Source organism: Capricornis sumatraensis, chromosome 6 (assembly GCF_032405125.1).
Source record: "Capricornis sumatraensis isolate serow.1 chromosome 6, serow.2, whole genome shotgun sequence".
NCBI lineage: Eukaryota > Metazoa > Chordata > Mammalia > Artiodactyla > Bovidae > Capricornis > Capricornis sumatraensis.
This window is the reverse complement of record NC_091074.1, coordinates 84,055,297-84,199,475: the sequence shown is the minus strand read 5'-3', so window position 1 is coordinate 84,199,475 and position 144,179 is coordinate 84,055,297. Positions and strand designations below refer to the sequence as shown.

The following is a 144,179-nucleotide window of genomic DNA, read 5'->3' as shown; positions in this document are numbered from 1 at the left end:
CCTGGGAGTAAGCTTGGCACACTCAGGAAGTCCCAGGAGTACACTGTGGCAGGAGAGGAGTGAACAAGGAAGTGAGTGCCCGGAGGGGAGGGCCAGCTTGTACTTGGGGCTCAGCCCAGCCACTAACTTGTTGGGTGAACTTGGGTGCCTCACTTCTTCTCTTTGGGCTTGTACATGTTCCCATCTGAGAAATGGGCCCGCTGGTAGGTACTGCCACCAGCCTGACTCCAAGTGAAGGCCCCAAGGAGGAAAGTGTGAGTTGAGATGTGTATGGCCACTGTGATGCCATGGAAGCACCTTGAGTGGGGATTCCTGGGAGCAGAACAGACCCCTAATCCTCAAACCTAGGCACCTACACAAGCGCTGGGAATAACATGGTAAGGACAGATCTGGGCTCAGGTCAGGGAGCAGGTGCCTCCTCCAACACCTGCTCCAGGGCGGGGTGAAGGCCTGGGGTGTGTGCACTGGCTGAGCCAACAGACACTCCCCAGCCTCACCCAGCAGACTTCACCCCAACTATGAGACATGGACTGGCGCCCAGCTCTTCTAGGAAAACAACCTGTCCTTGATGATGGTGACACAGGATCCATTAGGTCTGAGTTATGAGCCCTGATCATGGGTGGAGGGGACAAATGCCTTGCTTGGCTTCAGGCGAATAAACCGAACTCAGTCAGGCCTTGGGCCTGCCAGATGGCATGGCTAACCCACCCAGCTTTCCCTGGGCCATCTTACCTGGCCCCTCAGCCCACATCCTGCTCCACCCTTCACCAGCCTCAAGTGCCTCTACCAGCCCATCTAGTTGTTGTGAGCAGCAGGAATGGGTGTGGGCATGTATTCCAGGGAGGCCCAGTCAGCACACAGCTAGCTCCACAGCCTGTCTTATTATGGGCTCCTCAGCCACCCAACTTGTTCCATGCCTAGCCACTTCCCATTCTGCCTGCTCTAAAGTTGCAGGGCCTTCACACGACAGCAGTGGGAGGAAAGGAAAGCAAACCCCTCTGAAAGTGAAAGTGTTAGTCTCTTTGCGACCCCATGGAGTGTAGCCCTCCAGGCTCCTCTGCCCATGGGGGTTCTTCAGGCAAGAATACTGGGGTGGGTTGCCATGTCCTCCTCCAGGGGATCTTCCCAGCCCAGGGATAGAACCAATGTCTCCCACATTGCAGGCAGATTCTTTACCTTTATTCATTTCAAAACAATTTTTGGCCATATCATGTGACATGTAGGATGTTGCCCAAACAGGAATCAAACCCATGCCCTCTGCATTGGGAGTGCAGAATCTTAACTGCTGAACTGCCAGGAAAGTCCGACCCCTCTAATTCTTTAAGGAGGTATTTCATCTACTTGTTTGGGATCTGACTCCAAGGAGAACTCAGTGATGGGAAATGGCTGAACTCATCTCTCCATGGGAACACCCACTCTGCCATTTAATGGATACTTATTGAGCACCTATGTTTGGGTACCAGTTGTTGTGCCTGGTCCTGGAGCCACAGAGATAAGTGGGACATGGCTGGCTATGCTCAGAAGGCTTGCAATTCAGAAGTGGGGATAAGTGGAATGGACCTGTAGACACCAGAGCATGTATTTATAAAATTCTGTGGTTAGGGCATTGATAAAAATAGTGAGAGAGATATTTCATGGGCCTCTCACTCAATCTGTCCAAAAGTCCGCTTACCATCTCCTCTCTATCCAGAGATGTCCTACCTCCAGTTTCCCCAATCTGGGTAGAGGGCACCAACAACATCCAGGTGCCCCAGGCAGACCTGGGCATCACCCTGAACTTTTTCCTTGCCTCTGAAATCAGGGAATCAGGTCTTACCAGTTTTATCTCCTCCTCATCACTCATATCCATTTCCTCCTCTACATTTTGCCTTCATGACTCATATTGTCTCCCTGCTTCCACTCTTACCTCCTTCAGCTCACCCTCCAGTCTGCTTCCTGAGCAATCTTTCTGAAATGCAAAAATGAGCACATGATCTCTTTCTTGATATTATTCAATTATTATTGTTAGTTCAATTTAAATGATTCAATCTCTATTGACTTGAGGATGGAAACCAGACCCTTTGGCATAGCATGTATGTTCCTCTATGACTGAGCCTTTACTGGCCTCTCCAACTTCATCTCTGGCCACTTAATCCTTTATGCATCAGACAGAACCACCCACCAAGTTTTTAATGCCTCCAAGCCTTTGCTCATGCGGCACCCTCTGCCCAGATGCCCCTTTATCACCTCCCTTGTGATACCTCTCCCAAGCGTGGGCCCCTCACACCCAAGCTCACAGCCCTCCCCAACTTGGGCCCCTCATCTATACATTTGTCCCAGTAGCACTTGTAATGTTCCCTGGCCCTTTCTTGCTTATGTGACAGTCTCCAACAACTCCTAAGATGTTAGGAATAGAGGATATCTAATTTGCCTCCTATCCTCAATGCCCTGTACAGGGCCTGACATATGAATATGTTATATGTGACATATGAATACATCCAGGACTGAATACAACTTCAGGACAACAAGGATCCCAACTCCAGATTCTCAATCAGCTGGACTTGAGGGCTTCAGAGAGCTCTGAGGACCAGGCTGAACACTAGTTGGCCCAGTGGTTCCAGCCACTGATCACCCTATGCTATGTCTATATGGGAACTGAAGTGTCACTCTATTCCAAGGTCCACATTTTTCTCCTTCTTGGCTCAGGTAGTTGGACCCCTAAGAACTCAGAATCTCCTCCATTCTGAGATGTGGCGCTTCATTTCAAAAGCCTTCCTAAGTTCATCTTCAGGGCTCACAGACAGCAGCTTCAGTATGTGTCTTCTCTCCTGGTATGTGGAATCCTGGCTTGATCATCATCACCTAGAATAAATTTTAGGCCAGGCCTCACCCTAAGATGACCTGGGGTCACAAGAGACTGATGTTCTGGGATCAGGTGTCACTTCAGGGAGTTCCATTCACAGGCATAGCTCAAGTCCTGTGAGCTTACATATAGAAGAACTTAGAACAAAGGTTCAGGAGACTCTCCTCCCCTTCCAGAGCTCTGATTATCTTTAGAAAGAAGACCACAGGTCATTATGGCCAGGTGCAATGTGACCACTCCAGATCACTATTAATTCTGACAGCATCCATGGGTTGCAAGCCACAGAAACAGACCAGAAAATAAGGATTTTCCAGACAGCATGAGTCTTAGGTTGGACTCAGAAGTATATATCACCCTGAGATTGTAGATTCCAAGTTGTTAGCTGGGAGGTGATCTTAGAAATCACTGTTAGGGGTGTGAGCATATGCAAGGTATGATAAGGAAGGGAATCAGCAATGTGCACTGGTGAGGTTCCATCGTGGGAAACCAGGCCTCAATCCTCCCAGGATGGCTGGGACAGTGCGTGGCCCACATCTCAGTTATTTTCACTGAAGGGGGAGGGAGCTCCAGGACGCTGGAGCATGCTGGGGCACTCCAGAGCTTCACTTACAATCTCCTACTGCCATGTTTCTCTTTGGGGGCTGTAATCGTGCTCTCCTGAGGTTACATTCACCCCCAGATATAAATTCATATACTCTCCTGCTATAGACAGGCTTACTCTACATAGTCAGACTTCAGTGAATTTACATCATCCAACTTTGTGGACTAAAAATATTGATAGGGCCTCTCTGCACAGTCTCCTTTAATCTATAAAAACCCAAGAGAAGACTCTGACTGGACTGGACAAGTCATGAGCTTTTTTCTTGGACCAATCAATGCAGCCAGGGGGTTGGGCTTCTTAGATTGTCCAGGCTGGGGTCACATGCACTGGGTTTTTGCCAAAGGAGTGGGATAAAGTCATTAGCAATAGATCTTTTGGCCTGGCAAAACACCAGGAGCTGAGTCCAAATGGCTAAAGTCCTCAGTGTGGATCCTGGGAGCCCTGGGAATCTTTTCCTTTGAGAGACCTTATCTTCCATGTCCAGTGGCCCCTGGTGATGGTGCAAGCAGTGTGCTTGCTTCTAGTCAGGAGCTGTGTTGGGCTGTACCCCACAGGCCTGCAAGCCCTGTACTTACCCAGCCTTGATGAGACAGGAAGGAAGCAGGCAGGGCACAACCATTAAAAAAAAGACATAGCCATTAAGGAGAATTGGATATGACAAACTAATTACCTTGTTCTTGGACAGGAAGAATAAATATTGTGAAAATGACTATACTATCCAAAGCAATCTATAGATTCAATGCAATCCTTATGAAATTACCAGTTGCATTTTTCACAGAATTAGGACAAAAATTCTACAGTCTGTATGGAAACACAAAAGATCCCAAATAGCCAAAGTAGTCATGAAAAAGAAAAATGGAGCTGGAGGAATTAGGCTAACTGACTTCAGACTATACTATGAAGCTACGATAATCAAGACAAACACAGAAATATAGATCAATGGAACAGCATAAAAAGTCCAGAGACAAACCTACGGTCACCTAAACTATGACAAATGAGGCAAGAATATAACAATGGAGAAAAGATAGTCTCTTCAATAAGTAGCGCTGCGAAAACTGGACAGCTACATGTAAAAGAATGAAATTAGAACATTCCCTAACACCGTACACAAAAATAAACTCAAAACAGATTGAAGACCTAAGTGTAAGACCAGAAACTAAAAAACTCTTAGAGGAAAACACAGGTAGAACACTCTTTGACACCAACCACAGTAAGCTCTTTTTCAATCCATCTCCTCAGTTCAGTTCAGTTCAGTTCAGTTCAGTCACTCAGTCATGTCTGACTCTTTGTGACCCCATGAATCACAGCACGCCAGGCCTCCCTGTCCATCACCAACTCCCAGAGTTCACTCAGACTCACGTCCATAGAGTCGGTGATGCCATCCAGCCATCTCATCCTCTGTCGTCCCCTTCTCCTCCTGCCCCCAATCCCTCCCAGCATCAGAGTCTTTTCCAATGAGTCAACTCTAATCCATCTCCTAGAGTAATGAAAATAAAACACAAAAATAAACAAATGGGATCTGATTAACTGAAAAGTTTTTGCACAGCAAAGGAAATCATAAACAGAATGAAGACAACTCTCAGAATGGGAGAACATATTGGCAAATAAACCAGCTGACAAGGAATTAATCTCCAAAATATTACAAACAGTTTGTGCAGCTTACAGAGACGGCAATGGCAACCCACTCCAGCACTCTTGCCTGGAAAATTCCATGGATGGAGGAGCCTGGTAGGCTGCAGTCCATGAGATCGCTAAGAGTCGGCCACGACTGAGCGACTTCACTCTCACATTTCACTTTCATGCATTGGAGAAGGAAATGGCAACCCACTCCAGTGTTCTTGCCTGGAGAATCCCAGGGACGGGGGAGCCTGGTGGGCTGCCATCTATGGGGTCGCACAGAGTCGGACATGACTGAAGCGACTTAGCAGTAGCAGCAGCAACATGCAGCTTAATTAAAAAAAAAAAAACTCAATCAAAAAAATGGGTGGGAGATCTAAATAGACTTTTCTCCAAAGAAGACATACAAATAGCTAAAAAGCACATGAAAAGACGCTTAACATCACTATTACAGAAATGCAACTCAAAACTATAGTGAAATATCATCACCTCACATGGGATGGAATGGCATCATCAAAAAAATCTACAAACAATAAATGCTAGAGAGGGTGTAGAGAAAAGGAATCCTCTCGTATTGTTGGTGGTAATGTAAGTTGGTGCAGCCACCATGGAGAACAGCGTGGAAGTTCTTTAAAAGGCTAAAAATAGAGCTACTATATGATCCAGCAATCCCACTCCTGGGCATACAGCCAGAGAAAACCATAATTCAAAAAGATACTTGTACCCTAATATTCACTGCAGCACCATTTACAATAGCCAAGACACAGAAGAAACCTAGATGTCCATCAACAGAGGAGTGGATTAAAAGATGTGGTATATGTACACAATGGAGTATTACTCAGCCATGAAAAGGAATTAAACAATTCCATTTGCAGCAACATAGATACACCAGAGATCGTCATACTTAGTGAAGTCAGAGGACAAATATTATATGATATTGTGTATATATGGAATCCAAAAAAATGGTACCAATGAACTTATCTATAATCAGACACAAACACAAAACAGAAATAGACGTCTCTATTTCTACAGATGTAGAAAACAAACTTCTTGTTACCAGGGGTTAAGTCTAGGGAGAGATAAACTGGAAGATTGGGATTGACATATACACATTACTATACATAAAATAGATAATCAGGGTCTTCCCTGGCAGTCCAGTGGTTAAGATTTCATTTTTCCAATGCAGGGGGTAAGGGTTCAATCCTTGGTCAGGGAGCTAAATGCTTCAGGGCCAAAAAAAAAAAAAAACAAAAAAACACATAAAACAGAAGCAATATTGTAACAAATTCAATAAAGACAAAAAGATGGTCTACATAAGAAAAAAAAAGCAGATGACTACTAAGGACCTATTGTATAGCACAGGGAATTCTACTCAATACTCTGTAATGGCCTTTATGGGTAAAAAATCTTAAAAAGAGTAGCCATATGTATATGTATAACTGATTCACTTTGTTCTACACCTGAAACTAACACAACATTGCAAATCAACTATACTCCAATTAAAAAAAAACAAAAACTGGCTAAAACCTACTAGGCCCAAGGTGGCAGAAGATTTGACTTCCCGTAGACCTTGAGTCTCATTATATACTCATTGTAGTACATTAGCATCTGCTAAATGATACACCCACAGGCACCATGACAGTTCTGAGGCTGACCACAAAGGACAAAAAGTTGGTGGTGCTCAAACTCCTGAAAATCCCCACCCTCCTCTAAGATAGTTAGAATATTCCTCTCTCTCATTAGCATATGAAATTACCCAACCCATAAAAACTAACCACCCCATATTTTGGGGCTGCTCTCACTTTCCAAGCTGACCCCATGACCCAGGGATGCCTCTTGTCTTCTGAGAAGGCCCACACTCCATCTATGGATTGTGTATCTTCCTAAATAAACCTACTTTCACTTTACTATGGCTCACTCTTGAAGTTTTTCCTGTGTGAAGCCAAGGATCCTCACTTGGCGGACTCACTCAAGATCTGGGATGTGACCATCGTCTCACATCCCATCTTCTTACAGCATCAAGACTGAAGAAAGAGTCTGGAGTCAGTGACAGAGATGTCAATGGTTTAAGGGACAGGGAGAGCTTATATGTCTGAAGCCAAGTCCTGGAGCAACACCCCAAGTGTGAATGTGGCAGACAGTGGGCAAGACATGTCACCAAGCAGTCTTCGTGCCAGGAAAGAGAGAGAGATTACCAGTTAGAAGGGGAATTGAAGACAGATTGGCTCATTGGTTACTAGGGAAACCAGCCTAAGAGGATGCACCTCACCATCCTTTTGATAAACTATTGTGATGGAGATGCTTTGAGCTACAGGGAGCTGGGGAAAGGATGGATTGGAGTCTGAGATTAGCAAATGCTAACTATTATGTATCACTTTGCTGTTCACCAGAAGGTAAAACAACATTCTATATGACTATACTTTAATAAAACAAACTTAAAAAAGGAAAGTTTAGAACAATCACTAGTGGGGGTCTGGAGGCAAGTACTTAGGAAGGTCAGTCATGTGAGCATGTGTAGGTGAAACAGACACTGGTTGAGCAGGGGATGTGCAGAAAGCAAGAGAACAGCTATATTTTTTTATGATGTATTTATTTTTAATTAGAGGATAATTGCTTTACAATGTTGTGTTGGTTTCTGTCATACATCAGCATGACTCAGTCACGGGTATACATATGTCCCCTCCCTCTTGAGCCTTCCTCCCACTTCCCACTCCTCCCACCCCTCTATGTTGTCACAGAACACCAGGCTGAGCTCCTTGTGCTATTCAGCAAATTTCCAGTGGTTATCTATTTAACATACGGTAATGTATGCATTTCAAAAGTTCCAAAGAATAGCAAAGAGAGATAAGAAAGACTTCCTCAGTGACCAGTGCAAAGAAATAGAGGAAAACAATAGAATGGTAAAAACTAGAGATCTCTTCAAGAAAATTAGAGATACCAAGGGAACTTTTCATGCAAAGATGGGCACAATAAAGGACAGAAATGATAGGGACCTAACAGAAGCAGAAGATATCAAGACGAGGTGGCAAGAATACACAGAAGAACTGTACAAAACAGATCTTTGTGACCAAGATAATCACAATGGTGTGATCACTCACCTAGAGCCAGACATCCTGGAATGGGAAGTCAAGTGGGCCTTAGAAAGCATCACTATGAACAAAGCTAGTGGAGGTGATGGAATTCCAGCTGAGCTATTTCAAATCCTGAAAGATGATGCTGTGAAAGTGCTGCACTCAATATGCCAGCAAATTTGGAAAACTCAGCAGTGGCCACAGGACTGGAAAAGGTCAGTTTTCATTCCAATCCCAAAGAAAGGCAATGCCAAAGAATGCTCAAACTACCACACAATTGCACTCATCTCACATGCTAGCAAAGTAACGCTCAAAATTCTCCAAGCCAGGTTTCAACAATACATGAACCATTAACTTCCAGATGTTCAAGCTGGTTTTAGAAAAGGCAGAGGAACCAGAGGTCAAATTGCCAACATCTGCTGGATCATTGAAAAAGCAAGAGAATTCCAGAAAAACATCTATTTCTACTTTATTGACTATGCCAAAGCCTTTGACTGTGTGGATCACAACAAACCAGAAAATTCTGAAAGAGATGGGAATACCAGAGCACCTGACCTGCCTCTTGAAAAATCTGTATGCAGGTCAAGAAGCAACAGTTAGAACTGGACGTGGAACAACAGACTGATTGCAAATTGGGAAAGGAGTACGTCAAGACTGTATATTGTCACTGTGTTTATTTAACTTGTATGCAGAGTACATCATGAGAAACGCTGGGCTGGATGAAGCATAAGTTGGAATCAAGATTGCTGAGAGAAATATCAGTAACCTCAGATATGGAGATGACACCACCCTTATGGCAGAAAGTGAAGAAAAACTAAAGAGCCTCTTGATGAAAGTGAAAGAGGAGAGTGAAAAAGTAGGCTTGAGACTCAACATTCAGAAAACCAAGATCATGGCATCCAATCCCATCAATTCATGGCAAACAGATGGGGAACCAATGGAAACAGTGACAGACTTTATTTTCTTGGGCTTTAAAATCACTGTGGATGGTAACTGCAGCCATGAAATTAAAAGATGCTTGCTCCTTGGAAGAAAAACTATGACCAACCTAAACAGCATATTAAAAAGCAGAGACATTACTTTGCCGACTAAGGTCCATCTAGTCAAGGCTATGGTTTTTCCAGTAGTCATGTATGGATCTGAGAGTTGGACTATAAAGAAAGCTGAGCACCGAAGAACTGATGCTTTGAACTGTGGTGTTGGAGAAGACTCTTGAGAGTCCCTGGGACTGCAAGGAGATCCAACCAGTCCATCCTAAAGGAGATCAGTCCTGAATGTTCATTGGAAGGACTGATATTGAAGCTGAAACTCCAATACTTTGGCCACTTGATGAGAAGAACTGATTCATTGGAAAAGACCCTGATGCTGGGAAACATTGAAGGTAGGAGGAGAATGGGACGACAAAGGATGAGATGGTTGGATGGCATCACCAACTCAATGGACATGAGTTTGATCAAGCTCCGGGAGTTGGTGATGGGCAGGGAAGCCTGGCATGCTGCAGTTCATAGGGTCGAAAAGAGTCGGACATGACTGAGTGACTGAACTGAAATGAACTGAGTGTGGGCAATGTTGCCTCAGGTCTTTTCTGCCCTTCCCTAGGGATTGTCTCCTCCCTAGCTCTGCCAGTACCCAAAGATCCCCACTGCCCTCCCTCCATGGGGGGGTGTGGTCCAGTCTCCTGTGCATAGCCTCTTGACTACCTCTTCCTCCCCAGCCTGAGGAGGGAGGGTCCTGGACCCTCACGGGGACATCCTCTTCTTGATACTGTCCAGACAATTCTGTCCCTGATTTTCTGGGATTCTGAGCTCCTGCAAGAGGCTAGGCACAGACACTGGCAAAATGTAAATAGCAGGGCTCTGGAGCAAGCCCACCTTTGATTAAGTAAGTGTTAGTCGCTCAGTCATGCCCAACCCTTTGCAATCCCATGGACTGCAGCCCACCAGGTTCCTCTGTCCATGAGATTTTCCAGGCAAGAATACTGGAGTGGGTTACCATTTCCTTCTTCAGGGGATCTTCCCAACCCAGGGATCGAACCTGGGTCTCCTGCACTGAAGACAAATTCTTTACCAACTGAACTACAAAGGAAGCCTTGTTTGATTAAGGTACGAACATTTAGCTGCTGTGTGACATTGACTAAATTCCTAAACCTCTCTGAGGGCTACTTTCCTCTTTTTTAAAAAATAATTGCTATTGTTTTTCTTTTTAAAAATGTATTTCTTTATTAAAAAAAATACTTATTTATTTTTGGCTGCACAGGGTCTTCACTGCTGTGCATAGGTTTCTCTAGTTGTGGTAAGCAGGGGCTACTCACTGTGGTGGCTTCTCTTGTTGCAGATCACAGGCTCTACTTGCAAAGCCTTCCGTAGTTATGGCTCTTGGGCTCTAGAGCATAGGCTCAGTAGCTGTCACACATGGGCTTAGCTGCCCTGTGGCATGTGGGATCTTCCTGGATCAGGGATCAAACCCATGTCCCTCGCATTGGCAGGCAAATTCTTAATCACTAGACCACAAAGGAAGTCCTATTTTCCTCTTTTTTCATGAAACAAAACAATGGGCCTTTGTGCCCACAGCGCCAAAAGCCAAACTCTGACAGTGGGTATTTGCAGCTAAGTTAGGGTATCCGCTTACCAATGCACATGCAAGAGACAAGGGATCAATCCTTGGGTCAGGAAGATCCCCTGGAGAAGGGAATGGCAACCCACTCCAGTATTTTTGCCTGGAAAATCCCGTGGACAGTTGAGTCTGGCAGGCTACAGTCTATGGAGTCACATAGTCAGAATGACTGAGCATACCCACACCCATGGAACACAGGGTTTGTTGCAGGGCCAAGCAAGCCTCATTGCTCAACTGGCTAAAAAAAATTCAACCAAACAAATGAAACTGATTATATATCAATTGCCACTGGTGAGGATACACAGTGATGGATGCAAAATGGCACAACCGACCGGTTTAGCAGTTTATTCATTTCTTATATACGTAAACATAGTCTTATACAATCAAATGATAGTGCTCCTAGGTATTTACTCAATTTAAAAACTTATGTCCACAGAAAAGCCTTCACATGAATGTTTACAGCAGTTTCATTCATAAATGTTGAAACTTGGACACAATTGTCTTGCTGTTCAGTAGGTGAATGGGTAAACTGTGATACGTCCACACAGTGAACTTTTATCAGGGATAAAAAGAAAGAGCTATCAATCCATTAAAAGACATTAATGAATTTTCAAGTATATATTGCTAATGAAATAAACTGTCTGAAAAGGTTATATCCTATGTGTTTCTTCTCTTTTTTTCCAATATGTTTCCAATGATATAATATTTTGGAAAAGTCAAGGCTACTAATAAAACAATTTAACTGTCTTCAGTTCAGTTCAGTCGCTCAGTCGTGTCTGACTCTTTGCGACCCCATGAATCGCAGCACGCCAGGCCTCCCTGTCCATCACCAACTCCCAGAGTTCACTCAGATTCATGTCCATCGAGTCGGTGATGCCATCCAGCCATCTCATCCTCTGTCGACCCCTTCTCCTCCTGCCCCAAATCCCTCCCAGCATCAGAGTCTTTTCCAATGAGTCTTCTCTTCGCATGAGGTAGCCAAAGTACTGGAATTTCAGCTTCAGCATCATTCCTTCCAAAGAAATCCCAGGCTGATCTCCTTCAGAATGGACTGGTTGGATCTCCTTGCAGTCCAAGGGACTCTCAAGAGTCTTCTCCAACACCACAGTTCAAAAGCATCAATTCTTTGGCGCTCAGCTTTCTTCACACTTCAACTCTCACATCCATACCTGACCACAGGAAAAACCATAGCCTTGACTAGACGGACCTTAGTCGGCAAAGTAATGTCTCTGCTTTTCAATATGCTATCTGGGTTGGTCATAACTTTTCTTCAGAGGAGTAAGCGTCTTTTAATTTCCTGGCTGCCGTCACCATCTGCAGTGATTTTGGAGCCCCCCAAAATAAAGTCTGCCACTGTTTCCACTGTTTCCCCATCTATTTCCCATGAAGTGATGGGACCAGATGCCATGATCTTCGTTTTCTGAATGTTGAGCTTTAAGCCAACTTTTTCACTCTCCTCTTTCACTTTCATCAGGAGGCTTTTTAGTTTCTCTTCACTTTCTGCCATAAGGGTGGTGTCATCTGCATATCTGAGGTTATTGATATTTCTCCCGGCAATCTTGATTCCAGCTTGTGCTTCTTCCAGCCCATTGTTTCTCATGATGTACTCTGCATAGAAGTTAAATAAGCAGGGTGACAATATACAGCCTTGACATACATATAAAACAACCTCACTGAAGGTAATGGGGAAAAATGCTGACCTAAGTAACTTTGGAAATAAATAGAACTTGAAAGATTAAAGGCAAAAGGATTTGTACTATAGTTTATAAAGTTGTTTCAGACAGGGCTATGAGTGAACAATTAGGATATGCAGATGTCATTATACATTTTTTTACTCTAATAAAAGGTTTTTAAATTTCCAAACATACTCAAGAGTAGAAATAATCATTTTATAAATTCCCAAAGCAGTATCGGTTCTCCACAATTATCCAGATTTTGCCACAGCTCAACCAACAATCTATTTTTTTTTTTCCTGAAGCATTTTAAACTAAACCTCAGAAATTACCCTTATATAATTGTTTGGGAGGGGGCAGCTTTTTTTTTTTTTTTTAAGTTTTTTATTTTATGTTGCAGTATAGCCACTATCAGACTTCCCTGGTGGCTCAGTGGTAAAGAATCTACCCGCTAATGCAGGGGATGCGGGTTTGATCTCTGATCAGGCAATTAAGCCCTCATGTTGTAGCTACTGAGCTTTCACACCACAGCTAGAAAGAAGCCATGTGCCTCAATGAAGGATCCCATATGCCACAATAAAGATCCTCTGTACAGAAACTAAGATCAGATGCAGCCAAATAAAATTAATAAATATTAAAAGTGGCTAAAGAATGAATATTCACAGCAGCTTCATTTGTAATAGCCACAAAGTGGAAACAATCCAAATGTCCGTCAACTGGTAAATTGATAGACAAAATGTGAAACATACATTGATAGACAAAATGTGAAACAAATGTCAAACATTAATACAATGGAATACTACTCAGCAATAAAAATGAACTAACTCAGTATGTGCTATAACATGAATGAATCAAAAACATGATATAATTTCAAAGAGAAGGCAAACACAAAAGAGGGCAGACATATAATTCCATGGGTATGAAGTTCTACAATAAGCAAAACTTATTTATAATAACAGAAAGGATCAGTGTTTGCTTTGAGGGAAGGGTGTGGGGAGAATTTCCTGGGGAAGGCAAAAGGGAATTTTCCAGGGTCATGGGGTGATGTTCTATATATTGTTTAGAGTGATTACACTGAATAGAGTGGTTAAAATTAATCAAATTAAACATTTAAGATCTGTGCATTTTGGACTTTTCTGGGGGTCCAGTGGTTGAGAATCTGCCTGCCAATGCAGGGGACACAGGTTCTATCCCTGCTCCAGGAAGATTGCACATACAACTAAACCCATGCAACACAACTAGTGAGCCCATGCTCTAGAGCCTGTTCTCCAAAGAGTAGCCCCTGCTCTCCGCAACTGGAGAAAGCCCATGCACAACCATAAAGATCCAGTGCAGACAAAAACAAATAAATAAAACAATTTTTTAAAATGTGCATTTCATAGTATATAAATTATATCTCTTAAAAAATGGATTTATGTCTCAATTTTGGATTGCTATCATCTCTTGATGAAAGTGAAAGAGGAGAGTGAAAAAGTTGGCTTAAAGCTCAACATTCAGAAAACTAAGATCATGGCATCCAGTCCCATCACTTCAGGGCAAATAGATGGGGAAACAGTGGAAACAGTGACAGATTTTATTTTGGGGGACTCCAAAATCACTGTGGATGGTAACTGCAGCCATGAAATTAAAAGACGCTTACTCCTTGGAAGGAAAGTTATGACCAACCTAGACAGCATATTAAAAAGCAGAGATATTACTCTGCCAACAAAGGTCCATCTAGTCAAAGCTATGGTTTTTCCAGTAGTCATGTATGGATGTGAGAGTTGGACTATAAAGAAAGCTGAGCACCGAAGAACTGATGCTTTTGAACTGTGGTGTTGGAGAAGACTCTTGAGAGTCTGTTGGACTTCAAGGAGATCCAACCAGTCCATCCTAAAGGAAATCAGTCCTGAATGTTCATTGGAAGGACTGATGTTGAAGCTGAAACTCCAATACTTTGGCCACCTGATGGGAAGAACTGACTCATTGTAAAAGACCCTGAATGCTGGGAAAGATTGAAGGCAGGAAGAGAAGGGAACAACAGAGGATGAGATTGCTGGATGGCATCACCGACTCAATGGACATGAGTTTGAGTAAACTCTGGGAGCTGGTGATGGACAGGGAGTTCTGGAGTGCTGCACTCCATGGGGTCACAAAGAGTCGGACACAACTGAGTGAATGAACTGAACTGCACTGCACTGATCACCAGGTGGCAGTGGAAACTAATTTCTTTGACTGTAAAGTGAGTGCAGTGCCTAACATTTGTAAATCATGCTATTCGTGAGTGTTCTTAAGAGCATGAGGCACAATTTTATAAGCATGAATGTTTAATTTCAATCAATAGTATTGTGCTGGAGGTCTTTTCCTGTTCCTTACTCTTCTCTGCCCCCACCCACTCAGCACCTTGTTTTAAAGATCTGTTTACGTTATTGTGTGTATATCTACTTCATTGCTCTTTATTCGATATAACTCTCCAACGATGGATGCCTCATTGTGTCCATCCCTTCAATCATCACAAATAATTTTGTGATAAAATATCCTCTTATATGTTTTTTATGCACCTGTGTGAGAATTTCTCTAATGACATAGCCAGGAGTAGGGTCCTTCCCAACTCCACTCATAATATTTATTTTACCTCCTTATCCCCTCTGCTTCAGAAATTTTCCCCAAGTTCTTTGTGCTAAAACAGTTGAATCCAGGTACCATCCAAAACTTTTATTATGTATTTATTTATATTTTGCTGCACTGGGTCTTTGATGTAAGTGGACTTTCTCTAGTTTCAGCAAGAGGGGGCTACATTTGTTGCAGAGGGCTGGCTCTAGGTGCAAGGGTTTCAGTAGTTGAGGCTCTCAGGCTCTAGAGCACAGGTTCAGTAGTTGTGGCACACAGGCTTAGTTGCTCCACAGCATGTGGAATCTTCCTGGAGCAGGGATTGAACCAGGGAAGTCCATAAACTTTTTTTATTGACCTGTATTGAAAAGGAACTGTGGACAAAGATTCACCAGAAATAATCTGAACAAGTGAGAAAATACAGTTAATATTACTGAAACTTACTAAAAAAGTTCCGGGACATACAGCCATAAGCTTTTAAATTAAAGGAACTATATAATGTGAGTTGTTTTATTAGTATGTCTCCTTACAAAGTGTGTAGCGCTCTTTGTGATGTTGTTTAAATTTACAAAATAGTACTGTTGACTAAGATTTGGATGTCCAAATTTATAATCCTGGATTTTCTTCTACTGAATAAATTTCTCCTGATTCTTTGTGGCAAGAGAGCTGAATTTATGTAACATCCTAAAGGTTTATTACAGGTGATGTCCTAGGAAAACTTTGAAGGTTTCTCAACTGTGTCTCTGTTGACATTTTGAGCCTGATAATTCTCTGTTGTAGGGAGCTGTCCTGTGCATTATAGAACGTTTGACAGTGTCCTTGGCCACTGCCCACTAGATGCCAGTAACATCCCTTCTCCCTGGTTGTGACAACCAAAAATGCTTCCAAACGTTGTCAAATGTCCAATGATGGGGGCAAAAACACGTCCAGTTGAAAAGCACTGATTTGTGGTAAACAAACTCTGGAATTCACTTGGGACCCTTTTGCTAGACTCTGCCTTCCTTTTTGTCAGTTTATTTCAACCCTAATCTCAACTATCAGCTTCCAAGTGGCTCAGTGGTAAAGAATCTGCCTGCCAAGCAAGAGAGGCTATTTCGATCCCTGGGTCAGGACAATCCCCTGAAGAAGAAAATGTCAACCCACTCCAGTATTCCTGCCTGGAAAATCCCATGGACAGAGGAGTCTGGAGGGTTGCAGTCCACGGGATCACAAAAAGAGTCAGACGCGACTTAGCGACAAAGAACAACGATCATCTCAGCTACAGACTGTATTACATGGTCCTTTTAAAAATGTCCGCCTCTACTTTCCAGCTGGAATAAAGCTCTGCCTGGAGAAAAGTACCAGAACTTTTAGTCTCTTAGTGAACTGAACACCAGGCAGTCTTCTCTAGGTTTCCTGGCCTCCCTCTCTCAGACACTACAGTGCACCAGAGGGGGAAGAAGGAGTCAGAATTCTCCTGTGTTCCCTTCCCTGAGGAATCCAGAGGAGCAGGAAGAACCCCACAGTGCCTGATAAGATCTTAAAAGCCTGGTGATACCAGTCTGCAAAGGGAACAGAAAAGTGGTGTCTGTTTTTTCAATTCTCACCTCCACTCCCCTCATCTCTCTAGATCTCCTTTGAAACTTAATTTTTATCTACAGTCCTTGGATGAGCACCTGGAGTGATGACTGTCACCTATATTTCTCAGCACTATAAGATAAGTCTCTGGAAAGTTCTCTGTGGTCAAATAAGTGAGGACAACACTGCCTATTGGATCTCTCGCTCTTGGACACTAGCAATGACCGTTAGTTTATTAAAGGCTTTGAAAAGCTCTTCAGAAGTGTATGTATGTATGTTCCTCTGTCCATTACTGTTTGAGAAGCACTGCCTTGAAATGAGCGCACTCTCTGACAAGCATGTAAACAAAAACAAACGCAGTTCTGTGTGTGTCTCAGCTGAAGAGCTGACCCAGCAGCCTTCAGGCCAGGCCAGTCGGACAGAACAGGAAGGGAAGGCTGGTGGAGGAAGCAAGTGGCTTCTCTTCTCTCCTCACCCAGCAATGGCTGACTCAGAAGGCCAGGCTGCAGGCATGTCATCCAGGAGTGAGGACGGGTAATGAGGCCATACCTGGGGTCCTTCCTGCTTAGATACCTGCCATGACTGGGAGGAATAATGGGTCTGACTGGGAGGAAGGGAAACAGCAAGGTTTGGAGGGGAAGCAGATACTTCCCATTAGCCTCCCAGAGACACCGTCTCTGCTCTGGACCAGACAAATGGCCAGCCAGAGAGCCCAGGATTCAGGGCTCTGTATGGAGAACTTTCAGCTTCTTCCTCTTGATCTGCAACCTTGGTTAGTGGAGGAGATACAGGGAGGGTTCACAGCAGCCTGACCCATGAGCAAGCAAAGAAGTTTCCGGGCGAGTGCACCTAGATGCTGAGCAGATGGCCTAGTTTTGAAATCTCTTTCCTTCTGCAGGTCATACGCATGTCTGGGTGTCGCCCTGGGCCCTGGTGGAGCGAGCTCTGTGGGCTGCAGTGAGACTGCAGGCAGGCAGGGTGAGGGCCTGGGGGAGGCTCTTCCCACAGACTAGGCTTGTGATGGGTGGAGGTTAACTAGCCCAGATGGCGGTTAACTAAGGCAGAGGAAACTGAAAATCACAACATTGATAACCACAATGAAGGGTAGCAGAATATGCCACCCCAAAATGAACGCTTTGATAAATTGATTATTTTGAATTGTAAGCATTTGAGAAATAGCAAAACAAGGAGAGGCTTTCTCTGAACTCTCTTTATTGCCCAAAGATAGACCTTCCAGCAACTTCCTTGGCAGTCCAAGGGTTAAGACTCTGCCTTCTAATGCAGGGGATACGGGTTTGATCCCTGGTCAGGGAGCTAAAATCTCACATGCTTTGGGGCCAAAAAACCAAAACATAAAAAAAACAAAAACAAAAACAAAACCAGAAGTAATATTGTAACAAAGTCAATTAAGACTTTTAAGAAGGGTTCTCAGGGTTCTCTAGTTGTGGTGTGATGCCTTCTCTTGTTTTGGAGTCCAGGCTCTAGGCATGTGGGATCCTCTTGGACCAGGGATTGAACCCGTGTCTCCTGCATTGACAAGTATTACCACTAGACTACCAGGGAAACCCCAAGACTGTTTGCTATTCTACATAAATACTCCAAAGGTGAGTCAGGAAGCAATAGACCAAGATTGGACATGGAGGTAGCATTTGAAGCAGAGGGAAGGACCCACACAAAGTCCCGAAGGCCCAAAAGGCCCTGGGTGGAAAGAGGGGTCAACTTACATGTCTTCATTCAGTCCTGATGAAGCTGGCCTTATTGTGTTTTCCACTCTCCAGGACACCATTGGGCTTCCCTGGTGGCTCAGATGGTAAAGAATATGACTGCAATGCAGGAGACCTGGGTTGGATCCCTGGGTTGGGAAAATCCCCTGGAGGAGAGCATGGCAACCCACTCCAGTATTCTTGCCTGGAGAATCCCATGGACAGAGGAGCCTGGCAGGCTATATAGTCCATGGGGTCACGAAGAGTCAGACATGACTGAACACACACACACATACGTGCATATACATACATGTTTAACATAGCTGAGATCATACTGGCTATGAGTTTCTTGCCTTCCTTTTTCACTTGGTAGTACATTATAAGCTCTTGTTTGCTGTGATCATCATTAATATTCCATCCTACTCTTTTATAATTTAGTTAGCCACATCCTTGTAGTGGTTACAGACTTATATCACACTTCAATTGGGAATGTACAGAAAATTTGATTATAAAAATGTGATTTCTATACTTTTTGTCTCTAGCTGATCTAGTCTCCTGCACTACTTCCTACACACTTAATAGGCAAAATTAGCAATGAGTCTAACTAAAGAATAATCTGAAGAAATAATTTGAATAGCCTGCCTTTAAGGCTTTCATCCTTCTATGTGATCCCATTTTGCATGTCAGAAACCTCAGCCTTTCTCTTTGCGTCCTTTCTCTCTCTTTCTTTCTTTTGGCCATATCATGTAGCTTGTGGGATGTTAGTTCCCCAACCAGAGATTGAACCCAGGCCCCTGGCTGTGAAAGTGCAGTGTCCTAACCACTGGGGAATTCCCACTCTGCATCTTTTCTGTAACAAATTCTAACTCCTGCTTCTTTTGTCTTCTCATTGATATAGAATCATCCAGGGTCTCAGCAGAAAACTGATAGCTTATTCAAGGCAGACTCTCCAGAAAGGTGCCAGCAAGGCTAGTTTAACGCATAAGAAATGGTGAAGCGCCCAGACCAGAGATGTGCGAGGGTATACAGGCATAGCCTCCCTATGGTCTGGCTGAGAGGGACCTAGGGGAGTAACATCTCCCTCCACCTGTCTTCCACCTGTTTCCCGTGCCTCCATTAACCCAACTGAACGGGAAGACAGGGGAACAGGTATTCTGCAGAGGTCAACCTCCCAGTGCACAGAGGGTGTGGCACACAGTGAACAATGGATTTGAAACGGCAAATGAACAATAACCAGCCTGCATAATTTGCGCCGAAGAGGAAAACACAAAAGAAACAAGCACATTAATACTTTCCAAATCATATCTATTATTGGACTTCCAAGTTGCTTATTTTCACTTTTATAAATAATGTTGTCTCAAACAGGGACATCTCTCAAACTCTAAATCTTCTATTGAAGTTAATATATGATGAGAAGAGGTGCAGAGTCTCTCAGAGTCAGACTCTATTGTTAAGTCTTTCTTGCTCAATCTTTTTTTTTTTTTTTTTGTGGGAGATGGGGGCTGCCCACAAGGCTTATGGAATCTTAGTTCCCTAACCAGTGATTGAACCTGGGGCCCTTGGCAGTGAGAACAGAGTCCTCGTCAAGAATTCCCAAGTTAAGTCTCTTTTGTTTATAAGCTACAGAAAAAAACTAGAGCTAGATTAAAGTGAAAAAAAAAAAAAAAAAGAGGTGCTTCTCTGGTGGTCCAATAGTTTAGAATCTGCCTTGCCATGCAAGGGACACCGGCTTGATCCCTGGTCTGGAAAGATCTCACAAGCCTTAGAGTGATCAAGCCCGGGGGCTACAACTACTGAGTCAGTACTCTAGAACCCGCAAGCTCCAACCAGAGAAAGCCGGCATAGCAACGGAAACCCACTCCAGGTAACAGATAAATCTTCTTGTGGAAAAAAAGGACAACCTTAATTATCAGGACTATTAGGATACTAGGGAGTCTTCTGAGGCCCAGTGGACTTCAGGAGTAAAGGAACAACAGCTCCAAAGAGCAGCTGCTCTGCCTAGGGCTGAGGGATTGCATCTGAGGCAGCTCCCCACTCCCATCCCACGCTCAAAGCTAAGGTCCAGACTTTGTAGATCCAGACTTTGTGGAGCTGGGTTCACGGGACGGTAGAGATGTCACTATGGTGCTGTAATGGCAGAATGTGCTGGAAATCCACCCTCTAGAGCATGTGGATTGCATTCATGGGGGTCCCTCCTCTACAAAACCGCCTGCAGCAGTAGCGCCAGGGGAAGCTGGGGCGTTTGGATGATGCTGGCCTCTAGGTGCTGTAGGAGCTGGATGCTAAAGAAACCATCTGTCCTGCAGGAAGCTGATACAGGAGAAGTTGCTTGCATCGCCGGCGCTGGATACCCGGAGAAACAGTCTAGGTTGTAGGAACCAGGCGCTGCTTGCCACAGGGGCCTACTGAGCAGAGCACATCGGAATCAGGAAGGAAAATTCCCTCCCACAGTGTCTCTCCAGTGCCCTCTACTGGACAAAGACAAAGTTTAACACCCATCAGCCGTCAGGGGAAAATAATTGAGATGATCCACTACATTTTTGCAGCACAATGAAGATTGAATTTGAAGTTGAGAGACAATAGATTGAGAAGTAGCACGATCGCAGGTCCATATGCCCAGAGGAGGAACGATGACTGGTCTAGCCAGTGCTACCCCTGGGTTGGTCAGTCACCTGTGCTGAGAATGGAACTGCATTCATAGAAAGAAAAGCAGTAAGCATGGACAGGCAGGTGCAAGAAAGCTAACTGATCACCAAGCAGCCTTGGCTCTCCAGGGGAGAGAAACAACCATCTCAGTTGCTAGAGAAATTGTCTGTCCAACACATCAGGGACATTTCATCAAGCCTCACCATGGTTTGAAAAAGTACTCCTTAAGACTGCTGCTAAGTCGCTTCAGTCGTGTCCGACTCTGGGCGACCGCATAGACAGCAGCCCACCAGGCTCCCTCGTCTCTGGGATTCTCCAGGCAAGAATACTGGAGTGGGTTGCCATTTCCTCAAGACTACCCGTTTTCTTTTATTCAAACATGTAGGACACCAAGAAACCTGATGTCTCTTCCCACCTAACCAAAACCAGATGAGAGATAGACTTGGGTGGTGGCTACATATTCTGCTATTTGAAAAGAGATATCATCCACCATAATCTAATAAATCAGTGTTTGATGTTAACAGCATGGGTGTCATTAGAGAAAGTTGACAGACCAAGATTCTGCTTTCATGCAGTACAGTAAGAAGTTAGGTTCTCACCCTGAGGAGCTAAGAACCAGGTTTTGGACTCAAGGGACTCAATCAGGGTGTTCTCCTAAAGGACCTGCAGCCTACACCCTAGACAATATCGCTGCTAGAAACCCTGCAGAACATATAATTGTGTATGGATAAATCATATTCTATTAACATAAATACCCAACCAACAATCATTCTTTAGTTCCTGGACTTTTGGGCTGTTTCCAGTCTTTCACTGATATATGTAACCCAGGGATAAATGTCCTTATATTCAGTGTTCTTTTTGCTATTATTGTTTTATTTTTGTATTTCAAGTGATTCCTTTAGGATAGATGGTCAGAATTGGAAATAAACTTGTATCAAATTGCATCTTCCTCTTTTGGGAGAGATAGCATGAATGTTTTACAGACACTTGAGACTTACATACTGCCCAATGATTTCAGAAATGTACCAAATACAATCCCACCAGAGGCCATTTCAGGACATCCTGACTTGGAGGATTACATTTTGAAATGTGTGTATGTGTGTGTGCAACAACTCAGCAGTGGCCACAGGACTGGAAAAGGTCAGTTTTCATTCCAATCCCAAAGAAAGGCAATGCCAAAGAATGCTCAAACTGCTGCACAATTGCACTCATCTCACCCGCTAGCAAAGTAATGCTCAAAATTCTCCAAGCCAGGCTTCAGCAATACGTGAATCATGAACTTCCAGATGTTTAAGCTGGTTTTATTTTTTATTTTTATTTATTTTATTATTATTATTATTTTTGATCAAGCTGGTTTTAGAAAAGGCAGAGGAACCAGAGATCAAATTGACAACATCTGCTGGATCATGGAAAAAGCAAGAGGGTTCCAGAAAAACATCTATTTTTGCTTTACTGACTATGCCAAAGCCTTTGACTGTGTGGATCACAATAAACTGTGGAAAATTCTGAGAGAGATGGGAATACCAGACCACCTAACCTGCCTCTTGAGAAATCTGTATGCAGGTCAGGAAGCAACAGTTAAGAACTGGACATGGAACAATAGACTGGTTCCAAATAGGAAAAGGAGTACGTCAAGGCTGTATATTGTCACCCTGCTTATTTAACTTCTATGCAGAGTACATCATGAGAAACGCTGGGCTGGAGGAAGCACAAGCTGGAATCAAGATTGCCAGGAGAAATATCAATAACCTCAGATATGCAGATGACACCACCCTTATGGCAGCAAGTGAAGAGGAACTAAAAAGCCTCTTGATGAAAGTGAAAGAGGAGAGTGAAAAAGTTGGCTTAAAGCTCAACATTCAGAAAACGAAGATCATGGCATCTGGTCCCATCATTTCATGAGAAATAGATGGGGAAACAGTGGAAACAGTGTCAGACATTTTTGGGGGCTCCAAAATCACTGCAGATGGTGACTGCAGCCATGAAATTAAAAGACGCTTACTCCTCGGAAGGAAAGTTATGACCAACCTAGATAGCATATTCAAAAGCAGAGACATTAGTTTGCCAACAAAGGTCCGTCTAGTCAAGGCTATTTTTTTTTTCCAGTGGTCATGTATGAATGTGAGAGTTGGACTGTGAAGAGGGCTGAGTGCTGAAGAATTGATGCTTTTGAATTGTGGTATTGGAGAAGACTCTTGAGAGTTCCTTGTACTGCAAGGAGATCCAACCAGTCCATTCTGAAGGAGATCAGCCCTGGGATTTCTTTGGAAGGAATGATGCTAAAGCTGAAACTCCAGTACTTTGGCCACCTCATGCGAAGACTTGACTCATTGGAAAAGACTCTGGTGCTGGGAGGGATTGGGGGCAGGAGGAGAAGGGGATGACAGAGGATGAGATGGCTGGATGGCATCAATGACTCGATGGACATGAGTCTGAGTGAACTCGGGAGTTGGTGATGGACAGGGAGGCTTGGCGTGCTGTGATTCATGGGGTCGCAAAGAGTTGGATACGACTGAGTGACTGAACTGAACTGAACTGAACTGTATGTGCACATACATAAGAAATCGTGCTTTCTTCACGTTTCTTTAGTTATTACTGGGGTTGGATATTCATCCCACATTTGTCCTCTTTCGAGAGCATTCTGTTCAAGTTGTTCACAATTGAAAAGTATTTTATTGCAATCTTGGGGGAATTTCATGTCCCAGATTCTCCATCCTGTCCTCTTTTCCCACCTGTGAATCCTTTGGAAATTCCCCTCTGAATTCAAGTTCCTTTGGCATAGGAGGATGTGCTTGGGTGGCTAAGAGCTTCTTTGGGGCTGGAAACAAGTGTATGGAAGTCTGAAGCCTGCAGAGCCTGCTGAACTTTCATCCCCATTTGGAGAGTTTTCAAAGGGAAGGAACTGGTCTCTATGTAATCTTCTTTTCACTTTCCATTTTTAAACACTCCAGAGGGGCCCTGGGTGATTTTGCTTCTTCCTGAAAATTGAATCTCTAAATAAACTATATCCCTCTTAGGAGCCTAAGACATATTTAGAGGAAACATGTCATTTGGGGTGCTTTTTTGTGAAGTCATGTGAGGAATTATCAGAGCAAGAATGTCCTCACCACCTTCTGAGCTCTGCGCCTTCTTTAGCACAGAGGCAGGAGAAAAACTTTCTCTTCTTCCTCCTCCTGCCCCTTTTCCTCTCTGAGTCTGACACAGAGAACAAGGCCTGCCCTGAGTGCACACAGGTGGTGAGTAAGTGGCAAGCCTAAGATAGTTGTGTTGAAGTGGCCTGTGTGGGAGTGTGAGAGGTGATAGCAATTCATTCACACAGGGAGTGAGGCTGAGCAATGATATTTAAGGGAGCTTTGGGGAGGAGGGGTCATTTGTGGCCACCTTAAATGATAAATAGGGTTTGGGAATATGGTAAAAGAGTCAACTAAGTTTCTATCAGTTTCTACTCTGGCTTCACTGGTACCACCAGGAAGCTGGTTCTCTGTGTTGGTGCCAGAGACAGTTATCCATTCATCCATCCACCATCCATCCATTATTCGTCCACCCATGCCTGCATGCATACATCATGTGACATTTTATTCATTCATTTATTCTTTCTTCCAATGGTCCTTCCATCCTTCCATCCTTTTTTTTTTTTTAATGTGGCTCATTTTGAAAGTCTTTATTGAATTTGTTACAATATTGCTTCTGTTTTGTTTTTTGCCATGAGGCATGTGGTGTCTTAGCTCCCTGACCAGAGATTGAACCCACACTCTCTGCATTGGAAGGTGAAGTCTTCACCACTGGACCACCAGGGAAGTCCCTTTCTGTCCCTTCTTGCATTATCTATGGAGGCCTTACTCTCTGCAGCATGCTGAAGGCACAAATATTAAGAAAAGATTTTAGTTTTCAAGGAGAACATAGTCTAGTATTTAGCTGGACAACTTAAAAATAGATCATAATATTGTACAATAAATCCATGCTATAGGAGTTTGTTTAAAATACGCCTGTATACATCCCTTTTCCCTGTAAAGCCTTACCAGACCATTCAGTCTAAAATAGGTTCTTGTATACTTACCAGCCCAGGGGAACTACCATAGCCAAGAAGGTGGTATTTCTCAGGGCGAGGTTCATCCATTGCACTCTGGGTATGTTGATTGTTGAGATTTCCACAAACGTGATGTTACCAAGTCCAAGCTTGGTTTACTTGCCCCTCGACAGGCCAGTTAACCGAGAGGCTGGCTGACTGAGAAGATGCCAAACTGATGTCTCAAAATAACCATCTTGTTGGGATCTGGATACCAAGTTTTTTTATAGGACAGAGAGGAGGAGGAATTGAGGAAGTAAAAATCGTTTTCTTGTAGACATCTCCTGGAATGGCCAATCTCTTACTTCTCCCGGAATCGCCACTCTTACTTCAACACAACTGTCTTAGGCTTGCCACTTACTCACCACCTGTTTGCACTCAGGGCAGGCCATGTTCTTTGTGTCAGACTCAGAAAGGAAAAGGAGGGGATGTGGAGCAGGGTTTCCTGAGGCAGGTCACTATGTATGATTACAATTAAAAAAGCGACGAAAAACAAAAGTTAAAGTCAAACAAACAGGGACTTCCCTGGTAGTCCAGTGGCTAAGATTCCACACTCCTGATACAGGAGGCCAGAGTTCGATCCCTGGTCAGGGAACTATAGCCAACATGTCACAACTAAAAGATTCTACATGCCATAACAACGATCGAAGATCTCAAGTGCCCCAGTGAAGACTCAGCACAGCCAAATAAATAAATAAAAATATTTTTTTAAAAAGTCAAAGAAACAGATTCATTATGGAGTCAGAATTGCTTCTTCCCTGCAACACTGGGAAACCCAGTTGCATAATTTGTGATAGTGATCTCAGGTGGCCTTGGCCTGCAGAGGCTTGAAGCAGGGTGTCCCGGCCAGAGATTAAGGATGAGTCTCAGCAGTGAGAGCGCCACTTTCTAGGCACTAGACCAGTGGTCATTGACAAGGCCTTGGTTCCTCGGTTTTGCAGAAAAGAATTCCCACAAAGATGAAAAGTAGTGAAGCAAGCAAAGTGTTTATCAGGAGAGAAAAAGTACAGTACATGTGGATAGACCCACGGGGCGGGGGGAGGGGGAGAGGGAGTGGGGGGGAGGCAGGGACTCAGAGAGAAAGTCGTGGCCTCCTGGTAGTTTGAATTACGTTTATGGGGCATGTGTTCCAGGTTTCCTTTGGCCAATCATTCTGATTTGCCTGGTTCTGAGTCCATATTTGGTACTTCTCAGGATGCAACCCACTCCAGTGTTCTTGCCTAGAGAATCCCAGGGACGGGGGATCCTGGTGGGCTACCGTCTATGGGGTTGCACAGAGTCGGACACGACTGAAGCGACTTTTAGCAGCAGCAGGATTCTCTCGTGTGTGTGTGTGTGTGTGTGTACTTCTCTCAGCCAAGATGGATTCCACCCAAGAGGCCTATGGGTAGATTAGGTGTCACTCCCCTTTTGATGTCCAAGGAGCTTTCTAGTGGTGAAGATTTCCTTGACTTCAAGAATGAGAAATATGTGGTCTCTTATCTTCTATCTGGGCAGGGCCCAGCCTCCCCTCTGGATTGTCCTGCTACTGATATTTTGGAATTTCTGTCCACAGGGAATGAACTCAAATTGCTTTCCCTGGGGAGGGTGTGGGGGGAGTGGATCTACCTCCTGTCTTAGTAGTGGGGCAGCTGCAAGAAGAGTAGATCCCTGCACCAAAGCTCCAAAGCCTTCAGGTTGAAGAGACCGTAACTGGATTCAGTCCTATATTCAGCACAAAAGTCTCAACACCACCTTTCTCTCTCAAGGCTGTGACCTTGAAACAGCTCCCACTGTGGGAAAGTAGGCCCAGTGAACATTCCAAAGATAGAGGGTGGGGGAGAAGCCTGCGACTGCTTTGGGTCCAGCTGGAAGGTCAATCAGGGGTCATGCCCTCTCCATTCCTCCTCCAACACCACTCCAGACCAGTATAGAGGCAGAAACTCTGGAATCAGCAGTCTGTGCTTTAACAGGCCTTCTGGGTGATTCTGATGCCTGCTGAAGTTTTCAAACACTGTACCAAAGTGATAAATGGACATTCTCATCTATCTTAGACATCTATACACAGAGACAAGAGGAATTACGTCTGGACTGGGAAATTCTTCATGGAGACAGTGACATTTTATAGGAAGCCCCAGGCTAGATAAGCGAAAAGCAATTCAGGCAAAGTACTGTGTACCCAAAGGCACACAGGCATGGATTAGCCTGGCCTTTGAAGGGATCTACCAGTCGTTCTGTGGGATGGTCCCAGGCAAGGCAGAGAGATGAGCATGCAGAGGCAGGCAGGGGCCTTGAATATCAAGCGGCGAGGTAACACGGTACCCATTTCCCCTCCCCAGGGCTGTCCAGACTGGCCTGAGTCAGACTTTGGTGGACCCATTTCCCGCCCCCGCCTGCCTTTCTCCTAGCTCTTCTCCCAATTCTCTCACCTCCTCCCTTCCCCTGGGGGTGGGACGGTCGGGTTTCCAGGCCAAGCCCACCCCCGCTCTCCGCCCCCATCCGGCCAACTCGCTGACGTCAGCCAGGCCGGGCGTGTCTGGCTTGCGGTTTTGGAGGCTGGCCAGGCCGGGCCTCCCGGCTTTGGGGGAAAGGCCAGGGTGAGGGTCTGTGGGCAGGGTGCCGCGCAGGCGCGCCTGCTGAAGGACGCAGTGGGGCTTTCAGGGCTGAAGAGAAAGAGTGCCTATCTCTGGAGACACCTTGTTTCTGAGGGAGAGGTCTATGATGTCAGTGTGGGTTGCTCAAGACCCAGGCTGAAGTCACTCAGCACCACAGCCTGGGGAATTGGCTCCCAGACTGCGCCCTCCTCTCCCTGACCTACCGAGCTGGTGACTCCCAGCGGGTCTGTTCTCCTAAGTCCTCAACACAAGATGCTTGGAGGTGATGAAGGGTGATAACAGCTTCTTAACAATCGGTACTGTTTACCGAGCACTTAGACTGCTGGCAGTGAGTCACCTACTCCTTGTAGTTCTCAACTTTATGCCAACCAGTGCCGGTTTCTTATAATACTTTTAAGTGTCACTCAGCATTCATAGATAATGTAACCAACTTACATGGCAGTTTCCTAATATTAAACCATAAAATGCCACAGTTAGTGTAAGTGAAAGTGTGAAAGTCAAAGTGTTGCTTATTTGTGTCCAACCCTTTGCAACCCCATGGACTATAGCCCATCAGCCCCTATGTGTGCCATGGATTTCTCCAGGCAAGAATACTGGAGTGGGTGGCCATTACCTTCTCCAGGGGATCTTCCTGACCCAGGGATCGAACCCAGGTCTCCTGCATTGTAGGCAGATTCTTTACCATCTGAGCCACCGGTGAAAGTCGCGCAGTCGTGTCCAACTCTTTATGACCCCATGGACTATACATACAGTCCATGGAATTCTCTAGGCCAGAATACCGGAGTGGGTGGCCTTTCCCTTCTCCAGCGCATCTTCCCAACCCAGGGATTGAACCCAGGTCTCCTGCATTGCAGGCGGATTCTTTACCAGCTGAGCCACAAGGGAAGCCCTTATGAGAACTGCCAAGAAAGAAAAAAAAGTTGTTCCTCTACCCTTCTCAGCTCTTCTGACTGGTCTAAAAGTTAAATTGACATGAGACAGACTAACAGGAAAAAATCAAATGTAATCACTTAGGTTCAAGAAATCCACATTAACATGAGAGATTCCAAAGACACACAAAAATAGCATATATAAGTCATTCTGGGCTAAAGAGAAGGGGGCGCTGCCCAGAACTTCAAAGGGAAGGAAGGCAATTTATAGGAGATGAAAAAAGAGCAAATGTTTAGTAAACAAATGTTTGCTGGGCCATGTAGAAACAATGGGACACAGAGAAGAAGAATTTTAACAGACTTTGCCAGTTTCCGCCCCACGTACCACACCTAGTTTGTATTATACTGTAGATATCTCTTGGAGAAGGCAATGGCACCCCACTCCAGTACTCTTGCCTGGAAAATCCCATGGACAGAGGAGCCTGGTAGGCTGCAGTCCATGGGGTCGCTAAGAGTCGGACACGACTGAGCGACTTCCCTTTCGCTTTTAACTTTTCATGCATTGGAGAAGGAAATGGCAACCCACTCCAGTATTCTTGCCTGGAGAATCCCAGGGACAGAGGAACCTAGTGGGCTGCTGTCTATGGGGTCGCACAGAGTCGGACATGACTGAAGTGACTCAGCAGCAGCAGCAGTAGATATCTCTGGTGGTAGTTCTCTTCCTAGAGAAGGCTCTCTCTCTGAATTCTTTCTAGACAGTTAGCAGGGAGGTGAAAAGAAAACACTTCTCAAGTCTTTTGTTTCTTCCTCTTGCCAAAGAGACATATTCTGGGGTGGCAAATTTTGCTTCCCTACAGAACATATCACAGGGTTGTGAGAACATAAAGCTGAGAACTGAAGGATGGGGCAGGAATTGGGTAGAAGAAGAGGGGAATTAGGATGTTGAGGAGGGAAAGCGTCCCAGGCAGGAAGAAGAGCATTGAGTGATGACAACACTATCATGAAGCAGCATCCTCTGGAACAAAGGAAAGCTCCTTGCCTAAAGCAAAGCTCCAGCTGAGTTAGACCAGCTGAGGGGCCTGGTATCTAACCTCTCCCCATTTTGAGCCCTAGCTGCTGCTGCTGCTGCTGCTGAGTCACTTCAGTCGTGTCCGACTCTGTGCGACCCCATGGACTGGAGCCTACCAGGCTCCTCTGTCCATGGGATTTTCCAGGCAAGAGTACTGGAGTGGGGTGCCATTGCCTTCTCCATGGGCCCTAGCTATTACATTAGAAAGAGGCTCTTTCCTTTCCCTGGAAGCAGCCTACCAGGGACCATTCCCTCCTGTCCAGATTCTTCTACTCCTTGTTGAACTATTGTATGGGGAGAAACACAACACAGTTCCAAGAAGGCATGACACTGAATATGATCTGTATATGCATTCTTCCCTTTCATTCATGCCCCTTTTGGCAGAGAATGTAACTTTTATCCTAATAGCCTTTATGCCCACCTTCCTTACTCCTGTGTTGGGGGCAGCATGTATCTGGGTAATAAAAACACATTTCCCAACCTTCCTTGCAAATGGGAATGGCTAATGAGAAGTCAGTGGAGGTGACTGGGTGGAGTTTTGAGAAAGCTATTCAAAGGAGTAAACTTAGCAAGCTCTCCTTTTCACTTTCCCCCTATTCTTCCTTTTTTGTCCCTGGGACATGAATTTGATGGGTGGGGCTCTGACAGCCATTTTTCATGCGTGATGTGATCTTGAAGATTGATGTCATGTACCAAGGATGGCAGAGCAGATGACTGATTTCAGCTTCTGAGACCTTCTACAGTCCCCATACCAGCTTGACCTGCCTGAAGACAGTTTATCACGTAAGAGGAAAATAAGTGCCTATCTTATACGCATGCCTGCATGCTCAGTCGTGTTCTACTTTTTGCAGCCCTATGGATTGTAGCCAGCCAAGCTCCTATGTCTCCAGCAAGAATACTGGAGTATACTGCCATTCCCTCCTCCAGGGGATCTTCCTGACCCAGGAATTGAACACAAGTCTCCTGTATCTCCTGCACTGGCAGGCGGATTCTTTATCACTGAGCCACCTGGGAATACATCTTATATAGGCCATTGCTATTTTGAATCTCTTACCAGTGACTGGATTTCCCTGGTGGCTCAGATGGTAAAGCGTCTGCCTACAGTGAGGGAGACCTGGGTTCGATCCCTGGGTCGGGAAGATCCCCTGGAGAAGGAAATGGCAACCCACTCCAGTACTCTTGCCTAGAGAATCCCATGGATGGAGGAGCCAGGCGGGCTACAGTCCATGGGGTCGCAAAAAGTCGGACACGACTGAGCGACTTCACTTTCTTTCACTTTCACCAGTGACTGGACAAAATTCTTCCTTGGTGTAACTCTGAAAGCCCTCTCATAATTCAATTTTTCTCCACCAAATAGTCAAGTCATCCATTCATTTATTCACTCAAACACTCGCTGATTGAAAATAACCCCATCTTCTAGAATCAGATGAGATTTATGTAGGTATAAATGTGAGCATGTGTGTGCTCAGTCGTGTCCGACTCTTAGCGACCCTATGGACTTTAGCCCATCAGGCTCCTCTGTCTGTGGGATTCTCCAGGCAAGAATACTGAAGTGGATTGGCATTTTCTCCTTCAGGGGATCTTCCTGACCCAGGGATTGAGCTCTCATCTCCTGCGTCTTCCGAATTGCAGGTGGATTCTTTACCACTGAACCAACTGGGAATACACCATGTGGATATAAAAGGGCATTGTAAATACCAAAGCATTAAACATAGATTGTGTTATTAAATATTTATTTAATATTGTGATTTGTTGTTGCTCAGTTAGGGAGATTCTAGTGTATAGCAATTTGGAGACTGCTACTGCTGCTAAGTCACTTCAGTGGTGTCCGACTCTATGCGACCCCACAGACGGCAGCACACCAGGCTCCACCATCCCTGGGATTCTCCAGGCAAGAACACTGGAGTGGGTTGCCATGTCCTTCTCCAATGCATGAAAGTGAAAAGTGAAAGGGAAGTCGCTCAGTTGTGTCTGACCCTCAGCGACCCCATGGACTGCAGCCTACCAGACTCCTCCATCCATGGGATTTTCCAGGCAGGATTACTGGAGTAGGGTGTCATTGCCTTCTCCGAATTTGGAGATTGCTACACACTAACACTAATTCTAGTGTGTAGCAATTTGCTAGAGGGAAACTCCCATTGTCAAGTGATGGGAAACTCCCGTTAAGTGGTGTGAAATTCAGTGCTATTTCATGTTGTAAATAAAAGAAGCAGTTCAGTTGAGTCGCTCACTCGTGTCCGACTCTTTGCGACCCCATGGACTGCAGCACACCAGGCTTCCCTGTCAATCACCAACTCCTGGAACTTGCTCAAACTCATGTCCATCAAGTCACTGATGCCATCTAATCATTTCATCTTCTGCCGTCCCCTTCTCCTCCTGTCTTTAATCTTTCCCAATATCAGGGTCTTTTCCAATGAGTCAGTTCTTCCCATCAGGTGGCCAAAGTATTGGAGCTTCAGCTTCAGCATCAGTCCTTCCAATGAATATTCAGGATTGATTTCCTTTAGGATTACTGGTTTGATCTCCCTGCAGTCCAAGTCAAGAATCTTCTCCAATACCACAGTTCAAAAGCATCAATTCTTCAGTGCTCAGCTTTTTTATGGTCCAGTTCTCACATCCATATATGACTACTGGAAAAACCATAGCTTTGACTAGATGGACCTTTGTTGGAAAAGCAATGTCTCTGCTTTTTAATATGCTGTCTAGGTTGGTCATAGCTTTTCTTTCAAGGAGCAAGTGTCTTTTAATTTCATGGCTGCAGTCACCATCTGCAGTGATTTTGGAGCCCAAGAAAATTAAGTCTCTCACTGTTTCCACTGTTTCCCCATCTATTTCCCATGAAGTGATGAGACCAGATGCCATGATCTTCATTTTTTGAATGTTCAGTTTTAAGCCAACTCTTTCACTCTCCTCTTTCACTTTCATCAAGAGGCTCTTCAGTTCCTCTTCACTTTCTGCTAAGATATTTCTCCAAGAAATCTTGATTCCAGCTTGTGCTTCATCCAGCCCAGCATTTCGCATGATGTACTCTGCACTTAAGCTAAATATACAGCCTTGACATATTCCTTTTCCTATTTGGAACCAGTCTGTTGTTCCATACCAGTTCTAAGTGTTGCTTCTTGACCTGCATACAGATTTCTCAGGAGGCAGGTAAGGTGGTCTAGTATTCTGACTTCTTTAAGAATTTTCCAGTTTGTTGAGATCCACACAGCCAAAGGATTTGGCATAGTCAATAAAACAGAAGTAGATGTTTTTCTGGAATTCTCTTGCTTTGTCTATGATCCATGGAATTCTCCAGGCCAGAATACTGGAGTGGGTAGCCTTTCCCTTCTCAAGGGGATCTTCCCAACCCAGGAATCAAACCCAGGACTCCTGCATTGCAGGCAGATTCTTTACCAGCTGAGCCACCAGGGAAGCCCATAAAAAAAGCAAGGGGATACCTAATGCAAGTGCTTCTCGCACCTTAAATCACGTAAGAAATACTTGATAATCTTTTTAAAATGCTGATTCAGACTCAGAGGGGCTTGGGGTGAGGCATGAGATTCTGCATTTCTCATAAGCTCCTGATGAGGCTACCTACTGCCCTGGACCTTTGAATAGCAGGGACCTGGGAGATCTTTGGGCTTCCCAGGTGGCACTAATGGTAAAAAAAAAACAAAAAACAAACCTGGGTGCCAATGCGGGAGATGCAAGATACATGGGTTTGATCCCTGGATTGGGAAGATACCCTGGAGGAGGGCATGGCAACCCACTCCAGTGTTCTTGCCTGGAGAATCCCATGGACATAGAGTCTCAAAGAGTCGGACACGACAGAAGCAACTTAGCATGCACACAGGAGATCTTTCTCCGTGCTTGGGAAAGAAATGATGAGAGAGGAGAAAGGAAAAATGAGAGCAGAGAAGAGAGCATTTCAGAAAATGGGGAACAGGTTCTCTTAGAGGCTTTATTTTCAAGCAGATTGGTAACTTAATAAAAGCTAGGAACTGTGCAGACCTTATTTCACTGAAGTCTTAAAACCATGTATAAGAGGAATTCTAATTCTTAGTCTGCAGTTGAGAAAGCAGGAAGCTCAGAGAAGTTAAGGGATGTGATCAAAGCCACAAAGCAGGTAGTGGCAGGGATGGGATTGCCACGGAAGTTTTTCAGAGGCCAGAGCCCAAGTTTCTTTCCAGGCTCTGTGATAAAATTCCAGGGTTGGGGAGCGGGTTTCTTTCTTTTGCTAAATTCTTTCTCCTCACCCAGAGAAGAGGGGAGGAAGACACTGCTGCCCTAGGGAACCAGTCCCCCAGTATTTGTACATTTGGCTTGGCTCTAATCTATCTAAAAGGCTTTTGTGGCAGCTAAGCTGTGTATTTTTTGAACACTGGGGTCTTGGTAGTGGGAAGGGCGGTGGGGTGAGGGTCCGGTAGGATGTTTATAAGTTCTGCCGGACAGTTTCCATTTCATAAGCCCGGTCTCCTTTCTGGAGGCTGCCATGATCCAGAGCAGCAGGAATAAGTCCTGGGAGGAGGCGGCCACAGAGGTGAGAGCAAACCCACCTCTGGTTCTGACCCATGGGACCCTTGCTTTCTTTCTGGATATCTTTGAGGGATGAATAAACCTGACAAGTTAGCTGAGCAATCAGCAAGCCAGCAAATGCCAGGCCCCAGTAAGGAGCTTTGTGTCCTCCCAAGAGAGGAGGTAAATGGGCAGTTTGTGTCCCCATAAAGGTCCCACCATGCAGTGTGGAACTTCTGTTATAGGCTGCCCCTCACACTGCTGTCCCCCAGGACTTGGGCATAAATCCCAGCCATTTCCTTCTCCAGTTTCCCACAGTGACTAGCCTTTGTCTAATTTCACCACCATCGGGGGGGCTGGGGAGGGTTTCCTGCACAATAAATCTTTCACCAGCACAGTGGTTTTATCATTAGAGAGGACGATGCTAAAAAAAGAACGGGACTTCCCTGGTGGTGCAGTGGATAAGAATCTGTGTGCCAGTGCCGGAGACACAGGTTCAATCCCTGATCTGGGAAGATTTCCACATGCCAAGAAGCAACTAAGCCCATGTGCGGAAACTACTGAAGCCCAACGCCCTAGCCTGTGCTCCGCAACAAGAGAAGCCAACACAGAGAGAAACCCAAGTGCTGCAATGAAGCGTAATAGCCCTTGCTTGCTGTAGCTAGAGAAAGCCTGCACAAAGCAATGAAGACCCAACACAGCCAAATAAATGAATAAAATAAAAAAAAAATAAAGAGCGGATGTAAGTGGCAAATGTATGATGAAAAGGAAGGGCTCAAGGTGACAAGAAAGGGATAAGCCTGGGATCACAGAGCAGAGTTGAGGAGGTGTGGATGGAGAGTCATGGAGGCATGCCAGGAACATCCACCTAAGGTCTGATTGCAGAAGAGTGTGGAAGAGCTTCCAGTGAGAAGAGAAACCAGGACATGTAGTGTGGGCTCCTCTCCCCTTGAAGACAAGCAGTTGTCTGCTTGGACATTAGCTCCACGGATGTGCCAAGGATGTTGGATGCACTGGTGTCAGGTCTGGAATCCAGCCTGCTGGATGCAGGGGGGACAGTCTTCTCACTGAAGGACACCCAGAGGCACCCTAGTGCGGAGTGTCTGAAGGGGAAGCATCTACTCTTGCTGAGCCCAAACCATCCTCCAGCCTTATTCCTTTAGGGATGTTTCCTCCTTCCAGGCTCCCTCTCAATGCTCATTTCTGAGACAGCATCAGCATCACCAGAGCAGTGAAGGTCAGTTAGGCTGCAACACTGAGGGGTAGTGGAGATCCCAGATTACCCTCATGCTGGCTGGTCTAGTCCTAGAAACAGAGGAAGGCCAGGAAAACCCTCCCTGGAGCCCCTGGCCTCTGCTGTCTCCTGGTCACCACTATCTTTGGGGCCAGGCTACTCTACGTGGTTGACAGTGTTTGCTGCCTCCACTTTCTTGATTCTCATTCTTCCAGCACTCTACAGGGTAGCTCTGTCCCACCTTACCCCAACCCACTGCAACTGCTCCTACCAATGGCAACAGCAATCTGAGGCCAAATCCAGGGGCCACTTCCCAGCTCTTAATTTTTCTTTGACTTCTCATTTACTTGATTAAAATCATTTCTGCTTGAGAAATCTCAACCCTAGGGCTTCCTAATTAGGGATCCATGAGTCCCTAGATTGTCTTTAGGAAGAAATAATGTGTAGTCCCTACAATTTTTACACAAAGTTTGCACACAATGGCATTTTTTCTAGGGAAGATGGTCCAGGGCATTCATCGAATTCTCAAAAATGATCAATGATCTGCCAAAATGTTAAGAACCAGTGGCCTTGAAATCTGTAGTGGTTAGAACTAGGTTCTGCCGGGAGTGATCCAAGGTAGCACAGATCGATTTGATCTTCTTGCAAACAGAGTCAGTTATCAGAGTTGGAGGAGTGACTCTTCCTAGCTCTCCCAACACCAGGTGTAAAAGTCCAAGGTGGTGCTCCAAACAGCATGTTGGAGGGAGGGACAAAGAAGAACATAAAGGACATGCATCTGCTGTCTCTCAAAGAGTCCCAGGAGCTACTGTATGATCCTTTCACTTTTGTATTATTGGCCCAAACTTAATTACATGAGTCATATCTATCTGTAGAGAGGCTGGGAAATGTTATTCTGAGCAGTCTCTTGCCATGGATGAAGGGGAGAAAAGATATTGAGAGGCAGATATCAGCCCCTGTCAGAGCTTCTGTGACATTGCCAGTGGTTGATACTGTGAACTGATTCACACATTAAAGCTGGGAAGCCACACTACCTAGACTCCCTTAAAGCTGGCATTCCAAATGTGATTTAGGAATTGCCAATTAAATGGACTTGCATAAGACTTGAACCTGGAACCAAGCTAAGCGGGGAGAAGGAGCCAATGAGGTATCAATTTTGCAGAAGTGGATGATGGCAAACTTGTTTCATGGTCACCATCTTCCTGGGTCAGCAGCTTCCTGTAGTGGCTTCTTTCTTGATCTTGAAGACAGAGGCGTGGTGATCCTGAGGGCTTACAGTCATCTCTGGAAGCTCCATTCAAGTCTACTCTTCCAGGCCCTCCACCAGCAACATTGTGAGCTGAAGCATCTCAAATTTCAATGTTCATATTGGTCTGAGGGTCCAGCTAAAGAGTAGAGTCTGATTCAGTAGATCTGGAGTGAGATCTCAGATTCTGCATCCTTAACAAGCTCCTATGTAATGTCTGATGGTTAGGATGGATTTTTTTTTTTTTTGGCTGCAGGATTTTTAACTCCTGACTAGGGATTGAAACCGGGCCCTCAGCAGTGAAAGCGAGGAATCCTAACCACTGGACTGCCAGGGAACTAGGATGGACTTTTAGTAGCTCAGTCCGAACGTGTCCTCTGATAACCTACATCTGATCATAAATTCCTTTCTTCTTTGTCTGCTGAATGATGGTTTCTGATTCTCCTAATTCTGTGGCTGATTCTTCCTTGTTTCTTTTAGAGGATCTTCTTGCTCTGTTTGTCCCTTTATATTGGTATTTCCCAAAACCCTTATGGCAGAAAGTGAAGAGGAACTAAAAAGCCTCTTGATGAAAGTGAAAGAGGAGAGCGAAAAAGTTGGCTTAAAAGCTCAACATTCAGAAAGCGAAGATCATGGCATCCGGTCCCATCATTTCATGGGAAATAGATGGGGAAACAGTGGAAACAGTGTCAGACTTTATTTTTGGGGGCTCCAAAATCACTGCAGATGGTGCCTGCAGCCATGAAATTAAAAGACGCTTACTCCTTGGAAGAAAAGTTATGACCAACCTAGAGAGTAGATTCAAAAGCAGAGACATTACTTTGCCGACTAAGGTCCGTCTAGTCAAGGCTATGATTTTTCCAGTGGTCATGTATGGATGTGAGAGTTGGACTGTGAAGAAGGCTGAGCGCCGAAGAATTGATGCTTTTGAACTGTGGTGTTGGAGAAGACTCTTGAGAGTCCCTTGGACTGCAAGGAGATCCAACCAGTCCATTCTGAAGGAGATCAACCCTGGGATTTCTTTGGAAGGAATGATGCTAAAGCTGAAGATCCAGTACTTTGGCCACCTCATGCAAAGAGTTGACTCATTGGAAAAGACTCTGATGCTGGGAGGGATTGGGGGCAGGAGGAGAAGGGGATGACCCAGGATGAGATGGCTGGATGGCATCACGGACTTGATGGACGTGAGTCTGAGTGAACTCCGGGAGATGGTGATGAACAGGGAGGCCTGGCGTGCTGCGATTCATGGGGTCGCAAAGAGTTGGACATGACTGAGCGACTGAACTGAAGACTCTGGCTTAGAGGGCATCCTACAAACTCCTCCTGCATGATCCCCTTCATTTTCCAGACTTCAATAAATATCTGTATGTTTCTCAAATCTTTATTTCCAATTTATACTCTCCCCTGAGTCCAGATTCCAGTACCCACAGCTTACCAAAATTGAGTTCTACGGACAAATAGGACATGAAGGAAAGCCTCCATGGTCAAATAAGTTTGGAAAATACTGCTGCTGCTACTGCTAAGTCGCTTCAGTCGTGTCCAACTCTGTGTGACCCCATAGATGGCAGCCCACCAGGCTCCTCTGTCCCTGGGATTCTCCAGGCAAGAACACTGGAGTGGGTTGCCATGTCCTTCTCCAATGCATGAAAGTGAAGAGTAAAAGTGAAGTCGCTCAGTCGTGTCCGACTCTTAGAGACCCCATGGACTGCAGCCTATGAGGCTCCTCCACCCATGGGATTTTCCAGGCAAGAGTACTGGAGTGGGTCACCATTGCCTTCTCCTTGGAAAATACTGGATTAAATAAAATGAAATTGACTATTTTGCTGAAGTGCTCCTAGAACAGTTAATGTGCTAAAAGGTATTGCAAACATTTAAGAGGAGGTATGACCAACCTAGATAGCATATTCAAAAGCAGAGATATTACTTTGCCGACTAAGGTCTGTCTAGTCAAGGCTATGGTTTTTCCAGTAGTCATGTATGGATGTGAAAGTTGGACTGTGAAGAAGGCTGAAGAATTGATGCTTTTGAACTGTGGTGTTGGAGAAGACTCTTGAGAGTCCCTTGGACTGCAAGGAGATCCAACCAGTCCATTCTGAAGGAGATCAGCCCTGGGGTTTCTTTGGAAGGAATGATGCTAAAGCTGAAACTCCAGTACTTTGGCCACCTTATGTGAAGGGTTGACTCATTGGAAAAGACTGATGCTGGGAGGGATTGGGGGCAGGAGGAAAAGGGGACAACAGAGGATGAGATAGCTGGATGGCATCACTGACTCTATGGACATGAATCTGAGTGAACTCCGGGAGTTGGTGATGGACAGGGAGGCCTGGCATGCTGTGATTCATGGGGTCGCAAAGAGTCGGATACAACTGAGTGACTGAACTGAACTGATGTAATACTTTGTATTTCTTAAACTTATTCAGTCTGTATAGGACATAAGCAGTACATTTCCTCAGATTCTCTCAGTCCTGCCTGAGCCCTGAACACATGACCTTTTGCTTTCCTTAACTATTTCACTGTAACCAATAGTGTAGTTGTGTGGCCAACCAGCCGCTCCTCTTGGCGTCTTGCATTGTTTTCCATCCCATGCCCCTTCCCTTTTATATCATTCTTAAGGTTTTGGGTTTGTGCCTTCATAAAAAGCCTGAGCACATAATCTTTGCCTCAGGCTCTGTTTTCTAGGGCACTTGGGCCAGTACAACCTGCAACAGACCCCCACCCTTTTTCTTGGAATATTAATATCTCCCAGAACTTGGGTTCCTAGAACACACTTTGGAAATTCAACTTAGTTATCTTTCCCTGAATATCTACAGGCACCTGAGATTCAGCATGTCCTAGTCTGAATTGATCTGTTTTCCTTTATATCTGTTTCTCATCTGGTCTTTTCTGTCTTAGTGATTGCACCACATTTGCCCACCATGCAAGTAACCTGGGTGTTGTTCTTGACTTCTTTTCCTCTTCCGTCCAATCTGTTCACCCTCTCTTGCTTCCTCCTTTCTTCTCATCTGGCTAATAAATGATTATTTGTCCTTTTTAAAAATTATTCATTTATTTATTTTTGGCTGTGCTGGGTCTTCATTCCTGTGTACAGGCTTTCTCTAGTTACAGAGAGCAGGGACTACTCTGCAACTGCAGTGTGCCAGCTCCAGTGGCTTCTCTTGTTGCAGAGCACAAACCCTAGAGGGTGAGGGCTTCGGTAGTTGTAGGGCTTAGTTTCCCCAAGACATGTGGAATCTTCTGGAATCAGGTATGGAAACTGTGTCTACTGCATAACCACTGGACCATCAGGAAGTCCAACAATTACTCCTTGTTCTTAAAGAGACAGTGTAGGTACCATCTTCTTACCCTGTCTCCTCAGTTTGGAGGGGTCTGGGTGATGTACCACTCTAGTTCTCAGAAGCCTCTGAAATTGTCTCTCTTACAGCACTTATCACACTGTGTGGTAATTGATCTTTTAAAATGAATCTGTCTCCCCCCACCACCATCTTTGGTATCTTATTCAATTCTTAATCCCTAGCACCTAGGATAGAAAACTGACTGATTTATTGATAGATGGGAGTGGGTGAGGACTTTCCCAGTGGCTCAGCAGTAAAGAATCTGCTTGTAACGCAGGATTCATGGGTTTGATCCCTGAGCTGGGAAGATCCCCTGGAGGGCATAGCAACCCACTCCAGTATTCTTGCTTGGAGAATCCCACGGACAGAGGAGTCTGGCAGGCCACGGTTCATAGGGTTGCAAAGAGTTGGACACAATTGAAGCAACTTAGCACATACGCATGCATGGGAGTGGATGAGGCAGGAGGGAGAAAGAGAACTCCAATTTGTAAGCCTTCCAAAGGAAGAAAAATAATTTCCCCTCTACCTTTCTGAGTTCTTTGGGGAGATCTCTGCAGTAAAACACAGATTAACAAGAGAAAAGCAAAGAGAAGTCTGCTAACATGTATACCTTGTGCATATGTGGGAGATGTCCAAGGGAAAATGAGTAACTCTCTGAGTTGGCTTAGAATTCAGGATTAAATACCATCTTAGTAGAGACAGAAGAGTGAGGATGTTAGGACTCTCTGCTGCTGCTGCTGCTGCTAAATCGCTTCAGTCGTGTCCGACTCTGTGCGACCCCATAGATGGCAGCCCACCAGGCTCCCCCGTCCCTGGGATTCTCCAGGCAAGAACACTGGAGTGGGTTGCCATTTCTTTCTCCAATGCATAAAAGTGAAAAGTGAAAGTGAAGTCGCTCAGTCGTGTCCAACTCTTAGTGACCCCATGGGCTGCAGCCTACCAGGCCCCTCTGTCCATGGGATTTTCCAAGAAAGAGTACTGGAGTAGGGTGCCATTGCCTTCTCCATTTAGGATTTTCAGGGAAGAGGAAATGATTTTTAGGAAAGATGAATGGGCTCTTCAAAGACTAGACGGAAGAAATGATAGTTTGCGACCAAGTTTGTCTGTGTGTTGTGTCAACCTCTAGCCTCCTCTCCTGTGATAAGTCAATCTCCTTGGGTTAATGATGCCTCTAGGGAGGATATTTATGATAAACGAGTTCTTTTTGGAGGATCTATCTTTAGGCAGATAAGTGGGGTTCAAAGAAAGCTCTACCTGCATTTGCCACTTTTCAAGTGCCTACAGCTTTGAATAGTTGGTACACCAAAGCAGCATATTTTGGGATAGCATGTCTTGAACTCCTGCAGTCATCTTTTGGGGTGGCATATTCTGCTACCCTCATGACCCACCTTTGAAAATTCCCCAAGTTTCATGGTCTAGAAGCTGAGTTGGTAGATCTCACTGAACCAGTCTCTTAATCTTGAGAATAGGTCAGTTCAGTTAAACAATTGTGTCTCATTCCAGGAAGTGATATTGCAGGTGGGATCCTACCAAAGTTAGAATGGATATGATACAAGTAAGCAGGTATTTGATAAGAGGCATTTCTTTGGAAACAAAACAAACAATGGTTGGAGCACATTGTAAGTCAGTGTCTGAGTCCAGGGAGCAGCCCTGAGAAGATTTCTATATATTGGGCTGAAACACCTTTTGAAGTTTAATATTAATATTTTTGATGATGTCATTGGGTGTTCTGGTGAACTTTCTGAGCGACCTAGACAGCAACAGACATGAAGGTTGTCCATACATGATCCGTTGTGGTGATTTCTCTGAGGTTTATATCAAGTTGTCCAGCTTCAACTTCCAGGGCTTTGGGAAAAGGGCAGGTTTGTTTTTAGGGATTTCAGTCAGAAGGGTGAAAGAAAATTGCAAGCATTAGTTTGGAGAATTTTAGTCAGATATTAGAGAAAACTAGAATTTAAGATCCAGTCCAGTTTGCTAGAACCTCATATCCACAAAGATTGTTATAATTTTCTACTGAAACAATCTTTCGCTGTACAATCACCCCCATTTCTAGAAAATATAATCACAGAAAAGCAAATTTGTTCACAAAACAAGTTTGGGCTCACAAAACTTGACCTGATTATTTACATAAGAGCAGCAAGAATAGCAATTGAGCATGTAGGTGCTTTTAAAATCTGCTTTGTTAGAACTTTCATAAGGAATCTCAGATTGGACTTTTAAAAGACTTTCAAGGCTAGGAAGCCAAACCAAGAACTCATTGTCAGAGTTCACATGCATATCTATACATTTGGGTTAATTCCTCTCTTCTCAAAGTCCCCCCCAAAATATACTGAGATTCCTGGGACTGGTAGGAAGTGATCTTCCTTACTCACTTGGTAAGGCTGGAAAACCTAAAGTCAAGGAACCAGGAAGTTTCTTAGAAGGGGCTTAATGGCTCAGATGGTAAAGCAGAGCCTGGCAAGGTACAGTCCATGGGGTCACAAAGAGTCGGACACAACTGAGCAACTTCACTTTCACTTTCACTGTAAAGTCAAGCTTACTTCCTTAAAGCTGTCTGGTCATATCTTATTCTACGTACATCATTCTCCAATTTGATATCCTAGTCAAGCCTTAGTAATATAACTGTTTCCAACTGTGTCCTGTCACAAGAACAACAGATTCTTCTACAACTTATGCAAATAGCTATATTGCTGTGAAAATAAGAATACACATTAAGAGTATGAATTCTGGAGGGATCAGATAGGGAGAAAAGATAAATGCTTCAATTCTGTTTATGAAGGTATACTATACCAAACTGCAGTAAGTCATAGATAGCTTAAGAGAAAAAAGCTTAAGAGAAAAGAGCTTTCTTAAATCTAGAAAACAAAGCATGAAAGAACTAGCAAAATTTCAAACAAAAAGTAATACAAACTGTAGTTGTGCTCATCAGTTTATTCAGTCCCCTATGATTAAATCTTATTTTGCTTGATCTTGAGCTACCAGTTTTATGACTCATTCTGTTTTTCCATTACAGTTTTGGAAATTCTTACCCAGTTTAATGATATGATCTTAAAGTTATTGGAAACTGGTATCCTAGCATACTTATAAGTCCTTTCCAAGAATCTGAAGACAAAGAGTTTATGCATCATAGGTACTTGCAAAAGCTTTCAGGAAACATCAGAGTAAAACAATAACTGTCTGTGACTGACAAAATGACCGTGGTTAAAAACTTGATGAAAGTTCATTTAAGAATAACTGACAAGGGAATTTGGTTATTTCTGTGTTGTACACAGTTTAGTATGATAACTAGAGTTATGACTGATAACATTGTATGAGGATGTATCAGATTCTAGGAATTTCATATACTTTCTGGAACACACATTAATAATAATATACATCCTTACAAATATAACTTAGGAGGGTTAAACATTGCTTCCTTAAAAAAAGGAGAAGAACTCTATTTTGTACTGGCATATAGCCAATTAACATGTTGTGAGTTTCAGATGAACAGCGAAAGGACTGAGCCATACACATACATGCATCCTGCTGCTGCTGCTAAATCGCTTCAGTTGTGTCTGACTCTGTGTGACCCCATAGACGGCAGCCCACCAGGCTCCCCCGTCCTGGGATTCTCCAGGCAAGAACACTGGAGTGGGTTGCCATCTCCTTCTCCAATGCATGCATGCATGCTAAGTCACTTCAGTCGTGTCTGACTGTGTGACCCTATGGACAGCAGCCCACCAGGCTCCTCTGACCATGGGATTCTCTAGGCAAGAATACTGGAGTGGGTTGCCATTTCCTTCTCCATTCTTTCCCAAATTTCCTCCCATCTAGACTGCCACATAACACTGAGCAGAGAGCTTCTATGTGCTATACAATAGGTCCTTGTTGGTTATTTATTTTAAATATAGCAGTGTGTACATGTCCATCCCAGACTCCCTAGCTATCCCTTCCCCGCATCTTTCCCCCCAGCCACCATAAGTTCATTATCTAAGACTGTGAGTCTCTTTCAGAGTTAAACATTACTTTTTACTTAACAATATTTCCCATGTAAATTAACACAGTGTATAAGCCTAATTAGCTTAACATCTGTCTTTTTACAAGCAGAGAGAACAATCTTTTGAAAAGTTCCTGGGGCCCTTTTGTTGTTTGGTCATTCAGTCGTGCTTGACTCTTTGCAACCCCACAGACTGCAGAACGCCAGGCTTCCCTGTCCTTCACTATCTCTCAGAGTTTGCTTAAACTCATGTTCATTGAGTTGGTGATGCCATCTTACCAGCTCGCCCTCTGTTGTCCCCTTCTCCTCCTGCCTTTAATCTTTCCTAGCATCGGAGTCTTTTCTAATGACTCGGCTCTTCACATCTGGTGGCCAAAGTATTGGAGCTTCAGCTTAAGCACCAGTCCTTCCAATGAATATTCAGGGCTGATTTCCTTTAGGATTGACTGGTTTGATTTCCTTGCAGTCCAAGGAACTCTCAAGAGTCTTCTCTAGCATCACAGTTCAAAAGCATTGATTCTTTGGCACTCAGCCTTCTTTATTGTCCAGCTCTCACATCTGTACATGTACTACAGGAAAAACCATAGCTTTGACTATATGGACTTTTGTTGACAAAGTAATGTCTGTGCTTTTCAATACACTGACTAGGTTTGTCATAGCTTTTCTTCTAAGGAGTAAGCATCTTCTAATTTCATAGTAGCAGTTACTGTCCGTAGTGATTTTGGAGCCCAAGAAAATAAAGTAAGTCACTGTTTCCATCGTTTCTCCATCTATTTGCAATGGAGTGATGGAACCCGAGGCCATGATCTTAGTTTTTTGAATGTTGAGTTTTAAGCCAGCCTTTTCACTCTCTTTCACCTTCATCAAGAGGCTCTTTAATTCCTCTTCACTTTCTGCCATTAGGGTGGTGTCATTTGTGTATCTGAAGTTACTGATATTTCTCCCTGCAATCTTGATTGCAGATTGTGCTTCACCCAGTCCAGAATTTCACATGATGTACTCTGCATATAAGTTAAATAATTGGGCGCCCTCTGGGAAATCCCAAAGTTAGTTCAAGGTCAAAAAGACTTCATTTAGAATTTGATTTTTGGTACATTTTCCAAACTTTTTAAGAGATGAAAAAGACACAAGAATACACAGAGAAACTGTACAAAAATGACCCAGATAATCATGATGGTGTGGTCACTCACCTAAAGCCAGACATCCTGTAATCTGAAGTCAAGTGGGTCTTAAGAAGCATTACTACAGACAAGGCTAGTGGACTGGAAAAGGTCAGTTTTCGTTCCAATCCCAAAGAAGGGCAGTGCCAAAGAATGTACCAGCTACTATACAGTTGCACTCATTTCACTTGCTAGTAATGTTATGCTCAAAATCCTTCAAGCTAGACTTCAGCAGCATGTGAACCGAGAACTTCCAGATGTGCAGGCTGAGTTTAGAAAAGGCAGAGGAACCAGAGATCAAATTGCTAAGATCTGTTGGATCATAGAGAAAGCAAGGGAATTTCAGAAAAACATCTAATTACGCATCATTGACTAACTAAAGCATTTGTTTGTGTGGATCACAACAAACTGTGGGAAATTCTTAAAGAGATGGGACTACCAGGCCATCTTACCTGCCTTCTGAGAAACTTGTATGTAGGTCAAGAAGCAACAGTTAGAACCTTACATGGAAGAACAGACTGGTTCCAAATTGGAAAAGGAGTATTTCCCAATACAAGGCTGCATTTTTTAACTTATATGCAGAGTACATTATGCAAAATGCTAGGCTGGATGAATCACAAGCTAGAGTCAAGATTGCTGGGAGAAATATCAACAACCTCAGATATGCAGATGATACCATTCTAATGGCAGAAAACGAAGAAGAACTAAAGAGTCTCTTGATGAAGGTGAAAGAGGAGAGTGAAAAAGCTAACTTAAAACTCAAAATTCAAAAAACTAAGATCATGGCATCCAGTCCCATCACTTCATGGCAAGTAGATGGGGAAAAAATCAAAACAGTGACATATTTTATTTCCTTGGGCTCCAAAATCACTGCATATGGTGACAGCAACCATGAAATTAAAAGACACTTGCTCCTTGGAAGGAGAGCTACGACCAACCTAGACAGTGTATTAAAAAGCAAAGACCTCACTTTAACGACAAAAGTCCATATAGTCAAAGCTGTGGTTTTTCCAGGAGTCATGTATGGATGTGAGAGTTGGACCATAAAGAAGGCTGAGCACTGAAGAACTGATGCCTTTGAATTGTGGCGAAGACTCTTGATTCCCTTGGACTGCAAGGAGATCAAAGCAGTCAATCCTAAAGGAAATCTACACTAAATATTCATTGAAAGGACTGATGCTGGAGTTGAAGTTCCAATACTTTAGCCATCTGATTTGAAGAGCTGACTCACTGAAAAGACCCTGATGTGGGGAAAGATCGAAGGCAAAAGAAGAGGGCAGCAGAGAATGAGATGGTTAGATAGCATTACCAACTTAGTGGACATGAGTTTGAGCCAACTCTGGGAGACAGTGAAGGACAGGGAAGCCTGACGTGCTGAAGCTCATGGGTTGCAAAAAGTCAGGCACGACTTAGTGACTGAATTACAAAAACAAGTTTTTTCAAAAATATCAAAAGATTTCAAAACACTTGGTTAACTAGTAGCATAGGTCACTGTGAAATAACACTTAGTTATCCATTTAACCAAAAATGACAAAGCTCTCAAAGGCAAATATGGAAATTACATAGTAGTAAAAAGAAATTCAGCTCTTTTAACATAGAAGATTTGCTTTTCTTTTCCTTTTACTTGTGTTGAGGCATAGCTGATTTACAATATTATGTAAATTTCATGTGTACAACATAGTAATTCACAAATTTTAAAGGTTATTTAAAAAATTTTTGGCTGTGCTGGGTCTTTGTTGCTGCATGATGGCTTTCTCTAGTTTCGACGAGCAGGGTCTGCTCTTCGTTGTGTTGTGCCAGGCTTCTCGTTGTGGTAACTTCTGTTGTGGTGGCGCACAGGCTCTAGGTGCCTGGGCTTCAGAAGTTGCAGCACATGCGCTTAGTAGCTGGGCTTCTGGGCTCTAGAGCGTGGGCTTGTGGTGCATGGTCTTAGTTGCTCCGAGGTATGTGGAATCTTTGCAGACCGGGGATCAAAACTGTGTCCCCTGCATTGGCAAGCAGATTCTTATCCACTATACCGAGGAAGTCTGAAAAGTTAATTTATAAACTTTTATTTCATCTACATTTAGTTAATTCCTTTGTTCTTAACAATTATGTTTGGATAAGTGGTGACAATTTCATGAGATATTATACAAGTTAAATTATTTTAAATTATGTTTCTTCCTGACTAGTAAACCCAGGTAGAACAAAAGTTGTATATATGTATAACATTTGATACTAACAACCCTGAAGACATGCCTATTTTTGTTTCACTAAACCAGTAATATTCTTATTTGCCAAAGATTACCTGCCACGTGAACTTGAAAAACACTGGGTTTCTATATTTCTCTGAGAGAATATTTAATTTATATAAGTATTTATTTTCCTTTAAGTCAATTAAATAGAGTTCTTTTACAAATTGGGGCTGCCCTGGTGGCTCAGTGGTAAAGAATCTGCCTGCCAATGCAGGAGATGTGGGTTTGATCTCTGGGTCGGGAAGACGCCCTGCAGGAGGACATGGAGATTCACTCCAGTATTCTCGCCTGGGAAATCCCAGGGACAGAGAAGCCTCGTGGGCTATAGTCCATAGGGTTGCAAAGAGTGGGACACAACTTACTGACTAAACAGTATAGGCATACATAAACACACAAGACAAACACAAACTGAAATCTTACAGCTTTTATCTTAAAATTTTAGCCATATGTTAGGTGTATTAATTCACAAAAGAACAGTTGGATCCAAATTGTGTTTCTGGCAGATTAATAGGTTGATTACCCACTACTTGGCTAAGGTTTTCACTTGTATTCAAGGAGAAGACTTTTAAGAGATTTCACTTTCTCAGATTCCAAAAGCTCCTAGTTCCTTTTCCATAGTTGCTTTGAGGGGTGTTTGAACCCCTTGAAAGCCCCTGATGTGGGGTAAGGGACCTTAAGTTCAAGTGTCTGTAGGGAGTTGAGGGGCCAAAGTGGGAAGGAAAAGGTCTGGTAGGGTGGACAGAGGGCTGGAGGAGGTAGGCGTTTGATGGGGCTTAGTATAGGATTCAAAGGAGCTGAATGGAAGATGCAAGGTGGCAAAAGAAGGAAGGAGGAGCAGAGAGAATATGGAAAGGAAGGGGTCTTAGAGGAGTCAGTTTGGTGAGATCCTAAATTTTCCCAATGAAGTTTCAAATTATCTGCAACAAAATCATGCTGACAAAAAGGAAGTGGAGAGATTTCCCTGGTGGCCCACTGGCTCAGAATCTGCTACCAGTGCAGGAGACACGGGCTCAACCCCTGGTTTGGGTACTAAGATCCCAAGTGCTGCGAGTCAACTAAGTCCACATGCCACAACTACTGAGCCCATATACCGCAACTACTGAGCCCGTGCACCGCAACTACTGAAGCCTGTACACCTAGAGCCTGTGCTCTGCAACAAGAGGAGCCACCAAAATGAGAAGCCTGCGCACTGCAACTAGAGAGTAGCCCCTGCTCTTTGAAACTAGAGAAAGCTGGCACACAGCAATGAAGACCCAGTGCAGCCGAAAATAAATACAGAAATTTAAAAAAATTTTAAAAAAAGGAAGTGGACAAAATTGGTGGAATGTAATCAGCAGAGCTTTGAGAAGAGGGTTTCAGTTGATTGGAAAGTCCCGGGAGGAACACTGTCAAATAGAGAGGACAGAGAAGTCTTAAAAAACAAAAACAAAAACAAAAACAACTTCTATCAGGCTCCGAATATCAGCTTCCAATTAGGAAGGGCATCTTCTGACCATTGTTTAATCACTAAGTCGTGTCTGATTCTTTTCGAACCCACGGACTGTAGCCCACCAGGCTCTTCTGTCCATGGAATTTCCCAGGCAAGAGTACTAGAGTGGGTTGCCATTTCCTTCTCTAGGGGGTCTTCCCCACCCAGGGACTGAACCCACATCTCGTGCATTGGCAGATGGATTCCTTTACCACTGAGCCACCTGGGAAGCACCTTCTGACCATAGAGTTCTTTTTTTAAAAATTCTTTCAATATCTTATTTTATCGTATTTCAGAAAGTACAAACAGTAAATATTTCTGGCAATATTGAGCTGCTTTTTAAAAATTATCTCTCTACCTTTTCTTTCAAACCAAAGTATAACTACCAAGTGACTCGAAACCAGACCTTTCACGACTTAACTACGGACATGAGAGCTGTCCCGAAAAAGGGTGCACAATGTGCAACTCTCCTAAGACCCAGAAATACAAAGATCGCTGAAAGAAAAAAAGGCTTACCTCCCCTGCAAGCTGGCAATAGTCAGTAGGAGGAGAGCTGCAAATGGGGTGTGGCCCACATTCCTGTTTGGCTACATTCTTGGCGCCCCCCAACCTGATGGTTGAGCCACCTGTACACACAAGAACCAACAGCCTGCTTTCAAGCTGAGGTCTCAGGGCACAATATGAGACAAATAAAAAAGTAATAGCTGTTTCCAGGAGGGAAAGGATAGATAACCAACGTGTTGTGTTAGTTGTTCAGTCATGTCCGACTCTTTGCAACCCCATGGACTGTAGCCTGCCAGGCTCCTCTGTCATGGAATTCTCCTGGCAAGAAAATACTGGAATGGGTTGCCATGCCCTCCTTCAGGGGATCTTTCTGATCAAAGTGTACCCCAAAAACAAAATTCATAAGAGTCACAATTCAGAGAACTAATTCTTTTGTGGGGGGGGCTAGGCTGGATCTTAGTTGAGGAATATAGGATCTTTAGTTGTGGCTTATGAGCTCTAGTTCCTTTTCTAGGGATCAAACCTGAGTCCCCTGTGTTGCAAAGAGGAGTCTTAAGCACTGGGCAACCAGGGAAGTCCCAAAGAACTCAGTAGTGTTTTTCTCCTGCTAATTTGAAATTGGAAAGGAAGGGCCTACATAAAATTTTGCCTTTCTCTCTTGACTGAGCCATACAGAGAGTTCCAGGAACACTGACTTTGGGATGAAGTCTTACCCATCTGCCAATGATCCTAGGATTCCATCTGAGGAGGGTGGCTCAGTGATCCCTTCTCATCCTCAGAAACTGTAGAATAGGGAAAATAATTTTCTCTGTACCCTTCTGAATTCCTGTCTGAGACTCGTAATAGAACACAGATTAACAAGAGCAAAGCAGACAGAAGTTTGTTAATCTGTCTCTCTCATACATACATGGGAGATACCCAAGGTAAAAATAAATAAATTTCCTAAGGTGGCTTAGGAATTCAGGATTAAATGCCATCTTAATAGGGAAAGGTGAAGGGTTGGAGGGCGGGGGATGTAGGCTTTAGAGGAGTGCAAGTGTGCTAAGTCACTTCATTCATGTCTGACTCTTTGTGACCCCAGGGACTATAGCCCGATAGGCGCCTCTGTCCATGGGATTCTCCAGGCAAGAATACTGGAGTGGGCTGCCATGCCCTCCTCCAGAAGATCTTCCGAACCCAAGGATCTAACCTGTGACCTGGGGATCAAACCGGAGTCTCTTACATTTTCTGTATTGTCAGGTGGGTTCTTTACTACTAATGCTACCTGGGAAGCCAGCTTCACAGCACCATTCAAAGATTTTAGATCAAGCATTCCAGCAGGACTACTGTCACACAGCCTGGCATGGCCAGAGGTGCCCACCTCTTAAGCAGGCACCTCTTAAGCAGGCACCTCTTAAGTAGGCACCTGCTGTCAGGATCAGCCCTTGCAGGAACTGGAGACTGATTGCACCCGGAAGCGGGGGGGCCCTGCCACCTGACACACCTCACCCTAGCCCTTGACCCTGCACCCACCTCTTAAGCAGGCACCTGCTGTCAGGATCAGCCCTTGCAGGAACTGGAGACTGATTGCACCCGGAAGCGGGGGGGCCCTGCCACCTGACACACCTCACCCTAGCCCTTGACCCTGCGAGCACTTAAGCTGGGAGAGTCACTGACTCATGATGAAGATCAGAAATTTAGGCCTCTTGTAAAATAAAGTTCTGTCTAGGGGAGTGTATTCGTTTCCCCAGGTTGCCATAACAAAGTCTCACAAACCAGGCGACTTAGAACAGAAGAAATCCATTTTCTCACAGTTCTGGAGGCTAGAAGTGTGGAATCAAGGTGAGGGTGAGATTAGCTCCCTTTGAGGTTCTGAGGGAGAATTCATTCCCTTGTTTCCCCCGGTGGCCTGCAATCCTGGCACTCCTCGGCTTGTAGGTGGGTGATTGCTACCCTCTCTGCCTCCGTCTTAAAGTGGCTTCTCCCTGTGTCTTTCTGTCTTCACGTGACTGCCTCCTTCTAAGGACACCAGTCAGATTAGTGGCCAATCTTACTCCAGTATGAACTCATCTTAACTAATTACATCTGCAATGACCCTGTTTCCAAATACAGTCACATTATTGGGGTTAGGAATTCCACTTACAAAAAAAAAATTATTTACTTCTTTATTTTTCTGCATCAGGTCTTAGTTTCAGCATACGGGCTTTTTCACTGTGGTACACAGACTCTCTAGTTGTGGTGCGTGGGCTTAATTGCTCTGAGGCATGTGGGATCTTAGTTCCCTGACCAGGGATCAAACTTGCGTCCTTTGCACTGCAAGGCAGATTCTTAACTACTGGACCACCAGGAAAGTCCCGGGACTTCCACTTGCTATTAATTTATTTATTGAGACAAGATGACACAAATGAACCCATAATAGGGCAAAAAATAAAAAAATAAAAATAAATTTTATTTTACATCAGTTTTGAGAGCTGCTTTGTTCTAAGTATCCTTATTTCTGTTTGGAGCAAGGATCACAACCCAGTGATTCAGGGCCAAATTTGGCTTCCAGGAGTGGGTCAGTGTCTCCACCATTCCCTAGTATAAGCTGGCCACTTCACAAATTTGCTTACCTGAGTGGTCCTTGAAGGCATCTGCATATGTGACCCTTGGATTAGAGCTTGCTGTCTCAGTGCGCCTTCATGTTTTACCGTCTTAGCATCAGAATTACCCTGGGAAACAGAACAAATGTGTCCCCATTTCAATGACCAGGACACAGAGGCTCAGAAAGCAAAGGGGATCTGCCTCGATCACACAGTTGGAAGTAGTGGAGCTGAGTCTCCCACCCAAGTCTCCAGCCACCCTGATGGGGCTTGTACCTGATCAGGACATCTCCACGTTTCCAAAGCTGTAAGGCTGCAGTGGGCTCTCAGGACCCGCCCTCTGCCCCATTTCTTCAGCTAGATTTTCAGAGAAGCAAATGCCACTAGCATTTTGAGTCACAGAGACTTTTTAAATAGCAGGCACATTCCTGGAGGAAAACCTTTGCAGATGTTCCTCTGAGAGAGAAGAAAGTATAATAATATGCTGTCTGAGTTAAGGGCAGGCTGGTTTTGAGCTTGGTTAAAATTTTCCTTCTCCAAATATGCAAGAAAAAGGAGTGAAAGGGACTACTCCTTCTTTTCTCTTATTCTGGAATTCCTATTAGATGGCAAACATTTTGGACCCACCCTCCAGGCTTCCTAACCTTTCTTTTTCTTTTTTCCCCCGTATGCCAACATGGTATTTTAAAATTAAAGATCCAGATGAGGAACAACCTTTGAGGGAAGGTCTTGCTTAGGGTTCAAGCCCCTCCAACCAGACCCCCCCCCCCCCACCCCTTTGAAGGCATTGGCTTCTTGGAGGGAGTGTTCTTCAACTTGCTTTTTGGTTGCTCATTTGAGAACTGGATATTTGTTCTGGGTCCTCCTAGAAATATGCACTTACAGATGTAAGGAAATAGAATGAAATTGCTTGGCATTTCCTTTATGCTTGGTATTTTGAAATTTCATCGTAATTAATCCAGGTGTTGCTGCTGTTGTTGGTCACTAAGTCATGTCTGACTTTTTGCAACCCAGTGGACTGCAGCACGCCAGGCTTCCCTGTCCTTCACTATCTCCTGGAGCTTGCTCAAACTCATATCCATTGAGTCAGTGATGCCATCCAGCCATCTCATTCTCTGTCGCCCCCTTCTCCTTCTGCCCTTAATCTTTCCCAGCATCAGGGTCTTTTCTAATGAGTAGGCTCTTTGCAACAGTTGGTCAAAGTATTGGAGCTTCAGCTTCAGCATCATCAGTCTTTCCAACGAATATTCAGGGTTGATTTCCTATAGGATTGATTGGTTTGATCTCTTTGCTGTCCAAGGGACTCTTAAGAGTCTTCTCCAGCTCCAGAGAAGTTCGAAAGCATCAATCTTTCAGTGTTCAGCCTTCCTTACGGTCCAATTCTAACATCCATACATGACTACTGGAAAACCATAGCTTTGACTATTTGAAACTTTGTTTGTAAAGTGATGTCTCTGCTTTTTAATACATCATTTAGGTTTGTCATAGCTTACCTTCCAAGGAGTAAGCCTCTTTTAATTTCATGGCTGTAGTCATCGTCCACAGTGACTTTGGAGTCCAAGAAAATAAAATCTGTCACTGTTTTGACTTTTCCCCCATCTATTTGCCATAAAGTGATGGGACCAAATATCATGATCTTAGTTTCCTGAATATTGAGTTGACAGAATCCAAGTGTAGGTCTTTTTTTAAAAAAGTTATTCTTGGTGCTCAGTGGGCCATTTCACTGTGAAAGCTTATTCCTTTCTTCACTTCTAGGAAACAACATGTCATTGCTTTCTTTTTTAATTTTTCCCCTTCCATTCCTTCTGTTCTCCCTTTCTGAAATCCCTATAAAATAGGATGGTAGAATCTCTGGATCCATCCTCCATGGATTCCCCACTTTTTTTCTATGCCAACATGAGGTGTTTTTTATTAAGTAATAAAAATAACTAAATGAAATCCTCTAAGTCCCTTTAAGACTCAGCCTTGCTGTGTGCACAGTAGGTGCTGAATAAACATGACCTCCTTCATTCTCAGCACCTATATCAACAACCACATTATTATCAACAGTAACATTTATTGGCTCCTTATTGTGCGAAGGCAGTGAGCAAAGTACTTGACACAGAACCCTATTTAATTCCCAGAAACCTATGAAGTAGGTATAATTATTGTTTCCATCTTACAAATGAGATCACTGAAAGCCATTAAGCAGAGAGGTTGGCAAACTACTGGCAGTGAAACAAACTGACCTCTGTCTTCTAACTTTTATTATTATTAGCTGCACCATGGGGCTTGTGGGATCTTAGTTCCCTGACCAGTGATCGAAACCAGGCCCTGGCATTGAAAGCGCCAAGTCCTAACCACTGGACTGCCAGGGAATTTCTATCTAACTTTTCTTTTATACTGCCCATCTCTGTTCTTTTGAACTGCATTTTGGGAGAATTTCTTCATTTGATCTTTCAACTTTGTTATTCACCCTTTAGCAATATCTATTTTGTGATTAGTCCATTGAATTTTTATTTGGAAAACTGAGTTCTTAGATTTCCAAAATCTCCAGTTGATTTTTTTAATATATGAAATATCTTTTCACATTTCTTGTGAACCTATTAATTGCACTGAATCTGAAGTCCTGTTCTTTAGTATTTGTTAATTATGCTTATTTAGTATTTGTTTGGCTGCTTCAGGTCCTAGTTCCATCACTCAGGATCATTGATCTTTGTTGCAGCATGCAGGATCTTTAGTTGTGGCATGCAAACTCCTAGTTCCCGAATGAAGGATCTAATTCTCTAGCCAGGGATCAAACCTGGACCCCTTGCATTGGGAGCTCAGAATCTCAGTCACTGGACCAGCAGGGAAGTCCCTAATTCTGTTTCTTGATGTTAGTTTTTCTGATAGTGGATTGTGATGGTCCTGTTTCATTATCCTGACTTTATTCAAATGTGTAGTTTTCTAGATATTTGTCCATGTCTTTATTGTGCATTCTTATTTTTATCTGTTTTGTTAACTGAGCCCCCATGTAGTAACTTTGTGGGAGGAGTGGAGTGTGTTGGTTGGAAATAGATGAGGTGGGTGTAGGTAAGAAAGAAGAGGACCTGTCTTGTCTTTTGGGTATGACAATCCTCTACCCTTTCTGGACTTTAGCTATTTGGAACAAGACCTCACCTCTGGCCAAAGAACCTGGTTTGAGGTGAATCTCCCCCATAGCTTGGTGATCAGTGTAGGTGTGAGGATAAGGAAGGGGGAAATTTCATTAGATACTTCAAATGCAGTTTCCAAATTAACAATCCCAAGGAATGGCCCAGGTTCCAGTAACATAGAAATTTTGAAATTCAAGTTCTTTCTTAACATTTCTCCTTTTGTGCCAGACTTCTCTGCATGATTTTTTTTAAAACCAGTGTCAATTTGTTCTTTATTATCTGCCTTTGGTATTGAACTTAGAATGGTCTTCTCTACTCCCTTCCACTTCAAAATGATATTAATAAATATTCATCTATCTTCTTCTTTTACTATTTTGATGATTTTATATTTTACATTCAAAGGTTTCAGCCATCTGGAATTTATTCTAATGTCAGCCATGACTCGGAGCTCTAACTTAATTTTTTTCCCTAATGGTGAGCAAGTTGTACCCACCATGCCTTTGGCCTTTTAAAAGGCAGCTCAACTCCCAGAGCTCCATAAAAGCCTAAGAGTTAAGAATAGAAAAGCTAGGACTGTAACTCAGTCAGATCCTAATCTCTGCTGCATCACCACTCACTCTGGGACTCTGGCAGCACTCTGTTCTCCTTAGGGAAAAAGCTCTGGCCAATGATGTAAGGCCAAGAGGGCTGAGGCAGTGAGAGGAGGATTTGCAAAGAACCCTCTGGAGGAGGTTAACAGAGGCTATGTCCCTGCCACCAGGCATGGCCTTATGAAAAACAGTTGGTCAACCTTGAAACTGTTGCAAGTGGCCCCAAGCTCTCCTCCTTAACTGTATTCTTTCTTTAAACCCTTTGTCCTTTCTTGACTCCAAGCCCAGTTCATGCTGCTCCTCTGTGAAGCTTAGGTGCTCCTTGTCCTGGACCTCACTGCATTTGGCACTAATGCAACCTTTGCCATTGTTTATTGACACGTCAACGAGTTAACAAATAAACTAAGTTCCCAGGTTCAAAGGATGCTGCCTGCCATGTACAGGAGACAAAACCCCAAACACCAGAAGATAGATGTGGCCACCTCTGTAATGTTTGCTGGGGCTCCAACCATTCGTGGCACCGTGGTTGGTACTGTGGAATGGCTGTGACTCTGATCAGGCCGCCAGAAGCTAAGGAGGCCATTCTATTTGACGAGTGTCAGATCCTGGAGAGAGCAGGAAGAGTCAACTTTCTCTCTTTCCTCAGGGAGCTGATAACTTATGTATAAGTGTGTAGAGGGAATCTTGGAAGAAACTTCAGGAAAGAAACAATCAAGCCCAACAAAGCCTCCTAAGAGAATAAGGGATAAAGGTGAGTTGGAGAATGCTCCTTCATCTATAAAAAATGTGCACCAGTGGTTCTTGTGTGCTGACTGTGTGGGAGGCTCCAAACTCTTAACACACTATGTCTCATTTGATCCCCGTGAACCCAGGTGGCATTTTGTTGATGAGAGGTGAGATGACTTAACTATGATCACCACGAGGGGGCCACAACCAGAAATCCAGGTGAGGAGGGGGTTAACTTCAGAGAGGAGAAGGACCCACCCTTGGCTGTTTGTACTTCTTCTCCTTCTCCTTCTGCTTGGAAGTACCTGGTGGGGCTGAACAGAATTTTCAGTCTTGTTCTCTGGGCCTTTGAACTGCAGTTTCCTCCGCCTACATTGCCCTTCACAGCACTTTTCCTCTGGTGAAATTTCAGCCTTCTTTGAGAGGCCAGCTCCCATGTCCTGGCCCCGGTAGGGCCTCCTGCTCCTCCTCCGCCCCTTCCTGGAGCCCCTTCCTGGAGCCCTTCAGGCACGGTCCAGCCTGATTGTAGTTCATGAAGTACATGTCTCCCCTAGGCCTGCTTCCCTGCAGGCTGCCCTCACTGAGGACAGACTAACTCTTTTTGGTCTTTCCAGGGCCTAATATAGGGCCTGGCATGTATGCTTGTTGAATAAGTGCAGGCAGAAAACCAACACTTTTTTGAGCCATGTCAATGCATCAGTTTCAGAGCTTGTTCCTTTTTATCCCTCTAAATCCTCCCCTGAAGATTATGTGAAACTTAGCTGAGAACCACAAAAATGCTCATTCCTTTGAATTGTCTTTTGCGCTATTTCCTTGGGAATTATCCTTCCCCCGCCCCGCCCCTAAAAGATATTTTACACTTTGAGAATTAACAAAGAGAAAATTTCTTAAAATATACATGTATTACAAAATTTATCATCGCACCCCTTTTCAAATGCACAGTTCAGTAGAGTTTAGTATGTTCACAATGTTGTGCAATATGAACCTTTGCATTTTGCAAAATTGAAACTCTATACCCATTAAACAACTCCCCATTCCCTACTCCTCTCAGCCCCTGGAAACAACCATTACACATGTCTCTATTAATTTGACTACTCTGGGTACCTCATGTAAGTGAAGTCATTCCGTATTTGTGACTGGCTTATTTCACTTAGCATAGTATCTTCGAGGTTCATTCATGTCATATCATAGCATATGTCAGAGTTTCCTTCATTTTAAAGACTGAATAATATTCCATTCAGATGTAGCTTTTAGTTTGTTTCTTTTTATTTAATTTTCAACTTTTCTATTGCTTTTCAGTCTCAGATTTTGCTATTACTTTCTAGTTTTACTGCATTGTGATTAGAGAATGTTATCTATATTCATCCTACTTTGAAATGTACTGAGATTTTGTTCATTTGTTTTTATCAGCCTGTCATGTGGTCATTTGTTAATGATCAACAGGCACTAACAAGAGTATATTCTAGGTTTTCAAGGTATGGAGCTTGAGGTCTTTTAATTTGATCTATCTTACTAAGTCAACAAATCAAGTCCTCCATATCCTTCCTTATTGTGTGATTTATTGATCATGGACTAAGAGAGGTAAGTGAGAATTTTCTACTATTACTATATTTCTGTCCATGTCTCCAGGTACTTCCTCTTTTTTTGCATTATAAATTCTGATACTTTATTTTTGGTGCATAAATATTTATGACAGATCTTCACTGTGACTCTCAGCCTTTATCATTACAACATTTTCTCCTGTGGCTTGTTTTCTGATTTTCTGTGAGTTCAGCTGTGTCTGATATTAAAATCATAACTCTTTTTTGTTGTTGTTACTTGTATTTGCATGTGTGATATTTATTCTGTTTTCTATTTTTTCCTTCTCTTCTACTTTCAATCTGTCTGAGGAGCACTATTTTAGACATGTCTCTTACACATGGCACTAAGTAGGTTTTATTTTGTGATTTCATGAGCTGCTTCTAAAGAGTGGGGTGATCAGGTCAAAGTTAAAGAAAGCTTTTAAAGCTCTTGACCCTCATGGCCAAATAATTTTTTCACTGGTTGGACTGCTTTGTCCTGTTACCAGCATTTAGAAGCAAGCCATCTCCCCACCGTTATCAGCATGACTATTACACTGCTGCTTAAATATTTAATAGGTGAAAATGGGACCTCATTGTTCTTTCATGCTTTTCTTGGCTTCATCTAATTCTACTTTAAGTAAATAAAGATGGAAGAAAAAAAGAAGTTAAAATGAAACATTCCTTTTCAGATATCTTCAGTGAGATTAAAATGAGTGGTGGTATTTCTTATTCCAGATTTCCATGACATTGGACCAATCTTTCCACGGGCTCCTCAGCTCAGGCCTTGGATCTTTGCAGGAGAAAACTGTCCAGGTTTCTTTCTCATAGCCCTACACCACGCTTTCTTCCCTCTGAAGTGAACAGGCAAAATAACAGAATAGGAAGATACTGGGTCTGAAGCTAGATTCAATAGCTTCATTGCTATCTGCCATATTGCCGGATTGCAATAGCTAGATTGAAGCTAGACTGAATAAATCTCAGCTCCATCTCTGCTGTTTACTAGCTGCATGTTCTATGGCAGTTCCTCAACCTCTCTGTAACTTGGTTTCCTGAGGTAATAATTCTTAAGGGTAACAATGACTATAACAGTAAATATAGTAACGCCTGTTGGGGTTGTTGTGCAGAATAGTTAATTTATGCAAAACACCCAGACAGGATTGCTGTTGGCTCTTCCTCTGGGAAACACACGGCTTACACTTCAACTACGGTGGTTTTGGTGGAAGCATTTTCTTCTTCCAAGACCCTGCTCTCTTAGCCATTGCATTCAGTCTTAGGCCAGGGGCAGGCTCCTCACAAGAACAGAGCCAATCACAGTCTTTTCCTGGGAACTAAAACTGGGACATGAGAAAAGAAGCCTTTGGTGCCTTTCTGACAGGGAAACTCCCACGGTGTGAGACCCAGGTTCCTGGCAGCCATGTTTCCAGCCTGTGAGGGGAGCTTGGCTTTGAGAGTGAGGCTAGCTGACCAGTGGAGAAAAGTTGACATTAGAAATGAAAAGAGACGGACATTATTGGAACCCTTACTTTTGGCTGTCTTCAAAGGCACTTTATGAGCCAATAAATACCCATTTTCTCTAAGATTGCCCTCATTGAGTTTCTGTCACTTGGAATCGAAAGAGTCTATTTCTTAAGGCACCTTAGGACAGTATAGATCATGAGGTCTCCTGTCTGTCCACCTATCTGAGAAGCCCTCCCTAAGACATACACACACATACACACACACACATATTCGCGCACACACACTCATGGCAATTCTAGATATGAACTGGTATTCTTTCTTCGCCTGCACTGCCCACACAGACCTTAGCTTCTCTACACACACCAGAGACCGCTGTGCTCAAGCCTGGCCTAAGGAACTGCACTTGCTAAACAGGATGTTTTCCCGGAAATCTGTGCCCTTCTCTGTAGGCCCCTTGTTCTTTTTTTTCACTGCCCTATTCAGTAACTTCGCAAATATCTAATGAGCACCTGCCAAGAACCATGTCAGGCCTGGGGCCCCAGAGAGGCAGCAGACAGTTCCTGCTGTCAAGGAGCTGCAGGCCATGCGGGCCATCAGGCTGTCAGAAGACAGCTCCAAGAGAGACGGCGGGGCGAATGTGGAGCAGACGTTTCTGCCAAGTGCTGCAGGAGCTCAGAGGGGGCTCTGTCACTGGGTGCCGAGGATTGTCTGCTGAGACTCTGTCTATCTGCCTCCAGCTTCTCCCCACCCCAGCCCACCCTGCCCAGTGCCACCAAAATGTCTCCCCCAACAGCTCAGTTCAGACTGCCTCTGCCCCCTTCCCAGGCTTAAGCCCACAAGCCTTAGCCTGGCAAGACCCTAATCCGGATATTACCTCAACCAACTTTCTCAGCCATGTTGTCCCCTGGTCCTCAGGAAACTTACCCACGCCCGGTCACTCACCTTCATCACATATGTCTGTGTTTCCCCACCTTGGTGTCTCTGCTCGCCCTGCTCCCTCTGTCTCCCATCCCTGCAAGTCCCAGGTATACATACCTTCCAAGGTGAGGGATGGCAAATGTGTGCCATGTGCCTGCTCTGATCATCTGGCTGTGTTGCTGTGTTGAGAAGGATTCTGTGGACATACCTGTTTTCAGTGAAAGAGTAAGGGATCAGGGACTTCCCTGGTGGTCCAGTGGCTAAGACTCCAAACTCCCAATGCAGGGGGTCTGGGTTTGATCCGTGGTCAGGGAACTATATTCCACATGCCACAACTAAGACCTGGCACAGTCAAATAAGCAATTTTTTTTTTTAAGAAAGAGTAAGGGATCAGTCAGCAAAATCAGCCATTGGCACCAAATTGGGTGTGTGCTGCGGCTGGTGATCGGGGAGAGGTGGAGGGTTGGAGGGAGTGGGTGGTGATGAATAGCACTCTTGGGCTGCAAGGGCACTTTGGTCTAGGTTGAGGTCTTATGGATTGCCCCACCCCCATGAAGACTTCCTTGCTCCTTCAAGTGAAATTAACCTCTTTCTCTTCTGAATTTTTATAGCCTTCTCTCTGTGCCTCAGTGACAGCACAGATTGCTGCTATCTTTTTATGGTACCTCTGTGTTTTTTTTTTTTTTTGAGGAGACAGATGGTACCCTATAGGGTATGGTAAAAGAGAGAGATTCAAAACACATTAACCAAACGGATGGAAACCTGGTCGGTTCCACATGATGGAACTGTGTGGAACACTAAGATAGATATACAAAGAGCCGCAAGGGGCCTGCCCCATGCGGTCGGCCTTCCCCATAGCCTTGGGCAGACCTGGGGATTGTTACAGCTCCGTTCTGACTCCTGAACCAATGTCCCACCCTGCTGCTTCTGCCTGACCTGTCACCTGCTATCTTCCTGGGCACCTGTGACCACTGAGGTCTGAGCTCCCAGCTTCTCTAATTCATCCCTTGACTCAGTAAACCAGGGTTGATGCTTCCTCGGCATCCTTCTCCTCCTGTGCTTGCTGTTAGGGGCCCAGGGACGATGTCCTGCCTTCAGTCTGATCACAGGCTGGGAGAGAGTGGGGCAGAGGTGGTGGAAGCATGGAGACCCGAGTCACAGGATTCAAGAAGTGATGTGGGTCCTAAGATAGGAGCAGAGAGGGTGCTGAGGAGGGATAATAGCGGCTTCTGGGGTGGGGTGGAGTGAGGGTGGAAGTTCTTGACACACCCATACCCATCAAATTTCCTCTTCCTCCATGCTCTGCAGCACGTCATGGCTGGGTTGCCTGATTGTCACTGCAAGCTCTGTGTCCCCCAGTCCCCAGGGGGCCTGTAAAGATGGAGTGAGGAAACATTTAAACAGCCTCAGAGCCTCCCACCTCTCCCTGTCCCACACAAACACTCAGACCTCAGCAGCCCAGCCCTAATGACCACTCCAGGCCTGAGAGCTTCCAGCCACTCCTGGACTCTCTTGAATCTCCTTAGCTGCTGTTCACACCTGGGATTCTGGGCCCAGGTAACCATCTGCCTGTCCCTAAATTATTCTCGGGGCTCCAGGATGACTAGCAGATTCACTCAGGCTGCCCTATCCCTCTGTTGCTCGAGGACTCTGGTGCCACCCCTGGCACCTCCCTCACCCTTTTACCCACTCCCCTCCCTGCTTCCCACTCCACACACGTTTCGGCTGGAGACCCAGCTGCAGAGCCGTGCAGCTCTGTTGGCAGGAGATGTGCTGGCTTGAGAGCTGCCTGGAGGGGAACGTGGCAGATCACATTTCTTCAGCTTGTGCCAAATATTATTCAGACGCAGCTTTTCAGACAGACACAAATTGCTCATCCAATAAACACAGAAGGGCTAATCCCAAGACATTTATCAGAGTGGAGAAAGATGAGAGAAAAGGGAGACACACAAGAGGCCTTTGAGAGCTGGCCTGGTGTGGCTGGCCTGAGGGGAGGTGGGAAGACCTGCAGGCACTCCCAGGGTTTTCTCCTTAGAGGACCCGAAATCCAGCGCCAGGGCATTGGGGTTTGCTTTCGCTGTGACACACAAAGCCAGGGCTGGTGTGTACACGTCCCAGAACAGAGTGGAGGAAATGAACGCAGGCCAGGGTGACTCTCTGGGCAGTCGCCCCCACCTCTAGTTGTCAGTGGTCGTGGGGATTGCCGTCTGCAGGGACTCTGTCACTTCTCAACCATGCACACACAGTGAGCTCTCAAGGCATGCTGTGATTGCTGGCAAAGTTGTCAGGAGACGACACTCCTGGACTGGAATTTCTTATTTCTTGCTGACAGGTGTGAGACCACAGCTGCTGAGAAACAGGTTGATGGACTTGGCCGACCACGATGGCAGTGGACTGGAGACACAGGGGACCTCCGTCAGTACCAGAGGGCTGGCCAAGCCTTTGAGGTCCTTTGCTCATCCCTTTCTGCCGTGCCTTCCAAAGGGCGCCTTGAGTGTTTCTTTTTAGGGATTCTGCCCAGAAATGAAAGAAAGCAGGCCCTCCTCTGACACCCCATCTTGGAACTCAGGGAGAGGAGGCCCAGGTGAAGTCTCTAGAGACAGCCTGGATCCTCCCACGGTCTATGCCATGCCACTGGGACTCTGGTGTGTGCCCAGGGAGAGGTGGGCATGTGCCCATTGGAGGGAGGAGGCACTAACTAGATCAGAGTGAGGGCACAGAAATAATTGCCAGCATTTATATAGTCGGGCACTGTTCTTACTTTTCTCATAACACCATGGCACAGTAGATGTACTATTATTGATACCATTTTTCTGGTGAGGCACTGAGAGGTTAGCTAGCTTGTCTAAGCTCACCCACTTCCTGAATGAGAGGCTTTAGCATCTGTGCCCTTAACTTGCCATACTGCCTACAGTGATTTTCAGAAATCAGCTTCAGAAATGCCAGTTGTGTGGGAGTACTTAAGAGAGTAGGGTTTGGAGGCTGGAGTCCCGAGACCTGGGATGGTGCCTCTGAGGCCCAATGTTAATGCAGGTTTCCACTGAGAACCTGGGGGGTCTATAATTAGGCTGATTAACCCTCGTAGTTTTCCAAGAACTGAGAGGGGTCTTGGGATGCTGATTTTCACTTTTAAAACTGGAATGGTGGTTCAGTGCTGAAGAATCCACCCGCCAAAGCAGGAGACCTGGGTTCAATCCCTGGGTCAGGAAGATCCCCTGGAGGAGAAAATGGCAACCCACTCCAATATTCTTGCCGGGAGAATCCCATAGACAGAGGAGCCTGGCGGGCTATAACCCATGGGGTCACAAAGAGTCAGACATGACTTAGCAACAGACTTTCATGTTCATGGGCAAGTAGGGGTAAGTTGACCATCCTGCCTGTAACATCAGGGCTCGTCTTGGATTGCTGTGCAACTTCAGGTCCAACCTGCAGGCCACCTTCCCCCTCACATTCCCAGGCTAGGGAATAACAGAGTGGTGTACTGACTGGGAAGAGGGGCAGAATAACAACCAGCTGGTGGCAGCTCTTCCCAGACACTTAGGAGGTGCTGTGCTGTGCTTAGTTGCTCAGTAGTGTCCGACTCTTTGAGACCCCACAGACTATAACCCACCAGGCTCCTCTGTCCATGTGGATTCTCCAAGCAAGAATTCTGAAGTGGGTTGCTATGCCCTCTTCCAGGGCATCTTCCCAACCCAGGGATCAAACCTAGGTCTCTTGAATTGCAGGCATCTTTCTTTACCATCTGAGCCACCAGGTAAGCCCAAACTTGGGAATTTCGGACTGTAATGACAGGCAGCAGAAAAGCAGGGACACCTCAGCCCTCAAAGCTTAGTGGGAACAGGTGTCTTCTGGCAAGGCCAGTCTTACACAATTAGGAAGACTGGGAAATTACCAGGGGAGGACTGACAGGCAGCTCAGGTGCCTCCCAAGGAAGCCGGGGGAAGCCCCTGCCCACCCAGCCTGCCAGGAGCAAGTTTCTATTATGGTTTCTGAAACTTCATTCCTGCCAGGAATGGCCTCTCCTCTACCCACCTACCCAGTGACCCACATTGACCTGTGTGCCTAGGCTAAGAATCCCTTACCTTTCTCCCTCTCTAATTTTGTCCCTGCTTGGTACATGACCTATTTGTCAGTCTCTGATTGTAAAGTCTGAACTTCACTCATGCAATACCTGGAAGATTCCAAGAGGAGAATGGCACAGAATCCATGGGTAGAAATGCTATTGGGTCTTGGGAGGGACAGGAACAGGGCAAGAAGCCTCAGGAATGTAGCCAGTGCTCGCTCTTCACTTCTGGTCCCACTTCTCTCTGTGGTCTGTAAAACAGAAGACATTGCAAGAGTTCATCCAGCTGCTCAAAATAAATTTGTTTCCTGCCCAAATGAAGTCAATCCAAGACACTGAGAAAACTTCCAAGTGAGATTGCGCAATCCCTGTCAGGGGTTTTTGGAGGATGAATGCAATATGAAGAAGTCTGGAACATTGGTCATGTGCAAATGATTTTCCAGTTTTGAAAAAGGATGGGTGGTGGTCGGTTTCTGTTACTTCAAACAGATCTAAGGGGGAAAAGGGAGGGGGGATTTGCCAGTTCAGATTACTGATGAGTCCAGGGCAGTCCGATACGGCCATGGCAGGGCACACTCCCACCTCCTTTTCGGCTTCAAGGGTAGGCTCTTTCCACATGGTAGTTTTAGGGGGTTGAATGGTGTACCCCCAAAATTCATGTCTACCCAAAACCTCAGAAAAGATCTTTTTTAAATAAATAATTTTATTTATTCATTTATTCTTGGCTGTGCTGGGTCTTTAACAAAGAATGGCTGTGTGGGCTTTTCTCTAGTTGTGGTGAGTCACGGCTACACTCTAGTTGCAGTGTGCAGACTTCTCATGGCGATGGATTCTCCTGTGGAGAATGAGCTTTAGGCATGCGGGCTTCAGTAACTGTGGCACATGGGCTTAGCTGTTCTAAGGCATGTGGAACCTTCCCAGATCAGGGATTGAACCTGTGTCTCCTGCATTGGCAGGTGAATTCTTTATCATTGAGCCACCCGGGAAGCCCTCAGAAAAGATCTTTTTTGGAAATAGGGTCTTTACATATGCAATTGGTTAAGGCAAAGATGAGGTCATATTGGATTAAGGTTGGGCCCCTTTTTCTAATGATTGGTGCCCTAATTGGAAGACAATACATCTGCAGAAGAGAGAGATACACACAGAGAAGGCCATATGGTAACAGAGATAGAGTGGAGGGACGCAACTAGAAGCCAAGGAAGGTCAAGGTTGCTGGAAGCCACTGAAGGTAAACGAGGCAAGGAAGGATACTCCCTAGAGCTTCTGAAAATGCTAGGGAAACATCCTGTGTTTGGACTGCTAGCTTTCAGAACTGTGAGAGAGGATATTTCTACTGTTTTCAGTTGCCAAGCATGTGGCAATTTGTCACAGGAGTCCTAGAAAACTAATACAATACCCTTGACAATTCCGGGTTGGCCACCCTAGAGGAAAGGAAGAGGCTTTTTTCTCAACATTTACCAAAATTCTGGAGAGGAGGGGACCTTTGCTTCCTGAACAAATCACTGTGACTGGAGGAAAACAGCACTCTGTTGGGACTGATATGAATTCCACATTTACTGAGTGGACTGTGGTGAGGTTAGACTGTCCCAACCATGTGGGAAGAGTGGACATCTTTTACGAGAATGAGGAATGAATACAGGGGAGACAAAATTAACACCTGTCCATTACAGGGAGGAAAAGCTGATTCTACAAATCATGCTCTCATCTAAGAATAGATTTTTAAAAATAATTTTATCTATTTGACTATGCTGGGTCTTTGTTGCTGCATGGCTTTTTCTCTAATTGTGGTGAGTGGGGGCTACTCTCCAGTTGTGGAGCTTGGGCTTCTCATTTTGGTGGTTTCCCTTGTTGCAGAGAACTGGCTCTAGGGCACAAGGGCTTCAGTAGTTGAGTTGTGGCATGTGAGGTCAGTAGTTGCAGCTCCCAGGCTTTAGGGCAGCAGGCTCAGTAGTTGTGGTGCATGGGCTTAGTTGCTCCACACATGTGGGATCTTCCTGGACCAGGGATTGAACTTGTGTCTCCTGCATTAGCAGGCAGATTCTTTACCACTGAGCCACCAGAGAAGCCTAGATGATAGTACAATCAAGAGGAAAAGTAATCTGCTAAATCACTGGAGTGAATCTATGTCACTACATTTGTTCATTCAGCATGCAAACCCCTTTCTAATTTTGGAGAAATTTTCTAACGATACCATTATAGTATTGTGCTTAGTCGCTCATGTCTGACTCTTTGCGACCCCACGGACTGTAGCCCAACAGGCTCCTCCATCCATGGGATTCTCCAGGCAACAATACTGGAGTGGGTTGCCACGCCCTCCTCCAGGGGATCTTCCCAACCCAGGGATTGAACCCGGGTCTCCCACATTGCAGGCAGATTCTTTACTGTCTGAGCCACCAGGGAAGCTGCCCTGGAAGACTTTCCTTTTTACTTCCTTGCAGCCAGGGGTCAATCATGTGAATTAGGCTCAGCCATTCCCACCAGGGACTTTTAATATTTAGGAGGTGAATTTAAGAGGTGGAGGTAGTGTAGGAAGTAGTCATGACAATAGCAGCAGCAGCTGACCCATCCTGAAGTGATGATGCTCAGTGTTTACCGGCAGTAACAGCTATGGCAGAGCAGTGGTGTAATTGACTGTCTATGCAGTCAAAAACACTGACTGGTACAAAGACTGTATTTTAAAAGTTCCAAGTCAACTTGTAGGGGGTGTTTCCAGTGTTCCAGGGTTCTGTCTTCAGCTCTGTCTCTAACATGGACATCAAAAAGTGAAAGTTGTATTAGAAAGCATTGGTGAAAGTGTGGTATATGGGACTATGGGGGTGAGGGATAGTTCTGCTCTCTTTTGTTCCTGAGACCCCAGCTGGGATGTTGAATTCAGACCCAGGTGCTGCTCTTTTATGGAGGAAAGTGACAGGCTAGAGTCTGGTTAAAGAAGAATGATCAGGACGGGGAAGGAACTCAACCACAAAGCATGAAGAACAGTAGAAATGACAGATATGAGTCAGCCTAGAGAGGAACTGCCTTTATGTTGGGAGAAGGCATATGTCTGACCTTTTAAATCTTTTTTCACTTTCTATTAAGTGAAAGAAGATTCAGTTTATTCTCTGTGGCTCCATGGAACATAGCTGGCATCACTGCTACTAGTGAGTTTCAGCTTGACATGAGAAGGGTTTAGTAGTTGGGTCTGTGATATACACAGTGGAACAGGCTGGCTCATAATATAATGGACTCTCTGACACTGGAGGTGTGCACACAAAACTGGATGAACTCTTAAGAGTGTTTTGTGTGAGAAAATCCTATTTTGTGTGGATGAAAGAAGAGCTGGTGTCCTTCCAGTTTCTCTCCAGTTCTGAAATCTGACCAAATCCATAGGCCAGGTTGGGAAGGGCAGGAAGCTGGAGGTAGGAAGATCAGGGGAAATGCAAATTGTGAGTTGTTATTAAAAAAAAAAAAAGGCATGGAGGATTGCATTATTCTCAGTTCCTCACCACTCTCTGTATTTCTCTAGAGACAGAATACATTTTCCTATCCTGCTAATGTTGGGTTGGCCAAGTGATTTGCTTTGGGTCACAGTGTGAGTAGAAGTGACCATTCCAAGCATGGTCTCAAAGGGGCACTGGATTTTTTTACTCACTCATCTTGTGCTTTTGACATTACCATGTGAAAATACATGCCCTTGGTAGGTAACACAGAATAGAGACTCATGGAGTAGACTCACCTAGCCAACCAACAGATCTCCAGCCTTAAGCAGAGCTGCCCTAACCAACCTATGGATATGTGAGAGAGAAATACATGCTTTATTGTTGTGAAAAGTGAAAGTGAAAGCTCTTCAGTCGTGTCCGACTCTTTGCAACCCCACAGAGTATACAGTCCATGGAATGCTCCAGGCCAGAATACTGGAGTGGGTAGCCATTCCCTTCTCCAGGGGATCTTCCCAACCCAGGGATCGAACCCAGGTCTCCCACATTGCAGACGGATTCTAAACCAGCTGAGCCACCTACAGCACTTAGATTTGTTGGTTATTTGGTATGTAGCATTATTATGGCATTTAGACAGGATATTCCAACAGACCTTCAGATACAGCATTGAGAGCAGTTTCCAGGCTTCTATTGGCCTTTCCAGGGTATGAGAAAGTAGCACTTGAGGAAAGAACTCATTCCAACAGACTGTGGGCACGTTCTTTTCAGGGTATAGATACTGCTGGGAATGGATGGTCAAGGTCACTTCATGGGGCACAAATCCAGCATTAGGGGCACTTTGTGGGTTTGGGGGAAAGAATGTGAGGAGGAAGCCAACCTCACTTCAGGTCATGGGAAGAGGCCCACCTGGGCACTCAAAACAAGTGTGGATGGGAGTACCATCCTGAGAAACAGTTTATTTATGTTATAATGACACAAATTCTTTGCCACATCTCTCATCAAGCGATGAAGTCTGCTTCCCCTCCTCTTGAATCTGGGCTGGCTCTGTGACTTGTTCTGACCAGTAGAATGTAGGGCATGTGCCACTGAATAACTTCCAATACTTGGCCTTAAGAGATCTTCCACTCCCTCCTATGTATTTGGGATACTCCTTCTTAGAGTCTAGCTGCCATGCTGTAAGGAAGCCCAAGCAGTCATGTGGAAAAGCCCCAGGAAGGAAAACTGAAACTTTTGGCTAACAGTTGCAACTAAACTCCCAGATAGCAACCAGCAGCAAATTTTAGCCATGTGAATGAGGCCATACACCAGCCAACACTGTATGAAGCAGAAAACCACCTAGTTGTTCTAAGAAATCTCAATCCCAAACTGCAAAAACAGTTTACTCAAAGTAACCTAAAACCTAGAGGCAGGATTAATTCTAGGACACTCCCAGTAATGTTTGGTTTCAAGGTCAAGGACATGACTGTATTACTCTTGACAGTAAAATGTCATAAAGATTTTAAGCAGTGCCTTATGGACTTCTTATCTAGGTGAAAGTGCTTCTAAGAATCTTAAGGATTTGTCCATTGGTACACTGACTCACAAAACAAGGGAGAAACTTGTGTTGAGACTTAGGGATGTAATTTTTGTTGAATGGAGTGAAACTCAATAAGGTTCATGGGAAATACACAAAATTTTTTATTATCTTCTCCTCACCTAACAGAATTGTACCAGCATAAGTACCAGTAGCTTGGACTAAAATAGACAAAGACAGTTCAAAATGAAATGAGGGCACTGGGCACCCACTGAAGCAGCCTGAACAAATTACTCTGCTGCAAACCAAGGGAAAGGAGGAATGACCCAGAGGATGGAGCCAAGAATCCACAGGGTGAAGAACCACAGAGAATCACATTTCTGGACTCTGGAGCAGGGGGAAATTGTGACATTTGCACCATGGAATCCTAGATTTCCTAAAGACTTAAGGACTGCTATGTTTATTACCCCCTTTTAAGTGGGAGTTTCTATTATGATTTTCCTGTCCCTGTCTTCCCGTTATATGTTGGATATGAGGGAAAAAGATAACTTACAGAAAAGTTGCAAGTTTACTACAAATGCTATTTTGAACAATTTGAGAGTAAATTTTTGACACGATGCCACATTACCCTGAAATCTTAGGTGCATATTTCCAACATAAGTTATTGTTGTTGTTCACTTGTTCTTTGCGACCCCATGGACTGCAGCACACCAGGCTTCCCTGTCCTTCATTATCTCTAACATAGCTGCTGCTGCTAAGTTGCTTCAGTTGTGTCTGACTCTGGGTGACCCCATAGACAGCAGCCCACCAGGCTCCTCTGTCCCTGGGATTCTTCAGGCAAGAATACTGGAGTGGGTTGCCATTTCCTTCTCCAATACATGCATGCATGCTAAGTCACTTCAGTCGTGTCCGACTCTGTACAACCCTATGGACAGCAGCCCATCAGGATCCTCTGTCCATGGGATTCTCCGGGCAAGAATACTGGAATGGGTTGCCATTTCCTTCTTCATTGTTAAGGTCAGGTGTCCGGAACCCCCACCTCTCTCCAAAACCCCAATGCCCCAAACCGCATTTTATTTTAGATTAGGTTGGGACTAGATGAAGCGGTAAAGACATAACTACAATCATCAAAATCAAGAAATTAATATTATGTACTACTATTAGCTTACCTTTAGTCCTAAGTCAAGTTTCACTGGTTGTCCCCAAAGTATTCTTTATGGCAGAAGGAGCCACTTCAGAATCATAGTAATGCATTTGGTTTCCATTTCTCTTTAGTTTCCTTCAATGGGGAACAGTTCTGCATCTTTCCTTGATGATCGTGACCTTGACAATTTTTTTAGGACTTCAGCATGGTTATTTTGTAGAATGTTTCATAATTTGGATTTCTCTAATGTTTCCCATCAAAATTACAAGTGTTTTGTAGGAATGGTACTTTGAAGTTATGTAAATGTATCATTAAAGTTTCTTTATCCTAATTAAGCTTAAAAGCTTCTGCACAGCAAAGGAAACTATAAACAAGATGAACAGACAACTCACAGAATGGGAGAAAATATTTGCAAGCGAAGCAACTGACAAGGGATTAATCTCAAAAAATATGTAAGCAGCTCATGTAACTCTATGTCAGAAAAACAAACAACCCAATCAAAAAATGAGCAGAAGATCTAAATAGACTTTTCTCCAAAGAAGACATACATATGGCCAAAAAGCACATGAAAAGATGCTCAATATCACAAATTGTCAGAGAAATGCAAATCAAAACTACAATAAGGTATCACCCCATACCAGTCACAATGGCCATCATTAAAAAGTCTACAAACAGGAAATACTGGAGAAGATATGGAGAGAGGGGAATCCTCCTATACTGCCGGTGGGGATGTAAACTTGTACAACCACTATGGAGAACAGTATGGAGGTTCCTTAAAAAACTAAAAGTAGAACCGCCATATGATCCAACAACCCCACTCCTGGGCATTTACTCTGAGAAAAACATAAGCTGAAAAGATTCATGCACCCCAATGTTCACTGCAGCACTATTTACAATAGCCAAGACCTAGAAGCAATCTAAATGTCCATCAACAGAGAAATGAATAAAGAAGATGTGGTTCATATATATACTGCAATACTACTCAGCAATAAAAAAGAACAAAATAATGCCATTTGCAACAACATGGATGGACCTAGAGATTATCATATTAAGTGAAGCAAGTCAGACAGAAAAAGACAAACATATCACTCATACATGAAATCTAATTAAAAATGATATAAATGAACTTATTCACAAAACAGAAACAGAGTTCCAGATATTGAAAACAAACTTATGGTTAACCAAAGGGAAACACTGCAGCGAGGTGGAGGTTTTAAATCAGGAGCTTGGGTTCTTTTTTACCTTCTGGCATAAGATTTTCCAGGCTCATCTTGTAATATCCCTGAAATCAGCCTTTCCTCCTAGAATACATAGTTCCTTTTATTGGAAAATGGTATTTAGAAACTAAGATTTGGGTGCTAGGTTGCTTCCCTCGTGGCTCAGACAGTAAAGAATCTGCCTGCAATGTAGGAGACCTGGGTTCGATCCCTGGGTCAGGAATATCCCCTGGAGAAGGAAAAAGCAACCAACTCCAGTATTCTTGCCTGGGAAATCCCATGGACAGAGGAGCCTGGCGGGCTAAGTTCACGGGGTCACAAAGAGTTGGACACAACTGAGCGACTAACACTTTTGGGAAGCTTCTGCCCTCAAGACTTCTCCCAAGTATTCACTCATATTTACATATAAACACACAGCTATATTTATTTTATTATCTATGTATTGAAACTATGAATTCACAGCAATTTCCCCAATTCTAGTAAAGTATCAGAGTTCCTTTCAGTTTTCTACTTGTCTATACTTGTAACTCCCTTTTCTGGCAGTCAGAAACTTGGGTGACTCTCATTACCTATATACAGTTACTTTTAATCAGTCTCCCTGTATTTGACAATCTCCTCACCCAATGGGACTCCAGCTCCCTGCAGTGGGCTGACCTACTTCACAGAAATCCCCCAATACTCCATGGGTGCCCTCTTTACTCTGCTTAGGCTTTGATATCCTGTGCTGGGCTGCCACTCCCCTCCCCTTACTCCTTCTCCTTGTTCACTTGGGCTCTGACACACACTCGGAGAAGGCAATGGCACCCCACTCCAGTACTCTTGCCTGGAAAATCCCATGGATGGAGGAGCCTGGTAGGCTGCAGTCCATGGGGTCGCTAAGAGTCAGACACGACTGAGCGACTTCACTTTCACTTTTCACTGTCATGCATTGGAGAAGGAAATGGCAACCCACTCCAGTGTTCTTGCCTGGAGAATCCCAGGGACGGGTGCCGTCTCTGAGGTCGCACAGAGTTGGATACGACTAAAGCAATTTAGCAGCAGCAGCAGTTGACACACTATCCATGTGGACTATCCTATGACATGTAGACTCCTATCTTGTTCATCCCTGCCTAATGGCCTTTGGACTCAATTATTCAGCAACAGGAAGAGGAAGAAGATAATTTGTTTTATAGTTCATATGTTCCTGAACCTGATGAATCATACTTAATATAGATGATACAATTCTGGACTTGAACCTGAAGTTATAATAGGATGAACCTTTGGGAAATTTGGAGTGGGGGAGGTTAATGTATTTTACATGGGGGAGGAATTGAAATAATTTGTGGTCTCTGGGCAAACTGCAGTTGATTAAAAAGGATAGCTGCCAATTCTTTACCCCTCCTCTCGTCAAATGGTAGAGTCTATTTTTACTCCCCTTGAATCTGAATTGCGCTGTAATTTATCTAAAATGCTCACACGGACTTCCCTGGTGGCACAGTGGATAAAAATCCACCTGCCAGTGCAGGGGACACAGGTTTGATCCCTGGCCGGAGAAGATCCCACATGCTGTAGAGCAACAAAGCCCAGTGAGCCACAGCTACTGAGCCTGCACTCTTGGGCCCGAGAGCCACAAATACTGAGCCTTTGTGTCACAACTAAGGAAACCCGTATGTTCTAGAGCGGCAGCTACTGAAGCCTGCATGCCTAGAACCTGTGCTTCACAAGAGAAGCCACCATAGTGAGAAGCCTGAGCAGCTCAATAAAGAGTAGCCCCTGCTCACTGCAACAAGAGAAAGCATGTGTGAAGCAACAAAGACCCAGCTAGCCAAAAATAAATACATGAGAGTAAAGAAAGAAAATGCCCACAGACCTGACGCTTAAGGCTAGGCCCTCTGGGATGTGCATCTTCTCCCCTTGTCCTTGAAATGCTCATTCCAGGAACACACAGTCAAGTTTGTGAGAAAATCCAAGTAGCCACGTGAGAGGCCCACGTGAAGAACCAAGACTCCTGATCCATGACCCATTCTGACCCAACCCCCAACCAGTGCCAGCTGCCAGCCATTGTGAATGACACCATTTTGGAACTTCCAACTGTGCCACTGCCTCAGCTGATACCACGTGAAGCAGAACTGCTAGTTTACCCACAAAACTGTGAAAAAGAAATGGTTAATTTTAAGATACTAACCTTTGAGGTGGCGTGTTATACAGAAATAAATAACCGAAATAACTATCTACCATGTGCCAGGCACTGTTCTATGCTCTTCTCATCTACTAGGGTGAAAACAAATGTAAAATGACAGGCGCAATGAGGGTACTACAAGACGGCAGAGGAAATCACTAACCAGTTGAGGGCAATCTGCAGGGGAGAAGCAGTCAGCTGGGTGGTTCTGGAAAGATCAGCATTGGATGTGCAAACATCAAACCCAGATTCCAGCTTTTGTCCAATCAGCACTGCAGCTTCCTCCTTCTGGTATCTCTTCATGGTATTAATTTTTCATCTGACAAAGTCAAGAGCGAAAAGAATTGAAGAAGGTTATCTTGGGTCTGTTTCTGTCTCTAACTCCATATCAGGTTTAGACAGCTGGGCAATGTTGTCCTGGGCGGCTTTTGACTTTCTGGACCTTTCTGAAGCAAGAAACTCACCAATTCTAGGTACCTTGGGATGGGGGAGCTGTTGAGGCTGTGTCAAGCCTCAGTGGACTCTGCATGTTCCCAAGAGATGGACAGTAAGCAAGTGTTGTTCCTTTTTCTGCTTTCTGGCCACAGAGAGGGTCTTTGGGTAGGTCTGTGACCCCCTAACCTCGCCTTGATTCTGTCTCTTGGTCATTTTCTGGACATATAAAAGAGACACCTCCATTTTCCCCTCCTCACGTTTTTCAGAAAGGGGACTATTCTGACCCATCCTCACTCAGTAGCCAGGCAGTTTTCTCTAGGCATAGACAGTTGGGGCCAGCTTTACCCTTACCAGTTCCCTGGTGAACAACTCTTGACTTCTGTATTCAAAATACAATAGTTCCTCCCCTCTCCTGTTCCCACATTATCAAGATGATCACAAGCATTCATTTGCAGTATTTGTAAAATATGCAAAATATTCAATATACTTAGTAGTAGTTTTAGTCACCCAGTTGTGTCTGACTCTTTGCGACCGAATGCTCTATAGACTGTTAGGGTCCTCTGTCCATGGGATTCTATAGGCAAGAATACTGGAGTTGGTTGTTGTTACATTCTCCAGGGGATCTTCCCAACCTAGGGGTTGAACCTGGGTCTCCTGTGCTGCAGACAGATTCTTTATTGTCTGAGCTATAGGGAAATACACTTACATATATGTAAAATAATATATTTAATAAATATTCTAGGTATTTTAACAAATGTCTATTCAGTGCCAACTATGTCTGTGGTCCAGTTCTAGGAGCTGAGGATATAGCAGTAAACAAGAAAGAAAGTTCCTGCACTCATGCATCTGATCTAATGAGAGAGAGAGAGAGAACAATAAATTAAATGTTTCATTTTGGGTAGTGATAACTACTCTGAAAAAAATCAAGCAGGTTAAGCAGATTTGGGTGGGGGGAACTATTCTACATAGGTTAGTTTGAGAAGCCCTCTCTCATAAGGCGACATTTGAGAGATCTGAATGTAAAATAGGGGTAAGTATTGGGCTTCCCAGGTGGCTCAGTGGTAAAGAATCCACCTGCCAATACAGGAGATGTAGGAGATATAGGTTCGATCCCTTAGTTGGGAAGATCCCCTGGAAAAGGAAATGGCAACCCACTCCAGTGGACAGAGGAGCCTGGCAGGCAGCAGTCCAAGGAGTTGAAAAGAGGCGGACACGACTGATTGACTGAGCACAGGAGGCATTTCATAGGTGTTTCAGGCTAACTGAATAGCAAATACAAACATCCTGAGGCAGGAAGAAACAGGGTAAGTTCAAGGAATAGCAGCAGTTAGGTTAGTGTGGCTAAAGCAGGTAGAGCATGGTGCAGGATGACAGCAGAAGAAAGGGATAGGGGGATAGAGATAGAAATCAGATAAGACAGGGCTTCTACAGATGTGGAGTTTTTTCTAAATACATATTTTTTTCTAAATATGTGTCTGACTCTTTGCGACCCTATGGACTGCAGCCCACCAGGCTCCTCTGTCCATGGGATTCTCCAGGCAAGCATACTGGAGTGGGTTCCCATTTCCTCTTACAGGGAATCTTCCTGACCCAAGGACTGCACCCATGTCTCCTGCCTCTTCTGGATTAACAGGCAGATTTTTTTTTCTAAATAAAGTGGCATGAATTGATTTATGACTACAGTGATCTCCCTACATGCTTAGAGAATAGATTGGGGAGGTGGCATGGTGAAGGTAGAAGCAGGGTGACCAATTAGGAGTCTATTTTATAATCCAGGCCACCATGATGGTGGCTTGGTCTAGGATGGTTACAGCGGAGTTAGCAAGTGGTTGATTCTGGTAATTTGAAGGTAGCCCTGACAAGACTTGCTGAGGGTCTGGAAATGGCCTTTAAGAATAAGAAAAGCACATCAAGGACACCTTTTAGGTTTGGGGCTTGGGGAAATGGATGAACAAGTGAGATGAACAGTGGAGAACGCCATTCTCTGAGGTGAGTAAGAATGGAATGGAGTGTAGGGAGTAGGTTGTTGGGGGCAGAATGTGTGGAGTTTGAGATGCCAGTAGGAGAGGCAGTTGAATATGAGTTGGTTGGTCAGGGCTGGAGATAGAAAATTTTGCAGTCATCAGCATGCACATATTATAAATCACCCCTAGGGAGTGTACACAGAAAAGAACATCACTATGGGCTGGGGACTTCAACAACCAGGAAAGAGGAGAAGCCCAGGAAAGAGACAGAGTGGCGGCCAGTGAAGTGAGGAAAGCGTGGTGTCCAGGAAGCCAAGTGAAGAAAGATTCTGTGTGATCACAACCACGTTTCAACTCCTTAGCCTCAATTTTCTCATCTGTGAAGTGGCGAGAGTAACAACTGCCTACTTCATGGTGTTAAGATTGAGGTAACGTACGTAAAGCAGTTACACTTGCGTCTGACTGGCTGTAGGAAGCTCTTTCAGTGTATGGTAGCACTTTAGAGTAGGCTGCGACAGCCCCTCAGCTGCCCCATCCACCAAAGTGATAGCACCTCCATGAGTCCTACTCAGGAATGAGGTGCCTGCCCACTGAGGCAATCAGGTGGGCCCGAGTCAAATCTGAAGCAAGCGACTCCAGTGCCTAAACCTCTCATCTAGATAGCTTCCAGCCCTTATCTGCAAATCAACAAGTGGGAAATAATGGTTTTAGAGCCAGAATTCTGCCTCTGCCTCATACCAGCTGAGCGAGTCTTAAATTTCTTGAGCCTTGAACTCTATCTGTAAAATGGGAACAATCTCTTACTTTCATGGCATTGAGTCCAGGTCCGTTCATACTGTAAATAAAGCCAGCTGCTCTTCCTTTGCATGGCAGCGTAGGAGTTACTTGGGCTCCTGGACATCCTCCCACGCAATGCATGGTGGGGGATGCGCTAGAACAGGCACCCACACACTCCCAATCCGAGCTGGGTGGGTCTCCGATATCTCCTAGCCTAGGCTGTCGGACAGTGAGTCCAGAGAAGCGGAGACTCGTCCACTTTCTTTTCCACAGGATGCCAGGTGGGCCACGCCTCCTTGCTGGGCCCCCCACCTTCCCGGCTTGGTAGAGGGACCTAGCTCCGCCCAGGGACGGGGTTCGAACCTCTCAAAGAATCCTTCCGCTGTCCTACTTCCCGCTGGGCATCGAATCCGTTTCCAGGGCAACCTTTCTCCGCCCCTCTTCTTGACCCCCACCCAGATCTACCGAGGTCCACCGTTCTGGAAAGCTGCCGCGGCAACAACCCCTCCAGACAACAACCAGCCTGCCCTCTTCTCCTCCCTCTTCTCTGACGCCGCGCCGCAGGCCCAGGCGCGTACCCCTGCTCTTTAGCCCTGCAGGAAGTGGCGGCGCCTCTCGGGGGCAGCTCGGAGAAAGAGGAGGAAGCGAGGCTTAGTAGGGACGGAACCCTCACGGTGCGGGCTTGAGAGGGCAGCGTGGGAACCCGAGAGCTCAACGCGGAGCCTGCATGCTGCCAACCACCTCCCCGAACGGCTCCGCCCCGGTAGCCCACCCTCCACAGGCCCCGCCCCTCAGCTCGACCACGCCCCTCCACAGGCCACGCCCCACAATTCGGCCCCGCCCCCAGGCGGCCCCGCCCTCCAGCTATAGTCCTGAAAACTCTGCTTCTACCAGGGCCCTGCCCCCGCCCCGCTGGCGGCCCCGCCCCAGCTCGCGCCCGCGCCTTGGGCGCACTTCTGCTAGCTGGGCTGCTGAGCCCGCCGGAGTCGCCGAGATCCGCCGCCTGCCCGCCGGTGCCGCTCCTTCGCCTCCCCCCGCCTCTCGGTCCCTCCCCCAAGTGCTGTGGTCTGGCAGTGCCTGGCTGGCGGCCCGCGGGCGGGCCGCCCTCCCCGCGGTAGCCCACCCCCCTCTTAAAGCGGCGGCGGGAAGATGAAGTTTCGGGAGCCGCTCCTGGGCGGCAGCGCCGCGATGCCGGGCGCGTCCCTGCAGCGGGCCTGCCGCCTCCTCGTGGCTGTCTGCGCGCTGCATCTTGGCGTCACCCTCGTCTATTACCTGGCCGGCCGAGACCTAAGACGCCTGCCTCAGCTGGTCGGAGTCCACACACCGCTTCAGGGCAGCTCTCACGGCGCCGCCGCTATCGGGCAGCCCTCCGGGGAGCTCCGGCTGCGAGGGGCCGCACCGCCGCCGCCTTTGCAGAACTCTTCAGAGCCGCGCTCCCGGGCCGCCTCCAACCCAGACGCGGACTCTCGCCCCGGCCCTGGCCCGGGCCCGGGGAGCAATTTGACTTCGGCCCCAGTGCCCTCCACCACAACACTGTCGCTGACCGAATGCCCTGAGGAGTCCCCGCTGCTCGGTAAGTTCCCCATAGAGGTTCGCCCATGCCCTCTTCCACGACAGACAGGCCCCCTGTTCCGGATCAGAGCTCCTAATCCGCAGACAGAGGTTCCGGGCTGGACTGGGGTGAGAGGTTGGGAGGTGAGTTCCTTCGGATTCATGGAGGCTGAGTAGGGCACGGTTTTGGAAAGCCGTTAGGCCCCTCCGACCCCAGAACCGGAGAAGACCTTGGAGACTTCCCAGCTCTGGCCCAAACCTCAAAAAGTTTCGAGAGTTTGAGTCCTACTAACTCGGAGCAGTCTTCGCCCTGCTAACTCTGCTTAGGGACTACCAGGCAGCTCAGAGTAACCCTCTCTAGCTTAGAAAAGTGATGATGAGGCCTCCAGCAGGGAAGGGAGCAGACCTCCCAGGTCACATCTCTGTCTTCGGTAGACCCACCGTCTCCTGAGTGTGAATTAACTTTATTCCTAAGCGTTTGGGAACGTGACTTGGCCCTAAACCTCTGGTTTTTCATCTGTTAAATGGAAATAAGAGTTACCTGTTTCAGGGGACTCTTTTGGAAGATTAGACGAAGCACTGTAAACAAGAGTTTAACGTGGGTAAGCCCTCGGTAAATTGTCACTATTGTGTTCAGTTCTTCCTCTCTATAGATGCCTGCCCTGGGGCCCTCCTACCCAGCTTCCTGCCCTTGTAGGTTCCCAAAATGTCTGTGAGCAGGGCCCTCCCAGGGGCGGAGTGTGTTTGTACCAGTGTAGTGTGTGTATCCTGGGAGCTGGAGGGCTAAAATGTAAGTAACCAGTTAGTACCATGTTGACCCTTCCTTGGTAGCAACCTGGAGTCTCAGCTGTCTTGCCCAGATGATCTGAACTGGCGCCTCCAGCCTGTGTTTCAGCGGGAGCAGAGAGCTTGGGTCGGTGGGTCTGCGTTCCTTATGTCAGGAAGAGGCTGAGCCCATGCCCATTGGGACCTCCCCTAGACCTGTAATCCACTGGCAGTCAAGCTTAAGGCAGCCACAGGTTGCTCCCAAGATTACCAGACAGGCTGCTCAGTTTCAATGCCAGGATGTCGAGAATGTCATTCTGAATGAGGGACCCAGCAGAAGGGCAGGCATCCTGCCAGTAGGAACTGTCACTTTTTCGAAGAGCCCTGGCAGAGCAAGCCTCCTACACGCTCTTGCTCAATTTTTCCAATAATTACTTCAGTATTTTCATATCAAGTTTGGGAGGATGTTCTTGGAATTGGTCAGACATAAATTATGGTAATAAAGGAGTTTTTTTTTTTTTTTTTAACCAGAAGCTTGAATTCCTTTGGACTTGATGGTTAGTCTGGGTGACAAACTGGTCCTGAAAATGAAATGAAATCTTTGCCATGCTGCTGTGTGTCTGATCTCAGACATGTTACAGGGGTCCTCAGAATCCCTTTCTCATGTGTAAAAGGGGCTTGTCCATGCTTAACTCACAGGGTTATTTTTAGGACTATATGAGATTGTATTTGTTAAGTACATGGCAAATAGGACCCAGGATTTGAAGTTCCATTTTGTCAGCCTCTGGAGATAGCCCTGAACAGCATAGAAAGGGAAAGAGAGCTGGAGAATATTCACACCCCAGAGGGACTTCCCTAGTGGCTCAGACAGTAAAGAGTCTCCCTGCAATGCGGTAAAAAAAAAGTCTGCCTGCAATGCAGAAGACCTGGGTTCGATCCTGGGTCGGGAAGATCCCCAGAAAAGGGAATGGCTACCCATTCCAGTATTCTTACCTGGAGAATTCCATGGACAGAGGAGCCTGGCAGGTTACAGTCCACAAAGAGGGGGTCACAAGGAGTCATGATACAACTGAGCAACGAACACAACAACAACAGACTGCAGAGAGGCCAGATTTTGACCTTCTGTTTCTAATTGTTGCCCAGATATTATGTAGAAAGAAAGAGAAATCCTTTAGCAAATTGAAGGAAAGTAACCCAGAGTTTATTAGAATGGTGTTTGAAGTATGGGACCTTCTCAGTGAAGCACGAGAAGCTGCGGTGGCCTGTGTTCACTTTGTTTTGTTTCGTAATGATGTTGCTGGTGATCTGTGGCCAGTCACTTGTTTCTGAGTTGACTCTGATGGCACAAACAGACTTCCTGAGAGATAAAGTTTTGGAGAGCACAGGTTGGGGGTGGGGAGAGGCCCTGGGCCTTCTCTAGCTTGTCCACCTTAATGTGACATGCATGCGACTCTGACATTTTGGCTCCTGCTGAGGCAGCTCTGGAAGTTCAGGGCGGAGGGTTTCTCTTCACTATTGTTGAGCCGTTAGGTTCAATGACTGGATACCCGCAAGGTGGAGGTTCCTGGTTAGGAGAGGGCCTTGAGGAAGCTGAAAGTCTCCAGGGACGTGTTTGTGTGGGTTGGGGGAGTCAAGCCCATCTGTTCAGCTGGGCAGGTGTCAGCTAAAGGCCTAGCATGGTGGTTTTGAGGTCATTGGGAGAAAGCACCCTCGGGGTTTGAAGCTGTGGCCTTTTCACTACTTGCAGTTCCTTTGCACAACTGGGCTCTGCTCTCGGGCATCCAAGGGCCTGTGCCTGATGCTTGGCTCTCTCCTGGCTGGTGGGTGATGGGTGACAGGCATGCCCTTCCTGCTGGAGCCAGGCACCAGGCTGGGCTGCTCACAGGTCCCTGTTCAATCTGTCCTGGGTTGTCAGAGCCTCAGCCAGACTTTGCATGCCACTCCAGTACTCTTGCCTGGGAAATCCCATGGACGGAGGAGCCTGGTAGGCTACAGTCCATGGGGTCACGAAGAGTTGGACACAACTGAGTGACTTCACTTTCACTTTTCATTTTCATGCATTGGAGAAGGAGATGGCAACCCACTCCAGTGTTCTTGCCTGGAGAATCCCAGGGACAGAGGAGCCTGGTGGGCTGCCGTCTATGGGGTCGCACAGGGTCAGACACGACTGATGTGACTTAGCAGCAGCAGCAGCAGCAGCAGCCAGACTTCAGTACACTTCAGAGTTGGAGTCCTGCTTCTGTCTACCCTGTACATCAGGGCAGGTTGCAGTGTTTGGAGCCAGAGTAGGCCCTGTCCCCAGATCCCTGCTAGGTTGAAGTGAGGCTTTCGGGAATGAGACCTATAGGGGAGAGGTGGGTCTTTGCTAAGGATTCCTGCAAGTTCCCAGGGAGTCCTCCCAGGGAGTCCAGGCCCTTGGCCTGGCGGTGCAGCATCTCACTGAGTATGGCATTAAGGCTCCCTTTTCTGGCTGCCTAGGTGTTTGCCTGAGATGTAGTCAGCCTGGGGGGAGTAGCGGCCTTGCGCTGAGTTACTTTTCTGGGAATGTTTATTTCTGCTTGGATTTGGCGGCCGCACAACATACTTGACTGGCACTGCCCGCCCAGAGAGGGGCTGGCTGAGGGGTGGGCAGTGGCTCAGGTAGGACTGGTTAGGGGAGGCCAGCCTGACCTGGACAGCTGGTTTTAGCCCTTGGGGTAGTGGCAGGAGGGTATGAGTATAGGACTGCCCAAACTTGAGGCCCCTCTTGCCCAGCTCCCCTTTGACGAGATCCTCTTCGTATGTTCAGATGAAGACTCTGATCTAGAGGTGGGCACCAGAGAGGCGTGGGCGCCTGGGCCAGCCAACAGCTGCAGGTTGCCAGGGCCCTGAGAGAACACTTGTCCATGAGCCCTCTTTCCCAGGTTTCATGAGGGCTGTCAGCCAAGCCTCTGCCATGGTCTGTGCCCTTGGCAGAACAGAGCACGTGCTGGGCTTCTCCCTGGCTCTTAGCTCCCAGGTGTTTCCCCAGCAGCACACAGTTCCCACTCCCCCCACTCTCCCATCATCACACATGGGACATAATGTATCTAGAGGACATGTGGCCTCCGCTCGGGAAAGGGCTGTCTCTCTCCTTTGGGGATGAGTCCTGGAGCCTCGTAACCTTCTGGCTTGGGGTGGAGCCTCATCCTGGGGCCTGGGGAGGCACCTGGAACTTCCCCTGTGTCCACACCTTTAAGCTTTGGGAGGTTCGGTAACAGTCTTTTAAACCAGTTTTGTCCTGTTGCTTTTCCTGGGGAAAATAATTTCCTAACATACGCATAGACTTGCTTTCTTGTCTGACAGTCTGAAAAGGAGAAATACCCTCCATGACTTTTTGGCTCACTATTTTCCACGCAGCCTGATGGTCGCAGAAGTATATCCTGCCTGTTATAATTTGACCCAGATTCTAAGAAAGCACATGGGTGCCTCCACCTGATGAACCGGGTGAAAGTTCCATGGATTATAGGGTGCCCGAGCCAGGCATAAGATGGGACTCAAACTGAGGCATCCTGGAACCACAACATCCCAGGATGGGTCTCCAGTTTCCTGACCCCTGTCATGCCCTGTGCTAAAGGGGGAAGGATCTTGCCTTAGGCCACTGAGTCAGGCAGTAGCCAGCTGGGGCTAGAAAAAGTGATATCCTGCTTCCCAGTCTAATGCTTTTCCTTAAAAGTTATTGCCCAGTAGACCCTTAGTACAGAAGCTCAGGGCAGCTTAATGTGGCCTTGAGCTTGGGAAGATCCCTGCTAGGTTTACAGGTGGGTCCATCTGAGAGGTCTGATATGGTAACAGTTTGTCTGGATTTGACAGTGTGCCTGTTCCTAGGCCGAGTGCTAGAGCTATGGAGAGTGAGATGACAAAATGCCTCCTCTTTTGGAACTCACAATTTAGGCAGAGGTACATGTGCTAAATCACTTCAGTTGTGTCCAACACTTTGTGACCCTATGGGTCTTAGCCCTCTAGGTTCCTCTGTCCTTGGGATTCTCCAGGCAACAATACTGGAGTGGGTTGCCTTGCCGTCCTCCAGGGGATCTTAGCAACCTAGGGATTGAACCCGCATCTCTTATATCTCGTGCATTGCAGGCAGATTCTTTATCGTGGAGCCGCCTGAAAAGCCCCTTTAGGCAGAGGAGGCATAATTAAACCATACTGATATCACTTAGGGAAGCCACAGTGTGTCCAAGCATTTTAGTCTTTCTGCCTCCCTGTCCATCCCCTTTCCTTCCTTCCTTTCTTCTTTCTTTCTCTTATTCAGAAACCCAGAGCTGGGACCAAAGTTTTCCAGTCCTGGTTTTATCTGATTGTGTGAAAATGTTCCTCTAATTTGTGAAGCCTTGCATTAGCTCTGCTGGGTAATCTTTAACTTGCTGCTTTATAATGACTATAATGATACATCAGTGGCCGTATGGTTGGATATTATGGTCTTTGGTTAGCAGCAGAGTAGGGGTTTCCAGGCTGGGACTAGACAAATTTATGGTTTGGGGAAGACAAAACAGTTAATCCCGGATCTTCCGTGGATTCCACCCTGGGGACCCTCTAGATCCTGGGGGCAGGGCCAGGAGTCTCATCCCCTTCAGGCTCAGCTGGGCTCGGGCCAATGTGTGAAGGGGGCCCAGGCATCCTGTGGTCAAGTCAAACCTGGTGATTTCTTCACTGACCCCCTTCCACCTTGCCTCCTATGCCTGACTTCCTGATCAGCGTTCATGAAGTGGAGATGGAAATTCTGCTTGAAGCCACTTCCACCTGGCAATTCCAGTTCTTCTTATCTGGTTAAGCAGCATTCCAGTTGTTTTAGGACAGTGGTTCTCCCTAGAGCTAACTCCCTCGAGGATCTTTTTACCTTTCCCTCTAGCACTGCCCATGTGGGCCAGGTGATGAGATCACTGTAAGCCAGACCCTGACATCTGAGGAGCTAACAGGGCGTGCAAATTGGATTTGGTGGCATCCACAGGGTTCCACCTGTCCCTTAACTTGGTGAGGGACCGTGGCTGTGATTGCAAAAGCCTCCGTTGTGGGGCCTCTCTGTTTACCTGGGCCTGCGCAGTCGCTGGCCAAGGAGAGAGATCTTCGATCATGTTCTAAAGGCCAGACCTCCAAGTTGGAAGGTCTTGGTGGCCTGAAGGACAGGGGACAGGGCCTGGCAAGAAGCTGGTTCTGGGTGAACGTGGCCTAAAGGGATTCGTCCTTAGGAGGCAGAATGGCTGAGTCACACGCTGAGTGTTTCAGGTTCCACTTTTCAGCCTGTCCCTGCCCGCCCCTTCCCTGTACAAATGCAGGCTAGGGGCTGTATTATTGGCTGTTGCTGAATTCTTTGGCAGGGATTTTAATGTCTGGTCTGGGTGTATAACGTAGCTGCTTCTCTTTCCCCCTGCCGCCTCTCCAAACCCCTCACAAAGCTCAGAGAGAGAGAGGAGGAGAATTTGTCTCACTAGGATACCAGAGGCCAGGGCCGTGGGTCTTGGCTTTGCCTGTTTTTTCTCTTTGAAGAGCGAGTAATCTTTTTTCCTCCTTTTTGTGAAAGGTAATGCGGGCTCATTGAAAAATATTTGAGAAGTTAAAAGAGGTTGAAAAGCACATGTATATTCCTGTACCTAGACCAGGCATGTTGGCAAAGTTTGTCTTGTACATGTTTAAGAATTTAGCTGATAAATTTTTACAAATGGACAGATAGATTGGTATAGATAGATCTAGATAGCCTGATGGCCAGGATTTTTTCACTTAACATCACGGGCTTGGTCCTATACCTTTAAAAACAACAAAGGGTATAACTTTTATTTTTCAACTGTTGCTGAACACATACAGTTTTTTCTTAGTGGTTTGGTGAGGCTCATGCATAAAACTTTACATACTTTTTGGATTGTTTCCAAAATAGAGTTTTTTGAAAAGGAAGAAAAGGGAATGAACACTTTTTGAAAAAGGCTTGGTTTTTAAACTATTCTTACTAAAGGATAGACTCGTTGAGAATTTCAGGTTTGCTTAGTGGTGGCAGATGTGTACCACTTACTGCTGAATAAAGGCTGTGTCTAGAACTCTGATTAAAAGCTAGGTGCAAGGAAGTAAGTGCCTGGGGTGGGGGCAAGGGGCCAGGCTGCAGGATGACTCTGTGGTGGGCGTGATGTCCTAGGAGTCCACTTCCTCAGTAATATCTCCATCTGTCTCCTTAGCAGCCAAGTCCCTGGACTGGGCTTACGGGCCTCGTGGCCCTGGGGCGATGGTGCTGGGTGAGCACCAGTTAGCTAACCCAGTTCCGGTGACATGACTGAGATAGGACTGTGTCTGCAAGAGGTGTGGGGACAAACTAGTGAACCAGCACAGCTCTCCCACCTCCCCTCTCCAGAGGGTCCTGAGATCTGAGAGGGGCCAGGAAACGAGAATCTATAGGTTCCCACAAAGTCCTGTCAGGAGAAGCCTCGGAGACCAGCAGAGCTTGGCACTCAGGCTCTTTGCAAGGTGTCTGCTTTGAAGTCAGTCGACTTTGAATGTCCTCTCTGGAGCTAAATTCTCCTTCTGAGGCACACTTTGGATTTGGGACTTTGCCCAGGGTCATTTGGCACAGAGCCCGGCTATCGAAGGGGAGGCTGCACTGAGGGAAGGGCAGGGTTGTGTCAGACCAGTGTGACCACCAGGGTGTGAGGTCAGGCTCCTTCCTGCCCCACCACATGGGTCTCCAGGTCACGGGGAGGCACCCTGGCAGAAGATTCAGTGACTGCCTGACCTCATGACAGGTTGCGTTCTGAAAATGCCTTTAAACATTTCTTTAAAAGTTTCCTCCTGTTTTGCATACCGTCCTTTTGCCTTTGACTTCCTGAAATGGCAGCTCTGCCGTTGTGTTTCAGGATACTGTCTGCTTGAGAAAACAGGAAAGGACTGCCAGTTAGGGCGGACCCAGGGTAACTGGTATTGTGTTATAGAAGGCTCGGACACTGGCGTGGAGATGTTGGGTAGCTCTTGGCTTTCAAATGAGCACCTTAGGTGGCGTGGCAGGGTCCCTGCCTGTCTCAGAATGGGCAGCCTTGAGTACTTACCCCAAAGGCAGGAGGCCCCCTGCCCAGGAAGAGGATGAGTGGGGACTCCTTTGCTCATTCAGCAAATATGCTCTGTGAAGCACAGGAGATGGACATGAACAAAGGCTGGGCCCCACCCCGGGGGCATCCCTCAGCGGTGGACAGACCCTGACAAAGATAAGAGGAAGCACGGGTGCTCCCAGGGCACTGAGAAGGTGCAGGGAGCCGGATGGGCGGTCTGGGCCAGGGTTGGAGTCAAAACGAAGGTCTCTCAGCATGTTGAACAGTCTCCCTGGTTGGGAAGGGCGGGGGTCTGCTGCCTGTTGTCATCTCTAGTTGCTCTCATACGGGGAGAGTGCCATAACCAAAGTCTCAGCTGTGGCAGGCCGTCCCCAGCAGGGCAGGAGAGGACAGGAAGTTGAGGCACGGTGCAGGGAAAATGATAAAAGAGAGAGAAGGCCGTGCAGCTGGAGTGTGTGGACAAGGGCAGGCCCAGGAAACTAGACTGAGAGCCCAGAGCGAGGAAGCAGAAGGGGAGAGGTGCAGAAAAAGGTGCTTGTGGTCTGAAGAGTGGCAGGAGTGTGGGGCATTCAAGGGCCTCTGGAGCGAGGATTCGGAATTCTGGTTCTTCTAGCTTATATCATTGCGAACAAATCCTGACTGCCTTGGTCCCTTCTCCCCTCTCTGAAGTGTGTGTGCTAAGTTGCGTCACTCATGTCCAACTCTGTGACTCTATGGATTATAACCTGCCAGGCTCTTCTGTCCATGGGGATTCTGCAGGAAAGAATACTGGAATGGGTTGCCATGCCCTCCTCCAGGAGATCTTCCCGACCCAGGGATTGAACCCGAGTCTCTTACATCTCCTTCATTGGCAGGTGGGTTCTTTACCACTAGCGCCACCTGGGAAGCCCACCTGTTGGTCCTTAGTGCGCTTCTTCCTCTTCCTCCCGGAGTCTGGATTTGTAGGGGGAGCCCTGGTTCTATGTGCCACGTGACCCCCCTGTGGGAGCTCCTGAGGGGCTCACTTCCCACCCCTGAGGGGTCTTGTGCTGAGGCTTCTGTTGAGGACTCTGTCATCTCTATCTAAGCAGGCATAAAGCCTTTAGGTGGGTGACCTTTGAAATGGCATGGGCAGTGTTTCTTTCCATCATGCTGGTTAGCTGTGTGCTTTGGGAAAGTTGTCATCCTCTCTGTACCTGTAAAATGGGGATAATAAAAGAATCTGCCTCATGGATGCTGTGAAGTTAGTAGGCACAAAAGGGCTTGAAGCAGTGCCTAACACAGAGTAAGCTCTAAATACATGTTCTCTCTTACTGGTAGCACTGTTAGTGGCTCAGTTGTGTCCAACTCTCTGTGACCCCATGGACTGTAGCGCCTCCAGGCTCCTCCTTCCATGGAATTTTCCAGGCAGAAATACTGGAGTGGGTAGCCATCTCCTTCTCCAGGAAATCTTCCCAACCCATGGATCGAACCTGGGTCTCCCACATTGCAGGTGGATTCTTTACTGTCTGAGCCACCAGATAGATATAGATATGTTATCTTTTATTGGTAGTACTAATAGTTCTTATTTGTGAAGATTTTGGCTTTTACTTTGTAAAATTTCTCCTTCTCTTCTTCCTCCTCCTAGTCATCTTCTTCCTCTTGCTCTCTTTCCCCTCCTCTTCCTTCTCCTGCTTCTTTTCCTTCTTCAATTGAAAGTGCAGTGTCGCCACATTCACTGTTTAAATATGCATAATTCTACTCCTTCCCATTGTAATAAAACCATACATCTACTGGCATGCTTTCCAGATGCATACACACTTTACTCTGTTGCAACCATAGTGGGAACCGTTTTGCCTTCTACTATATTTGTTCAGCATTATCTTATAAACTATTGCTTATGTTACCCGAATTATCTTTTGTGGCTCCTTTCTGAAATCCTTAGGGCTTATTCCCTTAAGGTCCAATATCCCATGTTTCCCCATCATAGATCATCTTTGCTGCATGTTGCTTCTTGTTTCAGTTGAATTATTTCCTGGGGATAAATTCCTAGAGGGGAATTTCTAGACCAGAGGATATGGCCATCTTTACGGCACTGGTTCATACTGCTACTGTGCTTTCCAGTAGGGTTGGAATAATCCACAGACCCTAAATTCTATTGGGTTGGCCAAAAAGTTGGAGTAAGATGGTATGGAAAAACCCAAATGAACTTTTTGGCTGGCTCAGTAAATTCCTGGGCTGGGGCTTCCCTGGTGGCTCAGATGGTAGAGAATCTGCCTGCAATGTGGGAGACCCAGGTTTGATCCCTGGGTCAGGAAGACCCCCTGGAGAAGGGAATGGCAACCCACTCTGGTATTCTTGCCTGGAGAATCCCATGGACAGAGGAACCTGGTGGGCTACAGTCCAGGGGGCCACGAAGAGTCAAACATTACTGAGCCACTAACACTAGGGATTTTAACTTCTAAAGAGTGTGGATTCCCAGGGAAAGTCAGATTTATCTGGAGTCTCATAATGCTCTCAGCTGTGTGTGTGTGTGTGTATAGTTTCCTGTGTAAGACCCTGCAGGTGCTCTGGATGTGAGGCTTTTCCTAGAAGTCATTTCCTGTGGGCAGGTCCTGCTGAGGTTACTGGGTATCCACAGAGGAACCTTACACGTGGCTTTTTCTACACTTCACACACCTTTGCCAAAGAGTTGATTTATACAACATAAGGACCTTTCCTTATTTGTGGAGCCATATATGTAGATTGGGGGCAGATCCCAGCTTTAAAAGCCTGGCTTTACAATGCTGTTGATCTCACACATTGCAGGTTGGTTGCTGGAAATACCACAGGCAGAACCCATGTTAGGCTCTAATGGACTGGCCTGGGCACCTGACCATTAACCCATCTGCACGAACTCTGCTCTGACAGCCCTGGTTTATGGGATCCAGACACAGGGTCCAGATGAAGAAAGACTTCAAATTAGATTGGATATAAATAAGTTGATCAGTAGCCCAAGGTCTGCAAACAGGAATTGCTGTTTCTGACCCTGTAGCCACACCCCTACCCCATACACATGGCTTTTTTGTAGACAAACAGGAGCCTGCCAGCCTACCACTTGCACAAATGTTAGAATGACTTTAAATCTCTGTCAGTGACCAGAGATTTACACCAAGTAGACGAGGTGCCTTTAGCCTGTGACAGCTGCCGCCTTAGCCTTGCAGCCCCTCCTCATGTCCTCTCTTCTACTGCATTCCTCAGCAATCAGCTGTGACTCAGTGGGTGCTCCCAGGGTCCGTTTGGAACTGGGCCGGAGCTGCTGTGAACATCTTGTTCCTGTGGGACCCAGGGCAAGACCTCCTTCCTGTGTAAAGTGGAAAGATCGTCCTTACCTCAGAGGGTTGATAAGAGGATGGAATGATCTGAGGTACTTGGTAATGGAATTCTGATCAATGCACAACACATCCCCTAGGCAGCAAAGTAGGCTGCCAAGTAAAATGTTTTTCAAATGCAGTTTTTTCTCTCTGCTCCGGGGCAGTCAGGAGAAGAAGACTGAGCCTGTATCCACAGTTTAGGGACAGAGTTTAGCCAGTTTGGTAGAGACGGTGGCCTGCTTATCTGAACAGACCTACCCCAGGCCCCAAGGAGAAACCTCCACCTTGTTGGATCTGCAGCACTGGGAACCTGGAGTGTGGGCTGCCATGTGTCAGGAGTGCCAGGCTTTTGTGGTCATTCACAGCGTTCCCTTCTCCAGGTGATCATTGTTTGTCAGTGTCCTGGGTCGAGGCCATCACAGACTACACCGTAGCTGAGTGGTCAGGGTAGAAGCTGGAGGGAGCATTGGATATTTGATGGAGTCTCAGGAGTTAAGGCTTTTGAACTGTGGTGTTGGAGAAGATTCTTGAGAGTCCCTTGGACTGCAAGGAGATCCAACCAGTTCATTCTAAAGGAGATCAGTCCTGGGTGTTCATTGGAAGGACTGATGTTGAAGCTGAAACTCCAATACTTTAGCCATCTGATGCGAACAGCTGACTCATTTGAAAAGACTCTGATGCTGGGAAAGATTGAGGGCAGGAGGAGAAGGGGATGACAGAGGATGAGATGGTTGGATGGTATCACCGACTTGATGGACATGTGTTTGGCTGGACTTTGGGAGTTGGTGATGGACAGGGAGGCCTGGCGTGCTGCAGTTCATGGGGTCGCAAAGAGTCAGACACAACTGAGCAACTGAACTGAACAGGAGTTAAGAATGGCTGTGTTAAAAACAAACAAACAAAAAAACCAGGTGCTGGGCTGGACATAGGTGGGCTTAGGCTGGGCCACCCAGTGGTCTGTACCACTGTCCTGTTAGAAAACTAAGACACAGCCCTAGACAGCCTGTGTCTACCCAGGGGCTGGTGTAGGAAGCCAGGATACCACACCCTGAAGTTCTGTTTTGGTGCCAGCCTACTGAGTGATCCGAAAGAAGTCACATTCTCTTCCCCAGGCCTCACTTTACCCATCTGTTAAGTGAGATAAGGGGTTGGCCTGGATATTCCCTGGTGTCTCCTCCTGCCTGGGAATTCTGATGTACCCTTGAACTCCTGCGTAATACAGTTGAATGTCTGGGCTGCAGGACAGCTGGCCCATGAGGGCCAGCCATGTAGACCTGGGTGACTGTCAGTGTACCCTGAGCCAGGATTGAGTCAGTTACTGGCCAAATCCACACCCAGCTGACCCTCCCAGCAATTCCCATAGCTAGGCTCCAAATCACAAGTAAATCGGTCAGCTTGAAAACCCAATCAGTGGGAGCTGCTGTGAATCTAGGGTTCTAGGTTCCAGCAAAAACCACATCAACCACACCCACAACAGATAATGCTTACTTAGCATCTTACTTACATGCCAAGCATGGGAAAAGTACTACATCTGCATTATTTTCAGGGATTCTCACAGCAACTCTTTTTTTTTTTTGACCTAATTGTCCTGGTTTGAACTTCCAGCACATTGTCGAATAGTTGAGTAAGAGAGGACATCCTTGCCTTGTTTCTGGTCTTAGGGGAAAAACATTCAGTCTTTCACATTCAGTCTTTAAGTATGATCTTAGCAGTGGGATTTTTGCAGAGGCTTTTTATCAGATGAGGAAGTTCCCTTCTGTTCCTAGTTTCTTGAATGTTTTTATCATGAATAGGTGTTGGTGTGTTTTGTCAAGTGTTTTTCTGTGTCTGTTGAAATGATCATGTGGTTTTTGTCATTGGTCGTTCTATTGATGTGGTATATTATACACTGATTGCTTTTCCAGGTATAAATCAAACTTGAATCCCTGGGATAAATCCCACTTGGTTGTGGTATGTCATCCTTTTCATATACCTCTTGCTTTAGTTTACTAATATTTTGGTTGAGAATTCTTGTTCATAAGAGTCACTGATCTATAGAGCTTTTCCCTCAGCTTTATTGAAGTATAATTGGCAAATAATCTGTAGTTTCCCTTTTCATCCTTCTCCTGATGTCTTTGTCTGAATTTGGTATCAAAGTAACACAGGCTGACAAAGTAAATAACACTTTAATGCCCATGGTGGGGTTGGAAAATGGAAGTGGGAATGAGGATCAAAGAGAACAAATAAATATAAGGCAAGAGAGTCCTTGATGATAAGAGGCTATGAAATAAAAAGTTGGATGGCTGGATGGAAAGGAAGAAAAGAAAGAAAAAAGTACATAAGGGAATACATAGGGGAGTGGTGGAGGATGGTTGAGTTCCCTCCTCTTCAATTTTCAGAAGTTTGTGAAGGGTTTGTATTAATTCTTCTTTAAATATCTGGTGAAATTGACTAATGAGACTTTCTGGGCCTGGACTTTTATTTGTAGGAAGCTTTTTGATTACTGGGTCAATTCCTTTACTTGTTGCAGGTCTATTTGGATTTTCTTTTTATTCTTCAGTCAGTTTTGATAGTTTATGTCCTCCTAGGAATTTGTCTACTTCATCTAATTCATCTAATTTGTTGGCATGGTTGTTCATAGTATTCTCTTATAATCCTTTTTTTTTTTTTCACTCCAAAGTTGTTAGAAGTATTTCTGTTTTCATTCCCAAGTGTGGTAATTTTGTCTCTCTCTGTCTCTCTTTTTTCCCACCTTGATCAGTCTAGCCAAAAGTATGGCATTTTGTTGATCTTTTCGAAGAACCAACTTTGGGTTCATCGATTTTCTCTGTTATTTTTCTGTTCTCTATTTCATTAATTTCTGCTCTAATCTTTATTATTTTCTTCCTTCTGTTTTGCTTTAGTTTTATGTTTAGTTTGTTTTTCTGTTTCCTAAAAATCTTTTTAAGGTGGAAGGTTAGGTTATTGATTTGGGTCTAAAGATCATGTACTTTCCACATTTTAATAAATACTGTTAAATTGTCCTCTAGTTTACACTCATCAGCAGTGTATGGAAATTGCCTGTTTCCCACACTGGATATTTATCATCACTCTTTCTACATTTATCAATATGATGGTCAAATGTGGTATCTTGTTTTAGTTCGTTTCTCTGATTACTGATGGTGTTGAGCAAATGTTAATGTATTGGTTGGCCATTTGTATTTCTTTTGTAAATTACTTGTTAATATTTTTACCCATTTTTCTAATAGTTTTAAAATATGTTTACAGAAGTTTTTAAGACTATGGATATTACTCCTTTATAATATATCATTTGGAAATAAGATCTCTCTATTTGTCATGCGTCTAAGTCTCTTTTCCTTTATGACTTCAGGTTGTTTTGGCACTTAGGAAGTTCTTCATGTTTCCAAGATTGTAAAAATTTCTTTTGGTAGTCTTTTCTAAGCTGATTCTTTAGCATTTTAGTACTTGTCCCTGACAGTAAAAACCAAACAGAATCACTGTTCAGCTCTCATATGTTATAAGAAGCCTTATAGCATACTCACAGAACCCTTTGAGCTCTAAATCTATCATCGATGCTGATGGATTAGAGTAGAAACGTGAAATTTCAGTCACTTGTGATTACAGAGTTGTAATAATCTGTATGCTTTGAAGTTCTAGGGAGTCAGGGGAGAAGATGAAGTAATATTTATTGAACATCTGTGAGTACGAAGTAATATTTATTGAACATGTATTAGTGCTAAGCACTGTGATAAGACTGTATATGTGTTATCTCATTTACCATGTGGAGAGAACACATTATTATCTCCACTCCTTAGAGGAAGAAATTGGAACAGGCTGCATTCAAAGAGATCCTGATGCCAAAGAGGTATTGTCAGGAGTGCATGGCTGGCTGACTGCCCAGGTGGCCTGTAGGGCAGCAAGCTTTCCACAGTCCAAGGTCTGGTTCTAGTTGGAGAGGGAAGGATGTACTGGTAACTAGCACTGCAGATCCAGAAATGCAGTCAGGGCTCCAAAACTGATCAGAGGGTCAGCTGACTCAGAAATAAAACCCCCATGAGACTTATTTACATGCTGGAATGCTAAGCTGTGCTGTGCTACTGGAAGATTGAAACTGTTGTCAACTGGCTTAGCATTCTCTGGCTGCTGGCAGCACTATAAGGGAAGCCATAGTAAAATCAGGCAGCTGTGAAGTCAGAAGTCAGAGCAGAGAAGTGAGTTGTACTCCAGTGTTGGTTGGAGTCAGGTGGTCAGGCTGATGAACCTGTCCCCGCAGTATTGTGGAAGCCCTTCAGGGACCTTGGTCTGGTCCAGAGGCCAGAACTGCACTCTCCCCTGTGCAACCCTGGAAGGACACATCCTACGCCATCCTCCACCACTCCCCTATGTATTCCCTTATGTACTTTTTTCTTTCTTTTCTTCCTTTCCATCCAGCCATCCAACTTTTTATTTCATAGCCTCTTATCATCAAGGACTCTCTTGCCTTATTTATTTGTTCTCTTTGATCCTCATTCCCACTTCCATTTTCCAACCCCACCATGGGCATTAAAGTGTTTAATGTGTATCTTTTTTTTGCTCTTGCCAGATGGGAGCCACTGTTTCATATATATGCAATTTTTAATTAAAATTTAATTTTTTAAATTAACATACCTAAAATTGGCCTTTTTTGGTTTGCAGGTCTATGAATTTTTATATGTATATACACACATATATATAAAACTACCACAATCCAGATGTAAAATATTTTTTCACCACCCCCAGCCAAAATCCCCCTGTAGTCGTATTTTCCTCTCACCCTTCACCCCTGTTAATCACTGATCATTACTGTTTTTTTGAGAATGCCATGTAAGTGGATCACATAGTATATGTATATATATATTTTTTAACTTATAAACCATTTTATTTTATTTTTTGCCATGCCGTGTGGCATATGGTATCTTAGTTCCCGAACCAGGGATCATACCTGTGTGCCGTCCTGCATTGGAAGCTTATAGTCTTAACCACTGGACAACCAGGGAAGTCCCAATGGTATTTTTTATAGCTCATTTTGATTCTATTTTTTTTTTTACCCACTTCTGCTTTTTCTTTCTTCTTTTTTTTCCTTCAATTTTTAAAACGTTTGACATAACTTCAGACTCATAGAAAAGTTGTTAAAATTATGCAGAGAATTTCTGGATAGCCTTTGAAAGTGGCTCAGTTGTGTCCTACTCTTTGCGACCCCGTGGACTGTCCATGGAATTTTCTAGGCCAGAATACTGGAGTGGGTAGCCTTTCCCTTCTCCAAGGGATCTTCCTGATCCAGGAATCAAACCGGGGTCTCCTGCGTTGAAGGCGGTTTCTTTACCAACTGAGCTGTCAGGGATAGCCTTTGGATCCCCCTGAATTCCCCAAACGTTTACATTTGCTGTATTTGCTTTTTTCTTCTTTCTCTCCATGTATGTGCATGTGTGATATTCCAACTCATGCCCTTTTAGCCCTAAATATTCAGTGTGTATTTCCTAAAAACAAGAATTTTTTAATATAACTGGTTAGTACAATGACCAAATCAAGAAATCAACATTGAAAATTTTCTATTATCCCATCTACAGACCTTATGAAGATTTTATCGCTTGTCCCAAGATTGTCCTTGTACTAAAAGGAAATTGAAGAGCAGGCATTTTATTCCGTGATCATGTCTCTTTAGTCTCTTAATCTGGAAAAATGCCTGACATTTCTTTGTGTTACATGACACTGACATTGTTGAAGAGCACAGACCAGTTGTTTTATAAAGGCCCCTCAATTTGAGTCTGATGTTTCCTTGTGGTGAGGTTCAGGTTATGCATTTACAGCAAGAGTATTGGGTGAATGTTGCCGAGTTCTTCTCAATACGTATTATGTAGAAACACATGCTATTAATTTGGTCTTTATTGGCCAAGTGAACTTTGATCTTTTCATTATGGTGGCATCTGCTGTTTCTCCATTTTCAAGTTTGTTATTTTACCCCTTTTAATTAAAATGTGTTTTATGGGCATTTACTTTGAGATTACATGAATATCTTGTTATTCCTCAAACTTTCATCCATTGGCTTTGAGCACCTATCAGTGATTCTTACTGGAATCGATTATTTGTATGGTGTTTGGCGATCTAATTCTGTCATTGCTTCTACATTTATTAATGGGCATTTTCTTGTGAGGAAGAGCTACAGATCTTTCTTTGTTCAGTAGTTCATAATTCTTCACTAACATTATTTATTTTAATGATCAGACTCTCTCGGGTCGCAAAGAATGGGACACGGCTGAGCGACTAAGCACGTACGTCCCAGATTTGGCCTACGAGATCCCTTTCAGGCTAGCTCCTGTGTCATTTTGGCACATCTCTCTGTTCTTTGAGCATTTCCTTCACTTTCAGGCAAATCAAGATGTTCCAGCCTCCTCTTGTTCATTCTGACTCGGCCATGGAATCAGCCACTTCTCCAATGAGCTCTTGTTCTTTTTAACAGAGGATGGTGTTTAGAAACCAGAAGCTGGGCTCCAGACACTCACCCTTGATTTTAAGGTCCATCCTCGTTGCCATGTGTAATCTAGTGTCTGTGGTGTTCATCCCAGTTTTCTCTCTCCGTTAATGACAGACTCTCACACTACCTGCACACATCCTAACGTAAGGAACAGCCTTCTCCATATCCTCTGTGGACCTGTGTGTGGATTTATGCTGCTCCCTGAGTGCCAGATACAGCTCCAGACCAGCTGCCCCCGTTTACATCTCCACCAGCGGAGAGCAGAGCGTCTCTGTGCCTCTCTACAAATACTTAGCCTTAACGAACTTCCTCATTTTTGCCAAACGATTAGATATGCTGGGTGAGCTCTGGTTTTAACTTGATTTTCTCTGATGACAAATGAGCTGGAGCATCTTTTCGTATGCTTGATGGCCTTTGGGAGTCTTCTTTGGTAAACTGCTTATTCATAATTCTTCTTTCGCTGTTTTTTCAAAGGGGCTCTTGTGGTTTCGTGATGATACGTAAGATTTCCTTATACATCCTGCATACTAATCTCTTGTTGGTCTCAGACATTACAGGTCTCTTCTCTCAATCTGTCCTTTATCTGTTCACTCTGCCCATGCTATCTTTTGTTTGAATGGAAGACTTTTTCCCCCTTTGTTTTGTGCTTTCTCTTACCAGTACCCTTTTTCTATAACTACGTGAATACCCTTAGTCCCTCCACATTTTAAATGTGCTGGTATGACTAAGCTCTGGTGATTCTCCACAGCAGTCTGTCTTATGACTTCTTAGCCTCTATTGATTTCTGTTAAGAATGACTTTGCCTCTTAGAATGTAAGATCCGCACGCAGGTATTATTCATATGTTTATTCAGCAACTCTGTGTTGTAAACCCACTATCTGTTAGGCACTGTGCTGTATCACAAGACAAGGTTCAGAGAGGGTGAAACATGCCTGTGGCTTTTCAGAGGTAGAGCAGGGATTTTTTGCCTTTTTATTAAATTTTATTATTAGAGTATAATTGCTTTACGATGTTGTGTTGGTTTCTGCTGTACAACGAAGTGAATTGACTATAAGCATACATGTATCCCCTCCCTCTGGGATCTCCCTCCCAGTCACCCCCCATCCCTCCCCTCTGGTCATCACAGAGCACGGGGCTGAGCTCCCTGTGTGGTCCAGCAGCTTCCCATAGCTATCTATTTTACACTTGGTAGTGTATGTCTGTCAGTGCCATTCTTCTAATCCGTGCCGTCCTTCCTGTTGCCCACGCGTCCATTCTCTACTTCTGGAGTAGGGATTTAAACCTGGTCTTTCCCACTGAACTGCTTCCCTCGGAAATTGCATTTGGTCCCTATAGAACCGTGTGTCAAATTTCCACACCTTTTGTAACAAATGGCCTAAGAAGGTGCAGAGCAAAGTGCTCTCCCCCAGCATCCAGGGAGGGGAAAGTCATCAGGAGGAGTGGAGGGAAGTGTGGCTCCCGCCTTTCTGGGCCTGGCAGGCCCTGGGCTACCCACTGCTGGCTCCAGGCTGATAGTGTCAGACCCAGAGGAGACTAGGAGGCCACTTCTGCCTGCAGGGGAAGGTCTGAAAATAACACCCAGGCCTGTATCATCTAATCCTTTCTGAGAAGCTCAAATCATCCCTTCCAGAAGTGCTCTGGTTCTAAGAGGAGAGAGATACAGCTGGATCATCCTGGGGCTAACAGAATTTCCAAAGCCTTTCCTGGTAGTGATAACGGCGGGCAGGCACAGTTTCCGCAAATTCCAGCCCGGCAGGAGAAGGGCTGGGTGAGGAGGAAGTGTGCGTTTGGGCTGGAACCAAACAAAGCAGAAACTCCTCCTGGGACAGTTTTTCCCCAGAGGACAAATGCTGGGAAACCTGTTTACTGGGCTGTTAAAGCGTTGATCCCTGGGCACTGCTTCCTGATCTCAGGCCATGCATCTCTGTGCCTGTAGAAACCTTGGGTTACCCCAGGACAGATGTGTACTGTTAGGCCCCCAGTCCTGGGGTCTCCCAGGGCTCCCTAGTTCTCTATCCTTGTTTCTACTGCCCACTCTGAATTCTGGACCATGACCATGTATGTGTGGAAATACACGAGAAGGGTTTAGATCAGCGATGTCACATCGGGTTCACTTTTAGGCTCCCTGAATCAGAATCCCCATGGATTCTGAACCCTGGAGTTCTGAGATGGACTATCCCCCTGGGCACAGTGGAGGGAAAGCGAAGGGCCACGTGAGCTGTGATCTGCTGCCCACTGTGTAGATATAGCCATGATCATTAGAACCTTAAAGGATTAATAAGGAGATGATAAGGATGACTCTTTTGCAAATCTTAAGTGTCCTTGCAGAAATCTATCAGGCTCTCTGTCCTTTGTGTAACACTGGGGTTAAAATATAATTCTCAAGGTCCCTCCAGCCCTGGTCTGCTAGGATTATCCAAGGGGCCTGTTTCAAGGTGGATCCTGACCCTTCAAGGTGATGGAATCTGACCTTGCCTTCACTCCCTTAGGTTTAGTCCTTGGTGCCCTTGGTAATAGGATCCTGGACCAGGTGAACATCCAAGGCTTTTCTGATGATTTTACGACCCGTGTTAGACTTTGAACTTTGGAGTTATTCTCTCAAGGATCAAGTGGTATTTGGGGAAGCACCTGTTTGATGTGGCAGTGTGAGGTTTAGATGAGGAAATAGCAATATATTGTTTAGAAGATGAGGCTGTATACTACCAGTGTGTCTAAAATTATAGGGCTAGAATCTGGAGGAAACTCATTTTAAAATGTAGGGTGGGGGATTTGCCCGTAGGTCATGAATTAGGTGCTATACCTGGAAACCAAAGGCATCTTTAGAGCTCAGAAGGGAGAGTTTTCTTGCCCTTGGTCACCTTGGGTGTAGGTGTGTAATTAGGACAACAGCTAGATTCTCAAGCATCATATAGGCAAGATGGCTCCCAATTCTGCTAACTCAGCTTCTTAGTTCATAGCTGAATGTGTTGTTGGGATCACCAACATTTGTACAGCCTGTTCTTTTAGAAACTGTTCCAAGTTCAAAAGGAATGGTATACAGCCCCTGCCCTCAAGGAGACAAGGGTCTGCTAGAGGAAGCAGGTAGATAGACAGGCACCCTCCTCCCGGGGGGCTTGGATGCGGGCTCATAAAGGTTGAAACATTGGTAGGTGAAGAGTGTTCGTAGGCATCTGGAGCACAGACCAGCTGGCCTGAAGGACCCTGGAAAAGCTTTGAAATTCAAAGTTTGAACTTTGAAGGACTGTTCCCTTGCCTACTTCACAAAGGTTTTTGAAATAGCATAAGAGTGCTGCTGCTAAGTCTCTTCAGTCGTGTCCGACTCTGTGTGACCCCATAGGCGGCAGCCCACCAGGCTCCCCCGTCCCCGGGATTCTCCAGGCAAGAATACTGGAGTGGGTTGCCATTTCCTTCAATGCATGGTGAAAGTGAAGTCGCTCAGTCATGTCTGACTCTTCGCAGCCCCATGGACTGCAGCCTACCAGGCTCCTCCGTCCATGGGATTCTCCAGGCAAGACTACACACTGTGAAAAAGGATCCACATAAATAAAACAAGAGAAAGAGAAAATATAGCTTAAAAGTTAAGATTCAGGCAGAGTTAAAATGTAGATATTCAGATGCGGCAACCCAGCATAGCCATTTCGTCTGTCGCTTTGCAAAAGCCACAAGTAAAACGTCAGAGAGCAACGATATGCAGTAGTTCCTGAGCATAAGTTGTTTTTCTTGGTGCTTCACTCTTTAGAGCTTCATGGGGGTGGGAGGGAGGTGGTGGTTAGCAGGTGAGCCTGCAAACCAGCATTCCTCAAACTATACTCTAGGGACCTATGTTAATGCTACCTAGAGTACTTGTGAAAGGCAGAGTCCTGGGCCCCAACCCCAGACCTACCAGATCAGAAGCTCTGGGCAGGAAGATCCAGGAATCTGCGATTTTACATGCTTCCCCAGATGACTGTCTATGTACTCCTCAACTTGAGAACCTCTGCAGTAGATGGAAACCTTAACAATATCTTGAAAGCACATGCAATAAAGCAAATGTGAAGGCTGGGTGGGAATTTAGTGGGAGGGAGAGCAGGGCACAAGAATAGGCAGTTCCACTGAGGTTCATTCCTGGCCAGGTCACTTTCAGGTCATATTTTAGAAGAGGTACTCAATGTGGTAATTCAGGCGCGTGGCAGGGACGCTCCTCAGCACAGAGATGGATGGCCCCACTGTGTTGTCCGGCTTGTCCAGCTTCCCCTCGCCCTCCTGGGCTCTCTTCTGTAGACCTGCTCTGGCAGGCTCTTTTATTTTTTTGAGCAAATACTTTGTTTTTCTATGTGCCCCCAAATGCAGGGTTCTGAGACCACAAATGTGCTCAGCTTCCTGTTGAAAAAGTGTTTTTCCCCTTAGGGTCTAATAGCAACTTGGATGATGAGTTGGCAGAAAACAAGTGGGTGTTGACATTGTGTCCTGCATGCAGTGTGTCTGAGACTCAGCAGGCCAGCCTTTAGAGTAAATGATTCCTGTTTTCTGGTCATGGAGTTGTATGTTTTGAAGTCTTTATTTTGGAAGACACTTCTTTATTGGGAAAGGGATGAAGAAGGAGGGGGTCACACTTCTTGACCTCGGGTTATATTTTTAAATAGTTACTGTTCGATTTTAAAGATATACCCAAAAGTATAAAGAAAAGGAGCGTGAACATCTGGTTTAAGAAATGATTTCCAGTACTTTGGGAGCCTTTGTGATTTGGATTTTAAAATCCAGTGAGACATGGTTACCATGAACCATGAGCAGTCCCATCTCGTGGCTTTCTGTCCTGTCCTCCTCCATCACGTTCTCTCGTGTTTTCTTGTACGTTAAACCTTCGTCACATTTTCTCAAGGTTTATTGAAATCCTCTTCGTTTCTTGCACTGGTGGCAGGGAGAACAGCTGCGCACCATCCATTCGGCTCAGGTTTGTTGGCGTACTCCATGTCCAGCAAGTGGACACATGGCAGCCAAGTGGACACTCATGACTGTCCTCCCGGGGTGGAGCTGAGGGAGCCAGTGGAGTCAGCTGCTTCTCTGCAGAGCTTTCCTTGATTGACTCTGTTCCCCGGCCCCAGAGTTGACTCCCCCTCCTTTGTGCCATTTCCTCTATTCTCACCACTATCACCCTCAGCATTGTATTTGCATTGCGTCTCCCTCCTGGCCAAGGGCAAAGACTTCTTCTTAACCCATCCCCCACTGCTTGCATGCCTGGCACCAACTGGCAAGTGGTGTGTGCTAACTAGGTGCGTGCTTAAATGGACATGGTGCTCCGAGTCCTTAACAAAGGAAGAGGAAGAACCAACCTTGAGTGGTCTGAGAAGGCTTCCGAGGAGAGGTGATGTTTGAGCTGTGGCCAGGCAGCTGTCGGATTGGTGATAACGAAGTTGTTGGAGAGACGGTTTAGTGTAAGCCCCTTGCAGTAGACGTTGCTTCTCATTTCTAGTCTGCAGTCACAAGGGGCACCGTGGGTTGATAAGACCATTGCAGACAGCTGTCATTCCTGTGCCTGGGGATTTGATAGTACCTATTTTGGCTTCCAGCTTACATCAGGTCTTTGGAAGGTTGGTACAGAGGAAAATGGCTCACCCACAACAACCGTCTGAGGAGCAACACTGCAGGGGAGCTGAGGGGTGGGCTGCGGGAGGGATGGTTTGAAGAGGGGCTGTGCCATGTTGTCAGGTCTGAGGCTTGGCCAAGGAAGATATTCCAACATCTCAGCTGGTTGAGTCACAAAGTTCTGGGCATGGGCTAGTTCCCGAAAATGTGAATTTCATCACTCAGGAAAGTTTTTTTTTTTTAAAGTGGGGAGTCCTGACCCCTGGTTGCCAAGTAAGGGTGTTTTTTTTTGTGTGTGTTTTTTTTAATTTAAATTAAAAAACAAGCAATCCAACATTAAAATCCACTGTGCTCATTTCCTAAAAGAAAGGGGATCTTAACATTTAATGAGTAAGAAGTACTTCCTCTTGGAAGAACTGGCATTCTGATATACTGATTGCTTTGAGCTTAATGAAGGACCACTTACATCATCTTTTGTTGTTCAATTGCTCAGTCGTGTTGAGACATGGACTGTAGCCCCCACAGGCTCCTCTGTCCATAGGATTTCCCAGGCAAGAATACTGGAGTAGGCTTCTGTTTCCTTCTCCAGGATATCTTCCCTACCCAAGAACCTGCGTCTCCTGTGGCTCCTGCATTGCAGGCAGAGTCTTTACCACTGAGCCACCTGGGAAGCCCCACATAGTCCTTACATTAACCATTTACATTCACCATCTCGGGCTGGTGAACCATTGTCATCACCCCACTTCAGGCCAAGGACTGTCTTGACCAATCAGCTGCTCAGTTGGGAAGCCGTGACTGGATGTTCCAGCCTCTTTGGCTGATCCCAGAGGAGTGAATCAGTGGCTTGGCTGGCAAGGTGGCAGGGCGTCCATGCTGGGCTGGCTCTTGATCTGCAGGGCTTCTGACGAGGGGTGCGTGTGTGTTCAGGTTTGCTGTGCTGGGCTAGGGAGCAGTGGAATTTGTCTGAGTTGAGCTCACACATTGAAGTTATTGAGCGACTTACACGCAAGGCCGTGACCTGGACTCCCAGCTGAGAGGCCCACGTGGCGGAGCTTTAGCAGGAGGAGCTGAGGACAGGCTCACATCTGCTCATCTGCTTACGTAACCCTGCCTCCCAGCTCTCAGAGCCAAGAAAACACACAAGCCGACCCAGCGGGGCCAAGGGTTTGTGGTAGCACCGCCATGCGCCACCCAGCAAGGGGGCCTTGGCTCAGCTTTCTGCCTCCTCCTCGCGCCTCTCCCCGAGGCCCCCACGGTGTCTCTGAGACTGGCTGGCAAGTCCCGGAGGTTCCAGGCAGAGCTGGTCACTTGCCCTCCTGGAGTCTGAGCGCTTAGACTTTGTCATTAGGACAGAGCCAGGTGTGCTGCCCAGGACAGCCCCTGCCACATGGCAGGAGGTGAGTAGGGCACTTGGGGAGGCTTCCCACCTGGCTCCAGACCCAGGAAGGCATTCGGCTCCAGGTCGGGAGCCTCCACGGCTGCTGAGCCCTGACCCATCTCAGGGTTGTGAGCTGGAGGGTTCTCAGAGCAGTGGCAGCTTCAAGGGGGGAAGGTGGGGAAAAGAATTGTCAGATTGGGCAGGAAGGGCTGGGGTTCACTCTTCGCATCTGTGTGGGAGACACGGCAGGGCTGTAAGAGGGGCACAGGGAGGAGCAGGGAGTGGGAAGAGGCTGTTTGGTGATCAAGCTCTGTGTGGAGTCGCTGGGACAGCCAGTCCCTTAGATAGCCTTGAGCCAGGGTAGTTTTCACATGGATCCTGCCCTTTTCAGCAGGGAGTGCCTTGAGGTCAGGAACTGTCATGTCCATCCCATCATCACCTCCCACCTCCCCGACCTGGTTCACAGTGGATGTCCAGAAAGTATTGATTGAAACAAATTGAAAGTGGCCTTGACACACCACAGGAAATGTTTACATTAAACAAACACTTCAGAAAGACTCTGGCTTGATGCTTGAGTAGGTTCCCATGGATGGGTGGTCACATGCTATTAATACCTTGTGTGTGTGTGTGTGTGCGCACTCTGGGATTAAAGGAAGGGGGGGGGGGAGGTTATCTGCTCCCATAATTGGGTGGACAGTGTTATCAGTTGCTGAAGGAACTCTGGAACAGAAGCTGGTTGGCCCTAGGTGGTGGTGGTGGTGGTGGTTGGTGGACGTGATAAGGTTAAGTAAGTGTTCATTTGAGTTCCAACCCCTGGAATTTACAACTGGAAACCAGTATCCTGAGAGTGGATGGTCGTCACCCAAAGATCATCCAGCAAGTCACTGGCAGAGCTGAGCTAGGGCCCAGGCAGCCTTTTCGTGACCAGGAAACTCTGCCTCACCGCTGTCCTCCTAGAGCCACCGAAGGGACGAGATTAAGATGCTTTAAGCCTGCAGGTGTCTGCTCCAGGGAGGCCAGGCAGCCCAAGTGTAAAATACCTCTTTCCTGGGTTGGTTTCAGAAGTTGTGAGAAAGTTGGTAGAGTGACAGTCCAGATGCCCTTTGGGTTCCCGAAAATGAAGATATGTTTAGCTGCATCTTCCGAACCAAAGGTGGGGCAGGCCGTGGATGGAGTGCAGATGTCATGGGGCCTTCTGAAGTGAGAAGAACCTGAGCACCGATCTTTACTTCTTGTTTTTCACAAGTGCCCTGTGCATCAGGGCCTCCCAGAAGGCTGTGCCCACGGCTGGGGAGTCGGGCAACCCAGGCCTGCGGGACCTCGTGGGAAAGGGCTACTACCTCCCTGAAGGCCCCAAGCTTGTGAAGATGTGCAGGCTGGCCCTGTCCGCTCCCCACCACCCAATTTGTCCAGAAAGAATTGCTTGGGCTGCTTGTTATTTACATGGGTCCCTCCTGAGATCTGACAAGTCAGACTCCCTAGGGCAGAGGCCTGAGATTCCATATTTTTACTGATTGCCTCACTTGATTTTGATGATCAGTGTGAAGAAAATGGTCACGCCGACCCCTTAGCTCTAGGACGTAGGACCTACTCCCTGGAGGGCACCATGGGAGTTTGGGGCTGAGGCAACAGGCAGTCATGGGAGGGACTGGTCTGTGAGGCCTCTGTTCCTCCAGAGACCATGTGCGTGGCTAGGAAGAGACCAGGGCTTTTTGGTTTTGTTTTTGTTGCACAGGGTCTCTGATGCTGCGTGAGAGCTTTCTCTAGTTGTGGAGAGCAGGGGCTTCTCCTTGCAATGGTTTCTCTTGTTCCAGAGCACAGGTTCCGTAGTTGTGTGCGTGGGCTTAGTTGCTCCACTGCATGTGGAATCTTCCTGGACCAGGGATCAAACCCACGTCTTCTGCATTGGCAGGTGGATCCACATCCACTGTGCCACAAGGGAAGTCCGAGACCAGGGCTTTTGATCCCTAAAGATCCCCTTCTGCCCAGGGGGTCTGCCATCTGAGCTCTGTGGGGAGTAGAGATAAAGGACAAGGCTGGATTGGGGCTTCAGTTTGAAGATTCTGGTCTCTCGATGCCATTAGAGGAAAGAGGGAAGGGCATTTCTGGCAGAGGGGAAAGTGTGGGCACAGACACAGTTCATAGGGGCGGGAAGGGAGGGGGAGCTAAGAGGCTTAACCTGACATGGTCTAAGATCATGGCCTTAGAGCCATTGGAGGGTTTTATCAGGAAAATGGTAGGATCAGAGCTGTGTCTTGGAAGAAAAAGGACTATTGGGAGCAGGTCCTTTGAGGATGGAACTGGGTCGGTGTTAGGGAGGGAAGTGGTGAGGAGTCCCAGGGATCCAGGAAAGGTGAGAGGAAGAAGAGACAGCAGGTTCACACCTGCTGACAGGCCAGAGGAGCGAGTCATAGCTTCCTTTCCTTGCGCTGCCGCATCTCGGGAGAGTAAGTGATCCATGAAGACGAGAGGTGCTCAGACAAAGTCACATGCCATTGACAAGCCAGCAGGGCACCAGAGGGCCGCAGTGGCCCCCGGGTGGTCCTCACCAGCATATTTCAGGGGAGCTCGCTCTGAGCTTGAGATCAGGGTCTGGTCTCTGTTCTGTTGTGTGTGGTTTCCTTCCTTTGTTCCTGTGGATGGTTTGCTCCACAGGTAAAGTTGGTTAGGCTAGAGTAATGGTTCCCAAAGCGTGTTCACTGATAAAATGGTTCTGTGGCTAAGTAAGTTTAGGAAGTGGTGGGTTAGATAAAGTGAATGGGGTTTCTTTCTCTTTTTTAAAGAGTTTATTTGGCTGCTCTAGGTCTTAATTGTAGCACCCAGAGTCTTTGATCTTCACTGCAGCACGTGGGATCTTTAGTCGCATCCTGGGAGCTCTTAGTTGTGGCATGTGGGAGCTAGTGTCCAGACCAGGGATCCAACCAGGACCCCCTACATTGGAAGCGTGGAGTCTTAGCCACTGGACCACCAGGGAAGTCCCTGAATGGGGTTTCTTAACTGCACAGCTCCTCAGAGCTTTTGGTGTGCATTATGACCTTCCAGAAGCAAGATTTAGTTTGCAAGGTTCCCAGACTTCTTTGGCCAGGGGGGCCTGTTTTTCCATTGAGCATCTTACTGGGACTAGTGGTTCCACTTTGAGAAAGTCTGGCCTACGGGGAATATGTTGAAATGTTCACTCTGTCCACCATCCCCTGTCTGTCCCTGGGCCTCTTTCTCCTGCCCTCCTCTTGTGTGCTGTGGCAGGAGCAGTCCTCAGACTTGGAGTCTTCTCTCGGCTCCACCTGTTTCTACTTAGGAGGCGGGGACGTTCATTCCTGTATCTGAATCTTGACTTTGACCTTTTCCTCGCCTAACCTGCCACTACCTCAGAATCCACCATCTGGGTCTCATCAGTTTTTTCTCTAAGCCTCAGCTCTCTTACTTTTCTGTGCTATACTTAGTCGCTCAGTCGTGTCTAACTCTTGGCAACCTCATGGACTGTAGCCTGCCAGGCTCCTCAGTCCATGGGGAGTCTCTAGGCAAGGGTCCTGGAGTGGGTTGCCATGCCCTCCTCCAGGGATCTTCCCAACCCAGGGATCGAACCCAGGTCTCCCTCATTGCAGGAGGATTCTTTGCCATCTGAGGCACTAGGGAACTTAATTCTCTCATTTGGAGCCATGTTCTTCCAGGACAGAATCTTTGTGGAGTCTCCCCCGACTTTTCCTTCCTTCTTCATCCACTATTTATCTAAGCATTCTTTTTTGGTGTTCCTTCTGGCTGTTCTTTCTCTGTTTCCCGAGTTCCTCCAGTCCCTCCTCATCAAGTTTGTTTCATTCGTGCATCACATCCCTTCCCCAGACATGGGTAACCCGTGCCACTCGCTGCTGCCTTCTGACTTTAGGCTGATTTCCTCAACACTGAGCTCCTCAACACACACGCACACTTCCCTTCCAACTAGGTTCGGTTCAGAGAGATGATGTAAGTTGTTTGTCCAAGGCCACACAGCTGGGAGGTGGCAGAGTTAAGTTTCAATGTCAGAATTTCTAAGAAAGTGCTTTCTCAACCGTGCTCTCTGATCCTTACAACAGCTTGTCCGGAAATCTGAGCAATAATTACTCCATTTCCATTTTTTCAGTTGAGCAATGTAAGAGTCTGAGTGGGTCCTGGGGATAGGAGAGTGCTTCAGAGGGTGACCGGCTGTCTGGGTTTGCTGGGACTGAAAGGTTTTCCCAGATGGTTGGTCGCGCTGGTGCTGGACATGGTACCTCGTGCTTGGCCTGAGAGCCTTTGCCGTGGCCACACGGCCTCCCCAGGGATGGCTTCCTGAGGCAGTCCTGGAGCCTGATGTCTTCTCCTTTCCCCCACCTCTCTAGTCGGCCCCATGCTGATTGAATTTAACATACCTGTGGACCTGAAGCTTGTGGAGCAGCAGAACCCGAAGGTGAAGTTGGGTGGTCGCTACAGCCCCATAGACTGCATCTCTCCTCACAAGGTGGCCATCATCATTCCATTCCGCAACCGGCAGGAACACCTCAAGTACTGGCTGTATTACTTGCACCCAATCCTGCAGCGTCAACAGTTAGACTATGGCATCTATGTTATCAACCAGGTGAGGTCTGGGGGGATAGAGGGAGGGAGGGAAGGCGTGTACGTATGTATGTCGTGTGTGTGTGTGCACGTGGGCACTTATGTACTCAAATATGTGAGTGATGGGGGTGAAGGAATAGAAGTACTTTTTTAGACATCTGGCATTTTGAAATTCTACCACACCGCCCTCAGGTGCAAATGAATTAAACGCTGTATAGTTCCCCCTACCCCCACCCAAGAATTTAACTTTGGTATTTCAAGTTTAGCCTGAATACTTAAATTCCCACCTTTAGACTATAACCTCCCAGGTGGAATAACACATCTAACTTATCTTTCTACTAAATTCCATTGAAATTCCTTTGAAGAGACAGAGTATATACATTTCCATTTCTAAAAGGCCCCGTGCCCGTTTCACGTCAAGATAAACTATGGATCTTCTTGTAGTAAGTTAGTTTGAATAGAAAGATTGTTAGCAGCTGACAGCTTCCATCAAAACTGAGGGACTTTGTGAATGTACCTTGGACCAGAAGAAAAGCTAGAAACAGCAATGTGTCCATTAGGCATTTCTGAGCACTGCCAGGGCAAAGCAGAGAGATACTAAAGAAACGACGAAGTTTCCTGGTTCTACCTGTCCTGAAGCTTCCATCCTCATTGATGGCAAGTGGGACCCTTCCAGGGAACAATTTGCTAATAATCTCAAGAACTGGATCTCAAGGTGGGAGAACAGGTGGCAGGCAAAACCCCTCAAGGCTGTTGGAGGGCCTTGGCCAAGTGAGGCACAGACCATGGCCCCAAGAAAATCTGCTTGTAAGATAGCCAGACAGTTGGGCTTTATTATGGAAGAATATTTGTATTATGTAAGAGAGAATAGGTATATGCCCTGCAAAATCCAAGCCACTTCAGTCCAACGAATATTTGTTTAAAAAAAGCCCTGCTGTCAAGGAACACTTGTCTGATGCCAGTGTGCACGTGTCGATCATGGTAGGATTCAGGAGCCCGTTATTAAAGCACTGGTTTTGAGCGCCTGGAAGAGGAAGCCACAGTTGCCAGGCCAGCAGGGATTACTAAACATAAGCCACGCCAGCTGCCTCTCCTTTCCCTCATTGATAATTGTTATACCGGTAGATGAATGATACACTGTAGACACTGTGGCAGATTGTTTCATCAAGGTATCTGATAGCCTCCCACAAATCTGCCTGAACAGAAGTTAGACAGCTGTGGTCTGGGTGGCATATAAACTGTATAGATTAAAATGCTTGGGTAAGGAGTGTTAAAGAGAGTTAGTTATGATGCCAAGTGTTTGAATTTAGATGACTCTGATCAAGGAAGACTTTGGGGCAGGAGTGGAGAATGCTAATGTATAGAAAGGTTGTATTTTAAGTAAATGTGAGATTGCCTCGTTCAATTATAAAGTCAAACATATATTGGACTGGTAAGATTTAGCCGCTGTCCTAAGTTCCTATGGCAGGATTGATATAGATATTACCCAAGTTTCAAACAACAGATTTCCACATGTCTTACACCAGCTATTTCCTCCTGCCTGCCCCAGTCCAGGCTGGCAGAACAATAAATAGGCAAGCCAGCTTGGACCAGCGGTACCGCTGTGCTGGCTCACACCGGTCACTGCCCAAGACGGGACTTCTCCCCAAGTGTGCTCTCCGAAATGGGGATCTGAGGTCACGTGCATTTGAGGGATGCTGGGGACAATGGGAAGCAGGTTTTGTTCCTGCAGAGCCTTCAGTGTCTTGGTGTACATGACAGCCTCCAGAGGGAACTCGGCACGTTTCCTGAGCTCATCTGACTGGAGGAACCGCCTTCCAAGAACCATCTCGAGTGACAGCTATTCCGTGAATTGAACACTGGGGGAAAGCAGGCCTCCTCTTCTCCCACCTCCTCACTTTCCCTAGGATGCTGAGAAATACCCCCAACTCCTGTCTTCTCCCATGTGTATCTCAGCATCGGAAAGATTTTATTTTTCATTTTTCAAACCTTTACATCTCTCTCTTTTTTTTTTCCTCTAGTTTGGTCAGTATAATCATCTCCCCCTCACCACCCCCCACCCCCACCCCTACCCTCTGCCCTAGTCCATGTCTTTTCGTTTCTTCATCTTTTTTTACTCTCCCAAGGGTTAACTTTCCGCCTTGAGAAAATCATTTCCTTTATCTCCCTCTCCCCCAGCTAATCTTATTTCTTCTGCTCCAGCTCCACCCTGATTATTTCTTTGGGAAAATGTGATCTGACTTCCAGGTAACCAAGTCATAAAGAAACCTGAAGTTGCCCCTACCTTTCCAGCAAAGGACATCTTGTGTGGTATCTATGAGAAACCCATGATAAAGCGATGATAGGAAAACCCAAGCCTTGAAAGAGGTGGGAGGGGAAACATTTGGAACGTGCCCTCTCTACAACTTAGAACCTTCCCACGTTCCCTGTGTTACAATTAGATGCTGTGGTTCAGAGCATCTGGCTTGGGTTTTGTGGTACCATTTGTTGAGCAGCTAGGCCTCTTAGCATCTTCCTGTCTCAGACACCCTGCTGTCATCTTGACACTTCATTCACTGCCCCTGCCCCAACACACACACCCAATTTAAGAAGGGAAATTGCCTAAAATAGGAGGGGCCCCTGAGACATCTAGCCCTCAGGTTCTCAGGCAGGTTTTTAAAAACAAAACCTCCCCTTGCCACGTTGAAATGCTGCCTAGCCCTGCATCCACAGTGGGTCACATTGGGTCACAGCATGTTCTACTTGAAGTGGGGGCTGTGTCCCCACCTCTATCCCTGACTTCCCATTCATTCTTTGCTGGGATTCACCTGTACCCCTGAGGTACAGAACAGAGAGTTCTGTTCTCATCTGTTTTGCTGATGAGGAAACTGAGGCTCAGGGATTGGAAGAAGGGACTGGTAGGAAGGCACATAGGCCACAGTAGGGCTGCAGCTCTGAGCCCAGTCTCGTGTCCTAGCGCCCTCTCAGCACATTAGCACCAGTTCCCTTCTCAAGGGCACTTAGTCCCTCCTCCTCAGAGCTGGGCATCCAGGACTGGCAGTGAGCTCCAGGCTCAGACTGCCTGGGTATTGGCTCTGCCCCTTCCCAGCTCAGTGACCTTGGACTCAAGTCCTTCACAGCTCGGTTTCCTCATTCATGGGAGGGAAAGGCTACAGTCCTTCCCACACACGGGACGGGGCTGTGACGCACACACCTGGCACACGGGGAACCCTCCGTAAACATTAGCTGCTTTGAGTTCCTTCTGCCCCCCCCCCCCCCGCCCCCGCACTGTCCCCCTTCTTCCTGCCTGTTTTCTCTGCCCAGGACTATGGTGATAAACTCTGTACTGTTCTCCCTGCCTCCTGTTTAACCCCCGCTCAGTACCAGGATCGAGACCCTCCCTCCCGTTCTTGGGTTCTCCATGGGAGCAGAAGGTCGTGAACTTAGGGACCACGGCCCACCTGCCAGCTTCTTCCGAGAAGGGTTGTGTCTCGGGCTCTGCCCGCAGGGGTGAGCTTTCATGGGCTTCTATGGCTCCCGCCACATGACCCTCAGCTGTTGACCACTTTCTTTTGGTTTAGTCCCCTGCAATCACCATAATAACTTGCATCTCACAAGAAGAGGGGTGGAGGGTTGATGAGCCTGAGAAGCAGCAGCATTGCTGTCTGTTCTCAGCGTCCAGCCCTCCTCCTGCCTTCGCCCGCCGGCGACTGAACATCCTGTTAGGGTTCTGGCAGGTCCAGCCTTTCAGAGCCAAGGGTGCTACTCTGAGGTTCAGATATCCTATCTGAGGTCCAGCGCAGGTACAGAGGAGGACACTAAGATATTTTAGCAGATGGGAGGTGGGGTGCACACCTCCCTTCCTTATACTTTCATTGAGAAAGGAAACTATAAAACCACCAAGGGCAAAGGGAAGGCAGATCACCACCTGGCAGCCCTGACTCTAATAAGAAATACAGGATGTTTGTGAGATAAGCCACTAGGGGAATTACCAAACGGATGACAGATGCAAGTGGGTTCGTAGTAGCCGTGGCAGCACCTTGCCCCAGAAACAGGGCCCAGGATCCGTCTCTGTTTCCGTTTGTAGGTCTGGTGCCTCTGCGCTCACTCAGTTTTTCTAGCTCCGACCACGGCATGCCCTCTCTAAACTCCATTATGTCCTCGCCCACAGGCGAGGGTCTGAAGGGCATGGGAGCCTGAGCTTGGCACCCAGACTGAGACCTGCCGCCACTTCCCCTCAGTTCTCCTTCACATGCTGCGCTGGACTCACCACCATCCCTGAGACACGCTCCCTCCTGGGCCTCTGCTCATGCTGCACCAGATACCTCCATCCTGCGTGCCTCCCTTGCCTCCCCTGGTTGCTTTCTTTCTGGCCACCACGGAAGGCCGTCCCCTTAGCTCTGCAAAGGCTTGGAGTGGAACTGTGCTGCCTTCTCCATCTGGGCTGCTTCCAAGCCCCATAGTGCTTTCTAGTGAGGGGAGAGGAGTGTTTGCCTGTGTGTGGGCCTTCCCTGCCCCTGCGGCCCCGAGATCCACATCCCTCAGGCCTAACTCCCTTGTCTCCCTGACCACCAGGCTCCGTGCTTCATCCACAGTTAGGGTGTGGAGCCCGAGCTGCTTCCTGTGGCTCCACCAGCTCTCGGGACAGGACCCCTTGGTCCTGGCTCTCTGGCAAGTGAGAACCTGAGACGTGAAGCCTCCTTTCCCCTCCAGGCCAGTCATGACCCCTGGGAACCTGCATGGCCTTCTCCCCTCTGCCCCATCAAAGCTTCCTGCCCAGCAGAGACCCCACTTTAGCCCTGTGGTGGTTAATGGTCATAATACATGATGGTCTTTTAGACTGAGCCTCTTTCACGGTCTCAAAGTTTGAGTTTTGACCCTGAGAGCCCCCAGTGAGGCAATGGGTGCCCCTGCTCCACACCATTCCTGCTGAGGGAAGACTCCCAGAGGGGAGCAGCTTGATGGGGGTCTCGCGATGGCCAGGCAGCAGAGCTAGGACAGAAATCACCTGCAGCCCCTGGAATGCCTCACCTTGCCATGTGTCTGTTCCTCACTGAGGAGCAGCTCCATTTCCACTTGGTGGTGTCCCCCGTGAGTCCCACTGGGTCACGAGAAGAGGACAGTGGCTTGGGAGTAGCAGCCTCAGAACCTCCAGGAGGCTGGCCCAGTTGTCATGGTTACAGGTAAAACCTGGCCTGAATGGAGGCCCCAGCTCCCATCAGAAGAGTCTCCATCCAGCTTTGGAGTTTTTCCCCTCTTCCTTCTCATCTGTGCACAGTCGTGAGGTGGTTCTAAGCTGCTTGTCTGAGACCAAGAGTGGGCAGGTTGGGAGACAGCCCCTGGCACCCTCAGTGAGTGAGAGCCTCTGTTACCCTCTTTGGCTGCTTACCTCTGTCCCTGGGCCAGGCAGCTGATTCCTAAATGAGGCCAAGACAGTTAGAGTGAAGCTCCAGAGGACAGCTGCCTGGGCCTGAGGCATCCGCCTGGGTTGGTTTCCATCTTGATTGTGTCTGTTTGCCATCCGCCTCCCTGCCTTATGTTTCCTGCCTAAGCTGTCAGCACCCAGATTGCGGTATGCAGGAGTAGGGCTGGGGAGGGGTGGGACCGGCCCCATTCTGCAGCAGCCCCTTTCTCTGGGCACTGGGACCTTTTGTGGAACGGCTGTAGATATCCGCATCCCACTGCTGCTCACGTGCTGCCCCAGTGACTGGTCGTTTCCTTTGCTGTGTGTTTCCCCTTGCTCTGTCTGTGGCTCGCTCCAGCCTCCAGGGATCATGTTGAAGCAGCACTTACAAGTACTTGCCTGAGCTGGTGATTTGCCTCCCTGGGCATTGTCCTGGGAAATGTCATTCCCCCATGACTTTGTGATGGGGACTGACCACTTATTAGGAATGTGCCTTTGCCTTGGAACCAGGGTGGCCACAGCCCAGACCCTTGCTTCTCTTCCTCACATCTCTCCCTTGCAGCCACCCTTGTCTCTTTTTTCTTTTTTTCCTTCTAGTGGGGGCCCTTTGCTTTTCCTTGTTAATCCTGTTTGTAGCCAAGCAAGCTGAAGGAGGACCTCCTCTCTGTGATATGCTTCTTGCTCTCCACCTGCTCCTCTTCTGTGCCCTTCACCTCCTAGAGAGAGAGAGGAATGCCGACCTTACTGCCGCTGCGACTGCTGCCGCCGCCGCTGCCACCACTGCCGCCACCCTGGTAATGTCCACATGCCCCCAGATCCAGTCCAGAGCCCAGGCGCTGCTGGACAGGGGGAAGCTGTGTAAATGATCCTGAGCATGTGCCATCCCGGGCCCTGGGGTTTCCCAGGCAGGACCCTGGCCCCTGTGGGCTCACTCAGAAATGCTGAGGCTGGTGGGAGCCCGGCTTTGCATTAAAGAGACTTTGCATTAAAATCAAGCCGAAGTTGAGCTCATACTGTATGTGTGTATACTTTTGTACCTTGCTTTTTTCCCTTAAATTCTATATCATCAACATCTTCCCATGTTATTTCATAGTCTTCATAATCATCACTTTCATGCCTTCACAAGAGTTGAGCCTGTAGTTCCACCATAATTAGTGTAGACATTCCTCTGTTAGAAGGCATTTAGGTAATTTTCACTTTCTCAGTAGTGTAAACAAGACTGTAATGAACATCTTTCAGTTTGTGGCTTATTCTGTGCTTGCTTCTTCCATATTTAGATTCATTTCCCTAGGCTAGATTTTCAGATACAAGACTATGGGTTCAGAAATGGTGTAAACATTTCTATGGTTTATAATATGAGTGGCCAAATTGCTTTCTTGAAAACGAAGCCTTTATTTTCTAAGTGTTTTTCTGCAGAAAATCTCATCTCAGTGCCGTAGGCCCTGGGAGAGAGGCAGACATCCCACTGTAGAACTGAAGTTCTAAAATTATTTTCTGTGTTTACCTTGCCCAGAGTCCTTGCTTGGCTGCTTTATTAGTTCTGTTCTCTCTGAAGGGACCTTATGGCTCTGACCTGTGTTCTGCTCTGTCAGGGGCCAAGGATTTGCCCTCTCTTGTGAGTAATTACTGTGGCAAACAAGAGGACTACCCCCTCCCCGCAACAGACCCTGGAGGGCACCTTTCCTTCACTCACTGGGAGAAGAGCTTAAGTCTCTGATCCAGGTTTTATTGAGGGCCTTGTCCGAACTCAGGGCCTCCTGTATTATTAAGGTTCAAAGCCAGAGACCCAACTGCTGTGAAATAATGGGCCAGTGGATATTATCCCGCCACAGACTCAGCGTTTGTGTAATCCCAGCAATTCTCTGGAGATCCCCTCACAGCCAGCCTGTCTACCCTCCTGAGGCTTGCTGGTCAGTCCTGCTGCATGGCTGCCTGGCCAGAGCTTCCTCTGCTTGTCTGCCACCCATTTGTCCTGGGTCTTTCCTCTTAGAGTCTGAAGGGGCACGGGGAAGCATGCAAAAGGGTATTTCTGCAGAGATTTCCACTGCCTGCAGACCTGCCTCTGGATCTGTGGGCTCGAGAGCCTGTGGGTTACTGTAGCTGTTGTGGAGGGGAGGAGTGGTGTGATGGGCAGGGGGTATGTATAGGAGCAAAATTGTTTCTCCCATCCCATAGAAATTCTGATTCTTTGAGACTCTGGGCTTAGGGTTGGTGTTTCCAACCTCTTTGCTGCTATGTCTTTTGGTGGCAGAGGGGCCAGGTAGTCAGCCCCCAAGCTGTCATGGTCAGGGGATATGTGTGCTGGTGTTCACACGAGGGCCTGACATCCAGGGAAGCCAGGGTGGTGTGGTGGGTCTTCCTGAAACTGAGAACTTGGGCAGTTGGCGCTGTGGTCATCTGTCTCCTCTTACCATCAGGGAAAGGCTGCACTTGCCTTAACCACAGGATTTGCCTGGTGATTAGACCAGATTCTGGTACCTCTCCTGGAAACCCCACGAAGGCTGCTCACAGGTGCAGCGCACAGGCCCGGGAACAAGTGAGGCATGAAATGGGGAAGTGGAGTCCCCCGCTTAGCCCTTCCGGAGAGGCATTCTCTGCTTGCCCCGTGTCATTGCCTAGTCTCCAGTAATCATGCCATAGCTTCCAGACTGGTCTTGCTGCCCTCAGTTGGCAAGTAGGGCACAAATTCTTCCTGGACTTGCAAAACATAATACTCATTTAAAACCTCAAGAGCTTCCTATGGCCTGAATAAAAAAAAGAAAGTCTTGATTATTTTAGCAAAGTTCCCAGCCTGCCTCTCCTGCCCCATGTTTTGATCCACATCCACCTTCTTATCTTGGTCTGGCTTCCCCAATCTGTATTTCTGTAGTTCCCTGAATGCTGTCTTTTCCTCACAGGCTTTACAAGTGCTACTCGCTCGTCTTGGAATATTCTTCTCATGCCTCCCAACTAAACTTGGCTCGCTTCTTCGAGGCCTTCTCTAATTTTCTACGATCGGGTTTGTGTTTCCACCTCTACTTCTCTGTATGTGCTGAGCTGAGGAGCTCCTTTCTCCTCCTTCCCCTTTAGGTAGCTGTCCACCCTAAAGAGCTCATCACTCCATAAAAACACAATTGCCTGTTTAACTTGGAACTTCTCAAAAGCAGGGCTTGTGTCTTTTCTTTTTCTGTATTCTGTATTTTTGCTAAGCAAAAAGTAGATACCCAATAAATGACCAGAATCAATATATGAAAAAGAGGGAGAAAAAGAGCCCTCTGGTCCTCTCCCATTTCTGGAGCAGGCTTTTCTTTTCTTGTTTTTTGATAATTTAATTGAGATATAATCACATATCATACAATATACCTATTTAAAGTATATAATTCAGTAGTAGCTTTTAGTATATTCAGAATTGGGCATCTATCAACCATGATCAATTTTAGAATATCTTTATTAAGCCAAAAAAACTCCCCTACACTTCTTAGCTATCAATTAATTCCTCCATTCTCTCCCGCCCTAGTAGCTACAATTCTACATTCTGTCTCTGTGGATTTGCCTGTTCTGGACATTTCATATAAGTGCAGTCTTATCTGTGATCCTTTGTGACTGATTTCTTTCACTTAGCATGATGTTTTCAAGGTTCATCCAATTTACAGCATGTAGCAGTACTTCATTCTTTTTATTGCAGAATAGTGTTGAATTGTATGTGTATACCACATTTTATTTGTCCATTTATCAGTTAATGGCCATTTGGGTTGTTTCTACTTTTTAGCTATCTAAAAAGTGCTGGACAGTGCTGCTGTGAACTTTGAAAGTTTTTGTGTGGACATGTTTTCATTCCTCTTGAGTATATACGTGGGAGTAGAATTTCTGGATCACATGGTGACTCTTTGTTTATCCCTGTGAGGAACTCCAGCCTGTCTTCCAAGATGGCAGCACAATTTTGTATTCCCACCAGCAGTGTATGAGGATTCTGTTTTGAATGGACATATTACTTGCTCTTCTGTTTAGGGTAAATGAGGGCTCTCGAAAAAGGTTCTAATGCCTTGGAGAGCCATCTGACACTTCTTGAGACATTTGTCCCTGCCACTCAGATCTGCCCAAAGGTCATTGGGTTTGCTGCATGAAGTGTTTGGAGAGCGTAGACTCGGCCAGGCCTCCCACCTCACGTGTCCTCACTCTTCCCCAGGCCAGCACACTGACCAGGCCCAGGCTCCTGTCCCCTCTGGACTGATGGATGTTGGCCTCTCTTGACTGGTACACCCACTTGTCAGTCACCCCACACATGGGGAAAGGGGTAGAACAGGTCTGCTCCTTGGGTTTCTCCTCCGGACTGCCATTGGTCCTGGGGTTGGCACAGCGGTGCCCATTCATGGTTCCATATTTCTAGTTCCTGCGAGAGGAAAATGCTTAGGGTAGTCTCAGTCAGGTATCTGCTTAGATCAACCAGTCATGGCCAACCGGCCAGGTCCTGTGGTTCAGACAAGGCCACCAACACCCTGCGCCTGTCACTGGGGAGCGGACCAAGAGAAGGGAACATTGGGCAGCGACTCCTGGGGGTCTGCTCCACAACTGGGAAAAGGCTTTGTTGGAACATTGCCTGTTCACTTGTTGGAAACATGTTCAATGGGGCTGAATTATATCTCACAATGTTCAGAGAAAGCTAATTCTTTGAGAATCTTTATGGGACTGGAGGAGGAAGATGGAAGCCACCAGATGCAGGCCTCTATTACCAGGAGGTCGAAGGTTGTGGGAGGAAGGAAGCAAATCAGATTTGGAGGTGAAGGCTGTTAACAAGATTGTTGAGATGATTAAAAGACACACCATGCTTGTAAAATACTTCCCTGTGCCTGGTGTATCGGCTCCCCCAGAGAATATTAGCAGTGTGTTATTGTAATAATAATAACGACTACAACTTCATATGCAGTTCCTAAACTTTGGTCATTTTTTTTCTTGGTCTCATGACTTACACAGAATTAGCTGAAGGCAGAATTCTAGATGGTTCTTAACTGGCGTGTGTGCCTGCGTGCATGCTCAGTTGTGTCCAACTCTTTGAGATGCCATGGTACCTCTCTGTTAACTCACAGAGCAGCCCAAGTACACCCTGAGTACTTCAGGGTGCAGCCTTCTCCTGTTACCACACATGGTTAGAATGCTTTCTCATGGGCTGAAGAAAGGAGCTCTCATGTAAAATGTTGCATTTACTCTTTGGGGCTGTTCTTTCTGACTTCCTGGTACTTATCTTTCTCAAGTGGTCCGTGGCCCCAAGTCACCCTCCTGACACTGGGGGGTGTGGCACCTTCCGGGCACTCTGTCCTCACTAAGGCAGCCTGGTGGAGAGCCAGTGTCTGGGCCTTATCTTAGAGTTCTGGAGAGAAGATGTTCAGCACCCCACCTTAGAGACCGTACAGATACTGTAGGCCCTCGTGAGGCACATTTTCCCCCAAAGTAGAGGTCCTTGATCTGGTTGATCCCGAGAAAGACTGGAAAGTGAGGATTCTAGAGGGTTGGGCTCCAGCACTGGCTGAGTCATTTATATGGCCTTAGTTTCTTCATGACAGTGGTGGGAGAATTCCAGCCAGGATGAGAGTATGGATATTGAAGTGCTTGTGAATTAAGTGTAAGCGTGATTGTGTCGATGATGTTACTGTCCTTACTAACCTGGGGTCTTGGTAACTGGTAAGAGCAGAGACCCATGAGAGGCCCCTTAGGTTGGAGTCTGCTCAAAGGGTTGCCATCTGCCATTGTGTGTTGAAGCCCATCCATTTGTCTACTCATCCATCTACCCATCAATCCATCCATCCAGTGGTTATTTATTGAGCTCTTATTGTATGCCAGGCTGTGTTGCAGGCCTGTTTCCAATGGGTGAAGAAAAAGCAAAAAAAAAAAAAAAAAAAAATTCCAGCGTTCATTGAGCTTATGTTCTAATGGGAGGAGGCTGAAAATAAACGAGAAGTAACTAAAATATGAAGTACCTTGGCACCAGCCCACTTAATTCTTGTAGACCCCGTGGTTGGCATCCTGAAGCGGGTGTCCTCCTCTCTTATACACACTATCTCTACTGTGCCCAGTAGTGCACTGGTCCCCCCCTACACTGTGAGCACTGGGAGGGCAGAGACTGGCTTGAGTTTGCCATATTTCCTGGTGCCTGGTTTAGTGACAAATACCTGGACACAGTGTGATGATCAAACCCTAGTCAACCACACAAAAGCAGGTAGAAGTGAAAAAGTCCCATTGTCACCAGTTTCCTGATATCCTTCCTGCAATTAGCCTATATGTACTATAAGAATAAATAACACATCTGTTTAAACACCTTTCACCTAACAATACTATCTCGATGATCATTTCCTTTTAGAGCTTCCTTATTTTTTTTTTAAACAGCTCTATTCCATTATATGGATGCATCATGGTTTATTTAAGCCATTTCCTGGTCATGTTTACGTCATTGTTTGCAGCCTTTTGCATTGGTGAACATGTGGTGAAAAGAGTGAACATGTTGTTCACCTGTCATTTGCACACTTGCAAGTCCTACAAGATAACTCCTAGAAGAGGGATTGCTGGTTCAGGGAATGCTATTCAGGATTGAGCTGTAAAGTGAGGGTAGAAAATGAGGCCCAGGAATGGTCTAAGGGCCATGTGGAGCAGACAGGTCACCAGTCCCCATGGGTGTTTGGCTGAAAGGCCTCATGGCATCTGATGGCAACTTTTTTTGTTTCTGCACCAGGCTGGAGAGTCCATGTTCAACCGCGCAAAGCTCCTCAATGTTGGCTTTAAAGAGGCCTTGAAGGACTATGACTACAACTGCTTTGTGTTTAGCGACGTGGACCTCATCCCAATGAACGACCATAACACCTACAGGTGCTTTTCACAGCCACGGCACATTTCTGTAGCAATGGATAAGTTTGGATTTAGGTAAGAGATGTTTACCGGAATCTGCAGAAAACATATCTATGTCTTCCATGACAACCAGGGAACGCAGTTCCTCTAGCCCAGGAGTAAGTGCCTCTTAGGCTTTGGAGGAGAATGCCTTTTGGGAGAACTGGGTGCTTTTGAAGCATATGTGTGTGAGTGCTGTGTTAAGTCTCTTCAGAGTGCATATGTGTTGAGTGCTGTGCTAAGTCACTTCAGTTATGTCTGACTCCTTGCACCCCTATGGACCGTAGCCCAACAGGCCTCTCTGTCCGTGGGATTCTCCAGGCAAGAATCCTGGAGTGGCTTGTTATGCCCTTCTCCAGGGGATCTTCCTGGCCCAGCGATCGAACCCGTGTCTCTTCCGTCTCCTGCATTGGTAGGAGTTCTAGACCACTGGAGCCACCTGGGAAGTCCTTTGAAGCTCATCAGTTCAGTTCAGTCGCTCAGTTGTGTCTGACTCTTCGCGACCCCGGTGGACCACAGCACGCCAGGCCTCCCTGTCCACCACCAATTCCTGGAGTTTACTCAAACTCATCTCCATTGAGTTGGTGATGCCATCCAACCATCTCATCCTCTGTTGTCCCCTTTTCCTCCTGCCCTCAATCTATCCCAGCATCAGGATCTTTTCAAATGAATCAGCTCTTTACATCAGGTGACCAAAGTGTTCAAGTTTCAGCTTCAACACCAGTCCTTCCAGTGAACACTTAGGACTGATCTTTAGGACGGATTAGTTGGATCTCCTTGCAGTCCAGGGGACTCTCAAGAATCTTCTCCCAACACCACAGTTCAAAAGCATCAGTGCTTCGGCACTCAGCTTTCTTTAGAGTCCAGCTCTCACATCCATACATGACCACTGGAAAAACCATAGCCTTGACTAGATGGACCTTTGTTGGCAAAGTTATTTCTGTGCTTTTCAATATGCTATCTAGGTTGGTCATAACTTTCCTTCCAAGCAGTAAGCATCTTTTAATTTCATGGCTGCAGTCACCATCTGCAGTGATTTTGGAGCCCAGAAAAATAAAGTCAGCCACTGTTTTCCCATCTATTTGCCATGAAGTGATGGGACTGGATGCCATGATGTTTGTTGTTTTCTGGATGTTGAGCTTTAAGCCAACTTTTTCACTCTCCTCTTTCACTTTCGTCAAGAGGCTCTTTAGTTCTTCTTCACTTTCTGCCATAAGGGTGGTGTCATCTGCATATCTGAGGTTATTGATATTTCTCCTGGCAATCTCAATTCCAGATTGTGTTTCATCCAGCCCAGCATTTCTCATGATGTACTCTGCATATAAGTTAAATAAGCAGGGTGACAGTATACAGCCTTAACATACTCTTTTTCCTATTTGGAACCAGTCTGTTGTTCCATGTCCAGTACAGATTTCTGAAGAGGAAGGTCGGGTGGTCTGGTATTCCCATCCCAATTCCTTCAGAATTTTCCACAGTTTTTTGTGGTCCACACAGTCAAAGGCTTTGGCATAGTCAATAAAGCAGAAATAGATGTTTTTCTGGAACTCTTTTGCTTTTTCAGTGATCCAGCAGATGTTGGCAATTTGATCTCTGTTCCTCTGCCTTTTCTAAAACCAGCTTGAACATCTGGAAGTTTGTGGTTCACATATTGCTGAAGCCTGGCTTGGAGAATTTTGAGCATTACTTTAGTAGCGTGTGAGATGAGTGCAGTTGTGCGGTAGTTTGAGCATTCTTTGGCATTGCCTTTCTTTGGGATTAGAATTAAAACTGACCTTTTCCAGTCCTGTGCCCACTGCTGAGTTTTCCAAATTTGCTGGCATTTTGAGTGCAGCACTTTCACAGCATCCTCTTTCAGGATTTGAAATAGCTCAACTGGAATTCCATCACCTCCACTAACTTTGTTCGTAGTATTGCTTCCTAAGGCCCACTTAACTTCCCATTCCAGGATGTCTGGCTCTAGGTGAGTAATCACACCATTGTGATTATCTGGGTCGTGAAGCTCTTTTTTTGTACAATTTTTCTGTGTATTCTTGCCACGTCTTCTTAATATCTTCTGCTTCTGTTAAGGCCATACCATTTCTGTCCTTTATCGAGCCCATCTTTACATGCAGTGTTCCCTTGGTATCTCTAATTTTCTTGAAGAGATCGCTAGTCTTTCCCATTCTATTGTTTTCCTCTATTTCTTTGCACTGCTCACTGAGGAAGGCTTTCTTATCTCTCCTTGCTATTCTTTGGAACTCTGCATTCACATGGAGAATACTCATAGTCAGTTATTATTTAAGGAGGGAAGTGGACTCCAGAAGCACCTATACTTCTGCACCTCCAGGTGAGAAGTGTTTATATTTGGGATGGCACTTATCTTCAGGTTCCAGAGGGTGGTTGTAATACTTGACTTTCTTCTCCCCTTCCCCTTACAATTTGGGAAGCAAATTGGAGTCATCTTCCCTCAGTAATTTCTTGGACTTGGGTAATTGAGATCTTCCTTGGCACTTTAAGAAGGAATACGGTTGTTTCCCTGCAAAGCACAGGCTTCTGCTTAAACACTGGGGCTCAAGACTTTCCCACCAAAATGCCCCTAGGCGAGGAATCCAGCTGATGCCTGTCCCCAGGAGCAGCAGTGTAATGAAAGCCTATTGTCATAGGTGGAAAATAGTCTTGTGGTCCATTTTTTTAATCTTAAAAAGTAAATTTGCATTTCATTCCATGATTTGTCCACGTTTGTATCAACATAAACTTAAGGCAACTGTCAGTTGGATAACCTGACCTCTTCCTCCATGTTCTAAGTCAACCTGGAAGCTCCAAGAAGGTGTGCTGTGGGTACCTCGTGTGCTGGGCCTCCCTGGCTCAGGCTTGACTACCGCAGTACTGCAGGCCTGTGTGCCAACTGGCAGTCCCTTGGTATAGAACAACCAACAGCTTTCTTTCAGACTCATTTTATTTATTTTTTAAAGTTTGAGTAATTTTTTGGCCATGCCAGGTCTTTGTTAGTGCACATGGGCTTTCTCTAGTTGCAGGAAGCAGAGGCTACTTGTTGTGGTGCACAGGCTTCTCATTGCAGTGGCTTCTCTTGTTGTGAGCACAGGCTCTAGGCACGAGGGCTTCAGTATTTGTGGCTCACGGACTTAGTCGCTGTGCAACACGTGGGATCTTCCCGGACCAGGGATCAAACCAGTGTCCCTTGCATTGCAAGGCAGATCTTTAATCACTGGACTACCAGAGAAGCCCCAGACTCATCTTGCTTTCATCATTTCTTTCTGTCCTCCCTTGCTGGGGGCATGAGTGCTGTGAGATGAACAGAGGACGCTCTGAAGTCCTTCCCCAAGATTAAAGCGTTCAGACCATAAACATCCTGTCTTAACGGGGGAAACTTTTGACTGTAAACAGAACTTTGTACCCTCCTATCTTCCCCCTCTCCCTCCCTGTTTGTGTATCTTCTTCTCTTTGAGGCACACCGGTTCCTCTGAACTCTGCCCTTGAAGTGTGGTGGTGCTTACCTAATTCTTTACCACAGCATCATGTATGTTTCACCCAGAACTAGTTAGGCTTGGGAGACGAGGCAGGAAGGTAAGAGAAACCAGCAGAGACAGCAAAACCAAATCTGGTCAGAATAGCATATACTTCGCCTGTGCAGTGGCTGAGAGTCCACTTCTGTAAAAACACTGATTATGAAAAAGCCTTAATGGCCTGGTCACCTCTGGTTTTCAAACCCTCACATTATAAGTGCAGACTATAGTGTGCAGATAACCAAAGGGGGATGACTTGATGCTTAAATGATGATACCTAATTACAAGTGGATTGTCTTTGATTCATTAAAGCAGGCCCCCAGGGATCTTTGCTTGTGGGTGCTTGCAGTCAGAATTCTGGAACGTATTTGAAAATAACAACTGCATCTTTTTTTTCATACATTTTGTATGGTTTGGCTGACTTCCCCCTCAAAGTCTGAGTTAGAGTTTTCCTTAATTTGTGTGATGGGTTTTGGTCTCTTCGGATTCCAGTAAAAGCCCAATTGTGGTTTGGAGCTACACACAGGGCTGTCACAAAATCGCAGCCTTTATAAAGCCCACAGGAAAGCCTTTGCTTGCCCTCTGGGCACATCCAGATTCTTAACATTTCTCGTCAGTCCTTCCTCTGTGTCCCTCAGGAGTCCACAATTCATAACCACTGAAATATTGAAATGCAGAATGGTTTGGAAGGATGAAAGCCTAGATGCCCTACTGCTTGAAAATGGGTCAAAATAGATTCATCATCATACATTTTGCCAAGTCAGGATGTGGTAGAATTTTCCAAGAAAATTTTTATTTTAGCAAATTTTCAGAAATGCTGTCTCAACTGTTGGGGTCAGTGTTCAAGTCAGTATACCTTTGGAAGAATGAAAGCAAGACTGTAAATGGGCCAGGGGTGGGAAGGGGGGCATGACAGGGTGGGCACAGGAGACTCTAAAGCAGTCTCAGTTTCTGGGACCTTCTGGAGAAGGATTTCTGACCCATGGAAAGCAGGTTCTCGAGCAATGCAGGAGAACTGGGCTTCTGTATTTGTCATTGACTGATTGTCTAGATAACCACAGTGTTCTTGGAAAGTGCAAGATTCTACTTTTTGATATCTGTCTTCTCTGCGATAATCTGAGTCTGATATGAAAACAAAACAAAGGAAACCCTCATAAATCCCTAACTTAAAAGTTCCAAGGAATAAAAATAACTTTAGAAGTGTTTATATATAAAAAAAAAATAATTTAATAAGACCCTGATGCTGGGAAAGATTGAAGGCAGGAGCAGAAGGGGCAACAGAGGATAAGATGGTTGGCTGGCTTCACCGACTTGATGGACATGAGTTTGAGCAAGCTCCAGGAGTTGGTGATGGACAGGGAACCCTGGCACGCTGCAGTCCATGGGGTTGCAAAGAGTTGGAGACGGCTGAGTGGCTGAACTGATTCATTTTCGGCGGTGCTGGGCCTTTGTTGCTGCACGTGGGCTTTTCTCTAGTGGCGGCGAATGGGGCTAACTCTTCGCCGCAGTGCATGGGCATCTCATTGTGGTGGCTTCTCTTGTTGCAGAGCATGGGCTCTAGGCACACGGGCTCCAGTGGTTGCAGTTCTTGGGCTTGAGAGCACAGGCTCAATAGTGGCGCAGGGCTTAGTTGTTCCAAGGCATGTGAGGTCTTCCTGGACCAGAGATTGAACCCATGTCTCCTGCATTGGATTCTTTACCACTGAGCCACCAGGGAAGCCCAGAAGTATTTATATTTTGAGTGAGCTTTATTAAAGAATAAATACTAACTACTGGTCCTCTGTGTGTGCGTGTGTGTGGTTTTTTTTTCCCCAGCCTACCTTACGTGCAGTATTTTGGAGGTGTCTCTGCTCTAAGTAAACAACAGTTTCTCAGCATCAATGGATTTCCTAATAACTACTGGGGCTGGGGAGGTGAAGATGATGACATTTATAACAGGTAAGCATCACAACTTAGATCTCGTGCTTCCCTGTCTCCCTTCACTTCTGGTTTTTCCATCTGTGCTTGGTTATTTTGCAAGGATTGACCCTGAGGAGAGATGCAGTCCCCACTGAGCCTGAATTCTTAGGTGAGCTCTGCTCTAGATGCTCCAGGTGATAAAGAGTATCTTAAGAGACGCACCATGAGAACCCTTAATGAAACTGGAAAGCATCTGAAAATACGCATGTGTGTAACTCTGATGTGCACTTGAAAGTTTTAATCTACCTGCATTAGGAACAAAAACAAAAAACTCAACCTGTACTCACTGCTGTATTTAAAATGGATAACCAGTAAGGTCCTACTGTATAGCACATGGAAGTCTGCTCAATGTTATGTGGCAGCCTAGATGGGAGGGAAGTTTGGGGAAGAATGGATACATGTATATGTATAGCTGAGTCCCTTCCTTGTTGACCTGAAACTATCACAACATTTTTAATCAGCTATACACCAATACAAAAAAAAAGTTTAAAAAATCGGCTATACACCAATACAAAAAAAGTTTAAAAAAATTAAAAAGTATCTTTAGGAAAACTAGCTTCTGTGATTTTTGCCTTAGCCTTCTGGAAAATGTAAAATGAGAAACATGTGAAGGGGTGACTCACACTACATGGCCATCCACACCCTGGGGCTCTTCATGAGTTGGTAAAACTTTATTACGTGAGTTGTCATCACAGATGGTAAAAAAAACCATCTGTCAGTGGCATTTGAAAGCACATTCTGCTTGGTTTTTCCTGGCAGTGGAATCTTCACCCCTGCTGGATGTATGCAAAAAGCACCTTCTCCCTCTGGGAGCCAACCTGAACATGCCACTGAGTTTGAAACCAGAATACACCCTGGTGCCTTCCTGAACTGGAGTACATTAATTTCATCATTAACAGAAGATGTCTCAGAGCAGCAGCCAAGTCGCTTAAGATTAGCTTTGCAGCATAGACTCAAGTCTTTAACACAATTCTTGAAGAAAACTTGAATTTTAGAGATTGATTATCAATATGCAGAGCACTGGGCCAGGCAGGACCAGTGGTGAGGGAGACAGTGAAGCCCTGAACAGGGAGTCCAGACAAAAACAGACTTCCTTTCACAGCAGCACACCCAGGCAGCTGGGCCCGTGTGACGGTGTACAGGACTGACGTGCTGCGCAGACCTGAGTGATCAGAAAAGTCTCCAGGAGGGAGCCCCGAGAACAACCCCCTGAGGGTGGGGGAACAGAAGCATCAGTGGTTGTGGAGGAGCTTTCTGTCCTTTCTTTTAAAAGAAGTTTTTAAAAATTTTAAATTGAGGTATAGTTGATGTACAATGTATGTTTCAGATGTACAACATAGTAATTCACAATTTTTAAAGGTTATATTCCATGTATGATCATTATAAAACTTCGGCTATAGTCCAAAAGTAATATCCCTTTCAGACATTAGCCCTGTTCTGGGAGATGCTCTGAGAAGGCCTCCATGATACAGTCTTTGCCCTTCTTTCCTGCTTCACCTTTGGCCACTTCCTACCCCAAACTTCGATGCTCCCAGAGGGCACTGCGCTTGCTCTCACCTCCCTGCCTTTGCCTGTGCTGTCCTGACTGCCCAAAATGCTCTGGCAAACACCCACTCATCTTCAGGGCTTGGCTCTGCCCAGTCTCGATCAGGTGGAGTTGGTTGCTTCTCCCTCTGTGCTGAGCATCCCCACGCCCACCTCCTCCCCTTCGTCCTGTCACCTATGGCCCTACATTCTAAACATCCACATCGTAATTTCCACGAGGGCAGACACCCCCAGTGCCTGGCACAGGATAGTCCCCCTTGGATCTAGAACCAAGGGTAAAAGGATATGAGGGAGGGGTGTGAGTTTTAACTGCTACCTGTACACTGGGCTGGGATGTGGGTTGGTGAGACCAGCTGGCAGGATAGGATGGTGGATGGGACAAAAGTCTTGCCACTGTGGCTGTGGGACCTGGGTCTTGTGGCAGCTCTGTGATGACCACTTGTCCCTTTGCTCCTTACAGATTAGCTTTTAGAGGCATGTCTGTGTCTCGCCCAAATGCTGTAATCGGGAAGTGTCGGATGATCCGCCACTCAAGAGACAAGAAAAATGAACCTAATCCTCAGAGGTGTGTTCTCTTTTATTCTCTCCCCTGTGTGTGTTTCCTTCTGCCTTCAGGTGGGGTTGGCTGCAGGAATGGGGCTCTGGAGTGGGCTCTGTGCCTTAAGGGAAAACGGGTTCCATCTACAGGGCAGGGTTGGAGTAGGAGGGAAGTGGTGGTGGTGGTGGTTTAGTTGCTCAGTCGTGTCCGACTCTGCGACCCCACAGACTGTAGCCCACCAGGCTCCTCTGTCCATGGGATTTCCCAGGCAATACTGGAGTGGGTTACCACTTCCTTCTCCTGAGGATCTTCCTGACCCTGAGATTGAACCTGCATCTCCTACATTGGCAGGTAGATTCCTTACTGATGAGCCACCGGAGAAGCCTAGTAGGAGGGGAAAGGGGCCATTAAAGTACAAACGTTTTAAGTTTTGAGTTTTGTTTTTGCTTTATTTTTTTTAAGATTTTTGTGTTGGCTTCAAACCCTTTGTCTTTTTGTTCCTTGTAGGTTTGACCGAATTGCACATACAAAGGAGACAATGCTGTCTGATGGTTTGAACTCACTCACCTACATGGTGTTAGAAGTCCAGAGGTACCCGTTGTATACCAAAATCACAGTGGACATTGGGACGCCAAGCTAGCATTTTGGTGCACTGATCAGAGACCTGAAAATGGCCAGGGACCTCTGCTGTGTCTCTGCCCGTGTGCTGGGCTGGTCCCTCTCACTCTCACAATCAGTGACAGGCCCTCTCTGCTCATCATTCAGACGCCTTTCCGGACGACCAGGACGAGTGGGATATATTGCCCCCAACTTGGCTCAGCATGTGACTTCTCAGCCCCATGAGGTGTATGTAAGCATAGAAACCATCAGCCTCTGGGGGCTCTCGGCATGTTCATGGTGTCACCCCAAAGAATCAAAGCTATGCACAGCTCCAAATCTGGTGACTGTGGGACTCATCCCCAGCAAAAAAAAAAAAAAAAAAACACAAACCTGCTAATTTGTTGTGATATAGGTAAGAATTTTGCTTTAAAGTGTGGTATTATTACTTTGTGAAAAATTGGAGAGTGCTACTGAAATCGGATCGGTGTGGTGTTTTTCCATTGTCATGTTTTAACAGAAAAACACCCAGTTACAACCATTCTCGCGTTACCACCCCCCACCCTCGACCCTCTCTCCATGATATGCAACTATTACAATCACTGTGTATGTGTGTCTTTTCTTAGCAAAAGAATTTTAAAACTTGAGGCTTGAATTCCAAGGTCACTTTAGCCACCAGAGCAAAAGCCTTGGGTGTTCTCACATTCAGTGGCCTTTCTCCAGATGCCTGATTTCTGAATGTAAATCCTTTTTTTTTTAATAGCATTTGTTGTAGTATTTTAAAGAACAAATCAGATCCTCCTTATGGTCTAGCTTGATTTTGTGTTGATCCAGAATGGCATAGTCTTTAGTCATGGCAATTTATTTTTCTGAGCATGCTATATAAACTTGAATTTCCTATGTATTTTTACTGTGGGGTTTTACATGTGGGAATGGGGATTGAGCATTTTTTAGGGTGAAAAATAACGTATGCTGTAGTGGCCCCACATGGGCCTTGGATGGAGCTGGCAGGCCAGGTTTTCTGAAGCGCGTAGACATCTTTGGGTCCTTCGGTGAGAGCTAAGGTGCCCCATGAGCACTGTCAAGCTGGACTCTGCAGGGGAGGCAGACACCTTGGCCTGCCTGGCAGAGTTCCCCACCTCACCACCTCCCTGCCCTCCCCAGGTGGGCAGGGCCAGGGAACAACCCCTATCTCCTCAGACTGATCCCAGCAGCCCCCTTAGGCCCCAGGCTGTGGAGCTGGAAATGACAGCCATCAGATTGTTTACTGGCCCTCCATCTGCCCCTGGGGGCTGCCTTCCAGGCACCGTTGGCCGAGCTGCCTGGCCCACCTTGCAGGACCGGTTCTCTGTCCTCCTCCTCCTCCTCCTCCTCCTCCTCCTCCTCCTCCTGCCTCCCTTGTGCTGCCTTTCTCTTCCCTCCCTCCCCCTTTTTGTTCCGTTGCCTCTTGCCTGTTTCCTAAAACTGGCCTGTGGCACTCAGGGTCAAACAGACTGTCCATTCTCCAGCATGAATGTGCCTTTTAATTAGAGATCTAGAGAGCAGTTCAGCTGAACACACCCACACTCCTCCCACGGCCACTCTGGTGCCGAGAGCTTCCCATCCCCCCTCAGGTTTTAGCAGGTGCTCCTACCCCAGGGAGGCCGACTCACAGCAGATGTCTTCCCCAAGCCCTTCTCTGCTACTGGAGGTTTTAGCCTGCCTGGGGTGAGATGCACAAGGCAGTTCCTGCCACTGGGCACGAGTGCTGGGTTCAGGCTGGGCTGAGGGCTTAAAATTCAGCTTTCTAATCCCAGGGTTAACCTTTCAGCTGGGCGCAGCCTAGAAACCAGCCCTCAGTGTGGACGCTGAACTGGTGCCTGGCCCCAATCATACCTGTGCCTTTATCGCTTTGAGCATCTCATGCTATTACCTGGTTCTTTTTCCAGAAACCTTTGTGTTGGTTACAAATTATTTTCCACTGTAGCTGTGCTATGCAAAGAGTATTCCGTCTGTCAATTCCCCACTCCTTAATAACGACGTTGTTAAAGCCAGGAATAACCCTGACAGGAAGCTTTGGGAAATGCAAAGAATGAAGACCTCGCTTTCTGTTCCCAGATCCTGACTTTTCCAAAGTGCCTTAAAAGAAAGGAGACAAGTATCCTGGGTGGTAACCTTTTTGTAACTTTACTTTTAAAAACAAGATTCTGACTTTTTTTTTCTTTTCCTATTACATTTTCTTTCATGTTCCATTGTAATAGTCAAGTCTGTGGTTCATTCTCAGGACCACCGGAGATGCTGCTTCATCACCCATTCCCCGTTTGCTCAACTTCTGGTGCGATCATGGGGTCCACCCAGGCCCAGGGTTAATCCTAGCCCTGATCTGGTTCATCAGATGCTGCAGCACGTACTTCCTCCCTGGGGAGTTGAGTACTAAGGGTTCAGGAGCATTTCCTTCATCTGGAAGTTGTCACCATGACATTGTCGCCTGCTCTTCTCTGTTTCTGTCCATTCTGTTGCTGGTGACCCTCTAAGGTGGCCTTTGGGAAAGGTCAGAGGGCAGAGGTGGCGCAAGAGGGTAAAGGAAATGCTGGTGCTGCCCCCTCAGGGCCTCTGCTGACCAGTGGGTGGGGGGGTGGGCTGGAGGGAGGGGTGCCTCACACGGCTGGGAGGGGAGCCTTCCTGTCCTAGAGACCTGTGTGCTGTGTATTTTGATTTCCCATGTACACAAATGTATGTATTTACCATTGTAAGTGGGTGAATGTCTGACCTTGGTGTTCAAAACAGAACTGTATTTTTGCCTTTAAAATCCAGTAATATAACGTGAATAAATGACCCTATCTTTGTAACGGCAGGTGGTCTCTCTTCTGATGTAAGCGGTTATAGGTTCCTCCAAAGCTGGAGGACAGGGATTGGGGCTGCCTGCTGGGAGCGTCTGAGGAAAGCAGGGGCTCTGCCTCCTCTGCCTGCCTCACTGTGTGGGGGGCGGAACTGGGGGCTTGGGTGAAGGGAGGAGATGTTCTCTCACCTGCCTGGGATCACACACACCATCCCGGAATCAGCCGTTTCCCCATCTGCGTCTCATAAGAATATCTGTAAAATGGGAACAGTAACACACACAGACTTTCTGAGGCTTAAAAGAGATGTGTCTGAAATACAGCGACAGGCACCTCACAGGTACTTACCACATAGTAGCTGGGGGCCCTTCAGAGAAGAAGTTTTCCCAGCAGTTCTCTGGCTCTGTTCTGTCTTCCACACAAGCCAGCATGTTCTCAGCCGTTTACACAAGGTGTTCACAGCGTAGCTTAGATCAATACGCTCTCTTTTCAGCCCCAGGAAATTTAACCTGGCACTACAGAAGGTCTTAGCTGTGCCCCAAGGACTTGAGACAGTAAGTACCTTGGGCACTTCCTCCAGTGCCCTAGGTCAGGCACTGCAGCCTCTGACATGTGGCTTTGATTGAATTGGCTTCTGGAAGAAATGGGCCAGAGGAAACCAGTATGCAAGAGAGGTCACCCCCACGCTGTCCAAGCTGAGGGGCCACAGGCCCTGCTGGATGGAGCTGTGATTGTGGGACCAGCTGGGAAACAGAGCCGGAAGGACAGCCCCCTGAAGCCCCACCAGGGCCAGCTGGCCATTTCCACCCCATCCGTGTGACCGGTGGAAGGAGCCCTAGTAGCCTCAGGCTTGAGCAGTGGCTGGCACTCAGATCTGTCTTTCTGACCAGACTCCTTTGGACAGAGTGCTGCCTTACAGGGCTTTGCAAGCTATAAGGTCTGGGTTAAGTGGGGCACCCTTCCCTCTCCCAAAATACATGGACACCGCCAAGTCCTTAGGAGAGGCCAGAATGCCTGTCTTCAAATCCTGTTGCTGCTTCTTCCCAGTTTCATGACCTTGAGTGAGTGACTTAGCCTCTCTATGCCTCAGTTTGTTCATCTGTGTAATAGGATAACAGTACTTCTTTCATAGGATTGTCAGGAAGATCAAGTGAATTAATTTTATAAAGCACTCAGACCATATCTAGCTCATAATAAGCATTATGCACATTACAAATATTTGTTAAATTTTAAAAGCGCAGGTACACGTGCATACCAACGTGTACATAGACTGCTGTGTACACAGTACCCACATATACACACGAACACACCAGGTGTGCTGGGGATCTTTTTTCCTCTTCTAGGGCGCATGTCTGGGACTTAACTGTGTGGCAGTTGGGTGAATGGATCTCAGGGTAAGTGACCACTTCTCTTTTTTATTTTTTGCTATTTCCTTTGTGACCACTTCTCTTCTGGAGACACCCAAGACCTCAGCAATGCTATTTCCCCACCCCTTCCTGCCTGCCCTGAGGGAAGGTGTTTGGAATGGTGGCCTTGGCAAGGGAGAGGGGCTCAAATCCTGTGTTGGTGTGCTCCAAGGCGCCAGGAGGATGGGAGGAAGAGGGCCAGGGCCAGGCTCTGGGGGTAGCCATTTCCTTGAGAAGTGCCCTTAGTCTGCTGCTTCACCTGGGACCCAAACCAAGTCTGAGCCAGGGCAGAGCCCAGTAGCCATGGGTGTGGATTTGGTGGGTACCAGTCTTGCCCCCATAGAGTACCTCTTTTCCATGAGAGAATGTGACCTGGATGCCTAATCACTGACCCACAGATGTCCTTTGGAGGCAGGGCTGTGGTGCCCAGATGGCCGGGGTGCTCGTGGAAGTATATGAGTAAAGCCTCCCCTGTAGGAGTTTTTGCTGCTGGTGGTAGAGGGAAGCTGTGTCTGGGGAGGGTTGGGGGAGGTGGAGGAAATGAGAAGACGAGCAAGTGCTAGGTGTTGCCAAGTCACTCTCCTGAGCTCGCCGCCTCCTGTTTATTCCAGGAGGTGGGAGTTTGGACATTCCTAGGGGCTGATTTCTTCTTAGAACTGGAACTTCTTACCCCATCAGAAAGGAAATGAGATTTGCTAGCTGAGCCAGTTGTGCCAGATGAACCTCATTTCCTCCCCTGGCACGGTCCCCAGGCAGAGAACGTGGCCGCTGCCTTCATTTGGGCTCCAGGACCTGTCCCCAAGCTGGGCGGCAAAGGAGCCGGCACGGTCTGAATGGCATGTGAAGTGATAGGGTCGATGGACCAGAAAGCAGAGGACCGTGACATTGCCAAGATACTGTTACTTGAGCAGGTTATGTGCCGGGACACCAGGCAGGGGCCAGGAGGAGGGCTGGAGGAAGCCATACAAGAGTGATTTCCCACTCACTGGCTCACTCAGTTAAAGTCCGTTCCCCTCCCTGAGCCTCAGTTTGCTCTCCTGTTTTATGAATCTACCCCTGGTCTCCCCATAGTTTTTCCCTCCCCGCAGAAGGAAGTGCTGTAGTCTCGGGTTTCCCCTTGCTCCTGAGACTCACCCTTCATGCCGCCTTGGAGGAAGTTATTTTATCTTGAGTTCATTTGTAAAAATAGCAGGATCACCCCTGCCTTCCCCCTCTTTTTCCAGGACAGCATTGAGCATCACAGGATACACTTTTTTTTTTTTTTTAAAGATTTTTTGATAGGGACCATTTTTGAAGTCTATTGAATTTGTTACTTCTGTGTTGCTTCTGTTTCATGTTTCAGTTTTCCGACCAAGAGTAGTGTAGGATCTTAATTCCCTGATCAGGGATCGAACCCTCGCCCTCTGCACCGGAAGGTGAAGTCTTAACCACTGACCACTAGGGAAGTCCCACAAGATACACTTTTAAAACTCTACCTGCAAAAAGAAGAAAAAAAAAATTCTACCTGGGATTTCCCAGGCAGTCCAGTGGTTAAGAATCCACCTTTCAAGGCAGGAGACAAGTGTTTGATCCCTGGTCAGGGAACTAAGATTCCATACACTACAGGGCAACTAAACCCACACACCACAACTACTGAGCCTTTGTACTGCAACTAAGACTTGACTCAGCCAAGTAAATATTTTCTTGAAACTTTAAAAAACGAAACAAAAATTTCTACCTGGAGGAGCGGGCTGGAATCCTATTGCTTTTCTGTCTCCCTCTTCTGCCTGTGGCCCCTCCAACTTTGGACAGACTCCTGTTACCTGCTTCCCCTCGGGTTTTCCAGATTCAAGCTTCCTGATTAGCCCATCGGCCCTGAGGGAGAAGCACAGGAGCCTCTGTAGTAGCCGTGTTTACCCCTGCCATTACTCATAACACTGAAAGCCTGAGAGCCCCCATCAGTGGGGGCTGTGCTCAGTGAAATGAGGTGTGTCCAAACAAGGTGACCACTGAGCATGATGAAGTGGATCTGTGCTTACTGATTGGAAAGAGGTCTGAGGGGAGAAGGCAAACTACAGAATGGGATCTCCATATAGGACAGGAAATGCCTGAATAATTTAGTGCAAAAATTATTGTGATTGTTGGTGGGAGCAGATACACAAGCAATAAAATGGAAAGGTGACCTCCTCTCTCTGCCCCGCTTTTGTGGCCAGGCTCCCAGCCTAGGGTAACAACCTTTAGTGTTCAGGGGCTGCCTGAGGGCCGAGGCCTTTAACGTGACCAGCCCCATTGAGAGAATGAGCTGGGTTGTCCCCAGGGGAGTTGTTCTATTGCTCAGTCGCGTCTGGGGGCTTTGCAACCCCGTGGACTGCAGCACACCAGGCTTCCTTGTCCTTCACCATCTCCTAGAGTTTGCTCCAACTCATGTCCATTGAGTGAGTCGGTGATGCCATCCAACCATCTCATCCTTTGCTACCCCCTTCTCCTGCCCTCAGTCTTTCCCAGCATCAGCGTCTTCCAGGGGAGTTGCATTCCCTCAAAGTGCCTAGATGTGGAAGGGAGACAGGTCCTCTTCCTCTGAGGAGGTGCTGGAGGCCTGTGCCCTGTTCACCTTGGGCGGGTTGGGGGACGTGGCACACTGTGGGGTTGTCCAGGGAGGCTGGACAGGATCAACTCAGGCTCAGAAGTTTCTATCAGTTCTCTTGGGTTTAGAAACATAAAAATTAGAACAGTTTGCTACTCTCTTCTGAGTGCCATTGAACATTCACACCTGTTATACTTGGGTAATTAAAATGTTAACCAACCAAAAAAAGTGGCGAGGGCGGGGGGCACTGTGCCCCTTGGCTCTGGAGGGGCAAGATTGGCCTGAGACACCTCATCAGGGCCCTGGGAGGAGCAGGAAGTGAGGGGGATCTAGCTGCCTGTGGATCTCTGGCCCCAGAATCCAGGAGTCCTGTTGCTGGCACAAGGAGGCCCTGCCATCTGGATTTTGATGCAGACCCAAGCCTAGAGCTCTCAGAGATTCATTTCCGGGCCAGATGTGAGTGCTGGACGATTGGCATGTTCTCTGGGACCTCGTCCTGCCTAGGAGGCATGTGCCAGGGGAGGGTAGGCACCAGACTGTGACCAGTAAGAGTGTACTCCACTGCCTTGGAATCTCTGTCTGGTGGGGTGCCAAGAGCTGCGTGCCCAGTCTTGCCCCCACTGCTGCTCAGCTCCATGGAAGTTCAGCCAGCTTGAGCTTCCTGCACTGAGAGACTGGACAGGGTGAGCCAGCAGCCATCATCCAGCTGGGGACTAGGGCCATCGGGGGGCTTTCAGAGTGCTCCCCCTCTGCAAAATATCCTGTTGCTGTGGCTCTGGGGACTTTGCTTTTCCCTGACAACAGCAGCACAGGGACAGGCCAGCTCCCAGGCCTCAGCTCTGTGGCCTCCCACTTCACCGAGGGTCTGTAGTGATGGACGGAAGAGGAGGACCTGGCGAACTGCTGCTCCACTGTGACCCTTCACACAGCTGCTCCCCTTTCCAGCACACCTGGCCCTTTGCCGCCTCCTGTGCTGCACTGCTCATTACAATCATCCCTGTCATGAGAAACATAGGCTCGAGGCGGTCACGTAAGGCACAAGATCACACAGAGTTACTCTCTGATGCAGGAGTGCTGAGTCCCAGCCCAGGCTCTGTCCACGGAACCGTGATCCAGCCACTCATCAGCTTCAGGGGCTTGTCCTCCACAAAACAGCATGGGAGCTGGAGGCCGGGGAAGGAGGGTGCCCTGCCTCAGCCAGAAGACAGGAGCCTCGCCTTGAGCCAGTTGCTGCAGTGTCACTAAGAGGAGTGCAGTATTTACCACGGGTTGGACCCAAGACCTGGTTTCCATTTTGTGTGGTTTGTGTTCTGTTTCATTTTCTTTTTACAGTTCTAGAGGACTTGAGAAGCCAGTATACTCGGTGGCAACAGCTCCCTGTGCCAGGGATATCATTGCAGCCTCCATCTGGGAGACACACTGGAGTGGTTAACACTGAAATCATTCATGATGATTCAGGGGGCCTGGGTCACGGGTACAGAGATGAAGGGAGACCCTTGAGAGCTGAGGGTCCACATGGACCTGAAGAAGTTGGGACTGCTTTTTGCCTCTGGAAGCATTGCTCTGGGCGGCAAGAAGCAGCCCCTTGTTCACAGACAGTACAGTTCCTTCTGAAATTAAAAGCTGCTTGCTTCTTGGAAGAAAAGCAATGACAAACCTAGATGGCATATTTAAAAGTAGAGACATTACTTTGCCTACAAAGGTCGTATAGTCAAAGCTATTGGTTTTTCCAGTAGTCATGCATGGGTGTGAAAGTTGGACAGTAGAAAAGGCTGACTGCCAAAAACTTGATGCTTTTGAATTGTGTTGGAGAAGACTCTTGCAAGTCCCTTGGACTGTAAAAAAATCAAACCAGTCAATCCTAAAGGAAATCAACCCTGAATCCTCATCAGAAGGACTTAGGCTGAAACAGAAGCTCCAATACTTTGGCCACCTGATATGAAGAGCCAACTCATTGGAAGAGACCCTGATGCTGGGAAAGATTGAAGGCAGGAGGAGAAGCAGACAACAGAGGATGAGATGGTTGGATGATCACTGACTCAATGGATGTGAGTCTGAGCAAACTCCAGGAAACAGTGAAAGACAGGGAGGCCTGGTGTACTGCAGTCCATCAGGTCGCAAAGAGTCGGACGTGGCTGAGTGACTGAACTGCAGTGGCTCCTTCACCCCAGTGCTCAGTCCTGCCCTTCCCCTGGGCTAACACCTGGCATCCAGGGGGCTCCGCACAGTGTTGTCCCAAGGCTCCTGGGGATGTGCCGAGAGGCGGGTGGCTCTGCTAAGGCCTGGACTCCTGCTCATCTTTCCCTTCTCCTCCTTGTCACCCCTTTTCCTCACCGTACACCCTCTGCCCAAAGGAGGGCAGCTGTCACCCCATTCCCAATCCTCCCAAACTTTCTTAGCCAATGGCATTTTCCTAAGTGAAGCCAGGGGCTGTGTCTTGATAATTCATGATTTTTAGACTGTCTCAGTCAAGAGTTCTAAAAAGCTCTGCTGGATTTGACTTCATCAGACTCAGTGATTTATGTTTCACGTGGTTTGCTCTGGATGGAAGTTGACCTGGCCACAATGAGATGTGGAATGAGGAGAGCTAACCTGCTGCCGAGGACGGAGGAAACCTCTGCCACAACCAATTTGTTGGGCAATGTCTTTCAGATGCCAGGCTGGGCCCTGCTGCCAGCTCAGAACACTCTGCCTCTGATTCAGGTGCTGGGGCTCAACTCCATCTCTCAGGCCCTGGACTTGGTGACTGATGGGCCTGGCTGATGATCTTGGCTGCGCTGGCTCCGTGGGGCCTGTAGGCACTCTCTCTACCTTGGACCTGCCCTGTCTTGCATGTTCACTGTCCACACCTTCCAGAAGATCTTTTCAGGGCTTTTCTAAATGGGAAACAGGGCCTGCCAGGCCTTTCCCTGGCTCACTACCAATACTGAGTGAGCACATGTCTTAGCACACTGCTGGAGTGACTGGCTTCAGGAGGATGAGACAGGAGAGGAAACTGAGAAAGGCCAGTGTTGACTGGAAGCCCAGTGTTGACTTGCTAGGTGACCAAGGCCATATCCTCTCTGGTCCCCATTCAGAAACTGGCTGAGGAGGATGTGAGAGCCCCCTGGGGCTGCTGGCTATGGTTCTAGGAAAACTCTTGGGGGTGGTTTATTCCTCCAGCCTTCTCTGCCTGTTTGAGGTTGCCGCTGGGGCACTTAAGCCAGGATTCAAGGCCAGAAACAAAAGTCCTCTTTGTTAGTCCAGGAACCAGGAAGGGGGAAGGTAGAAAGAAGGGTAGATCAAAGGCACCCTCAGGGTCAGGGTCCAGAGTCCAAAGGCAACTGGACTGTAAGCCTTCCTGGAGGGACCTTATGCTTTTCCTTCTTCCTTGTCTTATCACCTGTACTGAAGCTGCAATAAATCAGAGTTCAGCTCACAAAGTGAAACACAAGACTTGTGCCCAGGGCATCTGGTGGCCAGGCTCCTGCTTTCTCACGAAAGTTCCATCAGAAAACCACCACCACCATCACCATGCTTGTTGAGATCCTAACTGAAATTATGAGGAATCTATGAAACCTCAGATGCTAAAGCATCTGGCTGCAAGGCAGGAGACCCGGGTTCAATCCCTGGGTCAGGAAGATCCCCTGGAGAAGGAAATGGCAACCCACTCCAGTATTCTTGCCTGGAAAATCCCATGGACGGAAGAGCCTGGTAGGCTACAGTCCATGGGGTCACAAAGAGTCGGACACGACTGAGCGGCTTTCTTTCTTTCTTTCTATGAAACCACCCAGGCTTCCTGGGTGACTCAGGTGATTAAGCATCTGCCCACAATGCAGGAGACTTGGGTTCAATCCTTGGGTCAGGAAGATCTCCTGGGGAAGGGCATGGCGACCCACTCCAGTATTCCTGCCTGGAGAATCCCATGGACAGAGGAGCCTGGTGGGCTACAGTCCTTGGGGTCACAGAGAGTTGGACACGACTGAGCCACTAACACTTTCACTTTTCTTTCTATGGACCACTATAAGGAGACTTGATCTCTTTTATCTATAAAAGATAAATGTATTATAATCCTCTTTTGGTTAGGTCTTCTTTTTATTATTTTTATTTTTTGGCCGTGCCAATTAGTTTGCAAAATCTTAGTTCCCTGACCAAGGATTGAACCTGGGCCCAGGCAGTGAAAGTGCCAAGTCTTAACCACTGGACTGCTAGAGAACTCTGGTTTAGGTCTTCTTTATCCTTAGGGTTCTTACACTTTTTTCCCCTAGGTATTTGGTATATTTATATTGTAATAAATAATGTTGTTGTTCTTTAGTCGCTAAGATGTGTCTGACTCTTTGTAACCCATAGACTGCAGTGTGCCAGGCTTCCCTGTCCTTTACTATCTCCTGGAGTTTGCTCAGATTCATGTCCATCGAGTTGGTGATGCTGTCTAACCATCTTGTTCTCTGCCACCTCCTCCTTTTGCCTTCCATCTTTCCCAGCATCAGGGTCTTTTTCAATAAGTCGGCTCTGCATCAGATAGACAAAGTATTGGAGTTTCAGCTTTAGCATCAGTGAATATTCAGGGTTAATCTTCTTTAAGATTGACTGGTTTGGGCTTCCCTGGTGGCTCAGACAGTAATGAATCTGCCTACGATGCAGGAGACCGAGATTGAACCCGTGGGTCAGGAAGATACCTAGAGAAGGAAATGGCTACCCACTCCAATATTCTTGCCTGGAGAATACCACGGACTACAGTCCATGGGGTTGCAAAAGAGTTGGACGCAACTTGACGACTAAACCACAACTTAATTATCAGTACCTACTTAGCTTGTTTCACTGCTATCCCTACGCTGTCTCAGATTATTTTGAATCAAATACCTGACATTATGATATTTCATTGTCTATCACTAAAAGGTCAGTATTCTTTCTAAAACCCAAATATAATAATTAGTAATAACTTCTTAATGTCAAATATTCAGTCAGTGTTCAAATTCCTCCAGCTGTTTCATGCATGCTCAGTCACTCAATAGTGTCTGACTCTTTGCGACCCTGAGGACTGTAGCTTGCCAGGCTCCTCTCTCCATGGGATTCTCCAGAAAAGAATACTGGAGTGAGTTGCCATTTCCTCCAGTGGATCTTCCCAATCCAGGGATCGAACCCACATCTGTGGCTCCTGTGTTGGCAGGCAAATTCTTTACCACTGAGCCACCTGGGAAGCCCCTCCAATCATTCGGTATGTTTTTATTCATATATATACATATATTTTCAGAATCCTACCTTTTCTATTGAAGGATATTTTCACTGGATGTAGAATTGAACCTAGAAATTATTATTCTCTTTCAGGCCTTTCAAATAAAATTCCATTGATTATTGCTTTCCATTGTTTCTTATAAAAAGTTATTTATTAGTTTAATTGTTGCTTCTTTCTTTTTAATGGACTTCTCTTGTAGCTCAGTTGGTAAAGAATCTGCCTGCAATGCGGGAGACCTGGGTTCTATCCCTGGGTTGGGAAGATCCCCTGGAGAAAGGAAAGGCTACCCACTCCAGTATTCTGGGCTGGAGAATTCCATGGACTGTATGTATAGTCCATGGGGTTGCAAAGAATCTGACGTGACTTTCACTTTCCTTCTTTTTAAGGTAATATGCCTTTTTTCCCTCTGGATGCTTTTAAGATTTTCTTTACTCACTGGTTTTGAGTAGCTTTGCTGTGATTTGGCTAGGTGTGCCTTTCTTTTTACTTATCCTATTTTTATTTCCAGGACTTCTTGAATCTCTGGCTTAATGTCTTTTTTCCACTTTGAAAAGTTTTCAGCCATTAACCCTTCAAGATTTGCTTTTATCCCGTTCTCTGTCTCTTCTTCCTGGAATTTGAACTACTCGTGTGTTAAATCTTTTCATCACACCCTTTATGAATCGTTCCTCTCCTGTATTTTTTGTACCTTTGTCTCTCAGCACTTGTTTCTGGTTATTTTTAAATGACATTTTCCAATTCACGGATTCTCTTTTAGCTGGCAGGTGGTCTGGTAATCCTGTCTGTGGTTTCTTACTGTTGATTATTACATTTTTAGTGCTAGAATTTCCGTGTAGTTTTGCTCTTTTCTCCAGTCCTCTGTTGATACTCTCAGTCTTGTCTTTCAACATATGGTGAAAGTGTGTTAGTCACTCAGTCGTGTCCGACTCTTTGGGACCCCAGTAACTATAGCCCACCAGGCTCCTCTATCCATGACATTCTATAGGCAAGAATACTGGAGTGGGTAACCATTCCCTTCTCCAGGGGATTTTCCCAACCCAGGGATCAAACCCAGGCCTCCTGAATTGCAGGCAGATTCTTTGCTGTCTGAGCCACCAGGAAATCCCTTCAACATGGAAACATAGTTAATTCAAAGCCTGTGTCTAATAATTCTAATATTTGGAGCCCTTGTGGAGTTGTTTCTATTGTTTATTGTTTTTGTTGGTTTTCACTTAATCTTTATCCAGAGTACGCAGGCTATTGTACTTGAAAAACACAAGCAAAAAATTGTTTATAGCAACACTTTGAGGCCTAAGATGTCTTTCTTCAGAAAGGATTTGTTTGCTTCTGCCAGGCTCTTGGCACTCCAGAATTACTTTATTTCAATTTCAACGATTGAGATGATTTAAAGCTGATCCCTATGAGAACCCATGCACTTAAAATTCATCCTTACTTCTAAGGTTCAGCCTTTCGGTATCTTAACCCAAGAGAGATTCATCAGGGATTCTCACTCTGGCCATTCCTAGCCTTCTCTTCAAAAAAAGCCATCTGTCTCTTGGTTATCTATTCTGGTACTAAAACATATCCCCCACCCCTACGCAGGGAAAAAGTGGTCCCAAACCCCAATTTATTATCTCCTCTATGCCTTGTAGCAGATTCATTTTATGTTTTCCATTGCAAATGGGCTGGGCCAAACTGCAAAAAATTTGGAAACTCTTTAACCTTCTGAACCCCAGTTTTCTCAAGATGAGGACCAATATGTGCTCACTGGATTTGGCAACATGAAGTCATTGACAGTCTTAACATGAGCAGGTTTTGTGGAATGAAAGTCAGATTGAAATAGGTTAGGAGTGAATGAGGTGAGAGGTAGAAATAGTATTTGGGGAGCAATTTATTCTCGAAATCTGGCTATGAGGGAAAGCAGAGAAGTGATGTGGGAGACAAACAGGGATGATGTGAGTCAAAGAAGAACTTTGAGAGTGAGAGATACCAGAGCATGTTTGTATGTTGATGGGTATGCTTGCACTAACATATGAGTACATATATGAGTATATTTGCCACCATCATAACAGGTATATTTCATACCCATATGACAGGTAAATTCATAACTTGGCTTTCCATATCTGCATGATGTGTTTTTTTTGTTTTAATTTTACTTTATATTTTTGGCCACATTGTGCAGCTTGTGGGATCTTAGTTCCCTGATCAAGGATCAAATCTGGGCCCCAGCAGCGAAAGCTGCTAAGTTGCTTCAGTCGTGTCCAAATCTGTCTGACCCCCATAGATGGCAGCCCACCAGGCTCCCTGATCCCTGGGATTCTCCAGGCAAGAACACTGGAGTGGGTTGCCATTTCCTTCTCCAGTGCATGAAAGTGAAAAGTGAAAGTGAAGTCGCTCAATTGTGTCCGACTCCTGGCGACCCCATGGGCTGCAGCCTACCAGGCTGCTCCATCCTTGGGATTTTCCAGGCAAGAGTACTGGAGTTAGTTGCCATTGAGCACTGTGTCCTGATCAGTGGACTGCCAGGGAATTCTCTGCCTCATGTGTTTTAATCAGTATGAGTCAAAGTGCATGGGTCCTGCCACTTTAGGAGTTCCAGCTCTGGCCCAGCCTTTCTTATCACATCCATGCTGCTGCTGCTAAGTTGCTTCAGTCATGTCCGACTCTGTGCGACCCCATAGACGGCAGCCCACCAGGCTCCCCAGTCCCTGGGATTCTCCAGGCAAGAACACTGGAGTGGGTTGCCATTTCCTTCTCCAACGCGTGAAAGTGAAACGTGAAAGTGAAGTTGCTGAGTCATGTCCAACTTAGTGACCCCATGGACTGCAGCCTACCAGGCTCCTCCATTCATGGGATTTTCCAGGCAAGAGTACTGGAGTGGGGTGCCATTGCCTTTTCCAATCACATCCATAGTTGCTTTCATTTCTTCTTCTAGTCACTCCTATATCATCGTTGGCCCTAGACTAAGTCCCCAGACCCTTTAACTAATCTGATGCTTCTAACTAGGGTTCCTTCCATGAGAATCAGCAGTTTTCAGCCCCATCTAAAAACAGGAAGCCACCAGAGCCCTTCATATTTATTTGGTGACATAATAAATTCTTCTTGTTGGGAGCTCTGCAGTGGAAATTTAAACATGTCACTTCTCACTTAATAACACTCCTCTGCTCCCTATTTTTTTCTGGCTGAAGCCTACCTGTCTCTCCAGCTTCACCCCTCTCACTCTTGCTCCCACACAGCAGATTGCTGTGTGGGCTAAGGCTGACCTGTCTGGAAAAGGAATGGTTTGTTTGGGGAAGGCAGGGCCTCTGGGTCTCAGAGCTTGTTTGGCCAGCCTGGGCCACTATCCCAGGGCTACCCTGTTCCCCGGGGAGGCTCTGCTTCTCTTGGTGGGGAGCCCCTGGGGTGGCACTTGAGCCAGAACTCCAGTGCCAGGGAGACGAAGGTAGGAACTGACATCCTGGACCGGTGAGCCAGGGCTGGGCCGTGCCAAGCCCTTTGTTTCTAACTTGGGAGAGGTTTCAGGTTTCTTTTTTTTTCCCTAAGAACTGGGGATGTGTCACATGGGCACCACAGAGGCCAGAATCAACAAGAAAAACAATACCCTGGGGAAAAACCTATTCCCTTAAGTCACAGGATTGTGGGGTGTGTGTCAAAGGCTTCATGTCTGTCATATGACTTTATGTCTCTATATATGTATTTCATACTTGAGTATTGATACCATGAAGGGCCCTGTGGGGCTCCTGGGCACAAGGTCTTTCTGTGTCCCCCATTTCTTTGATTATAGGAAACAGCCTTTATTCAGCCTCATGACCTTCCCTGAGTTACAATGGGCAGATTCAAGCAGCTGTTAATTAGGGAAGGGTGGGTTCCCAGGAGGCGTTGTGGTGAAAGAATTCGCCTGTCAGTGCACAGGATGCAGGATGTGGGTTCTATACCTGGGTCAGGAAGATCCCCGGGAGGAGGAAATGGCAACCCACTCCAGTATTCTTACCTCAAAAATTCCATGGACAGAGGAGCCTGGTGGGCTACAATCCATGGGGTCACAAACAACTGAACAGGACTGAGCAACTGAGCATGTACACACGCATGTCCAGGAGTGGGATTGCTGGATATGGTAGGTAACTAGGGAATTGAGACCAGAGAAAAGCAGTCAAGAGCAGCTTTGGGGCAAGATCCCCATCAAAAGATACACACAACAATATCTTTGAGCTGTTTTGCAGATACTGATGGAGAAGGCAATGGCACCCCACTCCAGTACTCTTGCCTGGGAAATCCCATGAACGGAGGAGCCTGGTAGGCTGCAGTCCATGGGGTCGCTAAGAGTCGGACATGACTGAGCGACTTCACTTTCACTTTTCACTTTCATGCATTGGAGAAGGAAATGGCAACCCACTCC

General features: G+C 46.3%; 1 protein-coding gene across 2 annotated transcripts; it reads left to right on the top strand.

The window, feature by feature from the left end:
* The first annotated feature begins 77,757 nt into the window (after positions 1 to 77,757).
* Positions 77,758 to 130,389, top strand: B4GALT1 (beta-1,4-galactosyltransferase 1). Of its 2 annotated transcripts, XM_068973691.1 has the most exons (6): positions 77,758 to 78,352; positions 107,214 to 107,449; positions 119,511 to 119,698; positions 124,981 to 125,103; positions 127,130 to 127,234; positions 127,715 to 130,389. In XM_068973691.1, the coding sequence occupies exons 1-6, from the start codon at positions 77,929 to 77,931 to the stop codon at positions 127,845 to 127,847; spliced, it is 1,209 nt and encodes a 402-aa protein (XP_068829792.1). In that variant the 5' UTR covers positions 77,758 to 77,928; the 3' UTR covers positions 127,848 to 130,389. The 2 variants fall into 2 exon arrangements, with proteins under 2 accessions (XP_068829792.1, XP_068829793.1); XM_068973692.1 differs by lacking the exon at positions 124,981 to 125,103.
* Positions 130,390 to 144,179: the final 13,790 nt, after the last annotated feature.

Bases quoted from the DNA above. Each gene is read 5' to 3' on its own strand.
- B4GALT1 (XM_068973691.1), top strand. From the start codon at position 77,929: ATGAAGTTTCGGGAGCCGCTCCTGGGCGGCAGCGCCGCGATGCCGGGC. The intron at 78,353-107,213 runs GTAAGTTCCCCA...CCACCTCTCTAG, and splicing joins TGAGGAGTCCCCGCTGCTCG to TCGGCCCCATGCTGATTGAA. The intron at 107,450-119,510 runs GTGAGGTCTGGG...TTTCTGCACCAG, and splicing joins GCATCTATGTTATCAACCAG to GCTGGAGAGTCCATGTTCAA.